The 136,458-nt window shown below is 45.6% G+C and overlaps 1 protein-coding gene across 7 annotated transcripts; it reads right to left on the reverse strand.

The window, feature by feature from the left end:
- Positions 1 to 34,114: 34,114 nt before the first annotated feature.
- On the reverse strand, positions 34,115 to 94,217 carry JCAD (junctional cadherin 5 associated). 7 transcript variants are annotated; one of them, XM_033060734.2, is made up of 6 exons: positions 94,063 to 94,217; positions 84,606 to 84,684; positions 50,048 to 50,409; positions 43,117 to 43,560; positions 39,923 to 43,038; positions 34,115 to 35,976 (listed from the first exon to the last, which is right to left on the reverse strand). In XM_033060734.2, the coding sequence occupies exons 3-6, from the start codon at positions 50,347 to 50,349 to the stop codon at positions 35,942 to 35,944; spliced, it is 3,897 nt and encodes a 1,298-aa protein (XP_032916625.1). In that variant the 5' UTR covers positions 50,350 to 50,409; positions 84,606 to 84,684; positions 94,063 to 94,217; the 3' UTR covers positions 34,115 to 35,941. The 7 variants fall into 7 exon arrangements, with proteins under 7 accessions (XP_032916625.1, XP_032916619.1, XP_032916634.1 ...); XM_033060728.1 differs by having other exon boundaries at positions 39,923 to 43,560; positions 94,063 to 94,216; XM_033060743.1 differs by lacking the exons at positions 84,606 to 84,684; positions 94,063 to 94,217 and adding an exon at positions 44,700 to 44,831 and having other exon boundaries at positions 39,923 to 43,560; positions 50,048 to 50,125.
- Between the last annotated feature and the right edge of the window lie 42,241 nt (positions 94,218 to 136,458).

Consider the following 136,458-nt stretch of genomic DNA (forward strand, 5'->3'; position numbering starts at 1 on the left):
GAAATTCAATTTTCCTGGAGATACTTTGCTAATGCTCTGCATGGAGATTTTTGATTCTTCTAATTCTCTAGGATGATTTTAATCTGTAGTTATTATTTTTGTTTCATTTGGCATCTACATTTGGGAAAGAGCCAAGGGAGGAAGTGACAAATCCATCAACTTAAGACGGGAAACACTGATTTCAGGGCTGTGCATATCTCGTTAGAAGTTCCTTTTCCCTTTGGCTATTTTTTATTAACATCCTTTCATGGGATAGTTTCTGCATTCACATCATTAAAATGTACCATCACAATATTTATTCATCAAAAACTGACTGGAATAAGTCTAATCTTGCCCATTATATATCTCACCATGTTTACACATCACCCAAGACTGCAGACCTGCATGGGACATGGGGGCATGTCTGTGGATTAAACATGACACAGTGATACAGCCTTACAAAAAGAATGAATCATTTGTTTAATTGCTATGCTGCTTATAAATTATTTTGCCTGGAAGACACTAAGTCATTCACAAATACCACCTTGTCTGTATATGTTTCTAATATATTTCTGTAGGATCTTTCCTCTTTTGCCTTAGGCACAGTGGAAACAAACAGCAGTCAATCACTGCAGCACTTTCCTCATGAAAAAAAGGTGTATTTCAGCATTAGAGAAATGCAAGTTTTGAGTTTGCTTCCCTTAGTAGCAACTGTCAGTGTCTCGAGACCCTTATTACAGAATAAAATCGAGTGAGAATAAGAGCATTAAGTTATTAAGCTGTGCCTAGCAAAACAGAGACTCTTTGCCCTGAACGGAGACTCAGAATAGCAATAAAAGCATTGCAAAACAATATAAATACCAGTGTGATTAAAAAGTCTCCCTCTAAAGCAAACAAGTCAGAGCACACAGAAGGAGTGTCACATCTAATAGCTGCCCTGAGTTGCACAATATCTAACATCACTTACTAGGAGCTCTCACCATGCCCCAGAACAGCTTCCACCAAGCAAAGGACATTTTAGTCCCTAGTTATGGGTCTTGGTGCCTCCGTGTGTGTCTCCTGAGGTTCCAGCTGCCTTGCAACACTGGCAGGGGAACCACAAGGCTGGGGGTGCTCAGCAGCGAAGTCTGGAGCGAGGCTGTCAGAAAGAAAAGGAAGATTAGGATGAGAGCTGCCTTGAACCAGAGCCAGCAGTCCAACCATGGTACTTACGCAGTAAATAACTGCGATGACAACTTTGCTCACCTTTCAGCACTTACCCCTTTTAAACAATTCTGTAATATCTTGTGCCCTTACTATTAACAACGTATCATTGTGGGTGTTGACATTTAACCTGTTTGTCAACAGATCCATTTACATCTCATTTCGCTGGCACCCCATGCAAGAGGCAGTAAGTGAAGAGCATTTTAGCACAAGTGATGAAAGATGTCATTGCTGGTGCCCTTTTGCACTGCCTGCACTGCCATGAAGTATAGCAACCATTAGTAACAGGGATTTGAGTGTGATGTCTACTTTCACCCAGCAAGTCAAAAATTTATGGTTCTGACCTTTTCTCTCTTCTCTGATGTTGGAGTGGGCTTGGGTCATGTTCGCAAGAAATGACATAAAATCAAATGGAGTTGATGCAGGCTCAGTGTGAAGTGATGCAGAGAAAGGATTCCACCTTTCCCTCCTCAAAATGACTTCAATACCTTTAGTAATGAGGGCCATGAAGTTCCAGGAAATGTACAGAAAAGGTTGTAAGGTTGTTGAGTGTTTCAAAGGTGCATACAAGACAAGGTAGTTATTGCAAGGAGATCTACATTTATTCTTATTCTATAGTTTCTCAGATGTGTTGCTCAAGGTCTCAAATATTTGTTTCAAGAAAAGCAAGTCTTGTTATGGTATAAAGATCTGGGTTAATTAAACCAGCCTGACTTCTAAGCAGGCTGTAAACCACTTTGGTTTTGTTTGGATTGGTCACTTCACACACGCAAGCTAAAGAGACACACGAGCCCTCCTGCTGCATTCCCCTGATCTGAGCAAGTTGGCTCGGTCAGATGCTCTCTATGCTGACAAGCCTTGGAAGTTCAATGGACTTCTCCTACTTTTCCCTCATTCTTATTTTTAAGGCCAACCAGGGTTGAACTATTCAGTTGAGCTTCTTTTCAGCACCAGAGTCCTGTGATGAGCACAGCTGCTGTGCAGTCTCCAGCACTCTCCTCTCACCCTGTCACCAGCAGCCCAGCTGAGCTCAGGGTGCTGCTCACACCAGTGATGGAGGGCAACTGCCCAGCCACGGGGAGAAAAGGGTATTTTAGGGACTCTTGGCTCCTCTCTCACTAAACATGACAGACAAGAGTCACAAAGTTCAGCCAAGATCAATCCTGCTGGTGCTTATGACTGGGGATTAGCTCAGCCCACTGCAGACACAGCGGCTCAGTGAGAAACCGATTTCCAAATAACAAGTTGCTCTGCGGTTTCGTTATCTGGAATGGGCTTTTTTCTTTCCCCCTCCCCCTCCATCCCCCCTTTGGTGAGTTTTTTGGTTGTTTTGGAGATTTTTTTTCTTTTTCTGCAAAGAAGGTTAATAACAGTCCAGCTGCCTCAGACACACACATCACAGCTATGCAGAGATTCAAACATGCAGTCTGTGAGGCTATAGTACAGCTGAAAATTAATTTTGGTACAGCTTGGTTTACTCATAATTTATTTTCTAGCTGTTCTCCACAACTGTGTGAGACTCCACTTTGACAAGGAAAGATTTAGAGCAGTTCTGGACACTCATAAAACACATTTATATGAGAGAGTTACAGATTTCCTGAGAATTTTTTGTGCTGGTGGTTTTTTGGCTTTATATCTGTAGATGCTCCTCCTGGCTGCAGTACCAAAAGGCAAATCAAAAGTAGCCTTCCTTGAACATAATCTTTCCCAAACTTTCTGCTAAGGATGCCTAACTTCATCAATTTCCCAAGTTTTAAATCTGAGTTTGGGACATCTGTTAGAAAATATAATGTCTATTTACGTACAACCTATCCATTTAAATGTGCATACAAGCTGTCCTCACTGTCAGAGACTCCAGCAAGCACTGTTGTTTAACAGTGTCTTTGGAAATACCAAGTCATACGTAAGCTATGAAATAGATTGTTATTGTTATATAAATATTTCTAACACATTTGAGCACTAAGCAATTAATACAAACACATTTTGTCTCCTGTTAGCTAAACCCCTTGGTATCCCAAGTTCCCTCTGCGATTCTTGTAGTCTGACACAAGATACAATTTGTACCAGCCTGCCCAGGGCAAGCAAGCAAGAAATAAGTTAAACGTTGCATATCTTTTCTTGCTCCTTGTTACTTCTACAGAGAACTTTCTTCCTGCTGTGCAATTCCATGTCCAAATTTCCTCCTCAATACCACAGGATGCTGCAAGTGCTAACTAAAAGAAATGCAGGGATAAACACAAAGAGAGGAGTAAGTAGGGGTTAGCAAGGATAACAAGACAAATAGGAATAGATGTTACGACAGGGGTTCTAAGCCCACTAGGAAACAACATTAGATCCAGTAATGTTCCTTGTCAAATCTAATGGATTATACGTACCTCAGCTTCTCCTTATATAGATACTTCAAATTCACTTTGTAAAACCAAGAGACAGATACACTAAACACCTACCCCTGGCCATCTGACCGTCCTTGCTGCAGCTCGTGACCTGCCTTGCATTCCACTGGGATCCTCTATGTCCATACTCAGCCCTTCCTCTCTGGCCAGGAATGCAGAGGCATGGAAACCCTCCTAACTATGGGGCACATTCAGCTTTGCAGGTACACCCCCAGGACTGGCTCACCAGCATGTTCTTTTTGTTACTACAAGTGGCCAATATCTTTCCAGGCAGTCTAACTCCTCTGTGAAAACTGCATTTTTAGTGCTACTCAGTTTTCAGAGTGTTGGCTTTATATGGAACAAGTGGACTCCAAGAAACTGTAAGAAACCAGAACCTTTTAAGTTTTGCCCTTCCTAATTTACCACTAGATTGAGCTCCATGCTTCTCCTCCTTGGGGTCTCCCCCAGCCTGCTGAGGCCCTTGGGCTTAGGGACACTGACAACTGGGACACCGTGTGAGACTTAGGCTGGCATGGGAGCTGCACCCCAGCAGTGGAATGGCCTGTGAGCCACTGCTGTGAAATACATTTACCCCAATGCCTGGGGGTAAGCAAAGGTAAGGATCAATTTTGGTTAGTTTTTTTGTGAATTTCTTTTCCATATAAATAAAAAAAATAGTTTTTACATCGTTATGTAGTTCTTTGCCTGCCTGCTGGATATCAGCATGGCAAACCTGACCACTACTGGAGCTGCAGGGCAGTACCACTCATTTCAGAACATAACACAATGCTCAGAAATACAATATTTAAAGCAAGGGTTACCCCACTGAATATTTATTGCTTTTTGGTTTGCTTTTTGCTTTGAAATTAGAAAGTGCCCTTTGTTTGTGTTTTGACAGAATTGTTGTAGTAAGACACACTACCAAAAAAGGCAAGAAAAGAGCTTTTATGCCAGTCAATGGTTCTCTTTTTAATTTTCTAGCAATGACAGAGTCACAAAATAGAACTATTTCAGAGGCAGGCAGTCTGAAGTTCGGATAATTAGGAATAAGCAAAAAAATCTACAGTGATAACTTGCTTTTGTAACAAAGATTACCTCAAAGCCAGGAAATATTATGCAGCAAACCTCTCCTTGTTTGCATTTCAGAACAGTTGCTAAAATATTGCTTCTCTGTACTTGAAAATAACCAGTGCATGTCTTCCTCTCCTGCCACCCTCAGCATGGCTTCAACAGCAGGTCTGTTCCCTGGCTTAGACCTGAGCTGTCATGCATGCTTGTCAGTGTTGTTGTTCTGCAACAGAAAGGTGGAAGAGCTGGGAGAAGCCAGCTCCATCCCACTCTCCCAGCCACCAACAACAGAGCCCCAGAGCAGACTATTTTCTCGTCATTGCATGACTAATACAACCACAGGCACTTCAAGTGCATGGGAATTTTTCCAGCCAGTGCTCAGAGCAACCTTTCTTCTGGGGAGGGTGTTATGATGTATTTTCGATTTTCCTTCCTTTCAGTAAAGAGCTGGCTGACACCATTGGTACAGCATGACAAGCCCCAAATCTGGCACCAGTGGAAAATGACTCTTCTTGAATGTTTCATATACCTTGAATTTCCCACCAAACAGGCTACATTAATGACAGTGACAGTCCATGCATTTCTTCATTTTCTCAGACATGTTCTCTAGTTAAGCTTTGCCAAAAATGGCAGGACTGATCATTTCAGGGCTGCTGCACAGGAGCTCCCAAGACAGACAGAAGCCTTGCTAGGCTGTGCAATACATGCCACAGCACAATACCAGCAGCATGTGGGGGCAGCTTATGAGGCTGGAAAAAGCCATTTTAACTCTTGCATATGCTGACACTGCATTTTCAGGTTCTCCTGTGGTTAGCCAGGAGCCTGCAAGTCCCTGAGCAGGGTTAACTAGCTCCCTGCTGGGACCCTCATTAGGAGCAGCTGAGGCATTGCTGTTTCTTCTGTGCCTCTTTTTACATCTGTTTCTATGCTTCTGAGAAGTCTTGCCAAGAACTCCCCCAATTTATTTAGCTCTCACATCTGATTTGATTTGAAACTTCTCAGCCCCTCACTCTTGGGCCTGGTCAGATTACTGGAGCAGAAGTTACAAGGTTTCTTAAAAAGAAAACAGCATTTAAAAAGCTGATTAGACAAAACTACTGGAAATCTTCAAGAATTAATTTACAGACTATATATGATAACTTCCCAGAATGGCATCCTTCCAACTGCAGTGTCCCTATCACTCCATTCAATGATGGGACAGATTAGGCACAGAATTCCTGACAGCTGATACACTGGAGCGTTTATATTTATGAGAAATGTTGCAATTTGGTAGGCTTTTACCATTCCTTTGAACTTTGGAAGTTCATATTGCCTGGTCAGTTTGCAAGTTCAGCTCGGTGAATACCTGGGTGCTGTTCAAGATCTACATGACCCCAACAATGATACCTTTTATTTATAAATGTGACTCATGTGTGCTTCAACTACACCAGCTTGATGAAAATCCTATCCCAACCACAAAAACTGAACAGCAAATTAATTACTAACATTGTCTCAAATGAGTTTTAAATAAAGGACACTGTGGCTGTCTTCAAGGCTGATATGTTAGGTATGAAACTCAGTTTCATGTTGGACATCCTCCACTCTGTGGGGCCAGACAGGCTGCTGGCACACAGCCTTGCCAGCCCAGTGGGAATTCAGTTCTGCAAATACCTCTGAATGATGGTACTAGCACCAGCCCACAGCTGATGTCTGCGTGCAGGGAGCACCACTGGCTGCTCTGCAAGATAAATATGCCAGTGAGCCTTACAGAAACACTGCAAAGTCTCTGCAGGATAGAGTGGCAGTGTGTGGCTACAAACCCAGCTACTGCTCGGTAAAGACATGGGCCAAAATCAGTCTTTATACTTTTGAAATAAGGGGAATTTGTATTTAAGCTTTGAAGCCTAGTTCCTACAGACTTACTTCTAACTAGCTCCACAATGTCTAGTCCAGATTAAGGTGAGGGGGAAAAAAAAGGGTATTTGATGACTGAGGAAAAAATTTCTTGTGTCTGACTCTCCAAGTTTTGCAGAGCAACTTAGGAAAATTACAGTCAGTAATTGTTCAGATTGTAAACTGAACCTTTGGTTCAGTTTGTAAGTGGATCCCTGGTATTAAAATACAGATTTAGGACCAAACTTGCAATAGGAGAGATTGTTTTGTTTGACTTGTTTCCTACAGAGGTCAGAGACGGGCAGTTATTTTTTATACAAATCTAAATATGTATCAAGTTAAAATAGAAAAACACCCCAGGAGCTCTGACCTCTCTGCATAGGTGCAAATCTGCAATTCAGCTGGACTCATACCGGAGCTATATTAACCTGAGCGTGGGTCAGCAGGTGGCACCAAGGGCAGAGGGGCAGGAGCAGAGCCTGGTTAAAGCCCGGACCTGGACCGGGATCTCTGCCCTGCTCCAAGCTGGGTCAGGCTGGGCTCAGCTAAATCAGGGCCTTGCGCATCGATTTATTTTAGAAAGTCCGGGCCACAGTTACTGGGCAGCCTAAATATAGCTCTGCCAAAATGGGAAAACAATCTGGATTGGGCCAAGCGCAATTCACAGACACGCTGGGTACTGTGCGGCTCGGCTTGGCTTGGCCTGGCCTGGTTCGGCTCGGCTCGGCTCGGCTCGGCTCGGCTCGGCTCGGCTCGGCCTGGCTCGGCTCGGCTCGACTCGGCTCAGATTAGCTCCGCTCAGCTCGGCCTGGCCTTGCTCGGCTCGGCTTGGCCCGGCCTGGCCTGGCTTGGCTCGGCCTGGCTCGGCTCGGCTCGGCTCGGCTCGGCTCGGCCCGGCCTGTCTCGGCCCGGCTCAGCTCGGCTCGGCTCGGCTCAGCTCGGCCTGGCCTGGCTCGGCTCGGCCCGGCTCAGCCCGGCTCGGCTCGGCCCGGCCTGGCTCGGCCTGTCTCGGCCTGTCTCGGCTCGGCTCGGCTCGGCTCGGCTCGGCTCGGCCCGGCCTGGCTTGGCCTGGCTCGGCTCGGCTCGGCCCAGCCTGGCTCGGCCCGGCTCGGCTCGGCAGGGACAGCACAGGGTGGACAGACAGACAGCGAGCCGGGGCTCCGCTGCGAACAGCGATACACGCAACAGCCTGCAGAGCAATCTGGTTCTACCACAGCAGTACCGTGAAGACAGAAAAAAAAAAATGGTAGAGAAAGCAAATGGTAATGACATGTTTTTAGAGTTCCCATTCTCCAAAAACCAGCTCTGAAGAAAGATGTGGAGGAAATTTGGTTTTTACTTGTGTAAGCAGTTCTTAGCCAAATGTCTTCTCTTCCCTCCCCCTGCACTACTTCGCTACAAATCCCTTTCCCTACTCCACACAAACAAGGCTGTTGCCATAGAAGTCTTCTTGACTGGGTTTAAAAGCGATTCAAGAGGATCACCCGGCGGCTGAGCGGGCTTATGCTGGCAGTGAGGCAGGAGAGAGCAGGATCTCTGCTGGCTGGGGCTGGGGGAGAGCCCGGCTCTCGCCTTACAGCTTGCCAATCTTGGTCTCTGCTTTTGCTCAGAAAGTGAAGCTGAACAGGAAATTATTGTGCTGCATGACACAGAGAAGTACATTATGGAGTATTAGGAAGATTATGTTTATAAAATGTTATTTTTCCACTTTAACAGTTAAAACCTTTGGACTTGTTTTCTTGACATCATTTTCATTTTCTTCAGTTATTTATACCTTAATGTTCTCTTCCTCCAAAGGAGAGGATCCCCTCCCCTTGCACTGATGCATAACCTCTCTGTCTCTGCAGCAGCCCTGGGGCTGAGGGAAGGGAAGGCAAGTCCTGACACAGGCCAGGCATGTGGGGAACCATCCCCTTGTGCCTCTTCACTCCTGAGCCCACGCCAGAGCAGAACCAGGGGCCCATGAGAGGCTCTGTGGACCCAGGACAAGGAGCAGGTGGGGACACTTGTACAGCAAGGGGCCAAGTGGGCCCTTCCTCCAGGGGGTGCAAATGTGCTCTCACCTCCTTCGCCTTTCAGAAATTATCTGTAGCAAAGTGCTGGCATTATTAGAGACCCTGTGACATTGAGAGTGCAGTTTAAAGCTGTTCATCCATTTCCAAGAGTAAGGCTAAAATAAAATACACACTGATGAGCCTCCTCCAGCTACTCTAGTGCTGAAGCAGTGGTTTGGCATATGTTTTTTTAAGAACATTTTTTGAGTTAAGAGTTGCTCTTGCTTCAGAGAACTTGCACTTCTCACATGCTTTACAGAGACAGAAGCTGCCCAGCTCTCAAGGTACCCCAGCAGTGTGAGCTTGCCCCACTGCCCTTTGTTGCTGCATGGCACTGCCCAGACATGTGCCACCAGAAGCCATGCTGCAGGCACTGAGCAGCTGTGGGCTGCTCCAGGGTCCCCCTGTGCTAGGCACATGCTCCCTCACACGGTCCCAAATGTCCCTTTGCCAGCAGAGCGTCAAGGGACAGGATTCAATATCCTGCCTTTAGCTGGAAATACAGGACAGAGAAGCCAGTGGGGTCTGCCCAAAGGGAGAAGGGAAGGATGACAAAGAGGAAGGAGCCACTGTGTTGGGGTGGATGGGATATCTGGAGAAGGCAGAGGATAGCCACATCCTCACCAGCTCTACTGGCTGCTGGCAACTGGCTGCTGAGCTCCAGTTGTGGGACCTGGGGTATGAGTTCTACTCCTGTCCTAGCCACAGGAGCCAGGGTCCTGGATTACCCTATGAGGAACAGGACAAAACCCACCTCTTGATGAGCTGTTGATTAATTAGGCTGCTGTACCCTGGGTGGGACAGAGGTCCTATTGGAGATGGAGCATCTGGCTGTGAAGGACGTGACACAAAGCACACAGGAGGGTTGCACAGGCGTGGGTACTGGCCTGTTCTAGCCCAGGGGCTTTGTTTGGTAGCTTCAATACTTAGTTGACATATTTTTGTGTTATTTTAAAACACACCCTGAAGTTCAACACAAACCACTGTCACAGGCCTGAAGCTGAAAGGCAAGACAGGGCTCATGGTGTATCCTGTGTGCATGTGGATCTAATTATCAGGGAGGCATTAGCAAAATAATCTTTGCCAAGGCTTATAGAACACCCAAGACATCATCTGAGAGAACTATCTGACATTTTTAGAGTGTTAAGGCTATGGATTTTTCATGTGGAATGCATACAATATATTTCTCCATCCTAATTAGCATTTTCGTTGGCTAAACTGTGCCTGGCCCTAATGGTTCTAGGAGACCCACTGATTCCACACACCAGGAGGGCCCCAAGGAAAACAGATACCCAGAGACAATGCAATTATGCAGGATTTTAAGCAGCTTCCACTTAACCAGTGAGTGGTGTAATACTAGCCTAAAAGCTTCAACTAGCCTTTGAAGTAGAATTTGAGTGCTGAAAAAGAGAGACAGAGAGAGGGAGAGGGAGAAGAAAAAGCCCAGAACAGACTGTACAGACTGGAACTGCATTAAAAACTGCTGATCAAACATTAGTTGGGTGCCATGATTTGAACTGAAGGAGGGCTGAACCTCTGTTTGAAAGCTGTTTCCTTCCCAGAACCCAACTCTAAAGATCACCTATCTGCTTGGTATTTAATTTGCAGTATTGATGTGCCAAGCTGCTTGCACACAGAGTAAGTCAAGGAGCAGGGAGCCAGATAACTGCCTGCCCATACGGACCTGCTTCATTTTTTTACTGCCCAAGGAAGTGTGTCCATTTGGCAAATAGAAATGGCATTTTCCTTGCTTGGTGGCACCAGACATCTTATTACAGCAGGACTGCCAGGGTCAGAGACCTAGTGACAGCTCAGAATAAAAGTTCCCAGTGCCCCATGGCTCTGACTCAGTGAAAGCCAGATTGATGCAGATGTGGACACTTATATCTCTTTAAAGAACAGAATATACTGCAGTGATGCCAGAAGTTCTTAGGTGCTATTTATCTGTGAAACAACATGTCTGAAAGGGTAAAGAAAATAATTTTGACATGCTGCCCACACCAAATGTGACGTGCTTTGCTGCCTTCTGGAAGCAAGCAGGGTAATCCTGAGGAGGTGCACCTTCCCAGGCCTGCTGAGATGCAGCTGGGTTGTCAAACACAGCCTTTGCCCCTGTTAAAACAGGCCAGAAGCTCAAAAGATAAAAAGCAGGAGATACCTGTTCCATCACCTACAGCAGCACTTCCCCACTAGCAGCTGTTGAACAGCTAATCAAAAAAAGCAAGCACAGACTGGTCTAACATTTTAAACATGCTGTTGCCTTTGTGTGTCACTGTCATCCATCCTAGCATGCTCCAGTGCCTGCAATCTCATTTTCATGTAAGGCACTGGAAAATTATTGCCTGTGCAGCTGAGCAGGACATCATGTGATGAGGTAGCCCTGTAGTGCAGCACTGATTTTCTCAGGCCAGAAGCCTTGCACTGGATTTCAAAATACTCATGACAGATTTTCAGGCTCTGCTTTGTCTGAACTCTTATTGATCTGCTTGCAATTTTGTTTTACTTTGTTTTGATTCTTTTAGATGTGCCTTTAAGGTCTTGAAGTGACCATGTATACAAAGTTAGTTTTACTTTTGCACATTTTTGCATGTTATGGCCATAGTTTTACAGAGACTGTACTTATTCTATCCAGAATAAGCTAATTTTGATCAATACAATAATGCAGTGCAGAGGTGGACAGCAACATCTATGGAGAAGTGGACTGACAGGATGCAGCACAGAGGAGTACAGGCATGGGATGGCAGAGATGTGGCACAGGCAGGCACTGATAATCCCACAGCTATTAATATCTCTCCCTTCGATAAAATTCAAGTAGAGTTAATTCAATGAAGTGTGGAACTGAAAAAAAAATAGTTTTAGAGTAAAATAAGAAAAAGAAACAGTTCTAAACATATGAAAAAGGCACTACATATAGTAAATTCCAGAGCAACATGGAGCTGCAGACCAGTGCAGAAAGAGAAAGGCTTGAAAAAAGCTGGTTAGAAAACTTATTAAAACTACTCCAAGTGGATCCTAGATCAGTAAAGGAAACATCAACCTAAGTATCAACCTGAACATCAGCCTGAACATCACAATCCTGCTTGCAAAACATTCTGGATGTCCCTGACTCGCTGCAATGCCCCAGCCCTACCAGACTGAGACCACACCACCCATCTCAGGGCATGGAGGAGCAGCCTGACACCAGGAAAAGGGGTAGAAACCAGGTATGTGTGAAAGACTTTTAACTGCACTTTCTTTCTTTCTTTCTTTCTTTCTTTCTTTCTTTCTTTCTTTCTTTCTTTCTTTCTTTCTTTCTTTGTTTGTTTGTTTGTTTCTTTCTTTCTTTCTTTCTTTCTTTCTTTCTTTCTTTTCTTTCTTTTTCTTTCTTTCTCTGTAACAATTAGATCTAGACTAGCAGTGATTTTCAAATTCCTATTCAGGTTTCCAATAGTATATGGTGAGTTTCTCCGTCACCTGCAAACAACATTTTTAACATAAGATTTTCTGGAATTAATTAAATGTGGTAACATTAAAATTATAGGGAGGCCATGGATAGGGAAGGGTCTACTGATCTCTAACCTTCTGTGGGTTTGCTCTGGATGTCAAAATTCCCATGACTGAGATGTGGTATGGGGTGACTTCTGGAGGTCAGATCAGGCACGGCTGGGAGCTGCACAGCACAGCATGTTCCTGGGTGGGGGAGAGCTATTTCAGCTGAGAGTGGCAAGCTTTCATCCACGAGGAAATCACTGCTTTCCCAGGAAAGAGAACATGCATTTCCTCAGATCCCACAGAGGAAACGAAAGTCCTGGGATAGATAAGCTGCAACACACATTATTAGTGTTAAAATACTGAAGATCAGGCCAGAAAATGCTATAGCCAAGTTGATTTGGAAGGGCTAAGCTGATTTCATGAGAGGGAGGCCAGCAGAGGAGCGTATGTGTACAATTTGTAGCTTAATCCAGGCTGCAGTGATATGAAGATACTAGCTGTCAAACCCTTTGTGTATGCATAGAAAACATTTAACATGATTTAACAGGAATTTTAAATCAAGTGATCTTGAAGTTTGTTTTTCACAAGACCTTTAGTGATAGTGTTTTCTTTATGGACCTTCCCATGTCAAACTGTTGCCAAAACTCAGCAGGATGCAATTACTTCTTCATGCTCCCTGGGAAATGAAAACCACTGCAGTTCCGTGGGGCTGATCTAATATGATCAGCCATTTAGTCTTTAACAGTCTTTAATTAAGTCCCTTTTTTTCCCCCACTATAAATGAGGAAAGAGATATTTGCAGTTTCTGTGTTAAGGCACTTAGGAAACAGCAAGTGCAAAAGCCCAGAGGCTTGGGAGATCTGGGGGCCAGTTATCATGCAAACTGCACTGACTACAAATTCTGTAATCACAGCTTTTATGAACTCCAGGAGCTGCAGTGTGCTTTTAAAACCTAGTTTTTGGATAGGCATACCTGGATGCCAGATCCAAGTTAGCCTAACCAGCTCAGTGGAATTAAACATACGGATATCATCCAGCTTCAATAGAAGCACGAGTCTGCGGCAACCCTTCAAATGTGCAAACATTTTTGAAGGCCATTGCCAGTTTTTCAATATCACAATTTTTACTCTAATGTTCAGACCTATTCCACCTGCTTTACAGATACACAGAAACTTTGGTCTTTGTTCCAAAGGCTTTATTTTCTGTACATATGGATCTCATGCAGGCAAGTCTGATGCTAGAATTAATAGTCTACTAATCATGTTAGCTTTTACTTTCCAGTATATGCTGATGCCACATTTCTACAGCCAAGTTATTCATAACATGATGGGTAATTTTGTCTGCTTCTAGTTTTCGAGTAATACTGGGAACATTTTAGATTTAATCAAAATAACCTGACATTATTCTATGGTTTCGTTCTTGGCATTGCTTTTGTGGTTCAAAAACATTCCCAGTGTCCAGCTTTCAAACTCTTAATAGAGATTGGTTTGGGTTTGGGTGTACCCAAAGTTTCCAGTCTCCATTATTATGTGTCAGCCTCACTCAAGGGATAGGTTGGTTTCCCATTACTTGCTGCAGAGCTGGACCTTCTGCACTGCCAGCCCAGCACCAGAGTTGCTCTCACAGTGTTCAACCTGCTGCTTTGGACAGGGGCTGCTGGGGAGGAGAGAGGAAGAGGGAATATCCCTCACTGAGTCTTTCTGGGAGGCAGATTAATTGTAGGAGGCACTGCCCTGCTGAATTGCCCTCCCAATGCAGCTGTGTCGAGGTGGGCAGGCACAGTGGCTCGCCCGTGCCAGCAGACAGAGAAGGTGGCCAGTGCAGCATCCTGTGGCTCTGCCATGGTCCTTGTACAAGCTGGACTGTGTGCTGTCAAAGGAAAGTGCTGCAGAATGTTTTGTGGTGGTATGTTCCCCCTCCTATCCTCACAAGGTAAGTCACAGAGCATGGGGAGTTCATTAAGTTCTATGTTTGTAGATCCAAGCAGGACAGAATCAACTAAGGTTGATTTTATTTGGCTGGAAAGGGCTGAACAGCAGCTAATATTAAACATCACTCATGTGAAGCAGGGACATTGGTACTGAAAGAATTATAATTTAATGTGAACAGTAATAAAGCGTTCATGAATAATACATTTTAAATTATTACCTAGATACTGGCTAGCTGGAGCTCCAACCTTAGCCCATATTTCACTGGCAGTATTTAACCTTGTCACTAATTTAGGGAATTAGAGGCACTTGAAATCCTAGCTGGAGGGGAAATATGGGTAGACTTCAAATACAATCCTTGTCCCATTCACTCACTGTTTTCCTTTAGCTCATGTAAAGGAGAGTAACAGATAAAATTAAGACTGTGAATGAAGTCCATGAAATTAACTGTACACTGAGTCTATGGCTTCTACACACATTGAGATGGGCCTTCCACCAGCCCAGGTCATGCTGTGACCATAGGAGCTCATCAGAAGTGCAGGAGCTGTTTTCCCACGATCCTGCAAGTACCTACAGCAGCATTTCTGCACTTCATTGTGTCCAATGCAGCAGACAGCAAATTCAGCCCATCTTTTAACTGCGAGAGTTTAGATTGGGATGCACATAGAAAACATCCCACTAGTCAGAATTTTCCAGGCAATGGATAGAGGAGGCAGATAACACTGTAACACATAGGTATATAAAGGGACACACTTGCCTTGTCCCATTGACAGCACAAGTTGCTGTATCCGTTTCCAAAACCCCGTGCACTTTGCAGACACCTCCTGCACTGCTGCTTCTTGCACCTCTGCATCTCTAACAAGTGCTTTAGCAACACAGGGTAAGCTGCAGATACTTCTGAATGAAGTGGTGGTGTGGATTTACAGTGTCAGTGTAGCTGCTCATGGCAACTTCTTCCTCTTGCCTTGGAGCTAATTTCCCTTTATGGTCAGGCAACTTATCACTTACCACAGGCTGTGAATGGGATCTTGCCGTGGAAAGCATGATGTGATGTACATGCATGTCCCCACAGTCACTTGTTTGTGTAGCTGTACCTTTAGAAATAAGAGCTGCAACCCGAGTAGGGTTTGAAAAGAGTCCTGCTGCTGCCCAAACAATGCTTTCAAAAGACTTTCAAACAGTGTGTCATGAGGGATTTGTAATTTGTTTTGCCATACAAACCACTGTGGCACCCGTTTCAGCCTGGTCTGAAGCAGAGTTTGTAGTTAAAAACACTGTGCAGCTGTAATACAATAACAAAACAGTTCCTCTGACTAAAGCTGGCCACAGTCCTAGGGTCTTTTCTCTTTCTTTCTCAGCCACACCCTTCCCTGCAATCTCCTTCTGGGTTATGCAGCTGACCCCAAGTCCATGGGGTTAGTCTATATGGCAAAATGATTTTCCAGACCAGAACATGTACAGTTTGATAACTAGATAAGGAGTGACTCATTTTTGACTCATGAGTAATGTCTGACCTTATTGATGTGCCCCCAGCTGGTTTTCAGAAATTGAACTGTCAGGGGAAATACTCATCCTCAAATTCCCAAGCACTACAGATGTCACGTGGCTGTCACCAGAACAACAAATGCACACCCACACATCCCTCCTCTGCCACACCCCAAGATGCTGCGGCCCTTCAGGAGCTGAAACATCTGCAGCCTTTCTCCTGAGCTTGGGTACACACACAGGTGACAGCTGTTACCTTTCTTCCAGCAGCTGTACACACAGTTCCTGCACAGCCACGCCTCCCCTGCCAATGCTGTGCATTAATTCTGGATCGGGGTAGGGTAAAGCAGAACAGACATTTTGTGTAGGATGTATTCTGTTTTCATCACAATATTTTGAAAATAACGGAATGCACAAGAATATGTATTTGCTGCAACCCAAATTCCCCCTTTTTTTTTTTTTAATAAGAAAACCACAAAGTCTGCAGTTAAATATTCCCCAAAGTTTTTGAAATTTCCCACAAACTGAAACTGCTGTACAAACCAGGCACTTTCACAGAAGCAAAAGCAATAACAAAGTCGGATCATTGACCTTTTGCAGAACCCCAGTTTCAAATGAACTTCTGTAAATGTTCATACTTTCAATATCTTTTCCTCCTTAACAGTAGGAATAAACCATGTAACTTAAGGAAAGAAAATTGAACAACAGATGGTACAACATGGAAAAACATTGGTAGTTCTCACTGTTCAGAGATCTCTCTTTAGCAAATTTGCAGTCCACCTTGCAGTCCATAAGAGTGCCTATGTGCTGCAGTAGCTCTACTAGACCAGCATCCACTTCAAGTGATGAAAATCCACAGAAACAGGTGTCTCTTGGCCAAGTATTCTAGTACTTAAAATTTATTGTTTTAATATTCCCTTCTGCCATTTCTCAACCAAGGGATCTTCCATCACTAAATCAACATGACCCAGACTGATGCAGGAAGACAGAGAACAGTAAAAGTGCAGACTTTCAAATATTAAAATGGAGTCAAAGAGGTCCTCTGCAGCTCTGAGTTTTACTGGGGTACCAAGACTCAACAGAGCTACCCTGGGAAGACAATAGAAGAAGACAGCAAGAAAAACTTGCTACTGGTGTCAATATGATAAGAACAGATGAAAATCATCCTAGACCTGAGGCAATTTGATCCCTCCACCCCAATGCCTTTATCCTCACACTGGTCACAGATGAGGGTAGGAGGGTTTGAGGGTGAACATTTGTTTTGTGCTTTGCTGCTTTCTCTGTTCCCAAAGCCAGAAGGATAAGAGCATCACCTATCACGTGTCAGTCCACTGGCAATTTCTCAGTGCTAGAGAAAAAACTGGGCTTGGCAACACTCTGCCCAAACGTACTTCCCAAGGGAGAGGATAGAAAGAGCACCTTCATCCTCCCCACATCACCTGTCCATGTGGGAGCCACTAGATCTGCCCCTCCCTGTAAGCAATCCATCCAACTCCTACAGAATACCTGAAAGTGCTTTATTCCTGGTAATGCTGAAGGACAGTAGCATCTTATGGTATGCAGTGCACAGAAATGGGGTAAAAAAAAGATCCAGAGGGTTTACAATGTAATTAAAGGGTTTAATTCTTTACATACACTGTAAAACTGAAAATCCAGGCTAGGTGCACTGCAAAACAAAGCAAACCAGATAAATGTGAGCTGTTTCATACTAGACTATGGGTGTATTTATGTGGAAGACTGAACAAATAAATTCATGGGCTTTTTCTTAAAATGTAAATACTCCCAAGAACACTGGAGATCCCAGCAAAGTCATCTGGATGGGGATATAATGCAGTGCAGATGTGAAAGTGCTTGAAGGGAAAGAGGGACCATCCAAGCCTTTCCCAAGACTCTCCTAACACCCTTATGACAGTGATCTGCCTCAGTGTTGTTGTTGGCATGGCTCACTCAGCAGCCGTAACATCCCAGATTCATAATTGAAGCTACAGGCCCAATTCATTAAAAGAAGATTTACTGGTGTTTGGAGGATTTTGTTATAGATCTTGTTTTCATAAATGGGGCTCTATCGTGCATGTGATTTACAGAGGAAAGAAAAATCTGAATTATTGGGAGAAGTGCATGTGAGCAAGGTTCTTGGAGTGAGAATAGTTTAGTACTGAAATGTGATACAGATCTGGAGAAGGAATTCAATCTCCCCTCTTACCTGCTGGCATCCCAAGAGATGTCACATCAAGACAAAACCACCCTGGGGTTGTTGTGGTCCTGTGTACACAACTCTGCTCCTTCTACTCTGTGTGCTCCAGCAGCTCTAGGGGAGTTGGCAAGGAATGAGGAGTCCCAGCTCCCACTGCTCACTGCCTCCCCAGTGTAGCTGTCTTGCCTCAGAGAACCACGCAGCTAAATGCTGAGGCCCTGGAGTGATTTTCCAGCCAGACTTGCAAGCACAGCCCAGCAAGATTAGCAAGGGGAGCTGCAGCTCTAGTGTAAGTGACTGTAGAAGCTACAGTGCAAGAGACGTGCACAACATCTGGGTATGGCATAATAAATAAAAACGGCAATAATAAATAACGGCATTATAAATAATAATAGCAAGCAGGGACCTGGTCAGTGTGAGCAGTGGAGACTTGAGCATGTCTCATCCTAAATGGGTGTCTACAACAACAGGCTCTTCAATAACCCCTGTCTTTTCTTGGCCTACCATTTAGGGTGCTGACTGGACCCAGCTGAGTTGAAGTCCCTTCACAGGTCCCTTCAAGCCTAATTGCAAGCTTCAAGTTGCAGTTACCCATGAGGCAGAATACAAACAGCACAGCTATGTACAGTGCTGTCTGTATAGGCAGAAGCAGCACAACAAGGATGCAGATGGGGACAGACCAAAAGTCTTCTAGTCCCCTTCCCTCTTCCCTTTCCCCTAAAACCAGTGTATGCCTGTTAGCCTTTATGTCTAGAGTGCAAAACAATTGAGTAAAACTTCCTGTCCTTTCACGGAACCCTTTATATTTGTTATTAAAAAATAAGTACAGTAATTTCATGATTACAAGCCGCACCATTTTGACTAAAATTTTGCTCCCACACCAGAAATGCGGCTTACACTCAGGAGCGGCTAATATGTGAATAATTTTCTGACATTTCCAACCCCAGAAGCGCAAACCGAGGTGCCAAGTCGATCACCTGCCAATAAAAGCCGGTATTACATGATTGTTACAAATTGGTTACTCTGTTGCGCCGCAGGTGGAGCCGGGCTCCATGCTGGCAGCATGGCGGGGGGGAAGGCAGGGGAGCTCCCTCCTTCAGGCAGCGCATCCCGGGAGAGGCGGGGGAGCTCCCTTGTGCTGGCCCCGCGGCCCGGGGGGGGAGGCAGGGGACTCCCGTCCCCGCCTGCCACCGCAGCAGGAGCGGAGGGGCTCCATCCCTGCCTCCCACCACTGCGGGTGCCAGCGGGCTCCGTGCTCGCCTGCCACCACGGCACAGCACCGGGCCAGGGCGAAGGAGCCCAGTGGCAGCAGCGGCCGGCCCTGAGCGGCCCCGCCGAGCGGCAGCGCCGAGCTGGGCCACCTGGCCCCGTTGGCAGTCCTGAGCCCTCACAGCCCAAGCTGAGCCAGTAAACCCTGCCATGCCGCGATTCTGTTACTATTTGGCAACTTTGTTGCATGTGAGTCCTCGCTGCGAACGACAGAGTGGCTTGTAATTGGGTGCGGCTTGTGTATGGACAAAGAACTAAATGTTTGCCAACACCCAGAGATGTGGCTTATAGTCAGTGCAGCTTGTAATCGTGAAATTACTGTAAATTATTTCATGAAAAAGGCAGAAGTTTCTAATTTTTATGACATCTTTCTCTCAAAATTCAAAAAAGGCTATAATGAGATTAACAAAGCCAATGAATAGTGTACAGCTCAGTATCAGACATGTTGGAGCTGGTCAAAATCCACAACAGCCAGGAGTTAACAGACCATAGAAGTGAACAAGGGAAACTGTTACTTGTTTTGATTATGATGTGATGTTGCAAGTATTTTGCTCTTGCAGATGTGATATGCTGCAGTGACCTACATGTGACACACAGCTCTTCCACAGGGTGTCCTGTACACAACCAAGCAATTTCCCTGGCCAGATCTTGTATGTACAAATGATTTTTTGAAAACATTCTTTCACATCTTTACTTAGGGATATAATATAGGCCAAAAAAAGTTTATTGGCTTTTTAATAAAAAGGAAGTGTGAAGTGAAGCATTTACTGCCTTGTTCATACTTGTCCAGCAATCGGAAGCTGTTTCCCAGAGGCCCTGCAGGTGTCTGAGTGCACATTGAATTTGACAGCATCTATTGTTTACGCCAAGAAGTAGATTTTTAAAGAACATTTGGTAACATTCACAGAATAGAGAAATTTTGGACTCATGCAGTGGGAGTGATCTTGCACAAAACCTGAAGCTGGATTTTACTTGCCCAATGGGAAAACAAGGTGCAAAACCACCCTTATGAGTAATGAATTCATTCAACTCATTCAGTGTGTAAATAGTGCATGTTAGATATAGGTTGCTCTCAAATTGCTTTTGACCAGGGAGTTATCCAATGAGTAATTTTGATTAAGCAAAAATGTTGTAAATAGTCATAACTTGCTTGTGGTCAATTCCCAACCTCCCCCCCCCGCCAAAAAAAAAAAAAAAAAAGTTAAACTGTCCAAATATTATCTTTATTCCAAAAAGTTTATTCTGTTCTAATCACATGGCAACATTCAGATATATCTGGTTAAGCCCCACTGGCAAGCCATCAGCAATGGAACACCAGGAAAATCAGTCTTGATTCTTCAAATCCATGTTTTTATTTACCAAGCAAGAACCGTGTAGGAGAGGGGAAGAACCTGAATTTCAAATGCAAGCTGACTGACAACAAGCAGTTACCTTGGACGAACTCCACAGCAGTCATTCCAGGGATCTGATGACTCTAAACTGTAGTTTTGAATCAATCATATTTCATAATACAGTTTCAGGGCTGGGGTTTTCTGTCTTGGAACAGTAAAACTAGAAAGAGATTAAGAAGCCTTGCCTAATAATTAGCATTCCTGCCTGTAGGAGTCATATTATGGCACATAAAACTTTGATTAGATGAACAATTCAAAGGTTGCCAAGATAAGGATTCAAAAGCCAGGCGATACCAGAAATAAGGTAATTATGCTCAGAGTTTTGAATGGGGAAGTCATCACTGTCCTTCACAGAAAACACATAGTCTGTGTAATTAGTAATCTCCATGAATGAAGATCCCATCTGTGCTCACCAATATAAATCAAGGCAGCTGGAGCTTACTAGAAAATTTATTTTTCTGTGTGACTGATTTTTCAGGACTTTTAAGCCTGGCATCTCATCTGCCCGAAGTACAGTTACCACTGGCTTTCAGTGATATCACCCACCTCTTCAAAGACTGCATGAATGAAGTGCCCTTCATCACCTGGGATAGAAGGATAGAAGGATTAGAAGGACAGGGACAGTCCATTTTTTGGGACAGCATTATCATTTCTGTTCCTGTCCTTCCTGGCTACAATATGTGCTTTCCTTCTGTTTGTGCTCAGAGAAGATGGACTCTGTGAGGTTCTAAAATCACAGTCTGAACGTTCCTTGAAAACTGCTCTGGTCTTTCAAAGGTTGTTCTTTTTCTCCATGCTCTGCACTATAGTCAGTTTTGCCACATTGTGAGCCTTTTCCAAAGAATGAAAGAACTGTCAGTCATCCTACTGCCCATACAAGAAAGACCACTCAAGAATTTCAGTCCATGAAAAAAACAGCATTTTTTGATCCTTAACTTGGATCTTGAAAGTAGCTTAAGCTGAGTGTCATGGAAGATCTCCTGCTGAAACATTTTAAAAAGTTTGTCAAAGTCACAAACAGAGAGACAGGGGATTTATAAAAGAGAAAACTCTTCAACCCAAATAATGAGTAGACTCACTAGATCTCTCCAAAATAGCCCTTTATGTAAGACCTAAAAGCCTTTCTCCACATAGGGTTCAAAGATAATAAGCTAAGGACTGGTGTATTTTATAAACGCAGAAGGACTGCAGTGAATGCTCTACATCTTCCTCTAGACATTCACTGAGATTAGACTGACACCAAGAGTTGTACTGAACTAAATCCACAGCCAAAAAGTGATAGTGTCTCTTGCGTAACGTGAGTAGCAAGTCTCTTCAGGCTGAATTGCTAGATTTCTGTTCTACACTAACAATCTGCAGGACTAATTCATAGACCAGAACTGATCACCTATTAGATCAAGGTGAAAACAAATACTCATATAAATCACCTTCTTTCTTCCTACAGATGGTTTCTTCAAAATGTTCCTGTTCATTTGTGGAAAGCCCTGTTTGGAAGAGAAAGGAAAAGCATTACTTTGACACTATTTGTACGAGTGTTGCCTCTCTTTACCTATTTTCCTGTGGGCTAAAATGTGGCAACTGAAACAGAAACTCCAAAAAGGTTCTGATTTAGATACCTAAGGTAAGATATGCTTGAATATTTACCATCCCAAATTACGTTTCAGGTTTTTGGCTTTATGCACATATCTATTCTTTTGAATCTACTTTTCACTGATACATGTTTTCTCTAAAGCCTCTTGCACTGCATGAAAAAAGAGCCCCTCAAAGCTGGTTTGTGTAGAATTTTAAAACTGGCTAACATGCTAAGCAACAGACACAGCTGCAATAAAGGGCATTAGACTTTTGATCTTAGGTAAGAAAACAAACAAAAAAACCCAGAACTGAGTTTAAAGAACACTCATTTTATGCAAATAAAACTGTGCAGAAAAACAGTGTAAGAAAAATCCATGCCCTTTAGAGACCTGAGAAAGCAGCTGGTGTGGCTCTGCAGGAAGCAGCCTGCAGGTGCTGGGAACTGGCCAGAGGGTCAGATTTGCAGCTGCTGGACTCAGACCTGAGTACAGTGGGAGCAGGAAGATGAGCCTGAGGAAGCAGTAGTTGTCCCTGAAGAGGTTTCACCCCTTCCTGGTTCCAAGCAAAGGGGGCTGCTTGGCTCTTTCCGTCACATGCAGATTTCTATCAGGCTGGATTTTGTGTTTTTCTTAAATAAATTAAAAAAAAAAAAAAAAAAAAAGAAATTTGAGAAATATTTATTTGGAGGTTGTGTCTGGCAGGTGTGTCTGGCAGCCTGTGCTTTGATTTTGGTCAGTTCAGTATAAAAAGTCAGATAAATGCTTCTGGAGACCTGCGGAGGAGAGACTGATACATTACTCATTTGAAACAAGAGTAGCTTCTTTTTGCAGGACTTGTATCTTTTTCTATTTCTTTTTTTTCCCCCCTGCTATCCTGACTGTGATTTTCTCCCTCTTCTTTCATATGAATAACCTACCTTATCAAAGGCAGTATTAGAAGCTGAGGGGAGGAGACAAAAGAAGTGGAGTTACCATGTGTTTCTTCCCACCCAGGTAGATCTGGATTTCTTGGCCTTCATCTTCTTAGTCTGTAACTCCAAACGGATCAGCATATAAAAAATTTTATACCAGGCTGTGTGACTTGCTGTGTGAATTATAAGGACTGTGTAACAAGCCAAGGCTGACACAGTGCAGATAATGTGATGACACTGCCTGCCTTTTGTGTCACCACAGAGAAGGAGGTGGAGCAAGGCATTTGCACATCTCCCAGGAAAGAGAAGATGGGTATGCAGCTGGAAAAACAAGCATTTTAAGAAAACCAGATGAGAAACAACAAAGTCAGAAATATGTAGTGCTAGTACAATATTTTCCTACCTTCAGACCTCAAAATGCTTCACCACTTTATAAGATGGGAAGCACATAAAACCAATTGCCGTGTTGACCAAAGGTGTTTACATCAGAATCAATGGTGAAAAATTACCTCCATTTCTTTCTCCCAACTCATCTTGTGATGTTTCAATATAAATGTCCCTATACTCATAACTGAGGTTCACTGACTTCAAAAGTGGAGAAAAATCAAAGTTAGACTTGGAATTGAGATGGATTTCAGGAAAAAATGGTGTTGATTTGGCAACAGCTCTGACAAATTTTGAGAAAAAATGTGTAAGTGATGGGTGAGTTTAATGAACAGCTGAAGAATTAATTATTCCATTCAGTGGGTGTTCCCAGTCACCCTGGAACCCAACTCCCCATGAAAGACATGCCAGACACAGTTTTCCTCATCCAGCATGAAGCTAACATGCCTAATCCCTTCCCAATTATTCTTTAGCCATCTCCACCCAATCAACAATGAAGAACAAAGTCAACCTCCATAGACGTTTTAGCCCTCAAGCTATTTTCCATACAAGTGTGAAATGTCAAATTTGCCTATGCTGAGTCTGAAACCACAGGACTGGGATGGGACAATTCAGTTGTGGTATCAAAGTTGAATGGGATTATGAGTTACATGTTTGGGAATGGAATATAGGACGGTTGGCATGAAAAGAGCTGTGAAGCTCTGGCTGCTAGGGTTTGGCAAGTGGGAAGAAACTGTGCTTAATGCAATTTTGAAGAGTATCTTATTGCTCTGCTTCCATGAAAACCATAATTGGGATTAACCCCATGTCTTTTGAAATATTCATTTAAAAATAAAAAATTCTCCCTTGCCAGGAGAGTCCAGTAGCCTGAAGTGTCTAAGTCCAACCTCATAATTTGAGTTTGAACCAGACAGAGTGTGGCTGCCATGCATTGACTTTTATTACTTTTTATTAAAATTTCAGGGAATGTCTTTGTCTTTCCTTCTAGAAGAATCCTATTTTGTATTTTAAAAATTGATATTCAGTAAGACTAAGAGAAAGTGTGTCTGTATAGGCTGTTAGTTGGCGTAGACTGACAACTGATTACTGGCATTCCAGTTTAAAACGACGAAAGAATTAAAAACACAGAGTTTTGGCCAGAGTGCAAGGTGCAAATGAGATTGGGCCAGGTATGACACCGAGGGCAGGGAGGGATGGCTATGGGAGGGATGGCAAATAGGGTGATCTTACGGGGTTTGCTGAAGTTTCAAATGTTCCTGATGTTGTTTTGGCCGAAGTGAGAGTAGAGGTGTTTTGTTCAGAACCAAGAGCACATGTCAGCGAAGCAGACACAAAAGTTTTCAAGCTGATGAATGTGGAGACACTGCTGAGCAATTTTGTACATGTTTTGATCACTTCCTAATCCTGGGAAATCCTCTTACAGTGAAGTTGCCCCTTCCTTGGGGAATCTGCTGAAGCACAAGCCATGTGTCTCAGGGATGCTGAGAGGACAATTTGTATGATGGCAGCAGATGGACTGGCCACCTAGAAGCGCAATAAGGTACTGTAATGGGTGCCTGCAGACCTGACTGGAGCTGCTGCAGTCAGGTACCTCATCCCAGGTGGGCCCATGCTAAGGAGAGAAGTGGTTCAGGACAGATGTAATTGGCATATGGTGTGGTTTTTGGGGTGGTCTTGTACAAGGCCAGGAGATGGACTTCAGTCATTCTTGTGAGTCCCTTACAACTCATGGTAGGTATTCTATGATTCTATGACACTTGCCTCACAGATAAATCCAAGGGAGTGTGAGCTCTATTGAAAGGTTTTCTCAATTTTTTGTCCCCTTCCAGGTCTGTCAAATGATGTTTCTAACAGTATGTCACAGCTAGACCAACAAACCAACACACCTTACACACCTGGCCTCCCTCCCCTCACCTCACCAGCTTTTTCTGCCCCTTGTCCAGGCTCCAGTCCAACAGGACTTGGACCCAACAGCTCCTACCTGTCCCAGCTGCCTGCCACCCTTCCCACGCTATCTCTGAATGCTAAACTTTGCTGTCTCAGCCTGTGTCCGTGCCAGCTGTCCCCTCAGCCCGTGTCCCCTCAGCCCATGTCCCTCAGCCCGTGTCCCCTCAGCCCGTGTCCCCTCAGCCCATGTCCCTCAGCCCGTGTCTCCTCAGCCCGTGTCCCCAGCCCGTGTCTCCCCAGCCCGTGTCCCCTCAGCCCGTGTCCCCTCAGCCCGTGTCCTCCCAGCCCGTGTCTCCCCAGCCCGTGTCCCCAACCCGTGTCCCCTCAGCCCGTATCCCCCCAGCCCGTATCCCCTCAGCCCGTATCCCCCCAGCCCGTATCCCCCCAGCCCGTGTCCCCCCAGCCCGTATCCCCTCAGCCCGTGTCCCCCCAGCCTGTGTCCCCCCAGCCCGTGTCCCCTCAGCCCGTGTCCCCTCAGCCTGTGTCCCTCAGCCCGTATCCCCCCAGCCCGTGTCCCCCCAGCCCGTGTCCCCCCAGCCCGTGTCCCCTCAGCCCGTGTCCCCTCAGCCTGTGTCCCTCAGCCCGTGTCCCCCCAGCCCGTGTCCCCCCAGCCCGTGTCCCCTCGCTGAGCCCCTCCCGCCGCTCCCTGAGGGCTGCGGGCAGCCCCGCGCCATTTCCCGGCCGGCAGGTGGCGCTGCTGCGCCGGGCCCGCGGCCGCGCTGAGGGGGCGCGCGCCGCTCGCCTTTGGCTCGGAGCACAGCGCCAATGTGGGCAAAACAAACGCGAAGTTTCCACTGACGAACAACTTTCTGCGGAAAATAAACAAACAGGGAGCCGGGCGCGGTGGCAGCGTTCCCTCAGAGGAGCGGACGGCACCGCCAGGTGCGGGAAACACGGGCTTTTCCCCGCGGGTTGTGGCTCAGGGTCCGGGCACACCTGAGGAGGAATCGGGGCTGCGCTCATGACAAAGATGAGATGAAGTTAAACCTGACACACATCACAGTGATTTTGTCACTGCTAACGTGAGGAGGAGGGAAGGTGCCCGAGGAGGACGTGGGGAAGGAGATGAGCTGTTTCTGCTGAGGAACCCCGTGGCACCCGGCCGGGACCCGGTCACAGGGACAGTCTCAGTGCGAAGGGGACACACGGGTGGGTTGTGGCTGATGGCAGACCCGAGCTCAGCTGCAGCCATTCCGGACAAGACGCTCTCCTGAAAGCATTTTTTATTTAACTGCCCTGCCTGCACATAATTGAGGATTTTTACCTCCATCTCAGCTCGATCTCTCTGCATCTCCACCCCACGGCTATGATGAACTTTTTCAGTTATTTATATGGTTCAAATACACTGACACTGCCTAAAAAAATCCTCAAGGCAGAATTTTAGGAAGTTGGTCAGAAATGTTAGAAACTGAGTCATTTGGTTGAACTTTGCTTTTTTTTTTCCCCTCCAGCTGCCTGCTGTGTGTTTGTCAGATAGGGATTGAACTGAGAAAGGGTCCTGGAGTTCAAACGCCTTCCCTGCTGCAGCGAGGTGGAGCATGGCACAGGATGCAGCTTATCACAGATAACAGCTGTGTGTGACAGGGGTCTCCGCTTCCCTCTCCCATGCTGTTTGCTCGGCTCCCTGCCTCTCCCGTGCACGCTGTGTGAGAGGCTGGGGCAGGGGATGGATTTCAGACCCATTAACAGCTCTCCAGCCAGCTGAAGTCGGTGTCATGGGGCACATCCTGCTGATTCAGCAGCAGAGGGCAGTTCCTATCTCAGGGGGAGGGAGAATAAAAAAGAAATAAATCTGCTTTGCCTCAGGAGTCATGGGTTGCACCTTTCAACCCTGTCTGGGTGAAATGTGGACTTACGTTACAAAACTATATTGCTTCACTTGCATAGCTAAAGCAGTGTAATTTCTAAGCCATTAACAATACTGTGCAGATATAAATACAGCCCCCAACATTTACCAACCACTGAACTTTAGCCAGAATAGACACTCCACAGAGCTGTGGTCTACACCAGCACTTGGTTATTTGAAAGGTTGAGGGTGGAGAAATATTCAGGTACTCAGATCAAAACCATTAATAATTACTTTTTTGGGGTAGGGGAAAAAGGGGGTTTGCAAAGACTATTTCTGAAGGTTTGAAATCACCAGTGTTTCTTTATTTCCACTCCTCCCAAATACTCTTTCTAAATCTTTCCAAAAACATTATCCCAGGATTATTAAAACACCGACGACATGGCCAATAATATTTTGATATTAAAACTACAGTAAAAGGCACAAAGTTCTCAATGAACATCCTCTTACTGCATGACTTGACAAAAATCCTGAATTTTGTTTTTAACTTCTCCAGGAGAATAAAGGATGATTTTTACATAAGGAATGTTTCTGTTTAGAATCTGTCCCAGGGACCTGGTGGCCTCTGATTGTCCTGACTCTCCCCTCCCTGCTGTGCCTGTGGCTCCCGGGGGCAGGGAAAAGGGCTCTGTATTTTTGGCATGGTGCTGATATCCTTCAGGGGACTGTTGGCTGAAATGTCAGAATTGCATGAGAGCTGCATAGGGTAAGGAGGATGTTGCAGGAACACGGAGGCGTGTCTGCACTGAGAGGGAAAAGGAGCTGAAAAGTAATGCAGAAGGCAAAAAATGGTTTGTGGATACTTTTCAACCCCAGGCACTCAGGAGGAGGCTGAGAAGGGAAGGAAATAAGAAAAGCAGCATATCATGAACTGAAGAAAGCGGTGACATTTTACAGCAGCCGAAGATCTCTTCCACAGTGTTTGTACTCCTTTCATGTGGTGTTATCAGAGCTCTTTGCAAGAGTTTATTATCTGTTCCCCCAGACAGCAAGCAGACAGCCATCCTGTGACCCACATCCTGAGTTTTACAGCCCTCCTTGTCCTGTGCCATCTGGGGTATTTATAGTGTGACCCACCACTGGGAGAGCAGAGGACTTCCTTTATGCTCTAAACATTACGCTACAATAATAATGAGAAAATAGGACCAATGGTCAGCTTTCCTGCCCAAAAAATGTCATAACCCCCTGCCACCTCAAATGACATGAGCTGGCCAGGTCACCATGCGCTGTGGGTTTCAGGGTACTGGTGTTATTGTTACTATGCTGAAAGGCTAAAGGCTGTACCTTAGGCAGTACATGGTAGGAAAGTCTAAACACCCTGCATGTCTAAATCATGTAGGAAAGGGCTAAAAGGAGAAGCTGAAGCTCACTGGTTAGGGCAACATCTGCCCACCCTTCCCAAGGACTGGCTGTCGATGGCAAAGTGAGCTACAGCTGGCCTGTAAATATACTGCTACAGCGCACAGTATAGCGCCTCGAGATTTTAGGGGTTTTTCCTTTTGTTTTTTGTCCCAGGAATTTGCCTTTATCTTAATATTGTTACAATAAGTGATCTTCTTCTAAGGGATAAAAACAAGGAGTTGGCTTCCTTCCTTTCTGCATCATCTCCAGAGGTATCACACTCATGCAGGCTGGTGTTAGCACCTCACTGCATAAATGGTGCAAAGGGATTCCCCGGGGGGCTGTTTTTGTTTGCCCCAAGAAAGGGACGATTTTGAGAGATAAAATAGCTTTAACTGAACATGGTAACATACCATTGTTGCCCAGAAAGGTCAAACAAAGGGGCTGTGAGAGCTCAGTGGGAGAGATAAAGAAGATGAGATGTGTGTAGAGTCAGATAAGAGCTGAGGGTCTTACGCGATTATCAAGGGTCAGGCATGTGTGGGCTAGAGTGGCAAAGGGTGAATGAGCTGGTGGCTCTCCCAGTTAATGCTGGAGAGGGGGAGAAGGGAAACCCTGCATCTGGAAGGGTTTTTGATTAACTTAGCAAGGAAGCTTCTGGATGAGAGCTGAACAACCTCTGCTCACTCTGCTCATCCTTAGCCAACGCTACACTTTCCCACTGATGTTCTTTGCACACCAGGGTGGGCCTGAGCACCCACAGATTTGCTTGGCAGGAGCACAGACTGTGTTGGCCAGCCCCAGTCCCTGTCTGGTAGCAGCAAACAGAATGTGTGCCCCCTGAAGCATGCCATGAGAGTGCTGGCCAGGTGACATCCAAGAGCAAAAGTGAGAGATGGCTCCTGCTGGAGGCGCTGGCATCAGCCTTGATACAGCAGAGAGGGTAAGTGGGAGCAAGTGCAGAAAGATCTCTGCTCCTATGCTTTCACCTTTCCTATGGGGCTGTGTGTGGGTTCCCCAACATATGGCCAGCCCCTTTCTTCAAAATGTTGGGTCTCAATGTGACAGGAGAGTTTGGAGCTGGGGGGACTTCTGCCTTTTGTAGCTAATACTAAATAGGCCCATTCTGTTACGTGTTTCTGCAAAAAGCAATGAACAACATGCTTGAGTTGATCCAGGGATTAAAACTGAGGTAAAGAGTAGAAACAAAAAAAACCCCATATATCAGCACTTGAAAAGAACTGAATGCCTGCATTCTCCTACGTGCAGAAAAAATGTAGGAAAATTGGTTTCTAGTCTCAAGTCAGGTGGAAGGTGCAATTATGCTGGACTAGAGATTTTTAAACTTCAAGAAGGTGGGGAAGGAAAGACTATAGTGACAGCAGGTTGGCTGGATGATGAAGAGGAGAGCAAAACTGCCACAATGATTTCCATCTTCAGCCTCCCCAGGTGTGTTGGGTCTTTTGCTCCACAGGTTTGTTGGTGACACATGAGAGGTCCTGGGATGAATCCACTGCTTCTACACAGCAATACATGTGAGTGTGACACTAATGTCCAACCTGCTTGTGAGCCAGTGACAAAAGACAGAGCTGCAAGTTCTAGCCATAAGCAACCTACACTTCTGCCTGGGGGCAAAAGAAATTGTATTAACTTGATAACTTAGCTCTCTTGAAGTCCTATCAGCACAGATACAGAACATGCCATTCTTTACTGCAACACAGCCAAAGTAAACTATCCCAGTGCCATATCAACTTTTGCAAAGGGAGGGGAAAACACTGACATGGAGTGGAAAATGCTCTGCCCGTGTAGGTTTGGCTGGTGCACATGGCTGGTTGCCAGGCAGTAAAGGAGGAATCCACCCTTGTACAGAGGCAGAACACACCCTGCAGGTAGCAACAAACAGAACACCACCTGGAAATGAATGTCTGTGTTGGTCTGAGACAGTGTGGATGTGGAAAGAAATTCTTTAAAGTAAAAAAGAAAATTCCGTACCTCGTGTTGTAGACACCAGGTTTGGAAGTAGAAGACTCCTGGAGAATACTGCAGCCTTTTAGCACTGCACCAATATATTTATCTTTCTTGAAGGCTGTGCAAATGTCAGAGCATGTGCTCCATTTTACCTCATGATAACAGCATCAACAACATCATTGAGTAGCATACTCATGCAAAATCTTTATTTGGAAAATGTCTTGTCTTGAATAACAGCACTCCTCTTGTTTACATGTAAGCCCAGAGACAGTATTTGCATTATGCAGGAAAAAAATACAAAGAAAACTGTTAAAACTCATTCATCTTCTGATATCATATAAATAGTATTATAATTGCTTACATCTATTTCCTCTATTTTTATCCCACTGAATCTGCCTGTGGACTAGTGAGAGAAAAAAACCAAGGCAATGATATAGTATTAGTTTTGGAGAAAGGCCAGAGTATCTTAAAAGTCAGTGTGGAATATTATCTGTATAAAGACAAAGACACATGGATAATGATTCACTGTCTAGTATATATATCTCCTTGTTTTCTTTCCAAGTCAGGAATGGCTTTCAGAATGCTTCTGATTATTTTCTCTGCTGGTTCAGAGAAAGAAAGCTGAGATTGTGGCTGTTAAGGGTAGAAAGTTCCTCCTTCATTTTATAATATGTATGTTATTGTGGTTTCTCTTGGCTGGGAAATTTCATTTCTATTTCTAATCTCAGCCATGTGTCGGTCAATTCTGATTTAAGTTCCCTTCACCCTCTCCCTGCTGTGCAGCTCTGCATGCCATATTGCAAACATATTTTTCAGCATGGGTGGGAGGTAGCACTGTAGTTTGGGCTTTGCTATTGATATCAGGATTTCCCTTTTTCTTTGTTGAAATATTTTTTTTCTTTGAAAATAGAATTGATGTCAAACAGGTTTCATTTAGTCCACAGGGGAGGGACAGTGAACATTTTCATGCAAATTTGAACAAGAAATCAATTTTACAACTTTTCTAATTAATTCAGTGATATAGTTGTCATCTCATGAAATCTTCAGCTTGAACCTTTATTTGGATTATGCAGAAGAAAAGAAGTTGTGATTTTGTAGTCTCCTCTTGTAATTAAAACCCACTCCAGTAAATTAGGGCTGCAGCACCATGGCTTATTGCCAGTGGAGGGAAATTAGGAGATTGTTTGATCCTCACCCAAGAAAATTCCAATGTCTTCCAAAAGGACAGCTTTACACAAAACATTCAAAAGTCTGACAAGCTGTCAGTTCTCTCCATTCCTTTTAGCACTGTTTTGTCTATCTTCTTTCAGCTGAAGGGTCCTGCCAAGTAAAGATTCATTTCTCACATATACTTGCCTCTATCAGATTTTGAAGCTGGACAAAAGGACCCACTTTGCAATTTCAAGAACTTTTGTAATTTAAAATGTGAGAACATTTGATTTCTGCATTTCTACCAATTACTGTTTTTTTTTTCCTTTGAAAGGAGGCAGTGAAGAAGATATGAACATTTTAACCCAAAGAGAAGGTCGAACACTATAAAATTAACCTTCAACTGGCTGTCCATGTGGCAAAGGCAATAGAATGTTGCCTCTAGATATTTATATTGATTTGTAATGCTAAGCAGAAATTTTTTTTTTTAAATTCCAATATTTATCCTTAAATAAGCTTGATAGAACTGATGATTTTCTAAGGGTGAGAGGTTAATTCTGTGACTTTGGCAATTTAAGCATTGCTGTCTTTCCTGTTTTCCTGGAGTCATTGGGTGTTTCAGTACAAAGACTTGCTCGCCATATCAGGAGCTGAGTCAAGAAAACTTCATGGTTTTGATGCACGACGCTGGTGTTCTCAATAAAGAAAAACCTGTGGTATAAAATACAACAGCCCTTCTTATGCCTGGGAAAGGCTTCCTTTGTTAATATCTGACGAGTGGTACTAGGTCAGGTGTATGGTATCCCTGGACATTTCTGTCACCGGAACTCTTAAGTCATTCAGAGGCATATCCCTCCTTTGCCTTCCCATCCCCTCCTTTAGCTGTGGTGGTGATGGCATTTCAAACATTCAAGAGCTCTGCTCGGACCGCCCTTTGACTAGTTCCATACGACTCTAGCAAGGAGGATGGCACGGGGCCCGCAAACAGCGGTTCTTCAGGGAAACCAACCTCCTCCTGGCGCTCGAGAACCGCAGGAGGGAGCGCGCTGCCCTCCCCAGATGCGTCTCCCCCGGGTGGAGCCCGCCCGCTCCTGCTCCCAGTCCCGATCCCGCTCCCGCTCTTGCTCCCAGTCCCGCTCCCGCTCCCGATCCCGCTCCCGCTCCCAGTCCCGCTCCTGCTCCCAGTCCCGCTCCCAGTCCCGCTCCCAATCCCGATCCCAGTCCCGCTCCCAATCCTGCTCCCGCTCCCCCCGTATGTCAGCGGGGCTCGGGCCGTTCAGCAGCCTCGGAGTTCACGGGTGGCTTCTCTTCCTCAGATAGGAGATAGCAGCCTGGAATGTCGTGTTTGTTTTTATGTTCCTGCCACCAGCCGCTGTTTACTGGCACCAGACCCTCAGGATGTGACTGTCCCTTCTGGATTTCAACAGGGTAAGAAGGTGTTGGCAGGTCCTCTTTAGCCATCCAGGTCCCGAGTGTCCCCATTAAACATTTTTAAAAATGTATAAATCAGCGAGGTTTGGAGGTTTTTTGCATGCATTTCTGAGAATGCCCATGAAACCAGTATCTTCCCCTGACCTCACCTTCCCCAGCTACAACAGCATAGCAGCAGCACGAGTTGGATACAGAGCAAGTTCTAAAAACGTGATTTCTGAGGTTCTAACTCTGCTTTCCCCTGTAAAATAAAGGCAGAATTCCTCACTTTTCATTGTGCTTGCATTGCACGAGGCACTGGAAGCAGTCTGCTGCAGCCTCCACCTCTGCACCCACTCAGCCCTGAGCTCCCGCTGTTGCCATTACCAGTGACAGCTCTTGCCAGGACAGTTTAATGTACCCATTGAGACAGGCACTGGCAGTCACCATTTTCTGGTTTTAACCATATCTGGTGTAAAAGGTGCTCACTGTTGACTGCAAAGTGGCAAAAGGTTTCTGAAAGGTGGTTCAGCTATGGTACCATGTAGTCCATTCCAGTAGCTGACCATTAGCATCAACACTGTAGAAACACTGAGGCAAAATTGTTCAGAAAACTGTATCCTATGGATTTCTCAGTTGTCTGTATCACAGTCTCAAATGAAACTACCAGTGTTGTTAGAGGTACACACCATTTCTAAAAGAGTACTAACTCTGCTCCTTCATCCACTGCTCAGTCACATACTTCTGCAAAACAAAGCTTACCCACTTCTTAAGTTTTAATTTTTCGGTTTTGGCCAATAAAACTTTCCCTGCAATATTGTTGCCTCTTTTTTTTTTTTTTTTTTTTTAAGTTCTTGTATGTGCTTTGGAAAAGTAATTACTTGACATGACTGATGAAACAGACACACTGCAGAATCAATTAACCTATTCCTATCAGAAGAAAATAGCATGCACAGAAACCTTTTGTTCCATGTAGACCTAAACAGAAGGTAACAGGAATTCAAAGTTCTTCAGCAAACAAGGTTAAATTAAAACTTCCAATTAATTGCTATGCATTTCAACTTCACTGGTAACTGGGAAGATGAGAGTCGAAGTTCTTTCAGAACTGTTTTTTATGGGCAGGATTCAGGTGGAGAGGCACCAGGGGGGAAAAGAGTGTTTTGTAGCTATTTACAAGTCCCCAGATGTCCTAGATGGTGATGAAGAGAGGTGAATATAGTAAGGGTGGTAGAACAGTTTGTCAACAAGTATTGCTACACAGCATGCACAAGAGTTAATAAAATAAATTATACACCACATTTTCTTTTCAAGCAAGCTTTAAATAGTCCATATGTAACAGAATCATGTGTTACAGACAAGAAAGTCTTGCTGCCAAAACACAGGATGAGTGTTTTTCCCGATTGTTCTTTCCAAATTACAGACTTAGGAAAAAAATATTTCAAGAAATTACAAGATTTTAAAAAATAAAATTATGCTAAAACCCAGAAAAGGCCAATGGAACAGACTGGTGAAGTACATGAACAAGTCATCAGAAGAATGTTAGTACACAGGTACTTACAAAAAACCATACAGGAATGGACATAAAGGCTTTTAAGCCACAGATACTAAGCAGGCTAATTCAGGATCAAAGGGCAGAATGCATAGGCTTTATTATAAATTCTGTAATTCATGCATTTGTGTGTGCAGATAAAATATATTTAAAGCCATGTATTTAAATGCCATCAAAAAGACATCTGAACTTCTCCCCAGCAACACCTGGTAACTTCAGGGAAGAGCCCAGTTACGCTTATTTTTGTGCACTGGCCTAATCCAAACTCATAATCTGTAAAAGGGAACAAAGGATAAGAAAGCAAGCAGGTATTTTATCTGAGCCACTCAGCAACATTGGGACAAGGATCCAAACCCATTTTTTGGTAATCCGTGCCCCTGGAATGGAATGGCAGCAGCACCAGCCTGGAGAGTTCTGTGTGTTTCAGAAAGTGGCTCCAAGGGTTGAGTGGGAAAAATTAGAAATTAACCCTGTAGTAGATAGATAGATAGATAGATAGATAGATAGATAGATAGATAGATAGATAGATAGATGGTTTTTTTTCAGAGCAAAAAAAGGTAGCACTACTGAGTAAGTGGCAATATGGTATGTGCATTAAGATATACAAGTGAAATCTGCTTGGGGGCACCTTCACTCAGAGGAATAAGTCTTCTTAAAATATAATAATAATTATAATAATAATAATAATACTTCTTTATACTTGCCACTTGTTAGCAATTGTTTACATCGTAGAAAAATAGATAGTATTCTGTAACAAGAAATATAGTTACTTTGTTAAAATGGGCTATTTTAAACCAGCTACTATTCTTTCATATAAAGAATTTCTAAACAGCAAAACAAAAATAGGTAATACTGAGTGCAAAACAGCCAGTGGTATACTTTGCATTGGTTTGAAACATAGTTGCCAGCTACTATAATTACATGTTCTGTACACTGTACTACAAAAGTCTTCCATCTTTTAGAAGCTTTTGGGTTTTGTTTTTCTTCTTTCTAGGTGGCAAGTAAGTATTTAATCCAAGTGAATTCAAACTCTGGAAGTCAGAGATTATTTCACAATCAGTCTTTGCTACCATTCTTTCACATTCCTTTCCCCACACAGTGCAGCAGCACTTTCTACTTATGGCAAAAAAAATCCCTTAAGTTAAACAAAGTTTAGAATGTAGATACTTAGAAGTTTAGCTTATAGATTCACATTCTTTTAAAAACAATTTCACTAATTTCCCACGTTTACATTTACACCAATGTAACATCTCACTTGATGCATCTCATCACCCTTGCTAAAGACTGAAATAAAGTTCAGAAGAAAACTCTTTGCGAATGGTAGGCATTGTGTTAAACACTAGAAAGCCACACGGGTCCAAGTCAGATTTTTCTGTGGTCTCCACAACAGCTTCAGACATGAATATCTAATTCCTAGTGGCAGTGGTAAAGGCATTATCAGTACACCATGAACATCACAAATGGAGACAGTTTCCAAACATTAAAGAACAAAAACCAAACAAAAAGCACCCAGAAAAAAAATCAGTGAAACATTCTTAGTAGAGCAGAAATTTCTCTTTTTTCCTCTTCATTAATCTCACACCTTTTCAACTTTGGTGGGGTCATATGTATCTGGAAAAAAACCAGGAAAACACTATTAATAATGTATTGTGAAATCTATTCAATATTACTAGCTGTGGAAACAACACATCTTTCCCCTAGTTTTTATTTTAAAAAAGAGAGGTTGATAATGGATGGACTTGCTGCATTAAAGATACATATCATGTTCCTGACCCAAATTCTGTATTTTTACCAGTATAATTCAGGAACAACTCTGATCAAATGCATGAAGATAGAATTTGGGAAGCCCTGGGTAGGTAAGAACGATCACACTGAATGCTAAGTGATTACTTCCAGTTTTCAGGCACTTTGACAAGAGGAAGAAGACATGAGATTTGCTCCCCCTTGTACTGAACACTAAGGATCAGTACATGCTTTAAGCATCCTAGCAGGATGTGTAAGGCTGGCTGAAGGAGTGATTATGCCATGCAGCCATCAGGGTCTTTTCATTTGATTGCAAATCCTTCATTTCAGATTAATTCAACAGAAAACAGGAAAACACAGCTGTGTTGCATCACTATGGTTAGTCTGTCTTGTTTCAGTCCGCAAAATTGCAGCTCACGTTTGAACCTTTTTCACTAAAGCACTGGACAAGCTTATTAACACTCTTCTTCACTTCCAGCCTCCCTCCTGCCAGCTCACAGGGCACACCACAGGTTGGTTTTCCTTTTCCCAAATCCCTGAGAACACTCTTCCATCAGATTTTTTAATTGGATTTATCCCACTGCTGGCCATGAAGTGAGCAGAATCTTTTCCTTCACCCCCGTCACTCTGGGACAGGATTGCGACAAAAAAGCTTTGCCGTGTGAGGTCTGCCTGCCCAGTGCCACCATGCAGACACCTGACTTGCCCTTGGGGTGCACGGTCCTGGTGTGTAGGAGCCAGGGCTACCTAGGGAGGAGTGTGCAGGCGCAGAGGGACCTGGACAAACCGGCACAGCAGCCGTGCTGCCGCGTGCTGCTTCTGCTTACGCAACCTGAGGATCTGCGCTAACCTTAAACGTCCCTCCTGTGGGCTGCACTCCCACAGCGCTCGCCTCCAAACAGCTGAGCATGAAAACAGTTCCACACATAAATATCACACTTTGGAGTAAAACGTTCATCCTCAGGACTTTAGTGCTGAATGTCTTCATTCAAACATAAAAAGCATGAAAATCCTCCAGGGAAATTTTTGCTCCTGTGTGCAAGTGTCCACCTGCTAAATCCATGCCCATGTCAAGGGGGAATTGGCTAAGAAAGGACTTCTGGATTTGGCCCCAGTGGGTGGATTTGTGGTGCAGAATCTTTTATTACTTCTCTTGCCCACTCTCTTCAAGCTGCTAGTCCAGCCAAAGAGTCTGTGCCAGCAACACCTATGATTTCTGCTAAGCCTTTTCTGGTATTTCCAAACATACACTACACAGGTGCAAAAATCAACAGGAATAAAGTTTTTGAGGAATAGTGTGCTCTAGGATAACACTGCACATTTTTAAGCTTAATGAACTGATGGTGTATGAAGATGCCTCTAAAGCAGTAACATTTTTTTGATTGTAAATATTTTGCCATCTAAACTATTAGAAGGTAAGTTTCTGAAGGGTTCTGTGACAGGTTGACCTAAGAGTAAAAATGGATTTGCATTTCAGAAACCTGATTCTCCTAAGGCCAGACACATTCACATTAACAGAATTCGCCACAAAATTTCAGGTGCTCATGGTTTCAGGGAGTGGCAGGACAGGGGTGGGGAGGAAGGGAGAAAACCAGGCCACAAGACATGGCTCTGCATGGCTCAGTGTATTTCTCTGACAGCTTACCCATGCCCTCAGCATCTAAACCAAGGATACAGAAGTGACAGACTGACAGGCCAGGTCACCCTTTATAGGGGGACAGACACTGGAGCTCTAGCACTGATACAGAAATGTTTATTCAACATTTGGTTAAGCTCATTCAAAATGCTCTCTACAGAAACAAAGCCAGATTAGCAGCCTCATGTCTTCAAACACCAAAGGAGAAAAGACATCCAATGCATTTGGGAACACTTGGAGATGTTCTCCTAATGGCAGTATTTGCATAGTAAGATGAGCTTCTTGCACTCAGTTTTGGCAAGGCTCTCACTCTGAGATGACTGTTCGTCTGCCAAGCTACATTATACATGTGAAAGCCTGTTTCTGCTAAGGACTGCAGCTCTGTGACAGGCCCAGCCTGCAATTATAAGAGTAACATCACCCTACCTCGTTCCAAATACATGGCCTTTTAGAAAGCAACAAATACAATGGTTTTCCAGGATTAATTCTCATTTGAGCTTTCAATAGCACCAATGAGCTATTGTGAAAATTGAAGCGAGACAGAGGAAGACACAACATCAGGCCATTTTACAAACATGAATCTATAGTCCCTCTGCAAGCTGAAGCTTTTGGGGCCATCAACAAATCAGGGTCTCTTTGGATGGGAAAAGGCCAGTGGAGAAGCCACCTGCCCAGTCCATGTGTGTCACCCTGCAGTACTGGACAGTGCAGCAGGAAGGGACATTCATGCCATCCAAACATGGGGACAGCTTTTATGGCTGTGAGGGAGCTGCTGTAGTGGGAACACACCGCAGAATACAAGCCTGGCATTGTCAGCAAGAGGGATAAATTTAGACCTAATTTACTGCAGAATAACTCTCCAATAAAATGCACACAATCTGTTTTGATACAGCCCTGAAGTCATGTCACCACAACAGTTATTTTCTTCACTCCAGCAGAAACCCCAAGGGAGGAAAGCATATGAAATGCATGTGGGGCAGACGAGACCTGATGGGTACAAGAAAGCTGAATCAGCCTGTTTGAAAAATCTGGTCTGGAGAAATACAGTTCAGAGCAGAAAGAGACAAAGATGTGGGATACAGAAAAAGACACGGAGAAAAATGCTGCAAGGCTGTAGGAGTCAATACTCAGAACTCATACAAGCATTTCTTTTCAGTTGGAAATGCATAAATCCAGTTTAAACTATACTCCATTTAATTTCAGTCCCCCTCTACTGAAAAACTGTGAGTAGATTTATATCAATGAGGTAAATGAATAACCTGTGCAGATTTCAAGGTAAAGTGTCAACTGTAACAGAAAGGATGGAAAAAGGAAGGAGATTAATGCTAATTTAACAACGTTCACGCTGTATGTTTGCTCACTCCAACCTATTTAATGGACTAGGCAGGTGGCCTGGCAGATTTATCCCTTTAAACAGGTCTACAGAAACAACTGATTTTCAGTTGTTCAACAAAATGCTAAATGAAAAATGTTTTAGAGAGGGAACAGTTCATGTTACTTTGGGGATGCATATGGACTACACAAGTTTATATGTTTTAGAGAGACCAGAAACAGCAAAAATAGGAGGGGGGAAAAAAGGTGTTCACTGAAAAAGTCAACTTTCCATTTGTCCTGGGGTTAACAGTTATTCTCAACATCTGATCTGGAAAATATTCATGAGAGAGAGAGAATTTCCAAGCCCCTATATGCAGCCATTTCCCAGAGGCTTCACAGAAGAACATCAGATTTTTATTTTTAGTTTCTTCTGAACTATGATACAGTATGTGTCTACTTAAGCATTAGAGAAAGAAAAAAATTGGCATTAAAGGAACAGCTATGATTAAATCACCACATGTTCCCAAACACTGGCATTAGAGTGACTGTCTTTGAACTCCAGTGTTTTAGCCTGGCCATTCCCTGAAACAATTAGACCTTAGAGATAAGACCTTAGGGAGCACTCAAGTCTCTGTGAATGAATTTCTGTATCACAACTGAGTTTTACAGTAACTATTCCTAAAATGGGACCAGAGAACACTCATCTTTTCCACAAGGAGAGCATAGTGGGTGGCTCCCAGATGAGGATAGTACCACCTACAGCCTGTTACTATTTGAGCAGCATTACGTGGGCATAAGCAAACTGATCATGCCCATTACATAAGGAATGAGCACCCATCTGGATGTCCCATAACAGGATCTTACCTAAAGAAAAATCTCTGTCGATCTTCTTCTTGTCCATTCCACCTAAACATCCATTTTCACTGAGAGAGATAACACGCTTGGAGACAGCCCCTGAGCTTGCCAGTTTGCTTCCTCTCTCCTCTGGTACCTTTGACAGCTTCTCCTCTTCCACCTCCTCTCCTGAGTCTGCACTTTTAATGCTCAGACGTCTCATCCGCGACACAGAGTCAACTTCTTTCATTCTCACCAAGCGATCCATGGCAGTCCGGCTGGGCGGAGACGTGAGCTTGCCTTGGAGTGTCTCTATCACTTTCGAGGTGCTCCTCACTCTCTTTTCTGAATGCTGATAAGCAGCTGACTTGCAAACCACATTTTGGTCCTCACCTTGGCTGGCACTCACAGGTTGCTCAAGAACTTGTTCAGTTACCAGCGGTTTAGCACTGGCTTCCTGGTGAGTGGCCTGGCATTCATCAGGGTGTAAAGATCGTCCTCCTGCTCTGACAAAGAGAGCACTCTCTGTCCAGCCACACTTTCGTCTGCCTTCATAAGAATCTTCTTTTTTTCCTTCTTTGTTACTTACTGTGCTCCCTGTTGTTGATTCAAAGTCCTGACCACCATTTGAAGGGTTAGTGCCTTGGTGGGGCCCAACATGGTCATCTGGAAGGAGAGATTCCACTGCTATATCTATACCTAAAATTCTTGCAGCTCTTGCTTGCAATGACTCATTCACAGGGATTTCCACTGCATTTGCATCCGAAGAGTGATCAGAGTTGTTAGCACCAAGTTCTGGGGCCACATCAAGTCCCACTGACCTCAAATCTGGCTCAGAGCACCTTTGGTTCCTCTTTGTTAGTGAACCTCTCTCTAATACCCTATCATTTGAGGGAGTTGCACCTTTGCTCAATTTAACAAAGTCTAGGTAATTTTGGTCTTCACTCATCTCCTGCAGGACAGGGTTATTGAAAGGATTACTGTGACATAAACTACTTGGGCTACTGGACAAAACCCTTTTGACAGGGCCCACATGAACTGGCTGTTTGCTTGTTCTGCTCTTGGCTTCCCCCATCCCCATTTCTGTTATTAGACTTACATCTGCTGGTCTGACTCCTTCACTGCTCCCTCCTGGCTTTGAGGAGCCTTGAGGGCCAATGCATCTTGGCTCGCCACCATACTCTGTCCCCATGCTCCAACTTTCAGACTTACTTTTAACCCTTCCTGACCTAAATACAGGCACCTCTGGCACAGCCATTTCTGATTTCCCACCATGTTTTGGCTCCTGGCTTGATTTCCCATTTCTGGACTCCCTCCTCTGCATAAAGGCACCTGCCTGCAGAGGAGCTGAAGCACTTTCCAAATCTTCTTCACTGCTTGTGCTCTCCTCCTGCTCTTGCAGCTCCTTGTTAAAACTTTCTAGCTCACTTATTGCATCCCAGGGACGGCGACTTACAGGTTTCAACAGGAACTGCCCAAATGGCTCTTTACTGTTGCAGGGAGCACCTGGTTCTCCCTTAACTACATCTCCCTTGGAAAAAAGGCCATTTTCCCTCTCTTGGACAGGCACAGGCTGGCTCTGGTGGGCTTTTGGGGAGGGAGACTGAAGGACTGAGGTGGCAGTCCTGGAAAATGCACTGTTGCTAGACTGGCTGAGGTGTGTCTGGCCCTTCATACTGTAGGTGCTCTGTCTGCAGCCTCTCTCATCAGAAGGAGACCCTGTCTGTTTCGCCCCCATCACGGATGTTGTACATCCCGGGAGTTCTGGAGATAGCGGTTTGCTACTATCAGGCTTCCCAGGCTTTGTACCATGGAAAAATTGTGGGCTCTCAGGTTCTTCAGAGAAACTGGTCTGTGTCTGCTGGTCTTTGTACTGATCACCTGGCCAGGAGCCAGAATATTTGAGCTCTCTGTGTTTTGTAGGCTGAATAAATCTGAGGTCATTCATTTGTTTGAACTCTTCTGGTCTCCACAGCTCTTGTTTTTGTAACTCATTTTTATTGGTCATGCTTCCTGTAAGCGCTTGTAACTCCAAGTCTGTTGAAGACATACTTAAGAGACTTTGTTCTTGCAAAGCCCCATTGTTATCAAACCTATTCTTATCAGGGCTCTGAGTTATGTTGTTGTTCCTATCAGTATCTGGCAGATTGGATTCTGATTTAACTGGGATGGAGACCAAACAAAATATAGTTTCATTCATTTTTTTCTTTGAACTCTTTTTGCTCTGCATCCCAGTTCCAGGTTCAAACTTTTTCACTTTTGTAACAGTCTCACAGGTGCTGTCCATATGTGAATTTCTTACAGAAAGTTTGCCTTTCGTGTACTCTGTGCTGGCTTCATTGCGGGGGCTGTGATTAGTTGCACTACAATTGTCTCTTTGGTCCATCAAGGCACAATTTTCCTGATCTCGGATGGATGGTGCCAACCATCTGTTGCTATGGGTGGAGCTGTCGGAAGTTCTTTCTCCCTTTCCAGAACTAGACAAGTTTGATGCATCCACAAAGGCACTGTTGTACTGTACTTCAAGATTTCTTTCTTGCAAAGCACCAGAATTGGGACTACGTGCATTTTCAGTGTGGTTAGAGTTTCCCTGCAGACCTTCCAGTGGTGCAATTTTAATATGTCGTATCCGAGGATCATCAAAGGGAATATACTGAACAGAACGCAGGTGGTCAGCAGGGCGCCTTGCATGGCTTTGCTTCCCATGAGGAAAATGGTTGTCTTTGCAAGGGTCACCCCCCACTTCAAAAGTATTCATGGCTGGTCGTTGGCAGGGGACAACCCGCTCTGCAGGACCCTGTGGATCACTGCTGGCGCACGTGTTGGTGTTAGGCACTTCACTGGGGGAATGTGGGGTCACGTGTTGGTGAGGTGGGGATTTGTAAGAAGGAGGAGGTACGTACACTGGGGGCTCCAAACCAGAGTCTGGAATGCCAGAATCTTGCCTTGGCTCACTGACTTTGGCTAAGTAGGAGATAGGTTCTTCCTTCTGGTAGTGGTCCTGGAAACCCACGGTTTCTGCAGGTGCCCTGCTCTGCCGCTGCAGTTCATAGGATGGGGGTTTGAGAGGTCTCCCATACTTGGGCTTCACCAGGGGAAGGACATGGCCTCCTGTTCCATGGTGCTTGGCTGGTTCCACACTCAATCTGTTGGGAGGATAGGAGGGGGTTTTAGTGACGCTGAGCGAGTTGTTACTGTTGGTCAGGGAGGGCATTTCCACACACCTCATGCTCTCAGGTGAAAGGACCCTTGGCAGTGACTGCGATTTCCCCCTGCTGTGGGTGCTGAGTACATTGTCTCCCAGGGTCAGCGAATACAGCTCTTGAAGCAGCTTCTCCCTGTCACCCTCAGACATTTGCCTTCCAACCTTTTTTGGCTGGTTCCAGCTTTCTACTTCCAGACTTCGCCATTTGCAGTCGCTGGGCACTTCACAGCTCTCCTGCAAGCCGCTTCTTCTGACATACCCTGCACCTGTCCCCACCTTCAGCTGACTCTCCTTGGGGTGCCGGGGTGCCCCTGGGGATGCAGCCAGGCCTTTCATCTCCACACTGCCCTTCTGGGAATAGCCCAGCAGCACACTGAAGTCCTGTCCTCGTCTTCTCCAGTAGGCAAGATCTTTATCAGTCTTGGGCTGGGGAGACCATGCTAAATGAGGCCTGTCATAAACCCTGGAAAAGAAAGCAGTGTCAGAAGCAGTGTGTACAGGTGCCTGTTCTTTCTACCATGGGTAAGGTCATTAGGAGGTCAAATGATGAGTTATGCCAATGGGGCTTTAATTTCACGATTATAAACCACACCTGATTATAAGCTGCTCGTCCAGGTGTCAGCAACTGTCTTGGGTTACAATACAGAGTGTGATAAAAGATATCTATTCTATCACCATCTGTTGAGGGTGGGGGCAGTGATCCTTATCTCCACGGGAGATATTCTGCTAATGGGCCATCCATTGAAACCAGGCAGGGCATTGTTCTTTATCTTTTCACAACCCATCCTTCCTCCAGTGAGTCATTTTCTGCTAATGGCCCATTGTGTCCCACTGTGTGGCTGATAAAATTACTTCATCCCATTGGAAGTTGCTCCAGCCAGGGGGAAGAGCCCAACATTTCTTACCAAAATAAAAACAGAGGTTTTGGGACACTAAGGGAGCCCCTTTCTCCACTGGACTCCAGAGGAAAACTGGATTTCTCCACATCACCACTGGACCTCCGGAGGGAAACTGCACCTTCCGCAGGAGCACTGCTTCAACTGAATCACATCTGTCACTGCAGGAGGATGCAGCCACCATTTAATGGGACTGCTACCAACACCCTGGCTGATGGGGTGTCAGGTTGTACTCTGACTTTGTCAGGGTTTGGAGTTTGCTTCTTTGTAGTACTGTATTTCTATTTTAATTTCCCTAGTAAAGAACTGTTATTCCTAATTCCCATATCTTTGCCTGAAAGCCCCTTGATTTCAAAATTATGATAATTTGGAAGGAAGGGGTTTACATTCTCCATTTCAAAGAGAAGCTCCTGCCTTTCTCAGCAGACTGTCCTCCAAATTAAAAAACCAACTTTTCATTCTTTGTCAACATATAAGCCGCGCCTGATTATAAGCCGCGCTTCCAGGTTCGGACCAACATTTTAGTCAAAATGGTGCGGCTTATAACCGTGAAATTACTGTAATCTATTTGCAACCAGATGACAACTGTAATGAGAGGATTTAAAAGTTAGTCAATTAACATGGGCAAAGGAAGGGACAGAAGCTCTTCTGACATGTTGTTAGCTATGCAAAGATGTTAGAAAGAGAGACAAATGCACACAGTTACCTGCTGTGCAAACATGCACAGCTGTCCTTGATGGACATTAGAAAATTCCCTGCTCACAGCAGGGTACTTGGAACTAGAAGATCTTGAAGGTCTCTTCCAACCCAGAGCAGCCTCTGATTCTAAGATGCCATTCTAAAACCAGAAGGAACTATCTTGAATTACTTCTGTATCCTTCTAAATCAAAATCTGTAGATGTCAAGGAGACTATTGCAGAACTCAAGTACAATAGTATTCCAAGAAGCAGAGGTAGGGGGAACAGGTAGATGTCTATATCATAAGATTTCATAAGATATAGTCTGTAAGAAACATGATTTGCATCCTGGTAAAAGTGCTGAAATTAAACATGTCAGTTCCAGAATTGATTCTTGTTCATTTTTCTGAGAGAAAAAATTTCTTCAGGGTGCTTTGGATTAAATGACACATGTCACAACAATGGTGATGCATCAACACAGTTCTGAATAAGATGGAACCAATATTTAAAATGTAAAATACTTCAAAAGAAGTATAAAATTCTTAAATAAAAGAATATATTAGTGAAATATGAAAGACATTAGACATTGCAGATTAGAAATTCAGAACACAGATTTACATGAACAGAATAGGTTCTCTGTCTGTTCTGAACAGACTGTAAACTGTTTTATACATTCCTGCAGAACAAAATTGGTACCCTTCTATATAAATAATTAATTTTCTACTTGAGTTGCATTCTGCTATTCTTGTACCTAAGGTGTCCAACAATATAACTGCCTTTACACTATGTGGCTGCCACCAGCATAAGACTGGAAAGAAAAATCAAAATTGACAGAAATAGGACAAGTATGTAGATAGAACCCAAGAATTTCTTCCTCTTCCCTTTACCCCAAGGTATATAAACACTGTCATCGGGCTCTTTTTTACTAAAAACAATGATCTGTTTAAATACGAGTTTGTGAAGACATAATACAAGTCAAAATTCAGAATGAAAATTAAGCCATCAAGATCCACAGCAATTCTACTTCATGTATATTACCTTCATCCTATGAGTCTAAAAGTTTAAAAACCAGACTGGAATAAGGAGCATCTTGTTCATATTAATACAATTGGATTAAGATTGAACTTCTGAACAAAATGTTCTGCCTCTGAAGCATGAAATACAGTTTGATTGCTGAGCCCAAGAAGGAACAGAGTCTTCATTAATCAATGAAATATAACAGGACATGTCTTATATCAGAATCTGACTGTAGTAACAGCCAACACTTCCATGTAGAAACATACAGTTGAACAAACACTGTCTTCTACCTCTTCATCTCATCCCCATACTGCTGTGGCACCATTTGTATCTGTGTTTACAAAATGATGTGAGAAACAGGGTCCAGCAAGAGTGAGGAGGAAATGGACAGGTTGCTCTTTCTGATTGATTCTATCCATCATTGTAAAAGGATGCACAGAAATTGCAGGAAGTACATTCGTATATTGCAAGATCAGAAGAGACTATTACAATTATTTAGTTTGACATCTTGCTCAGCAGCACAGGCCATCAGACTTCTTTGAGATGATTCCTGCTTAAGTGGTTGCATGTCTTAGAAAAGCACCTAAAAATTCTGAGTTTTAAATTTCCAGTGATGTTGCAAAGCTTAATTCACCATTTAAAAAATCCTACAAAGTAACCCAAAATCCTTCTCAACAGAGTCCGTCCATTTACTAAAAGCTGTTTAAAAGATTTTATTTATTGTTAAATGTTAATACCAGTAATGAACTTCAGAACATGATACAATGCTCTGTGTAACCAATGTATGTCACCATTGCAACAAGAGTGTAAAAAAGACATTTAAAAGGAGGCATTTAGAGTATTTTAAACCTGATCCTTTCTAAGACCTACTCATAGGACAGACAGTATCTGTCTCTCGAAGTCCTGGCTAAGGCACTAGATGTGGTTATACTGCCAGCTTCTATCAGAGACCCTATAAACTTCTGAAGAGGACACTGCACTGTGCAGTGGGAAGAGGATGCTCCAAGGACCCACCAGCAGAGCTCCATCCTGCAGTCTCCTCTGCTCTCACTGATGGGGGGCAGCTCCTGCACCCCTGCATGCAGGCACAGCAGGCAGGAGGCAGTGGGGCAGCACAGCACAACCACGCTGCTCGTGGACACAGCTGCAGCAGTGTGCCTCCTTCCAGGACATGGGGCACTTCTGGCTCTTGCAGTCAATAAAGTGGTGGAAGGGGAAACTTCCAGGAGCCACTCCAAGTTTAAAATGCTCCACTGCAGCCTCAGCAATGCTTGATCTCTGAATGATGAGTACCAGTCATGGTGCAGTCTTTTGTGTCCATGGCACCAAAGAGAAGACTTCACAGCTCCTCTTTGCAGCCGCTCGTCTCTGACTATGCCACTACCCAATTCTGTGTCTCTCCACAATGTGCTGGTGCTGATGCACAAAGAAATGCACACCTGGACACAAGTGCCCGACAGCTGAGAGAAGGATGGAGTCAAGGATGGAACAGTACCATGGGACCAACTGTGAAGGTTGAAGTTCCAGGGGCAGAGTGGTCCCAAGGGATCAAGGAGGTGGATTTTAACATTATGAACTCTTTTCTAACAGGCCTCCTTCTAATGACTATCACATGTGCTCTCATAAAGTGCTTTGAATTGATTCTATATAAAGCTAATTTAATTAAAATGGTTTTAAACCCCCAAAACTATTTCTATCTTCCTGTGAATTTTAGGCCTTTACAAGAAATGAGGCCATAAGTCTACCCTCCGCTGGCTGCATGACCACATTTCACTGATCTATCTTGCTCAGAGTCATGGGCTGAAGCTGCCCATTTCCCCTAGGGTGACGCTGGACCAGCATGACCTCACATGATGCAGATAATGGGGCCAAAAGCGAAGGAGTGTGGCAAAGGTATCGAAGTCCAACCCCTGCAGAATTAGGCCACTGCAGGGCTGTGTAGGGAATGTCTGTCCCCATTGCCAGCATGCAAGTCGAAGGTGTTGGGCACTCAGTAGCTCATCCTGCATGAGCTGCAGGCACTGCTGCCAACTTTGTGCCCCACAAAAAGCACTGTTAAGAAAGTCAGCAAGGTGGAAAAATTTTCAGAGGACTGTTCTGGACTCTGGCAGCTTCTGTTCTATTTTGAGATCCTATCTTCACATACACTCTTCTGGGACCCAGCATTGGAAAACACCAGTATACTTTTCTAATTGTTCCAGCAGGTGATCTCATTAAGCATAGTATCTATTTATTGCTAAATTTGCTAGCTACTAACACAGTTCCACCCACACAAACAACTAAGCAAAATGCCTCTTCTCTCTAGTTAGAATCAGGAGGGAGTTCTCTTATGAAAGAGAACTCTCATCTATGCCCATAGGATCAGCTTTCCCATTTTCTTTGACTTGTCTCCTCTTCCAAACCTTTACTGTGTGGCCTCCAAATGCTCAGTTAAGCAAGGACAGCCAGGACAGCCCTCCCACCATCTGCTCCCTCACACTTTGCCTGAAGAACAACAGGATGGAGCCAAACAACACTTCCCCATTCCACCAGGGCATCGCTCTCCCCTCACAAGCAGCAGGAGCAGTGGCTATGAAGTCTCTACCCTCCTCAGCAAAGTTTGATTAGCAGAACAGCCTTAATAAGCAGAGACCACAGTCTCATCCCCTGCCATCACAAAACACCACAAGCCCTGCAAACCTCCCTGCACAGGCAGCCACGAGGCTGGCAACATCACTCACTTCCATGGTGAAGTGATCAGTTCTTCTACATCAGTGGTGTAAACAAGAGTATGGCGTAGATAATTCCCTGGACAAGGAGCCTAAGCCATGCTCTGAGTTGCTGTGGAGCTGTGACCATCTGTGAAGGACACATGGCCTGTTCAGGCCCTCTCCTGCTCTGTGCTGACTGGGAAAGCAGCACCAGGTAATGGTGGCAGGCAGCCCGTGATGCCCAGGGAGTATCTTGCTGGATGATCATCTCCTCTTTGGGCTCAGACTGTCCCCAGGTCTCTGCAGTGTGCAGTACTTTCCCAGCCTGGGAACCAGAAGCTGATTTCAAAATGTCTGGGTGAGTTCACCACAGCCCACCTGTCACTGGCCCAAGCACTCCAGCCTTACACAGCCAGATCTTCTCCACAATATTTCTATTTCTCCACACAGTTAACTCAGCACCAGCTTCCTCAGCATCACTGCATGCTCTCTTCCCCTGCTTCAAAACCTTTTCCCCCTTCATTCTTTTTCAGTACCTTTCCTTGCTTCGTTGTCCAGTTTACTTCATCCAAAACACACCAGAAAGGATCCTCTCAATTACCTTTACATCTGTGTTCTGTCCTTTCTTCTCTAGAATGAACAGTTCCACCTGGAGACCTTCTACCAGGACTTGCTGTCCTGTGACTGCTTTAGAGGGCTCACATCTATTCCTGCCCATTATCCTAACTGGCAACCAGCAGCCATTCCTGCTCCAGGCAGACACTTGCAAGGGGAAAAGATGTGAAGGGAAAGAGCAGACGAGCCCAGGAGTAAGGGGACACATGGCTTTGCCACATGCTACTGAAGGTCTTTGTAAGAGGACAAGCTCCCAAGGCGACTGTTTTGCCCTGCTTTCAGTTTCAAGCCCACTCGGCGGGAGGAAGGGGCTTTTCCTTGTAAACCATCGTCATACCTGGGCTGGCTTCCAGTCCTGCTCGAGCCCCTTTCCTTTGTTCATGTGCAGCACTCAAATAGCACAGAACAATGGCTGAGCGTGGCTGTGTACACACAGCTCTTCCTGCCCGGCCGGCCCCGGCCCCGCTGCGCACGTACCCGGCCGCGAGCGAGCGTGGCTGTACAGGCACGGCTTACAGAGACAGCAAGAGCTTCCACGGCTTGCAGCTGTGAAGTGCACGGGCACCTTCTCATGCTTACTCCAAAAGAGCAGCCTTAGGAGAACAAGCAAATCCTCAATGTGTGTAGGAACACCCACCAAGAGCTGCATGTGGCTAAATCTGCAGTAAAACCTGGGTGTGTAAGTGGCAGAAGAAGTTGGGTGCAGTTTTAAAACTGAAGAAAAGGAAGACCTTTGTGCCCCTTTTCTCCCCTGTGCTAGAACTAAGCTTTCCTAAGTCCATCAGAAAGGCCTTTTTCATACAGACCACATTAGTAAAACACATTTTCCCACACTCAGCCACTTCCCATTATCCCAGCACTCCCCAAGGCCTTTCTCTAGCAGAAGGTGAATGAATGTGCCACTGGATGTGCACATCCAGTGAACGGAAACGTTACTAGGATGGGAGCAGGAAAGGATCACAGGAAGATGATGTTAAGGGTTAGAGTCATGATTAGTTATCTGTCAAGACCAAAAGAAAGAGAAAGCAAAGCCATGGCATGATGCTGAAACTTACCCCCCTTCTGAAGTATGAAAAGTGGACAAACCCTGAAGGTCATGGTGGTAACCAGGACCTGCTTGCCTCCCTTGGCTCCCGTGGCTGCTTTCAGTGCTGCTCGAGCTGGTTTTCACCAGAGGTTTCTTGCTGTAGGCCCCAGCTCTGGATTCTGCTTCAATCCCGTTCAGTGCTGTTCTCTGAGCAGATCTGTTCCCTGTGATTTCATGCCGGTATCCATCATACCTGTTCTCATATGAAACAGGGGGATTTTTTGACAATTTGTATCCATGAGAAATCAGGAGGTCTTCGACACTGAACATGTTGTGCTGGTTTCACTCACAGCTGTGCCATCAGAAAGCTCTTTCCAGCTGGACCCATCACTACAAAACACAACCAAAACCAAGCAGAAGGCCACTTTAGACAAGGAAAGATACCTTTGATCAGCCAGTAAGCTACTGAAGCTAAAAGTCTCATCTCCTGTACTCAGTTTTTCACCCTCTTAATAAAACAGATGAAGCAAAGTATATGCAGATGAATCATGTGGTGTCCTTCCCTAGACAATACACCTCTGCACTCAGCCAAGCAGCAGATGCTGTGCTACTGCTGCTGACTCAGTCCCTTTCACTCAAGAATTTCACTTGTGATTGCAGCTTTCAGATTTCACTAATGTAATCTCAAAAACTTTGCACTGGAGGTAAGCCCACAACTTGAGTAGGCATTTCCTTAGAAAACTATTTTTCTTCAGTCATGGAAAGATGTGCTCCATATTATGTTTTAAGTTGCTGCAGGAGGAGGGGGTGGATTACAGAGCAATAAGCCTCTCCCTACAGCTCTGCATATTCCAATTAAAAAAATGTTCACATGAACAAGGGCAAAATATGCATAAGAACAAAAACAAATTATGCAACCACATGAGAAACCCAGGTAATATCATGCAATACCTCAGCTACACAGTAATTTTACAGATTATTTTCTCTTCTCCCTGCATTAGCCTGCTACAATCCTCAGCTAGAATAACACAAAACCTAAGGTTTTTACAGCACACTTCCATTGTGTAACATGACTAGAAACAACACATGATGCATGCCCATGTGTACTGCATCTCAAAAATCTGCAAGACACAGGATGGTCAAGATTTTTCTTCCCTTATGACAGCCCTCAATTCTGCACTGACTAGAGCAAAGATCCAGCAAGCTGAATTAGTTGGCTGAAAACAGTCTCTGTTGTCTATACCACTCTCACAGCTTACTATGACAATTACAGAACACCCATTCTTCCAGCATTTTAAAATGTGTGGAAGGTAATGTTCTGTTCTGTTCTGAAGGTTGTACAAAACAATGGACCCATCCTGATACATTCCTCCCTGTTTGAACTGTTTTACCAAAAGAAAGAAATTTTTAAGTGGTGGATAAAAGGTAAAACACACAGAAATAGATTTATGTAAAATATAAACCACAAGATTATTTTTCCTGCATGAAGAGCTCATTTAACACACCTAGTGAGTACTGTGTGTCCTTAGTAGTAGCAAGTCCACCTGAGGATCCTGAGCCCTGCACTGGCAGCTGCTTAAAAGGAGACACTGGTCTCTATTGCTCTTCTTGGGCATGAGGAAAGGGAGAAGTCTGTTCACTACTGTCCACAAGGATTTACTTGAAATGGAGCAACTACTGAGATGGTTGTTGTATATTTATTTGTACTAAATCTCTCAGGCTACATATACACAGAAGTGGAAGGGGTGGCATGCTATATAAATCAGTTTCTGTGCTGCAGCACTCTGTGTTATGGCCACTTTTTGCCTATCCAGTGCCCCATCCATTTTCTGTCTCGCCTTGACTCCAGGACGCTGTTCCAGATGTGGAGCCAGTCTGGCCAGCTACTCTGGGCCAGCCTGGTGTGCAGCATCCAGGCATCCAGGGACCCTCCAGCTGCCTCCACAGCAGCCACAGCACTCACCTGAGGAGAGCTCACAGTGTAGAAAAACAGGCACAATTTTTATGCAGAGCCACAGTTTATCCAGCAACACCACAAAAGTGGATTTCCAGCCTGAGAGCCTCCTGAACATCTAAACCGGTTTGTCCCTAGAGCTTAATGAATCTCCTCCCTTTTCACACATGTAACACTGCACATCCTTTCAAAACAGAGAAGTAAAGCTCTGTGCTGAAGATATTAGCCCCTGACAGAACAGAAGACCAAATTTCCAGTAAGAGCTCTGAGTAGGTGAGCTAGCAGTAAGTACAAAGCAGGCAGAAAGCAGGGAAGAGTGGGACCCTTCCCTCATGGAAGGAAGGGAAGCCTTTGTGGGTTATTTTTGAATGCTGACCTAAAAAGCTGATTTTCCATCCACCCCCTGCCCAGACCGTGCAAGGAGTCAGGTATGAGCAGAGCAAAGGGAACAGCTGGCTGCTAGAACTGCTCAGCTCTAACAGGAGGAAGATCCAATGTGACTACCATAAACAGCAGAAAGCCCATTGAAGCGCTCACAGGTGCAAGGAAGAAATGTGCTTTTCCTGCTATTATCAGGCTGGCTTGGAAAAGAGTTTAACCCCTTCCCTGCCACCCTCTGATGGCATCAGAGAGGCATAGGTGTGTGGGCGAGAAACCTCCAGCCCATGGGGTTTACTCTGATCCTTCTTTTGGCACCAGTGGTGAGGAGCAACAAGTGAAAGTGTGCCATGAGGAACTGGTATGACTGTCTCTTCCTGCTCTGCAAACTCACCATGTGTAGAAGGGGAAATCCCCTGGTGTTATGTGTGGTGGGAGGCCCATCTGGAGAAGGATGCTATCACTATGCCCATCACAACTCAGCATGGGAACAACCAAGGTGAGAATCCTGCTCCATGTTTGCGGTACAAGCTCCAAGGAGCCAGCAGTAGTGGTGGCAGGTGGCCACTAGTCAGAACATTGTCAGAACACAGTCTCAAAGGGCTGTGCAGAGGTCATGGGCAAGTAGCATCTCCTGCACTGTACCTGAGCAGGGACAGGGAAGCTGGAAGTCCTGCCTGATCAAAGCTTGCAGGACATCAACCATGTCAGCACCCATCATCTGCAAGGATGCTGGCCAGCTTTCTAAATCTGGCTAGAGTTCTGGGACACTCATCCCACCCTCCCTTAGATAAATAAACCTAATAAAAATAAATAAATAAAATCAAAGGAATTGGATTGGCAGGAGTAACAAAACCATTGCTACAGCACTGCCACGTAAATAATCTGTCAGACCGGACCGCAGAGTAAAGGCTGTGCAGAGCTTCTAATTTGAGGGAAGATCAACAGTGCTGCAAAACAGTTTGTTTTTTCAGTGCTCATTTGTTTTGTTTGCCAATGACATCAGTGCTTTCTGATAGGGTTTGCTTCCTGAGGATGCCTGCTATCTTGCCAGTGTTTCCGACTTTTCCCCAGCAGCCGGTACAACTCTGCGCTACGTTGGAAACAGGGGCCAAGCTTTTCTCTGGAAACTTCTCAACAGCACTGTCAGATGCAAAGAAACAAGCGTGAACAGCGGAAATCAGCATCAGCCCCCATGTAGACAGACACAATGGAGACCCACAGCCTGGGCAAGCGGGACACAATGGGATCACCAGATGGAAACGTCATCAGAGCACCTCAGCTTGGGGTGCTCCGTCCACGAGCACGGATCTCACCTCCGGCCTGAGAAAAGCTCAAAGCTCTCCTGAAAAACACTCTGGAGAAATTTGGTGCTAGCTTCCTCTGAGCTGCTTCTGGAACTCATTCTCAGTGGGGGAAACACATTGTTTTCTATTTATGATCTGCCTTTGTCTATAGTTTTTTTCAGTGGCAGGGGTTCCCAAGCCTTGTCACTTCGGGGGGTACCACCACCATCTGTATGATGACCAGTACCAGTGGTGATGAAGGCCAGCACTTGCAGCAGTGGCAGAAGCAGGTCTCACCTCCATGCTCTGAAATGACTTGCATGGCATTGAATGCTCCCTTCATGGTGCTCTGGGCTGCCCCTTGGCAGGCTCCTTCCTTTAGCCCAGGCTCCAGAGAGTGCCCTGGCACAGCAGCTCATACTGGGTAGGAGACCAGAAATGACAGAAGATTTGGTCCTGGCTGCCCTCTGTAACATCTCTGCTACCCTCCACTACTTGAAATGCAGGGAAAGGTGGTAACCCTTTAGCTGGCTGAATACAACTCCTGAAGTCCTTCTTGAGCATGATTTGCCCTGCCCACCTCTGCAGAACTATTTATAACAATAATGTAAATGATTTTGTACAACTTTCAAGAAAAGAAAACATCAAAGGAACATGATTCATACTGCAAAATGAAGCACACAACATCAAGAATTGCCAAAATCAAGGCACCCTGCATGGACACACAATTTGCTGCAGTTTCTAATTACATGACTTGAGGCTACTGAATTCTGCAGGACTCTGGCCTTGATTGGTGTGCAGGCTAGGTGATGGTAGTTCTTCCTGGGCTGTCTCTACAGCAGCTATTCAAACACTGCTCTGAAGATAGAGCTACTAACAGGCATCTGAATCACAAAGCATATTATCTAGATGGGTCACACATTAAACTAGCTTATCTTCACTCACGTCTGTGTGACATTATTCCCATTTCATATCAGACATGTGCCAGACAGAATATTTATGCAGACAGACTAAAGTGAAAACAATCCTCTCCACTCTAGGCACCCAGTCTGAAATGCTTACAACCTGATTTTTTGAAGGACTCAGTTTTAAAAGTGAACTAGGTACATTCAAAGCAGCTGCTGCAAGAATCTAGCGCCTCTGCACATTAACCTAAGTGTGGCAAATAGCTGTCCACATAATGAAGATATGGGATGAGCCAAAAAAGCTGGTTGCAGTTCTTTATGTACTGTGCTTTCCTCCATCCCTCTGTCCATCTAATCCAACACCAACACTTTTGTCCAGGAAGCCTCATATTCCCCACCCTGTCAACTCCTCACCACCATGTACCCCAGCGCCTTCATTTCCCCCTTTCCACACTCACCAATCCTTCTCGCTGTCCTCCCCCTCTCCTCCAGGATCCCTTCTCTGCCCTGCTGTCTCCTGGTCCCACGAGTTGAGCCACTCTTCCCACTCAGCCCTGTCCTTCCTCCTGCACCTCTCACAGCTTCAGCTGGGCACTCCTCAGTTGGCATCCATCACCCCAGTTTCTTCCTTCCCCTCCTGATGAACGCCTACTCTCTGCCTACACTTCCAGCAGAAGCACCTCTGTGCCCACTCTCTGCTCCCAGACTTCAGACCCCATCTCACCTATACCTGGAGAAAGCAGGAGCTGTCATTACAGGGATTATCCCACCCAGCAGGACAGCCCTGGGCCAGGACTACACAGGCATGATCTGCTGGCACATCCCTTGGAGCACGGAGGGAATGAGCACAGGCTGGGTCACCAGTGGGCTGCTCAGCACCAGAGGCTGGGGTGTGCTGATGGATTGAGACAAAAGTCTTCAGAAAACAGAATAACTCAAAACAGAGACGAGTCTGCCAAGAACAAGCACAGATGTCCCCAAGCCTTGTCACCATCGATCCTGTTCCTGAACATGATGGCACTGCAGCTCTCAATCAAAAAGCTGCAGGATTTATTTTCTTTCCCCTTTCTAATGTGGGCAAAACAGCATTCTTTCTCTCCTCCCCCCTAGTTTTTCTTGGAAATGGTTGAATTGGTTTAGCTGACACTATTAAAATAAACCTAGCCTGAGAGAGAGACACAACCTGAAAGTCTCAGATCAAGTGATAAAAGCCTGACAGACTAGAGCAATGGAAAACAGGTTCTTATGCTTGTTTTAATACTAGATGGTGCTACTTGCTCCATCTAAATATAACCCTGAGCTACATCCCAGGAGAATATCTAAAGCTTTGGACATTTTAATTGCTCCTGTCTTCTCACTCTGGCTTTGCATGTGTGCATTTAAAACAGTCTATCAAAAGCACATTAAACAAGGCTTTTACCTTGCTAATTTCATCTTTTGCAGGACAATAAAGTCAGATAACCAGCAGGCTGCAGTGGTGCTGTGCAGGCAGCCACCCCACAATGCCATGCCCTCTGCTACAGAAACAATCAGCACCACATCCACTGACCTGTAGACACGCACTCCACCAGGAAAGATAAAATTAATGTGTTTGAAGAGCCTTCTACAATAATGTTCACTGTCAAATGTTAGCTATTTAATGCAAAGATACACAGGAGAAAGGGATGGGAAAACATTAATGCAAGTTGGATGTATCCATCTCAGTGGGGCTTAATTAAGAGTAGGCTAGGAGTAAGGAAGGAGTAAGGATCTAGTCAGGGCTGCCTCCAAGCCATGAGTAAATACCTTCTAGAAATTCTCAAAGGATGAGTGAAGGGCAAACATATTACCTAACTTCAAACAAAAGGGGGAAGGAGACAGATCTGGGGTATCATAGACCAAACAGCCTTGCTTTGATATCAAATCAGACAAATTATTATTCAATTCCCTTGTAAATACTTATAACTAGTGTTGATTTATCATGGAGCAGGAGGGAGCAAGTGTGTGATCCAAGAAGAGTTTCCATCTCCCTGCTTGCTGCCTTGCACTGCAGCTGCATCCACTCCCACATGATAAAGTCATGAGAAAACAGAAAATACAGACTTGTCAAGAACAAATTAAGCCTAATCTATTTAATTTTCTTCTTTCACAGAGCTGGGAGCGTAGTGACTAGGGAGGAAAAAACAGTAGAAGTCACACACTGGAATGAGGAAAGCTTTGATGGATGCATGTGATAGTCTTATATGCAAACCAGGTGAATACAATTGAGGTATAATTTACTGTGGGCAGGCATACAAATGCTTCAAATCTGTACTCAAGGAACAGTAGCAAGTCCAATGTCAACCTGAAAAGATACATAAGGGCTGTGCCTGGGGTCTTGTTCTATTCAGTATTTCCATTAATGACTTGTAAATTAGGAGGAAGATTAGAATTACAAATCTCTAGGGAATGCTATGAGCATTTTCAGGGATTAAAATTAGATTAAAATTTTAATAAATCAAAGACAAAATCTGAAATTAATGACTGAGATTCAATACAGGCAGGTGTAAAAAAACATGTTGAAGAAGAAGGATGTCACACAAAACAAAATGGAGCAGTACTGTAAAAGAGTCTCTGGGGCTAGAATTACAAAGAGGGAAGACATCATTTGACTCAATGATCTTAGAGACCTTTCCCAAGTTCAACAGTTCTATGGTTTCATATTAAGAGCAGTGCAGGGCTCAGTACACACAGGTGAATAAGCTTGGAGACGTATCAAGAGGAGCATCACACATCAGGCTCTTTACTCCCCTCACTCCTGTATCCCATTTGGGTCCTACCTCAAGCAAGATGCTCACTCATAGGAATGATAAAAATTTTACCCAAGTATGACCCCTAGAGAAGAGGGTACAAGAAGTGGGCTTGTTTAGTTGGTAGAAAAGTGTGGAAGAATGAGGGTGAGAGAACAAGAGATGATAACAAGTTTTAAATATGTCAGGCTGCTAAAACACTGTGATAACCTTGTCCTACACCCTGCACACGTGGATAACCAAAAGGGACTGACTTAGGAGACAGCAAGAGTGATTTAGATTAGATATTAAGGGGCACTGTCTAGCCATAATGATAGCTATCCACTGTTTATGTTGGCAGGCTCTGAATCAATACAGGTTTTCAAGAACAGACTGAATGAACATCTATCAGAAGTGGTGCAGATGAAGCAATCCTGCCTCAGAAATAAGGGATTTGGGATGGAAACTAAACTTTTAAATATTCTTTCTCTACCTTCCCCCCAAAAAAATTATTGTTTTGTTGGTATGCTCCACATATTTCCAAGAAAATCAGAATTCTTTCGTACAAGTCTCTGTGTTACAAATAGCCACCTCACCTCAAATCCAGTGTGACCTTCCCCTCTGTCCCCAGCCCTCCTGCTACAACTCTCCTTGCACCCTCCTTTCCTGACATCTCTGCATTGCAGGAAGAGTGAGGGGGGTGCTAAGGGGGGCAGGTCTGGCACAGGGGTAGAAAAAGAAACTTTGCTTCTCCTCCAGGGATGGGAGGGACAGGGAGGCTCAGACACACACTGTGGGTTGAAGGCTGCTGAGCAGAGAAGAGGCAGCAGATGAGAGGAGGCACCAGAATGGGGTCCTGACCAAAGTACTCTTATCAGATCACGGATACACACCAGGCAAAGCTTCAGCAAAGTTCCATTACAGTCCATGCTGCACTGAAGGCTTCAAAGCCGCTAGTGCTACAGGCATAATCATCTTGCAGGCTACACGGGAGGAAGATGTGCCAAAGTCATTGATGGAAGATAAGCCAACTTTATGTTGGCTCTGCATGTCTTCCCAGGCCAGTCCCTCCCATTCACCTCAAAGAAATTAAAAAGAAATATGTGAATTTTTGTGTTCAGCTCTCATTACCTGCGGGCAGGAGAGTTCACATTTTTTCTCTAATACAGAGATTCACAGACAGCGAAAATTACAGCTCACATCCTCTTTGCATTCTTTGAGCAAAAAGACCTCACTGAAATCCTGCAGGAACCGTGCCAGAGAACAAATTAATGATACAATGTGTCTCCAATAAAATTAGGAAGTGGGGAGGATGAGAGGAGCAATTCTTCAAGAGTTTATTTAACTCTGGGAAGGTAGTTATTCCTGTCTTGCACCTCACCAGTGCAGATGCATCTGCAAACCCACCATGGCATGAGAGAGTGCACAGCATCTCCTGGCGCAGACCTCAGTGACTGACAGCTGCTCTTCAGGTGCTGCCATTATTTAGGAGGTTTCAGATGCTTTCTCATATTTGCCAAAAAAAAATAGTAGTGAAATGGATTTTTTTTTTAAGTAATTGAGTGTTTGAGTATGGAGTTTACACAATGCTGAAAAACATGTCCGACTGTGCAGGGATGAGAGTTGGTATCTGAAATAAGTTTGATTTTTAAATTTGCCATGGACCAATCCAGGCCTGACTGAGCACTGATAGGTTGAGGCTCTTGAGCATCCAAATAGATGTAAATGCATAACAGGGAGAGAGGATATGTCCAAGCATGCACAGATACCACTGTTTGTATTAGCTGGTTTTCAAAACATCAACAGCTTGCTTTCACTGATGACAGACAGCACATTAGTCCACTGAAATTGGCCCAGATTTTTTTCAGAGAAGGAGCAATTGTTAAAGAGGGCTCACTGATACTCTGTGCTCCAGATATAACCAGTCCTTACACCAATTGGCAGCATATGGTGTATTTCCTCAAATGACAGCTTTTGTCTGTCACAACAGGAGAGCAAAATAGTACTTTTATTACACAAAGCGTAATTAGTCAACTCTGCCTCCCAAAAAGGAACTGCAGAAGAGGCTATTTTTTAGGAATCAGATTAATGTTTCCATGCTGTTTACAGTTTTGCATGGAGCAGTCCATTCTGTTGGAACAAAGCACAGGGCATCACATTTGTTGCTCACATCTTAAAGCCAAAATATTACGGGCTAATCATCCCACCTAAAATACCTATGGGCAAAGTCCTAATAAACTACTCCCACACTAGGACTTCATGAATAAGTATTATTTTTTGTATTTTTTTAATAGAAAAGCTCTCCATCTGTACAAGAGAAAAGAAAAAAAATAAAAAGGAAAAAAGGGTCTCAATAATAATTGCATTAAATCTTTCAAAGCAAAAATTTTTAATAAGGGATCTATCACATGGCTGAACTTCTTTGAGGTGACAGTGACATGACTTATAGAGCCTGGGCTCTGTGATCAAAAGGATTACACACATTAGCATCCTACTAATCACAGCAGGACAGGCCGGCCCATCAGGCCACGACTCACGGAGGAGGGATCCATAAACAAACACTTTCTCCTGCTCACAAATGTGGCCAGGAGCAGAAGCGTTCCAAGGTTGCTGTGGTCTTCTCTTCTTTCAAAGAGATAAGGATTGTGTGTTCTGGAGTAAATAAATTCTCAGCATAGTCTTACACATCTGTTTGTTTACTCATTGTGGACACTACCATCCTCTCCTGTGTGTTACCCTTGTGTATAACCCTTGTACGTATAATCAAATGCCCTCTCTTCCGGACTGACCCTCTGCTTCTTCCTGTATTACAGAAGCCTTTGATCTTTCTTTCTTGGGTCTGCGTGTCCTGACTGGTAGTCTCAGCAGGATTTCCCCCTGACCTCTTGCTCTACCAGAAAAATAAATGCCAAATAGCATTTTTATGTATTAGCATTAAAAAAAAAACCCTAGACAGATGCTCAAGAAGGGCACACACAATCAATGCTGTGCTGCTGAGGAACTGTGTGTGCTGGGCAGGGCTGCCCACCAGTAAGGCAAGCCCAGGCTGGGGAAGAGTGACCCAGTCCCTGAGCATAGAAAAGCCCCCGGACCAGCAAGGTGAGCAGTCATCATCACAAGGGGGAAGATGGATCATCCCGAAATTTCAGAAACAGCTGTTCATTTTTCCCTCTTCATCACCTGCAGGGTGCTATGAGCATTTTCAAAAAGCAGAACCCAACCTTTAACTTTTTTTTTCCTTTTTTCAACTATCTCTGATTTTTTCCCTTGCCTCACCATTTGAGACAGTCCAAGTTATGGCTGACAAATTCCATTAATATCCTAGCTGTAATACTCTTGGGCAAAGAGGCTCCTGCAGCTTTTTGCTCCCCGCAGGCACTGCCAGTACCAGAAGAATTGAGGGTTATTTCTAGGTAGATGTGAAAAGATGCCATCAGTTCACATAGAGACCATAACAGTCGCATCAGGACTGCTGAAAGGCTGACCAGCCCCTTCCTTCACAGCTGGAACTGGTGACTAAGTTTCCCCAGTAAGCCCAAGTCCACTGGCTCTTGCAACAAAGCACAATAACAAGGTTGCTGAAAGCAAGATAACCCTTCCACCCAAGGATTTGAAAACAACATCTGTTAAAAAACAAATAAACTGGTGTAATGGCTTCAGCAAGAGACCCAGAGGATTTTAGAGATGCAGCTCATGGCTTGGTCAACACATTGTGAACAGCAAATTACAAGAGAACAATTGTTTCATACCAAACTCTCCCACCCCTGAACTCCCTCAAGGTTAATTAGGATGGCCTCTGGCCAAATTAATTAGAGGAGAAGATTTGGGCAGGACTTTGCTATGCACTCGCAACTAGTTCCAAGGTGACCAAGAAGTTCAGAAATGCCTCACCTTCCAAATAGAGCTTGCTTGGCAAAAAACAAGCTCACATGTGCCATGTCATTCTTCTGACAATCAGGAGAAACACTTAAAAGTAATGTTTCCCTAACTAACAGCTAACATAGAAGAACTTTCTGCATCCTTCCCACTGAACAATATGCCCTTGTTTATTTTCTGTGTGCTTTTTAGGTCATAAGAGGCCAGTGAAGTTATGCATCTAAAGAACAATATAGTACTGTAATATGCCAGTTGATGCACACAGCCTGGCAGACCCTGAAAGATCTGTCTTTTCCAAGAGCTGGCAAATACTTGTTGCAGTGTGGAGAAATACTGAACATCAGCATAGGAAGGGAGGATGCAGAAGGGCCCAGTCTTTGAAATGACAGACTAAATTGGTATTTTAGTTGGTGTTCTAATGTGCCCTGGTGATGCAGTTTAGAGATAACCCTGCCTTGAGGGGCACAGCCATGCCCAGCTTCTCTATCCCATGGCAGCAGTCTGCCTCAACTTCCTCCAGCTGCCCAAAGCATCCTTGGAAAGGGGAACAGCTGTCAGGACCACACTGTTTCCTCCAAGTGGTACCATGGTGAGTGGCAGAACGGCACAGCATAGCAGGGTAGGGCAGGTCTAGCCTCTGTGATTACAAACCAAGTGCTGGCACAAATTAAGGCTCTGCCAGTGGCTGCATCTCTGATCTGTAGAGCTCTTCTCTGTCATTAATCTGATATTGTTTAGTTTGAAGCCGGAAGGTTGCTATTTTCCATGTGTCTGTTACCCACAAAAAGCAACAGCCATTCTGGGCAGAATCGGAACTTCTGAAGTAACAATGAGAAACTGCTCCAGCTCACGCAAAGAAGTGCAGTTGAATACTTTTCAGCAGGACACAATTCTCATTGTCACTAGCCAAGATTTAATGTCTTGACTCTGTGAATCAGACTGACTACTCAGAACAGTTACAGCGTGTGTTCACTTAAAGACATGGGCTGGAGTAACTTTACGTATAGAGTCCACGCTAATAAAAAGCCATTATTCTCAACTCTTGACAAAAAAAAAGGGGGAAAAAAAAGGAAAAAGAACCCAAACAACCACCCATCCTTAATAGATGCAAGAGCCCTCTGGCACAGATCCAGTGGCAGACTAAGGCCATGATTTGCAATTCTGAGGCAATTATGAAATGACATAACAGCACAGATCTCCATCTGACAGAACAGCTGGGGTTTTGTCTCCTTTGCAACAGGACGCGGTTTAAAACAACCACCAGAAAGTAAAATAACCCAAAGAGCCATTTGACTACTGTGTAAATATTGGAGTACAGATAAACACCAAGAGGGACGGCACTCGGTGTTTCAGAGCCCGGTGCCACATCGTCTGGGGTGGGTGCGAGCGGCAGCGAGCCGCAGCCCGGTCCCGGGATCAGCCACAGCGACCGGCGGTGAGCGAACGGGAGCGGCTCCAGCGAGCGGCACCGACCAACTTCGCTGGGACCTGGGCTCAGGGCGAGCTCCCGGGGATGAGAGAGAAGGCGGAGAGCCCCGCCAGACACGGCGCTCACGGGGGAGAGAAGAAGGAGCAGGTGCAAGGGATGGGAACCCGAGCGATGTGCCCCCCACCGCCGCTCCGGGCCCCCTCCTCCCGCCGCCGTCCTCCCCCCGCCGCCCTGGCCCCCTCCCCGGGCCGGACTCACCGCTCCGGCCGCGCAGGACCCGCGGGTTCGGCGCTCGGCGCCGCGGCTGCGGGAGGCGCCGAGCCCGCGGCGGGCGGGGCTGCGCGGACGGACGGACGGACGGACGGACAGACGGAGGGAGGGAGGGAGGGAAGGAGGGAGGGAGGGACGGTGCCGGCGCCCCGCCCGTCCCCCCGCGCCCGGCCCGCCCGCATCGGGCTCCGCGGGAGGCGGCGTGTTCGCTCCCAAAAGTTGGGCGGGCAGCTCCTGCCTCTGTCCTCTCCACCGCTGAGCGCAGCTCGTGCCTCCGCTGAGATGAACCACATCAACTTTCTCAGCGCAAGGAAAATCTACACAAGGGAACACGAGTCTATCAAGGATGGAGAGGGACACGAGCAGACCTTTCCAAAACTTGCTGTTCCTGCTGGCACCCAGCCATGCACCCAAAGGGCTTATCTTCAACGTGGTTTTCAAGCGTTTTTGAAGCATTCTTGGTTGCTTGCTTCCCCACCTCTCCCCTCCACGTTATTTATTCAGCCTCTAGAAACAGGTGAATAATTTGCAAATCTCTTTTGGTTTAATGACACTCTCAAAAAAAGTATGTTCGTCAATCATTTACTTTAGTAATTGGTTGTGCCCATCATCTGCTCGCCCCGTCTTAATTGACTTTTACCCCAGGCTATCAAAGCGCTTTTACACATGTTCAAAAACTGAATCCTATTCAATATGTGCTGTAGTTAATAGTGAGAAAACAAGGGCACTAAAGTTGCATGATGAGTCCAAGGTCACAGCAGAAGTCTGCAGGAGAGCCCAGAACTGAATAGAGGTTTCCTGGTGGCCCGGTTTCACAGGGCTCTGGGAGTAATCGTCATTGACCTGCTTTTCTACGGACATCTCCTTTTGTCTTCAGCAGTGGTGGTGTGAGCCTGCAGCTGCAGCCACCAAGGACAATGCCACTGGCAGCAGGGGGACCTCGAGCAAGACCCCTCGCACCCTGTCTCTGCAGGGTACACGTGAGGTTCTTTGTGGCTTTTCTGGTTAGGAAATCCCTGTATTTTCCCATGGTAAAGCCTTGTAGCTGACACAGTAGTCAGTCAGTAGAAGGTTTAGGTTTTGTGTAAGAGCTGCTTCATGCGGGTGTGATGATAGCAAGGGTTTCCATCAAGGAAGCTGTGCTGCCAGAACTTACAGGGAATTTTTTTAATTTAAATATCTCTTCTCTGACAGGCAAATTGGGAGTTCTGGGTTTTTTTAAATACTTGTCTCCTCTGTGTTGTAAGAAAAAAATTCCAGAATGATTTTTCTCACCTGCATGGCTGCAGCTCTGAGCTGTTTGTTCTCCTTGGTTGTAGGAGACAGTCCTGTTTATATCCCTCCTTCCCAAGACAAAAGCTTTTGCTCTGGTGGGGTAGTCATGGTGTGCCACACAGAGCAGGTGCTTGTACCTGGAGTTCACTGCTGTCTGTTGGGAAAGCTGCTTTGGCCCTGGATTTACGGGATAGAAAGAGGTGAGGAGGCAGGAAACAGGCTGGACCATTCCAATAGCAAAGTGAAGGGACATCTTTTTGTCTTCATGATGTCACAGCCTGTAAAGAGCATGACAAAAGCACAGAGGACAGCAATCTTAGAGCTGCCTCTCTGCACCTGGGGCTAACTTTTGCTACATCTCTTCTGAGAACACTTTCTGGGCTGCAAAGGGGGTGCAGTCCTTGGAAAGAAGCACTCCTGCAGATTTATCTGGAGTCCTGCAGTCACTGAAGATTTTCCCCAAGGGAAGTCAAAGGACATTGAAGTGAGAAAAAGAAAGAGGAAAAGCTTCTAAAAAAAGAAAATAGTGCCCATGCTCCTAGGCCTCCTGTTACAGAGAAAAACCTTAAAACGTGAGATGAACATAGCTCCACAGTGAGGCACCAGAAAGCAAACATGATTTTTGAGGCAATAGGAGGGATGCCTTGGGCTAGGTTCACAATTAACAACAAATGATGTCTGGCAGCCCCAATCCATGTCCAAGGTGGATTGCCCCGAGGGTTGGTGTAACACGTGAAGCCATTAGTCTGTGATTTGGGAAGTCTGAGGGCTGAGCTCCTCATCATGAGTGCAGCTTTCAGGGGCTCCCTTTGCTGCTGCAGCATCTTGCCCTCTGCCTGTTAGACAGCAAGTTCCTTGGGCAGATGTTGCTTCTTGTTTGGTCTTTGCCCAGTGCTCGGGTCAGTGGAGCTGTGGTCTCAGTTTGCTACTGCGGTGCCGACTGTGACTGCCAGAAGGGCAAAGATGTAGGAAAGCAGAGAAGGCAGCAAAGCAATTCTGCCTTTTGATGGTCAATGTGCACAACTGATGGAGCATTGCTCCCCTGCAAACCCACAGTCCTGCAGCTGCCTGAGATCTTCCTCTCTTGGTTCTTTCCAGAGAAGGGCACCATAGTCAGACATTAGAGCTTCACGCTTAAAAGGGCTGAAAGAACTAAATGTGGCTGAGAGAGAAGCATACAAATGGAGTTTGTGGAAGAGAATAGAGTGCTAAAGCCAGTGTACTGCCATATAGGACTCCTAGATGGGTAAAAATCAGTGGGATGGGGCAGGGTGGCTCAATGGGGCAACAGAGGAGAGAACCATTATTGTCCCCCTGCAAGAACAAAGGCAAAGAAACCACGGATCAAAAGCTCATGGTGGCTGTGTGTGCAAAGCTGGGTATCTGAACAGGAGCACAGTGAGGCTGTGTGAACCCTGCAAGCAGTCGAGCATCCCATGTGTCACAGCAGGCAGGCTCAGATCAGGATCCTGTGGGACACGGCAGAGCAGGTCTGCGTGCCTGGGCAAGCAGGGAACAGCAGCACTTGGCTCCTCAGAGATGAAGAGCAGCGCCTGCAAGTCTGGCCTGCAAGTGGCCATTATGGACAGAAATTGTGGAAACAGAAACACACAAACATGAGCAGGACAGGCCAGATGGGGAAAATACAGATGCATTAATTTGTAGGGAAGGGAAAAGGAAAAACACAGAGACATGCTCCATAGCAGCCAACTCTTCAGCAACAGCACTGCAGCGTGTCATCACTGCAACAAGTGAATGGGAAGTTGTGCTCTGCTCAATGCAAGTTATTGCTGCTCTATGCCTTTATAATTCCCTCTGGCCTCAAAACCTCCCTGATTGGGAACCCTCTGTTTATGTTTTATGTCCCATCAGCAGTGTCACTGCTCAGGGCCAAAACTTTCCTGCCATTCCTACAGAACTTGTCATGGGCTGGAGCCTCATTTCTGGAGGTGATCATTCATCAGTGCGTTTTTACAGTGAAATCAAGCATACTTTTCCATAATATGGTGGAGTTTGAAGTGATTAAGTGCATTAATTACTCCCCAGAAGACTGTAACAGGTTTTGTCTTAGATCCAGTTGCTGGGAAAATATTTAGGAACATATGCTGAAATCACCACATACCTGAAGTTTACCATAACTAACTAGCCACAGATGTGCTATTAAACCCATGGTTATTTTTTCCTCTTGTCCATCCTATATGGCATGTTACAGCCATAAGATAATAAAATTACTTAGAACAGCTGCTTGTCAAAAAAAAAAAATAGCTATTACTTTTTTGCAAGAAAAAGTTCACATTGCCCATCCTGACAGTAATCACCTGTTTATACAATTGGCACCTCTTTTTAGCTTGGAACAGAGAAACTTCAGCTATTTTATTGCCACGTGAAGGGAAACACTAAGCATTGCTGTGGAGAAGGGAGGTTTTCATTTGCCAGTTCTCTGGTGCTTCTTTAGCTGTATTTTGACTTGGTATTCATATAAAGTATGACACATGGAAGTGTGCTGGAAGGAGGAAAAAATGGGGGAAAAAGCTAAAAATAAAAGACTAGTTAACACAGAGGAAGCGTACACCCATATCGTGTGAGTTCCTGAACATTGTGAAGACTGACTAAAGGCCTGAGGGGTGTGGCACACAAATTACCCTGCAGAGTTTAGCTGGTTTACATTTGGGAAAATTAGGTAGTGCTTCCAAAACTTTTGAAGTGCTAAATATTGTTAAAACAATCCTTACAACTCTTTCATTCAAGGACTTGGCTCAGGGTACTCAGAAAATAACTAATGAGTTTCTCATCATAACACCCAAGACAGAGGGGAAGTTATCACAGTAATTACCCCTGTCACCCAGCTGGGGAACAGAAAAGTTAAGCCTTGTTTTTCAGGTATGTTTCTTGACTGAAATATTTGTACAGTCATTCAACTGAGAAGGACTAGAAGCTCCAGCTGGCCCCTCAGCAAGGTGTCGAGGGGAGGAAGAGTCACCCTCCAAAAGGCAGGGGAAGATAAAAGGAGAAAAGTTGTGCAGTAGAAAGGCATGTTGGTTTTGGATCTATCCTGCTTTCTACTTCAGAGAAGACTAATTCCTGCATTCCCTATTTAATAATGTACTCTAGATTTGATAGTGCATGCATTATGCACCAGGGTACAGAGTGGTGCTGTCCAGGTGTTATGGCAGCTCCATCCATCTCCATGAGGCCACATGGAGGCTGAGCTGTGACTGCCACGTTGGCATTCCTGCATGAGATGTGAGCTTCACTTGGTAAGGAGGGAAGACTCACAGACACTGGGAAGTGAGATGGGCAGCTGGGAAAAGGTCTTTTTCCAATACAGGTTTTAGCTTGATTTCTGTAACACCAAGAAATTAGTAGGAGCTGTGGGCTCCATTAACACCATTGTGTGGACAGTGCATGAGGAAAACAGACTCCAAATAAGCTGAAAGAAGAGCAGCCTTTGGTCAGATCTCAGGAGTTACCACATCATGTTGATGATGTCTGTGGAACTGCCCACCCCACATTCAGTTGTGAGTGGCTCAGCAGCCACTGGGTCATGCCCAATGTCCAGTGTAAGTCCAGTCAAGCAGTGGGTTCCACCCTGTCCTCCCATCAGATATCTGGCTACAGCTCAGCACCATCCTGCTATGCCTCCAGATTTACTGTGTCAAATTCAGATTGTAACCTTCTGGAGTTACAGTGAAGACTGAAAACAAACTGAGGTTGCCCACAGGCATCAGCTAAAAATTTTCTGTCTTTTTCATTAAATAAATTTCAAATTTACTTGGGAAAAAAAAAAAAGAATCAACTTCATCTTCAAAACAGCTGCAATCGTATTCATACTAATACAGATAATTTAACTTGCAAATACATAATGGGTGCTGAGCAAGTCTTTATTTGGGAGAATAGACTCTGAAATAGTGGAGAACCTGGGGGAGGAGAAGCACAAAGGCCCCAGTGATAAAGGTATGTGAAGTAATGTAGAAACCAGAGAGGTGTTTCGGGAATGTCTCCTCCCTTTCCTTAACATATATGTATTAACAATAAGCTGGAAGATGGCAAATACAATACAGATAAAAGCATTTTTATTTATTTACACTGACACATCTAGGCTGTGAAATCACTGCTATTAAGAGGCAGCTGTCAAAAAATAGTCTGGAATGGTTTTACTCTTCAAAACTTTGGTCAGACTGTAATTATTGGGAAGATAAAGGAAAGCTGCCCTGGAGTAGGTTATCCCCTTCTCCCAAGCCCAGTCACTGTCACACAAGGAGGCTCAGAGGTGCTGAGGCTCCTGTGTGCAGCTGGCAAGGGCCTGCAGCAGGAGGAGCAGGTGGATCAGGGGCCGTGGCTGTGAGCCTGCCATTGCCATCATAGCCCTCCTGCCTGCCCTCAGGGGGCTGGAGATAAACCCCTGTGAGTGACTGTCCTTCCCCAGAACTTGCCATACTTTGGGTACCAGTTATGGTGGAGCCTCTGCAGCGAGCCCTTCCCTGGGGAGTGCAAATTCCCCCAGGGAGAGGAGAGCATCCTTGAAACTGTGTCTGAATGCACAATAAAAACTCTCTTTTTATAAATGCTTTGTGTCATAGTTTCTATTAGGTCCATAAGGACTGAACTAATGGCTATTTAACTGATTTCAGCTTTTAGCTGTGGTAACATAAATTTTCAAATCTTAAGTTTCAAAAGGCAGCACTGCCCTTTCTGAAATACTGCCTCCCTCCAGTGGATCTACATGAGCTGGTTTTATGAGATCAAGAGGAGAAAGCTATCTACAGTAGGTTGTTTGGGTTTTTTAAAGAAGAGAATTTGAGCACAGTAGCAAGGGCAGAGAGTGAAGAAAGGCTTGTTTGTAATGGGAGCACTCGAAAAGATCAACAAGAGTTTTCAAGACCCCTTCATGTCAGCGCATTCCCACAGAGAACCTCACCCAAAAAGCTGAAATTACAGTCTTTCTTGGTTAAAGAAAAAAAAATAGGAGAATAGCTTGTAATTTTTGAACCAGGAAAGCTATGTTTATCTTCCAAAAAAAAAGAGCCCCTTGAAGACGTGACTGTCATGCAGGGTTAAAGAGCAGGCAGAACGCCCAGGACGGGCCCTGGGCTCAGCACCCAGCACCAGGCATCTGTCTCCTGGGGCGAGGGGATGCTCTGTTATCTCTCTGATACAGAGCAGTGTCGCGGCTTTCCGTATCCAAACACATCTTGACACTGGAGATTGCACAGATCCCAGGCTCTGGAGGGAGGCCAGGGATGTGCTCCCTCCTCAGAGCAGCTCAGGGGAGCGGCTGGGGAATCCTTATCAGGGAGCAGTGACATGTCACGGCCGTCTCGGATGGGCTGCAGGGTCAAGGGATTATGACTCAAGTCCATTCTTCATAGAAAAATCTTTTTTAAATGCCTGACTAGGCTATGAAATCACACAGGGAGTGTGCTGTTATCTGTGGGGGTGGTTCAGACCCACCTCTGCTTCATGTGGAAAACCAGAAAAAGAAAAATACAGCTGTGCAGAGCATCCCTGCTATACAGAGTCAGCTTTCCGAGCTGCTTTCCTTCCTTCTACCTGCCTGTAGACAGGTTTAGTGCAGTGAGTGGGGATGTGTTTCAGCCCCACAGTAATAAACTTGCCCTGTGCATGTATATTTTAGTCTTGAATTAAACTCTTATTATTAAACCCTCTTATTCTTTTACATGCACTTTTGCAGATACCACTGGCATCCCCCATTCTTATCTAATCTCCATGGGAATTGCTTTTTGAAGAGATAGGAAAGGAAATACTTTTTTGGAAAAGTACTGGTACCAAGAACTAATCTGAGCAGCATTATGGAGACACAGTTTTCTTGTCAACCTTTTAAGTTACAGCAACTGTGCAAAGGATTGCAGCACCAACACCAGAATATCAGCTTGCACTGGACTTCATTTGGATTTGAAAGTCATTAAAATCTATTAGTTATGTTATAGAGGTTTATACTGGTATTGCAAAGAAGTCCTTCTTGGAAGGCAAAGAAATTCAAACTCTCTTGCCAGAAGACCTTCCTGATCAAGCTGAATTTTCCTGTTTCTCTCCTTCCTTCATTCCTGCTTTCCTTCCTTCCTTCTTTCCTGGACCAGAGAGAAAATGGAACCAAGAAGAAAAATAACAGAAGATTTTTTTTTAGGCAAAGCCTCACTCAGATTAATCAAAAGGCATCCATGTGCATTTTGCTAGGTGGGTTTGTTCTGAGGTCATGTTATGCACAATTTATGCAGCCCCCAATTCACTAAAGGACTTCCAGACTCATCTGTGGAAATTACACCTCTACCTCACCATATTTTCTCTACTTCAGATGAGAAACAGACACCACTGAAGCCTTATTTATCACATCCTTTCCTTCCCTGGATCAAGCTTCACCCCTGCCATTTGGGCACATTGCAGCACTGTGACACAGAGGCATCATGCAGGCATCCCTTAGAGGAGACAGGCTGTTTAAAAACCAGGATGCTGTGGGACATTTACACCACACACAATCCTTAATTGCATCACCACTGTGCCCCAACCCAGTCATCCCCTCAGGCAAGTCCCTGTTCTGGGGGTCCCACATTCCCCTGTCTAGATGTGAGACCTCATAAATTCTGCCTTCACCTGACAAAGATCTGAACCTAGAAGGAGATCCTGGGAGAAAAGGAGCCAGAAATTCAGAAATTCAGCCTCTGACTGAATGGCTGTTTGAAAGGAGATTAAACCTTCCCCTGTATGTGCAACTTAGAGCCAGGCAGCCTACATCAGAGAAGTCAGGCTGCATCCATTCCAAGGGGAAAGTTAAAATAGAACTGAATCTTCTTACTTCAGCTCCATCTTTTGTTGTGCCCTGCAGGCAGCGTTCACCTGAACGTGTATCCTCCAAAGTCAGAGTATGCTTGCCTAAAGTGAAAAATGGCACACACATTTTTGTTCCTATCTTTTTTATTCCCATCCGCCTCTGTCGTCCTCTATCTTATATGAATTTAGTGCTCATGAGCAGCCCCACTAACCATGTAGGAGCTGAACATATTTCAGAAGGGAAGCTGAAGAGCGAGTTGCAAAGGCTGTCAGGTCCTTGCAAGTGGCCACTCCATGTTTGAAAATAGAGGCAAACAATCCCTACTGAACTAACAATACTGCTTTAAGATATTGTTCTCCTCTACCTGCCAGGATCCCCCTTCCCCTCTATCACAGTCAGATGTATGGATAATGGGACCTGCTTGCCCATTTCAACACTGAGTCAGTGGTTCTAGCCTGGCTGGATTTCTGGACCACACTGGGCTGAAGGTTTTGCCATGAAGGAAGTTCTGCTGAGGGGTGTTTCCTTGTACAAGTGAAGGAAACATCTTGGGGCAATGACACCATAACCCAGTACAGCTGTTTCTGCAGCGATCATTTGTTCTCATTCTAGGATGCATTAAAATAGCAGCTTGGAGCATTTCTGTTGCTGCTTATCCCCTGACTGAGCTGTTGTTAATGCAACACTCACTCAATGAAGTGTTTGGGATGAAATCCAAAAAAGCACTTAGGTGCCTAAATCCAAGACAGTGATTCACAGCTGCCTAAGGACTTAGGTTCCCCCTTTTGTATGCCCCTTCCCTGAACCTCTTTAAAAACCTGGACTTCTGCAGTAGGTTGACTCTAGGTGTTGTCACATTGACTGGGCTTGGCCACCAGAGCCTGCCTGCTGTGTCGGTGCTGTCCAGCCCTGCAGATGAGGTGGCTGTGTTTGGGATACTCAGACGCTCTGTCAGTGTGCCAGAGCTCTGAAGTCAGCAGCCACAGCTGCTCTTGCTCAAACTGTGGCCAGTGCTGGTCTTTCCAGCTGGTATAGCCACCGTGGGGCTCTTTGCAGCCAGAGGGTCATGAAGAGAGCAGCACAAAGGTGGTTTTATGCTGATGAGGGAGGAGGCAGCCACTGGCCTGGCTTGAGTGTGTTTTCCCCATGTAACACTCTCCTTCTCTGACTCTCTAACAGGGCTCCACAGTAGAGCTGGTGGAGATACCTTTCACAGAAAATGGGTGATTTCTCCTCCACTGTTCTTGCTGCTGGTGGCCTGAAAGGGAATGATGTAGTCAGGTCTGGCATCTGCTGCTTGTGTGGTAACTGGATGGGTCATGGGATGCCAGGCTCAAATCCACTCATACTGCCACCCATCAATAGAAATTTATACAAGAACAGCTTAAAGGCACTCCTATCAAGGTACAAAATTCCTCCAGTAACCAACTCTTCTAATACATTGCAGAGTATGTCTGTCCATGTGCCTCTTTTCTCAAGATAGAGCTCAAAATAGTTACAGAAATCTGGTTATCAAATTGCAGTGACTTACAGGGAGTGAGAAAGAACATAGTTGCTCTTCTACTACAGCTTATTCACATTTCCCCTGAAAAAGCCACTTACTTCCAAGAAAGCTCTGAGTAGATGACAGATGGAGGCACACAGTTCCCAGTGCTGGGAACAGTTATTTGGGATGGCAACATCCCTTGCTGGACAATGTTTGGGTGCTCTGACATCTTGACCACATTCATGTGTTTTGCCATGACACCATTACACTTTTCCAGGTTTCTCCTCTTGTCTGATAAAGCAGTTAGGGTTCTGTGTGACAGACACTAGTACTTTTCAAACACAATCCTCAGGTAGGACTCTACATGCACAGGCTGTTTTCCTCATTAAGCCCTTCAGTTACTGCATTTTACCTAAATCCAAGCTGGGCTGTAAAAGACTTAATCGATGCAACACATTCACTCCTGATGATGACAGGGAGCCGCTATACCCACCTAACAGATGAGCTGATCTGCTAGCCAGTAAATTTGGGATGACAAACAAGGTTTATCATGTTAAACCAGATGCCATCAGCACCCTTCAATTCTGCAAAAATGCTCTAGTTCTTCAAAAAGCTATTACTGAGATGTGTAAGGAAAACATGAGATCTGAGCCACTTCCTGCTCCAGCCTTCTGCAGTTGGCACATCTTCCCACAATCAGGAGAAGAGCCCAATGTGGAAGCGTGTTTCTGAAATGATTTCAAGGATGAGATTTGGTGTCTTCTCTGCCCACATGTGTCCTCAGCAGGAAAACTGCAGAGCAACAGAAGAGGGAAGATGAGAGCTACTGTGGGACAGAAAATGAATCTCCTGTAGATCTGTCCATCCATGTGTGTCTGTCTGGGCCCCATCCTCCGGCCCTGCTGTGATCCATATTTCAAAGAGGCCATGATTCCTTCTCAAATTACTGCTGCTGGCAGAACAGCAAGCTGGCAAGTGAGCTTTCAGGAATGTCTTTATCCTTCACGATCCATATGAAATAGGTCCAAGTAGTAATATTTCTGGAGAGCCAGATACACAGATTTTGCAAAGGTTGGGAGCTGCAAAGCACACTATTAATAAAACAGTCACACTGCTCTTGGTTTTGGTCTTATTGTGATAATTATAAGCAGAAGTTTTCTTTTGTCTGGTCAAAGATTCTGCTGCTTTAAATTTAGAGCTGTCAGAGACACTGAGCAAGAGGGCTTAGTTCAATGGATGGCATTATCTGCTTCAGCAAGTGTCATCATTCTGCTTTGGTAAGATCAGTAGAAGAATAAAGAGGAGCTTGTCTGAGGACCCACTCTCCCATCCACTGTTGACACTACTGTAGCTCAGAGTCACCTACCAATGGTGTCTTGGCTTAGAGAAAAAAAATTGATTTTCTTTAGATATATAAGCATATCCATCACTGTATACAATGATGAAAGCTAGAACCACTTTAATTGTTTTTTTTTTTTTTTTATTATTAATGCTGGCTTAATTTAATGTGGTACCTTCAACCCAGAGGAAAAAAGGACTCTCAAAATACTGGGAATTAGATACAAAGAAGCTGCTCATAATTTTATTTTTTTATGCTCAGCCAAACATGAAAAGAAGTGCCTTCTGGCAGCACTGAACCTGACCAGGAGTGGGGATTTTGTTCTGATAGTCAATAATTTTCTCTTCAGATTTTCAACTGGTAAGTCTCAACAGCTACCATTAAGAATCAAAGTCTTGATGCTCCAGAGGCCAAAGCACCCACCATTTCACCTCATTTGTAATTTAAGAGGTTTATAATTTACATTATGATGTCTCTTTTAAAGGAATTCCCAGTGGAATTAACCAATACTCAATTTCAGGTGCAGGAGGAAAATGTGCAGTGGAGCATATTTATGCTAGAGACAGACTTTTGTGCCTAGGTACACTGCAGTGGATATTGCTGAAAAGGGCAGCTTTTCTGCAAAGTTCTGTTATATCCCCTCAGCAGGAAACAATTATCTGTAATACCAATTTCCCGCAGAATTTTGCAAATCCTTCCCTACAGGGATTTCACCTTTCTTTGTTTTCCCTGCACAGCACAGAAAGTCTGACTGCAGTGATACAAAATCAGATCTGACTCATTTTTATTTTCAGCCTCTGGCAGCTGAAGGGAATAATCTCATTTTTGACTAGAAGGAGATGAGCAAACAGGGTAAGGGCTGGTGTTCTGAATCCCCAGAGGACCTTCAGCAGTGCCTTCCACTGTGTCCATTTTTGATGAGATGCCCAGAAGGAGGGGTGGAGAATGCAGTGGGGTGGTCTCTGCTCTAGGGGCACTCATGCCTTGGAAGGAAAAGGCGTCCAAATCCAGGCATGCGAGGGCCCAAAACATCTGTGGGAAGAGGCACTGTTATAACCGGTGCCTGCCTAGAGATGCCCCTTGTAACACCTGCTGCCTCCCTATATGTTGTCTGAAGACCATGAAATCCTCATGGCAGAGCCATGGCTGCCTTGAACTGCTTCTCTTTCAGCTGCAGCTAGTGATGTTTTGGGGGAATTACAGCCATGGTAACCAGGAGTCACATTTTCAGCAGTTTTCTGCATTTTTTGTCTTTGCCCCTGTCCCCTCTTCCAAAGCAAGACATCTCCCTGCACAGCTTTCTGGCAGTGTGGACACAGCCCTGCCTGTGCCAGCAGTCCTAGAACCAACCCACAGCACATGGCTTTTTCTCCCACCCTGGAAAGAAACTCTGAGCTCAGTGTGGGGGTGCTCAGGCTCCATGCTGGGCAGGACATGCCCAGGGAAAGGGGACGTGTGGGGTTCACTGGGGAGGTGGGCATATGGAGCAGGAGTGCTCTCCTCAGGCACTTCAGCATGTTTGGAGCTCCTGCATAGGAAGGTTTCCTTTCATAATGCACTTGGACATTTTTAGATAGCACTGGCTGTGTGGTTAGGGATGCAAGTGTGGTGAGCCTGGGACAGTCCATTCCTGTCCCAGAAGTCTGGAAGCCCAGCATCAGTGGGGCCTGGCCCACTGACTGACAGGGACAAGTAACAAGTTGGATTATTTAGCTGCATTTCCCACCAAGAGGAGGCTTGTGCTGTGCTGTCAGTCCATCTGCACCAGGCAGTGTGTGGCTCTGCCACAGCCAGAGGCGCTCCGAGGCCATCAGGTCCCCGTGGGTTTGGGACATGGAGGAGCTGGCTCTGTCCCAGCAGGGCAGGGGGAGCTCAAGGCAGCACCACAGGCCAGACCCTGCAGGAAACCACACTGACAGGCTCCTTCATCACTGTTTGTCCCTCTTCATCCCCGGCTGTTTATTAACTCCAGCACAGCTGACCTGACATTCAGGTAAGCCAAATCTGATTTTCCAGCTGAGGGAGCCCTCAGATCTTCACCGTTTCCAAGCAGATTTCATCAAGGAAACTGGCTGGAGGAAACTCAGACCTTTGCAAAGCTCTGGCTGAGCAGCAGAGAGGAGAAGGAGCACAGGAGCAGCCCTGGATACAACACATGGCTGAGGGATGTCCCACCAGGTCCGTGGGTGGCCTGGGGTGCAACCCCTGCCCTGCTGGGGATGTTCACCCTCCCCAAAACGCAGAGTGCACCACAGGGAGGGTGTCTTGGGGTCCTGGGGCCACTCTGGTGACCTGGTTTGGTAAAGCAGGAAAGGCAGCAGTGGCCCAGCCTTTGGAGGTACAAAAGAGATGGACAAACAGGGTGAATAGACCCTTAAAATATGAAGAGCACCTTTTGATATTTTTTGTATTGTTAAGTACCTGGTACTAAAGATGGACAAATGAAATTCAAATTTCTTAAGGTATTTTGTTTTTCAAAAACTTTAGGCCAAAATTACAGCTGCCTTTTAAAATACACTGCAAAAATCTAGTTTAAAAGCAACTTTTTTTGAGCAACAAGTGACCTAAAGAAAAACAGTGACAAAATTCTAGTTTAGGAAGAAAAGTTTTAAGTCACAAAAGTCTGAGTAGCTCTGCTCTCCACTGCAGATGCTTTCAGACCTGCTCAAAGCATGTGCATGTGCATATGGAGCTGTGATTTGCCATTCTCTTGTTCGTGCTGAAGCTGCAGGAGAGCTGCTTTGTTTCCACAGCAGAAGTGAGAACAGAGTAGGCTGCCATTGTCCAGGAAGTGTGAGTACTTCTGTGGAGACACACAAACCCTCAGCACAGAAATTTAAAGCTATGGAGCAATTCTGCATGGCTGTTAATATACAGTAATTTCACGATTACAAGCCGCACGGACTATAAGCCACATCTCTGGGTGTCAGCAACATTTCGTTCTTTGTCCATACATAAGCCACACCTGAGTATAAGCTGCTCTGTTGTTCGCAGTGAGGACCCGCGTGCAACAAAGTTGCCAAATAGTAACAGAATGGCGGCGTGGCGGGGTTTACTGGCTCAGCTCGAGCTGTGCAGGCTCAGCCCGCTAGGGGCTGCTGACAGGGCCAGGTGGCCCAGCTCGGTGCTGCCGCTTGGGGCCGGCCACCGCTGCCGCCGGGCTCGCTCGCCCTGGCCTGGTGCTGCCCCACGGTAGCAGGCAGGGACAGAGTCCCCCCATTCCCACGGCGGGAGGAGGGGAAGGAGCCTGCCTGCTCCTGCTCCTGCGGCGGCAGGCGGGGCCAGGAGCCCCCCGCTTCCCCCACGGGCCCTGGGGATGGCAGCACGGAGCCCCCGCCTCTCCCCTGGGCTGCGCTGCCTGAAGGAGGGAGCCCCCGCCTCCCTCCCCCACAGCGCTGCTGGCGCTGAGCTGGCCCCACCCGCCGTGCAACAGAGTAACCAATTTGTAACAATCGCAAAATCCTGGGTTTTACTGGCAGATGCTCGGCTCGGCACCCTGGCTGGCACTTCCAGGGTTGAAAATTTCAGAAAAATTTTCACATATTAGCCGCTCCTGAGTGTAAGCTGCATTTCTGGAGTGGGAGCAAACTTTTCGTCAAAAATGGTGTGGCTTATAATTGTGAAATGACTGGAATCTGATATTCAGCCCTGATTATCCATTTGTATTCATGGTCTTTTATCTGTTAGACCTCTCTAGCAAACTTTAATTTAAAAAAAATTCCTTTCCCTCTTGAGATCTCAGATGAATGGGGTAAAAATGTAATTTGCATGATAATCAAGGTCTCCTTCAAGGGAAGAGCAGGATCTGGATAAATTAGCTACAACTTGGCAAGCATGGGATCATCCATCAGAAGTTTGTCTTCTTAATTCCAGAGTCCATATGATCACAGCGTCAATTTTGTAGAAGCTGGGAGAGCAACAGCCAAGTGAAGATGCCCCACCTTGCTCTTCGTGCCCTCACTCTGCTGAAGTCTGTAAGAGGGGTTGGTGGCACCAGATCTTGGCATCTTGGTAAAGGATTTCTGTTTTTCAGTCTCAGGGTTTAGTTGCAATTTGAATTTGAACATTTTTCATTCAGTTGTAGCATGGTTGAGATGTCCCATGACGTGCAACAACATTTACAAATATCAACAATGGCCCAAGTCCTCTGTTGACTCAGAGTACTCCTGGCTATTTCTGAGTGCCATGGGAGAAGCAGAGATCACAGCCTTCCTCCACAACACATCCTTGAGGAGGATGCAATTACTGAATTGGGTTTTCTGCTAGGCTTGCTCTGACTGACAGCCAGAGCCAACCCAACCTTCTTAATAGTGGAAGCTTATCTTCCAGCAGTGCCAATAAAAATAAATCACCTACTTGCCTTATGCTCTGAGTAGATGAAAACAGAGTCATCAATGGTCTTGTGTACTTCTACACTCACTCAACGCCCACAGCATTCCTTTTTTAAAATCAAATTGCAGGATTTTGAGAAGGTTACTATGTACTGGAATACAGAGAGCTGAGGTTCAGTGCGTATGAATTATGAGGTTACAAAACATTCATTGTTTGTTTAAATACTGTTTTTCCAAATTAGGTTTGCATGCATGAGTGTAATGTTCTCATTGACTAAAGCAATGCACAATAGACCACCCACAATCTGGGAGGATGCCACGAGTTTGTCCCTCTGTGGGCAGACACCACTTAGTTTTTCATCCCCATTCTGTCAATATATCTTCAGCCTGGCCTTACTTGTTCCTTCTAGATGAGCTGGAAGCATATGTGGATCACATAATTTTCTGTAGTGACCTCATATACAGTAAAAAGATGATTTTAAATTGAAAGTCCTCAAAGCCTGTAGAGTTGAGACCTGTACCACTGATCCAAAATTCAGCTTCAGCCTTTCCCACTCATTCTGTGTGGGAGTAAATCAAAATGTATTCCTCTGAAGTCAGAGATTTACATAATTTTAAGGCAGGGATGAGTGAGCATACCTCATCTGTCAAGGGGGAGCCACACAGCAGGTTAATTTTTTTAAGATATACTGGGATCTGAGCTGCTTTGCTGTAGTTTTGTCATCATCCCTATTACCAGTCCTCCTACATTCATAAAAAAGTAAGTGAGCAGGCAGCCAAATACCATGCACGGTGTGGAGGAATCGCTTCCTCTCATGTTGCATTGAGATAAAATTACATAACTCAAAGCCACCAGGGGCACAACCCCTGGTTGTATTTCCATCTGGAACATATGTCCTTGCCCCTTCCCCCAGCACTTGTAGGGGAGATGCTTGGACAGGTTGTTATTTATGTCGGCACAAACTGGTGGTACCAGGCACGTCTCTGTGGTGGTGGAGGATAGTATTAGCTCCAGCATCATTGTGAAGCATATGTATGTGATGAGATAATAGACATCTGGCAGTGAGTAGCTACTGGAGCTCTGTAAATCCCTTGGCTTGTGCAGAAAAGCTACCTCCAGCACAGTATATGACTGTATAGGCTGGAGTAACAAATGAAAGATTGTGTTGATCCTTACAAAACACGGAGCTGTGTGATGCTGCTTTTGGATCCCCAGCTTGACTCTTGTGCCCAGGTGCCCCCAAGATGCCTGAAGAGAGAGACAGGGAACCCTCAGGTGTACCAGGATTTGCTTGTAAATCTCTAGGGTTTGCTTTGCTGCTTCACATCCCATGATTTTAGCAGGTCCAAGCAGCTCAGCATCTGCCCTTGGGCTGTGTATCTCAGCTGAGACACCGCAGGTGATGTGTGCTGCCTGCATGAGTGTTCCCCCAGGAGAGCCCACACCACAGCCCAGACACCCCACACCACAGCCCTGCCACACATCACTGCCAGCACCCCACTGCCCAGGATGTGCCCACCATGTTTGGGCCTGGACAGATGTGAATGCCACATTTCCCACTTCTGGGACAGGAGAGATGAGTGTTCAGGTGCCTGCTGCAGGTGCAGGCTGTGCATTGCATCCAATGCTGTTTAGGATACCCACCCTAAACCCCTGTTATTAACTCAAGGTCAACATATAGTTACTCTTGCTCCAAATCATAAGATTAAAATCACCATTAATATTCACCACCAGTGAGAAGCCTGAGAGAGGCAAACCCACTGTGGACCATACAGCACATTCGATTCTGTGATGGGTCACTGCCAGCACAGGATCCCTTGGGATGGGTACAGGATGAAATTCAACTCTCTCTTGCACTGCCCTACAGCTAAACCAACTTCAGTTTGCATCCCCATGGCTTTATGTGGTAAATTGGTGGGATATTTGATCTCCAGTACCAAGAATAGGAGTGAAGTGTCTGATTCCAGTGCATGATATTCTGCAAATAATCTATTGGAGTAGCCAGGTCTGAGTAAAAGAAATCAAACAGAAGGATATGGAAAAATCTTTTTATGCCTATAAAAGGATCACTTCAAAACCACAGGATTTTGTATAGGAACCTTTTTCCTTAAATAGTAGAAACAGTCACTGGGTACATTCCATCAGTGTAAAAAATGGGGGTCAGACAAGAGCTGCTGTGTACAGCAACAGTTTCCTCTCCTTCCATCTCTTCCTTTCCTCCCCCCACCACATGTGTACCTTGTCCTAGCCCCTGAAACTGTGCTTGTAAGAAGCATAAAAACAGTATAATTACTATATATATATTTATACACATAGATATAATCAAATCCATACCTGTATATATATATATATGTATGTATATGCTGTGTAGTTAAAGAGGAATTGCATGGTAGGATTTTTCTGCATTCTTCATGAAACACCTTTCCCACAAAGATGAACAAAACTTGGCAGTGAATTTTGCTGGGTATCTAAAATGGCAGCTCAGGCTCCTCTTGCAGGTTCACCCCTGCAGCCTCCTCCAGAGCCAGGACCATAAAACCCAGAGCTCTTTGGCAATGAGCCAAATCCTGCCAGGCAAAACCCCGCTGACAGCTCGGGGATTAGATGGTGGCTAATCAGGACAGTGGGATTTGTGTCAGACTTTCGCTTTGGGAACAATGCTGAGTCCCCCAGTGGTCAGTGGGGGTGCTCTGGGCTGTGAAGTCCTGGAGTCCTTGGAGGTGAGCAGCTGTGGGGGTGGCACTGGGATTTGGGGTGTCCTGGGTCTGCTGCCGTGGGAAGGAGCAGGAATGTGGGAATGGCTCTCCCAGGGCATGGGACTCCAGTGCCACTTGGAACAAGGGTCCTTTCCCTTCCCCTTCCACCTTGGGGGTCCCAGGCCAGCAGAGGGCAGGAGGGGAGAGATTTCTCTGACTCTGGGGTTCATTGGCCCTTTTGTCTCATAGCGGGTTGGGGAAAGACAAAGCATTTCCATCTCCAAACTGGAGGCAGGTTCATTGGAGACTGAAACCTTTTTGGAGGGATTTTTGTAAAACCAAGGGTGGTGTCTTTAGCAGTCTATAAGAAGAGTCTTGTGTTCATATTAATGTGATGAAAATGTCATGCAAAGGGTCCCCAGGGACTCAAGCTGGCTCTAGTCCATCGTTCCATCGCATGCCTAGGTGAATCCTTACAGATGTCTGCATAACTTGTTCTGGAAAACCTTTAATAACAGAACCTCCACAGTCTCCTGAGACAAAGTATTTCAGTGTTTTACTACACTTACTACTAAAAACATTCCTTAAATCTGTATTAACTCTTTCTTGATTCACTCCCAGCCAGACCCAGCACACACCTGGCTGAAATTTTAGCATGTGACTGATATCTACAGCAGGGACAGAGACCAGTTTATTAATTTTCTTGATGATCAGTCCTTTATGTGATTGAAAGCATTTTTTCTCTCTTTAGATTTCTGTTCTTCAGTCAAACCCAGTTTCTTTAGCCTACCCTCCTGCACATATCCATATACACCTTTTTTGAGGAATACCATCCGCCTCCAAAGGAAAATTTTTAGGTGAAGTCTCACACTAGTGAGGGGAGCTGAACTGAGGGAAGAGAGAAGTCCTGCAGTCTGCATTTCTATCTGTGTAGCTACAGTGATGCTTGGGGCTCTGTTTGGACCAGCATGACATTGCAGGCAGCCCAGGACCCATCACAGCCTTTGGGGCTGACCAGCAGCCCACGCAGTCAGTGCCAGCCTGTCTCAGGGACACTGGGGAAAGTTGTCCAGTCATCCCTCCCAAACTGCAGCTTTGGGGTTTTCAATCCCTATCTCCAATTTGTCCTTCCAGCAATCTACAATCAGCACAACACCTGCCAGAGCTGCAACAAGTGTATTATTAATTTTCACATTACCTAAGCTGCTGCTGAAAATATTCATTAGTTCTGTTGTTCGTTCTGGGATGAAGGGAGACCCCCACAGCCCCATTCTAGGCACTCCCTTAGTCAGCAGGCAAGTACTGACACCTTTCAACTTGTTACCCTTCCCACAACAGTTCCACTCCAAATTCTCATTTCTGCTCATTTCTGTTGCCTCCTTGTGAAAGGGGCTGACACTGTCATGGTTGCTAGAAACCAGGAGGGAAGTGTGCTGTGGTGAGAGTGCACACACTTACTCCTGCTCCTTGTACTGATCGAGAAAACACCTCCTGAACATTTTTTAATGTGACCTGGCAGCAGACCAGGGGAAATGGCATGTTCTTTTTCCAGTGCTTTGGCCCAAAGTGTGTTTCAGAGACTTAAAAGAATAGTCAGTCAATTAAATGTGATAAACGAGACCATTTGTCACCAGCATTTTCCCTTTTCTTTAAAGTATAAAACGAGATAATGAGCAGGGCTTGAAGAAATCCTTAGTGGAGTTGGAAGCCAAGGTCACATGATACACAGAACGGATTTTCTGCCTCTCCCATCATGAGAATGCGATCTGACAATACTCCCCCTCATGACACAGAAATCAGACACAATGTTAAGAGAGAGGGGAAGAAAATCACTAATGGTTGAAAAAACAGTGACATGTTGCCATGAAGATAGGAAAAGAAATGCACTTATTTAAGGGCAAATTTGCCCCCACTACAAACTTTCAGTCGTAGGTGCTGGTCAATAGGAGCACAAACAGAGACAGCTGCACAGCACCTTCATCTTACAGCAAAGCCGCGAGCAGCATCACCAGCACATCACCCGCTCAGGGGACAGCAGATCACATATCCAGGGCTGGCAGAGTGTGAAGGAACAGACAGATCACCCAAAGAGGGGAAGGGACAGAGGTGAGATGGGCTGTGGGAACTGTAGGATCCTGCAGAGTGAGAGTGAGCCCCAGGGCCGTGGGGTTCCAAGTGGTGGGAGGGTATTCCTCCTGTAGTGCCCACAGGTTCATCCAGCACACTGGGACACCCCACTCCGTGACAACCACACAAGCAATGACACACAGGTACGTGTGGCACACAGCCCTCAGGAGTGGTGGCTCTTTGCTGGTGTCTGCATTAGTGCAGGTTTGTGTTTGTGGCTGGAGGCTGGAGCTGGATATGAATCCAGAGCTGGAGTGTCTCCACCTCTCTTTTGAAAAATAACACCTTTCTTTCTGGCAGGTTACCAGAATGTGTTTCCTTCTGCATGCTGTTCTTTTCTATCATGTGTGTCTATGAATTAGGAAACATTTACTCCAATGTGTGAAACCTCTCTGCACCTGTGGGACATGAACATATTGGCTGTATTGACAGCATTTCATCCTGCCCTGTTTGCCACCAGGTCCGTGTTACCTCTGCATCCTTTTCCCATCTCCCCTCTGCACACACCCACTTGTGTAAGAAATAACTCTTTTTTTTTTTTTTTCTTCACCTGTTTCCTCAATCAATCATCAGTTTATACTGAATATCATGAGGCAGGAGCACCAGTAAGTATGCTTGTGCACAAACAGGAATGGATATTTAAGGAGCTGAGAACCACTGACAGTTGGTCTCTACAACCTATGTTTTATTTATGTCTGCACTGTGCTGTCTTGGCAGCATTTGATGAATGCTGGGATGAAACCCCTGACTTTTTGCAAACATGGACAGCTTCACACATGCCTCTGACATTAAATAAGTGGTACACACAGTGCAAGGAAACATATATTTTAAGAAAACTACTCAGATGCACCAGCAACGGGAGGTGTTGAAGTGTTGCAAAAGACTAAGAATTGAAATCTCGTTAGAAAAAATGGAGGCCAGGAGGTGCCAGTCAGGTACCAAACAAGTAAATGCCAAACACACAGCTGAGTCACTGATTCAGCACCAGGTTAGACTCGAGTCCATGAGTTTTTATCTGATAATGGACTTTGTGGCTGGCCTTTGGCAGGGGGCTGTGTGGAGGGAGGAGTGCCCTCCTCAGCACCCAGTGACCCAACAGCAGCAGCCTACAGCCAGCTTCACCAGCTGAAGCTTTCCTGCATCACAGTGGCTGCCACAGCTGGGCTCTGTGGTCATTGGGGGTCCCTTCCAACTCAGGAGATTCTATTATTCTATGATTCTATGATCCACATCAGCGAGGTCTGTGCCCGAGGGGATTTTTCAGATGAGGTTTCAAGCGACCTGACTGCATCCTGTGCTGCATTAAACTGCTGCTAAGAGCAGTTTGCCTGTCCCTACCCCCAACCAGAAGCAGGCTGAGCCCAGCTCATGGGTTGCCCTGGCTGTAGCTTGCTGAAAGGGTGGGATAATCCTGCCGAAGCCCTTGGTGGGCTGCCCGCTTCCTCTCCTTCCAACTCGCTTGCTTCCAAAACAAATTCCTGTTGCAAAAACTCAGATCCTTTCAACTCCACATTCCTGCATGTAACACAATCCCTTTGAAAAGGAGGTGAACTGGTACAACTCAGTGAACTCGAAAGGAAAGAGATCCCAAATAATTGATGGAAATGGTTGGAAACAAATATCTCATAACACAACATGTTTCCGAGTGTTTCCGATAGCAGCACATAGCCACGGTCTGTTTTCAAAAGCAGAGACTTACCATGGGCAGGCAATGGGGCTGTGGGAGTCGATGCTAACACCATTCCCCTTCTGATGGCCAAAGATCCTGGGATGGCTGCCTGCAAGAAGAGGTGTTTATATGAAGGTGCCACCATCCATTCCACCAACAGTGAGAGAAATCCCCCCTGTACCTCTAGCTATGGCCCAAGGAGTGAATCCTCACCCCCTTCTGCAGCAGACACTTTCTGGCACCCACTTCATTTGTTTGGGCTTAAAGAGGACAGCATGGAGAAGGAGGGGGAGGGTCTGACTCCCACAAGTTCAAATTTACTGCTTTGGGAAGATAGTTTCTTTGCAACTCTTTCAACAATTTTCTTCTTCCTGTTATCTCCACAGTAGGTTGAGCATCTTTAAAACTGCATAAGCTTCCCTCAGGGTGTCTTGTTTTCAGATCCCTTCTCAGCCCAGTTTGGAGCAGGGACATCAAAGGCAAGGCAAATATGGTCCCCTGTTAACTTGGATCCATTTGGAGCTGGTCTGGGCAGTTCTAGCTTGCCATGATGTTCACAGTCTTTCGAAATATTTACTTATCTGACCGACAAGAGAGTTATTTAAGAAGTTATGATGTCTGCAGTTTTGTGTAAACAATTTACAGTGCTGTGATTGATGCTGGATGCTGTTTGGAGAGAGGCAAGATGGACTGTATATATTGGGCTTCAGTTTGGAGAGTTCAGGCTCGGGACTGGGCAGTATTCTACATAATAAATAACAATAGTTAAACATTGGGACTCACACTGCTTCAGTGTTCACAAAGCCTCACAAACAAGGCTGAATTAAACCAGAGCAGACATTGGCCATGCAAACATCTGAGGCCTTTGCAGGGGTGCCTGGTACAGTGGTCACAGTTCCTGGATTTATTTGTGCCCCATGCCTAACCCTCCAGCCCTCACTGGGCAGAAGGAAACAGCTGGTTTTGTGGGTAGGACAGCCAGAACAGATGTGCTTCTCCAAATTAGGAGGGTGAAAGTTGAGAAGTGAGTATCACCAGGTCCAAGAGACAGCTCCAGTCCTTGCAAGAGTACAGTGAAATAAGTGGGTTTGCTTCTTTTGGCACAGCTTCAGGTCATGCTACATGGCTGGTTTCCTCAGTCTTGCATTTTTCAGGGCCTTACATCAGGTTCCCAAGGGCTTCCAGGATGAATGAGATTCCTGCTGCAGTCCTTTGGGTTACATTGCCAAAGCCTCTTTTCTGGGTGAATACCTTCCATTACAGGTGTGTGTTATCACGAGAAAATTTGTGGAAAGGGTATTCCCATCTCCAGTGGAGCAACATAGGAGTGTGATTGCTGTGAGTCAGGCGTGTGTGCAGCTCAGCTGGTGAGACACAGCTACAGGCAAGCAAGAGCCCTCCTGAGACACCACAGCAGAAAAGACAGGGCATGGGCTAATGTCAGACTGGGAGGAAGTCAGAGGCTTTCATTCAGTTCCAACTAGAAACAAATTGTTTCAGTTCTGAACCATTGAAGTGTTTCATTTCTGGAACACGTCTGAAACAACAGTTTCAGGACCATGCAGTTCCCTAAAATTTTCTGTAATTTGATTTTCTGACCTGATTGTGGACAAAGGTATGATTCTCAGAAGATGCCCTGAAGTGGAGCTGCCAGGTCCAGTGGCCATGCAAGAGCTGAAGGGCAAAAGTTTGGAAGGAGAGGGAAAAAACCCTTTCTAGCTAGCAAGCAGTTGTTCAGATCAACTGGTCCAGGCAAAAAAAAAAAAAAAAAAAAAAAAAAAAAATTAAAAGCCTTTATTTTGGAAATCCTATTTCAGACACATTCACTGTCAGAGATCAACTCCAGGTGCTGTAAGTAAATAATGGCAGGAAATAAAGAGGGAATTAACCCTAAAACTGACACAAGATGTTTGGGTGGATGAAAGCTGGATAAAAGCTCTATGTACCCATAGAGAGAAAAATGTGCTTCCTCTGAACAGAGAAAAGTAATGAAGTATTGATTTGAAACTATTGAACTGTGATACTTCATCCATGTTCTGACCATGGCCTTGCCTAATGGAGAGAAAAGTACAAGGAAGCCTTTCCCATTCAGACTGGAAAAAGGAAAAGGATGTCTGAGGCACATGTTCCACATATTGCATTCACCAGGGGAGGAAAGTAGTGCTCAATACCCTCCTGATGTTCAAAACTGTTTCTGCAATCATCTTCAGCCGAGAAAAGGCTGATTGATCTCCCAGCTTCACCTCTAGTATTAGCACTAAAAAGGCAGTATCTTTTCATTTAGTCTGCTGAAACTGCACTCAGAACAAGAAGGATCTCAAGCAAAATGCAGCCTGCCCCTTCCTCCCAAGAGACCATACAAAGATACACTGCACTTAGCAAAGAAGTGAAGGTTTTGGGGGGACTTAAGGGACAGCAGGCTGATGGCACCACTCTTTGTCTCCTTGGAGATATGTCGTGATGTAATTAATGATAAAGAGCAGGGGCAAGAATAAAAATGATTCAGAGAAGCTTTGGTATTTTTCCCCAGTTCAGCTCTATGATTAAACCCACACAGAGCCTCAAATGAGGAGATGAGCCTCAATTATGAGCTGAGGAGCAGCATAATGAATTATCTTCTTTGCACTTACTTTAGCTGGTGAGTAATTTAATTTCCACCCAAATCCATGTTGACTATGAAGATTTAGCCAATAACTGATTCATCAAGATGCTGGAAGAATGTAGAATTAGAAATGCAGAGGAAGGGCTATAGCTCTTCTCCATTTAAACATTGCTAATCTAGTGCAAAATTTTTAACAAATAACTTTAATACAACAAACATGTCTGTGTAAGTCCACCTTTAATGAAAGTTAAATACAAAAAAATGGCCTGCTAAATGAAGAGTTTGAGTCCTCTCTTTTATATACAATAAAAACTATTTTTATTTGGGATAGTGAGTCCTTCTTTGATTTGCAGGCTCCAGCCAAATAGTAGAGACTATGTTGTGTGTTTTATGTATTTTTAGGGTGTTTTGCTCAGGAAATTCCCAGAACTGCAGGTTATGAAGTTATAAATACTATTGACAATATCAGCAGCCTCAGCTTCCTCCTGTTCCCCAGCAGTTGTGAGCTGCACAGGGTTGGCATTGTTGTGTTTCCAGCCTCAGCCCTGGTATGTGGGTACCAGGAGGGAGAGACGGCTCTCAGAGCAGTTTTCCTGCATCCAGGAAAGGAGCCTATTCCTGGAAGTTACATGATTTTTGGGTTCCTGGGGCAAAAACAATATGACTTCTGAAATTCTGCTCTGCGACTCTGCAGCTGCTGGAACAATTTGAGGGCATGGTCCATAAGTTCCTGGAGTTGGCTTTCAGAGCTGCAGGATCTTCAGCCCTGGTAGAAGGAGATGCTGGCCCACAGCACTGTGCTCAGGCAGAAAACCAGTTTAAGGCAGAAAACCAGTTTAATTCAATTTTTAAAATAGTGTTTGGGGTCAATTTTGTGCAGCAATTTACAAAAAGCTCAAGGGATGTTACTGCTTAAATAAATATTTAAGGGAGATCCCTCTTAATTTAAACACAGTGAACTGTAGCATGTGAAAAGCAGCAGCATTTATTTATACACACGCAAGAGGCCAAAACAATCCATTATGAGCAAAGGTGTCAGAAGTGGATAACATCATTTTGTTTGATTCTGTTTCTCTGAAGTTATTGACAAGGGAATTTCTGCCTCATTCCAATGTGCAGCAGGGGTGCAAACCCTGGCAGTCCTGGCCAGTGGAAGCACTGTGCAAGAAAGCCACTCTGCATGCCCCACTGACACTGCCTGATGAGGTGGCTGGGATGGAAGAAAAGAAGTTCACTGCTGAGGGGCAAGACATCTAAATAAAAGTGAAAAAATACTAAAAGACCATAAGCAGTTAAAAGTGCTCAGTGAGTTTGAGGTTGTTAAGAACTTTTGTGTGTCATAATTCTCATGCACAGATTTGGATTATGGGATTTACAAGAGTCTTATAAATGAATTAATACAAAAAGGACGTGAGGGAATCACATGTGTCACTGTGGGAAACCTGAATTTATGTCTGGGTAGGGGTTTCCTAAATTCACCAGTGGAAAAGGCTGAAATGCTCATCTGCCTCACCCTGTGCTTGCCTCCTCCTTTTGAAAAAGGTAAGGCCTTTTTGCCTTATCAGAAATTAGTATTTCTTTCCTGACACGACTGTGTTTTCACTCCTCTTCTGCATTTGAGTTGCAAGACAATAGAGAACATAATAAGTCCCTTTTCCAGAGTGTCCCTGAAACTGGAGAATTCTGTAAAGGCCACTCAGCCCAAATGACACCTGTTTCATGGATGCATTTGAAGATGTGGCAGGTCCCCTGTATTAAGCAGGACTTGAGAATACTGTTTGGATTACCAAGATGGTCACTACAAGAATACTCAGAAAGGTCTCTGCCTTGATAGGAGACAAAATCTGTACATCCATTCATTGAATTTATTGATGTTTCACCCTAACACACATCACTGGACAGCAGAATAACATGAAGACATTTATATTTGAATTGCAATTGCAAAGTAGCAACCTTCTCTCAGATCTTGGATCAATTTGATTCTCTAAAGCTACATGTTCTGGAGACCTCAATATTACTCTACAGTTGCATTCAGAAACCCAAGATTCTGGCATGGATCAGGACACAAGACTTGGCCCACACAATCTGTGGAAACATCAGGGTATGCAAAGTAGGTAAAAAAATAGCATTAATTTCTGAGACAAAATAATCCATGATTCATGACTAATTGGAAACAAATGAGTAATAGTATTACACAAAAGCCCCATTTTGTTCATTGAGGAACCACAGAATTAATTGCATGTACTTTAGTTTCCAGCAGAGGCAAAGTCCCAAGGCACAGTGTTGTGATTGTTGAACTAGTCATGTTGTACATACTGGTTTAATTCAGACCAAAGCTGTAGAAAGAGCATGGGATTCTCTGAGTGGAGTCTGAGCCTCAAGTAGGTCAAACAATTCATCAAGCAGTGAAGATTTTGGGTTAGCACTCATGAGGTGACCTGACTCTTGCCCTGGGCTGTGTGCAGTGCAAGGAGCTGGCTGGACCAGCTGGGCTGGCAGATGAGAAGGCAGCAGCTCTTTTAGAGCTGTGCAAGAAACCTTGTGCACAGACCTGACTGCTTCATTCATGGGGCTTCTCCCTACTTGTAATCATCTCATCAAAGTTGTAAGAGAAGCATCCTCCTGGATTTATTTGTTTTGTGACAGCTTCCACAAGGACATCCCAACTATCAGTCTCCACTCCTCTGTACTCATTCAGCACTGGACTTTAGGGATATCCATTTTCAACCTTGACCCTTGGAGCAGAAGCCCATAAGTATCTACCACTCCTTTTCCTTTTCTGTCTCAGTTCTCCTGCAAGCCCCTGCTTAAAACTCCTGGTTGTGACCTCCTTGACTAAGGCAGGGCTGTTAGTGTGCAGCAAGACCACCTGCAGCACTGGCCAACACTGTCTCACAGCTTCTCAGTGCTCCTTCCTCTCTCTGTAGCTGTCTGTAGGCAGCTCTGATCTCTCACTGCTCTCACAGCTCCTGGCTTCTGTTCTTTGTTTCTGCACAGTCTCACAAAGCTGGGTGCTGGTGTGCGCATGGGGCTCCCAGGAGCTGATGAAGATGATGAAACTTCACTGTCTCTGTGGAAGGAGGGTGTGTCCAAGGTTGCTCCATAGTCTATAGTCATAAAAGAAGTGAATTAAACCACCTTTCCTGCCACTCCAGCAGGAGTGGAAAAAAGCAGCTCCCTACCTTTCGATGTGGAAATCACGTCACAATGAACACTGAGATTTTGCCATCTGTCTCCAATGTTGCATAGGCATTGCATACAAAAATAGGCTGTAAGAATACTGTTATGACTGAAAAATCCATGAGGCAAGAGCTGCCAGAATTAGACATCCTTTGTGCTACGTGTTATGGTACAATTGTTAATTAGATGAACGCACGATATTTTTCCAGAGGTCTCAGCTTTATCCCATGGTACTGAATGGGCTTTTTTTCACTGGAGATATTATATAGAATTTTGTTTTTTCCCTTAGAGCTCAGTGTAGCCCTAGGCTTTATCTTCCTCTCAAGCTCTCCTCAATAAGAATGACTGATTTTCCCAAAACTTGGAACTACAATGACACATTTCCCTGTAATACCTGGGTTCACCACATGTCCTTGAGCCCTAGTACCTCTGTCAAGGGGTGGTGGTTCTTTAGCCATTTGAATCAAATTAAAACAGAGACAGGTACGTAAGCAACAGCTTGACTGCATCAGGATTATTATTATTATTATTATTATTATTATTATTATTATTATTATTACTCAGCATCTTGGTCACTCATCCCAGCTGTTCCCTGGGGGTGACCAACAGACATGGGGCTGTGCAGGAGTGTTCATCATCAGGCACACCAGACATGCTCGAGGCAGGGCTCCCACCAGCTCCCATCCCAGCAGCAGACATCAGGAGCAGGGTTTTATGGCACATACGGACAGTGGGGCACCCCACAGCCACTGTCTGCAGACTGGGGAGAGCCTCAGCAAGACCTGGCACAGAAGACCCTGCAGGGAGAATGGGACTGAAGCCAATTCTGAGGTCACACTCATGTTCTCAAAAAGGGACCAAGGATGAGGCAGCTGAGGTTTCACACCAAGCTCTGGTGTGCCTGGACTCTTCCTGTGACTCACACCTTGATAAAAACCTTTCTGACCTGCTCCCAAGCCTCCTGACTCCTCATTTGTACCATGTACTCCTCATCCCATTCCCTTGCAACCCTCCAGATTTAGCATCTGAGTATCAGCTCTTTGCTTAGCCCAGCATTGCTGGGGTTCCTGTCTGCCACCAGGCTGTTACAGGAAAGTGTTGTTCCCTGCCTGCCTTTCCACTGACCATCAACTCTGCCCTGAGCAGCATTAAGGGCCCATCCTCATTCTGTTCTTTGAGCTGGGATGATTCTTGGGTTGCAGAAAGAGGAGCCGGGTCCCTGTCGTGCTGTGGGGAAGAACGAGGATCTGCAGGAACTTGGTAGCACTGGACTGTTTGCACAGGAGCATTGGGGTCAGCACTGGGAGCTGCTGGGATGCTGGGCTGAGCTCACTCACATGGGAAGGAATCTCAGCAGTCTGACTGCTCAGCCTCAGCACACCCCTGAGAAGTTGCTATTTTCTCCCTTCAAAGGCTATCACTAAGCCAAATTGGAGGAGATTTACAAAGTTTAAAAAAAAAGATCACATTCCTAACAGAAAGCTGCCAAATTTCAGATCTCAACTCCAGAGCACAGAGGGATAAGAACTATCCAAAAAAAGGATCACCAGGTTCCCCCCTCCTGTTTCTTCCTTTCTTTTTGTTTCCAATTGGACAACAATTCCTTTTTCCCTATGCTTATTCTTGGAATGGACAAAACTGGCTGGACAGTTTTGGCTGAAATTTTCCAGAGAAAAACTTAGCCCAAGGCAGACAATCAAGTTGGAAGAGCTCAGTCTAAACTTTTCAAGTCTGACAGAGTTACAAGCAACAGCGAGGGCGGTCCTGTAGCAGGACAGAGATGAGTAACCTTTATCACAGGAGCTGCACCGATCCCACCTCTGACGCACTCAGAATTAGAATAGCTGATGATGCTGCTCCATTCAGGTACATCTGATCACAATTCAGATATGTCACCAGGAAAAAAAGCTTTAAGTCAGTCATCCCACTGAGCCTTCCCACACCCCTTCCTACTCAAACAGCTCTTTCCATCCAACAACTGATGATACAGAAAAACACAGCTCCCTCGCCTCCAGTATTTGTGAGCTATGTGTGTGAGGTTCAGCTTCTTGGATAGAGGCAGCTGATGCTAAAATGGGATTGCTCTCTGAACTAATGTATTCAAAATTAATAAAAGAAATAAAACAACACACTCCTCTGGCATGTTCCCATGCATATTTTCCATAAAAGTTAATTTTTCCACAAGAACAAGTTGTGAGTTTGTGGGGGTTTTGCACTGAATCTTGATACGGAGCTTAGAATTCTTGGCACTGCTTAGGACGTTAAAATGACATCAGCTCCACTTTCTATATTGGAATTTTATAGTTCCTGCCTGACCGCATTTCTTTGTTTTGCACATGTTCTCTCTCCTGTGAGCTGCCTCTCTGCCGCGGTGTGCTCAGGGAATCAGGCAAAGCGTTGTGTTTGTGTTCCTTACAGCCCTGCTGTCCCTCCCTGTGCCGGGCACCCAAGGGATAAAGCTGCATTTCTGCCCCAGGACAAAGCAGCACTGTTGGCTCAAGGGACCAGGGTACCTGCCCCTGTCAGAAAGCTTCCCCACAACGTGACAGTGCTGGGAGATGTGCAGGGTTCTCCTCTCTCCTCTGACCCAGCAGGAGTGGAGAGCATCCTGCCATGGGGAGTGACATGGGACATGGGCACCGGGGAGGCCAGTGCTGCACACAGGACAGTGTGAAACCAGCCTGTCTTGCTCAGGGAAGACAAAAAAAAGCAGAGGAAGGGGAAGGTGAACATCTCTGTGTGCAAAACAAGGCTTTCTCCAGCACTGAAAGCTAGCACCTAGAGCAGCATTTGTTCGTGGTAACGCGATGGACAGAGAGTGTAAGTGCCCCACAACGCACACACTGCCCCATGCCTTGGGGCAGGGAGAGGCAGCATTGTTTTCAATTAAATTTTATTTTAAATAAATACAAAACATGAGTAAAGGTGTTTCCATATTCCCCAGCAGTGCCACCCTCTGCATTTGAACATCGTGGTGCAGGAGGGCTGCTGTGGTGCTCAGGATCCCCTGTGAGAAACAGCACAGGGATGGGAGAGTTAACAGACTCTGGCACTGGGAGTACAGTTCCACGGGCATTAGCACAGACATCACGCTTGTTTCCTGGATTTCAAATAAAATAAGGATTCAAGGAAAGATGATGCTTTTCTACATCCCCTGTGACTTGGAAAGCAGTAAGAGCAAATACAGGCAGTTAATTATCTGGCACGCCGCATCCAAACATTCCCGAGAGCAGGGCTCCGCCGTTCCTGTCCGAGTCACGCCGGAGCAGCATTAGCATCTGCTCTGTAAACAGAGCCAGTGCCATCCTCCAGCACAGCCTCAGCCTCCCGAAGGGCATTACAGCAGCTGGACAGACCCAGGAGGGGCTATACCTGGCACTTAGCAAAATGCCAGTTCTGCTTTAGTCTGGCTAGATCACAGTAGTGCCCGGGTTTGCTATTTCCTACATGCTCAGCTTCTCTGATGTGTGATGGAGAATCACTGCTCCTTGCTTCTCTGTGCAAGATTTATCATTTCATCATTTCACTGCCGTGTGGAAATAGCCAGAAGACCAGACTAACTTTTCAAGATTGTGAATCCAAATGCTTCTTGCTCTATAACAGCAATAATTTTACAATTGCTTTTGCAACAGCCTTTTTGCAATCATGTTTATAAGCTCCTTTACAAGCACATGCAACCGTATATAGAATGCAGAAAATCTTTACCTTGCTTGCCCAGAGGAGAGAGCCTGGCTTCCTCTCATGGATCAAAAGTAGGATGAAAAACAAACCCGAGAAAGACCCTTGAACAGACTCATCTGCTGAGAGTTGTTTAAATCCCGAGCCTGCTCCTGCTCGCAGCTCTAAGTTTGTGCTCTGAATAGAGGCTGTGTTATTTTAACCACAGGATTTCTAGTCATGGGGGAGGAGAGATGGATTAGGTACGTTTGCAATCTAATGCTTCACATTTACCTCAACTGAAATGAACCACTTTTAGCCTGATGTAAATAAGTACAGCTAAGATATAGATTTCAAGAGCCCACTAACCAATTATGCTTAAACTAACATGCTAAATAACTGTGGAAAATTCCAGAGGAATAAGATAACATACTTTTGTGTTCTTTCCTAAATAAAAGGCATGTGTGGAATTTCATGCTAGATACTATGACAAGTGAGGGGTAGCAGATGAAGTGCACAAACTAACCTATGCAAGGTGCTGTACCTCATAAAGCAATATTCCTAACACCTGTTAGCATGGATTTCAGGAGGCATTCCAGAAATCTGCATTTTCATGGCTTGTAAAAAGTACAGATATGAGGGATTTGAATCCAATATTTCAAAAGAGCAAGCAAAGCTCTCTAAGTTAATAATGCATGATTTTAAAAGGTCACAGGGTCTGTAGTTCTGCGGGAGCACAAACATTAACCCACTGAACTAGTGCCACCTCCAACAGGGATGTAAGCTGGATACCCTCCTGCAGCTCATGGATTGCTACAGGGAGTGTTAAATGCAGGCAAAATCTTGTGCCTAGAACAATTATTTGTGGTTTTGTTGTTTAACCCAGCTCAAAGTCTGCCTTCCTTTCCTGGTTTGTGGTACTTTAGTGTCACAGCTGATGTAATTACAAAGCTCAACTATGGCCCAGGCTTCCACAGCCACTGCCCAGGCTTCCATGGTCACATCAGAGCTGATGGAAAAGATATTTCCTCACTTTCTGAGATGTATAATTTGAAAATAAAATGCATTCTTAAACTTCGGGATGAATTGAGAAAAACTATTTGAATGCAAAGCACTAGAGACTAATGGAAAAATTCCAATTTGTCTTTGACAGCAGAGGCTTCAGGAACACAAGTTTAATTCCATTTTGGATAAAACCTGGCTCTATAAATAACATTATCTTACACTTACATAACGCTCTTCATCCCAAAGCGCTGCCGGGTGCTTTGCAGATGTAATCATCCTTTCTGAAAAACGCGGGCAGACCTCCCAGGCAGGCCTGGAGGATGGGGAGGATGGGGAGGATCAGGGCCCCTGCTGCCAGGAGGAAGGCAGCAGAGCATCCAGCAGCAGCCTGGCTGGCTCCTGTCCCCTGGAGCAGCCCAGCTCTGGGTGCTGGCTGGAATCACGGGGACTCAGCTTGTTGGGTCCCCCAGACACAGCTGGGAGAGCTCTTTCTGTACAGGTCTGGTGTCCTCAACAACCAGAGCCTGTCACCCACTTCAGCCTGCAGGTTCCCCAAGGGGACTGAGGCACCTCCAGAGATGCCAGCCTGCTTCTCAGAGCTTAGACTGAGCTCTCTGAGCTTCCCCTGATGCATGGCTCAGCCTGGCTCCCCTGAGCTGGGGTTTTGTGGGCCAAATTGGTAACCTGTGTGGTTTAGCCCCAACCAACAATTAAGTACTAAGCAGCTGCTCACTCCCTCCCCACAGCCTCCCCACAGGGATGGGGAGAAGCAGCAGAAAAGGGCAAAATCTGAGTTAAGGCCGGTCTAATAAATGAAATAAATTTTTATTTTAAAAAATAGTAATAATAGGAAAAATGCCCAATACAATTGCTCACCACCTGCTGGTGATTGACCCCTTCCAGCCAACACTCTGTAGTTTATATACTGAGCATGACATCCTATGGTATGGAACATCCCTTTGGCCAGTTCAGGTCAGCTGTCCCAGCTTGGTTCCCCCAGCTTCTCGTGCATGAGAAACTGAGAAGCCCTTGACTTAGTACAGGCACTGCTCAGCAACTACTCTAGCATCAGTGTGTTACAACATTATTCTGATACTAAATCCAAAACACAGCACTGCACCCTCTATTAGGAAGAAAACTAACTCTATCCCAGCTGAAACCAGAACAGATCTCAAGTATCTGTGCCACAGGCAGAGATGTGCACCTGAGCTAGACACAAAATGTCCCAAACCTCCCATCAGCTTACCTCTGGATCATGAACCAATTTCTCCTTCCACCACTCGAGCAGCTCACTTCACCCCAGCTGGCTTTCCTTGGCTGTAATTGTCATAACATCAATTCCACTGATGTTTTCCAGCTACAGGCTCTGCCTCACCCTGCATGGGACCCCACAAGGAAAGCAGGCATGAGAAATGCTCACAGGGCAGGGACAGGGAGGAAGCTCCAGTGGGAAGAGCCCAGGTCTCTCAGTTTGCAGATACTGGGGTGTCAGGGACCAGAGCACTGCACCACAATGCTGCAGTCTGCCAGAGAGGACTTCTCTTGAGGTCCCTGTTGCACCTGGATGGGGGATTTTGTGTGTAAAAAGAAAGTTTCTGTGCTGCAGATGGGTTTATTTTCCATTTTCATTTAGCTGGTTCAATAGGAAACAGCGGGAGGACGAGAGGCCAGCAGACTTTGCTCTGCAGGTTGACCTGAAAAGAGTCCATTTTTCCAGAGAAACCAAAAACACAAAACTGGGAGGAGGGAAAGCAAAAATAATTTTGAATTAAGTGAAAGCTTTTGATCCTAATGCATGGTTTGGTTTTTCTAGCTTACCTCTTAGGTCAGCCTGTGCTCAATTTACAGAGAAACAGCACTTTAAAAACAAACAGAGAGGAAATTTAGAGTTTCATTTCTGAAATGTCAAAGCAAGACATTTCAGCATTCCACTTAACTCCTGTTTCTTTGGGCTGTGGACAAAAGTACTAACAGAGGGATGGGTTTAATGTTTGCTTCCTTTGTTGTCCTAGGCAAGTCAACAAGCTGAACACAAATTCACCACCAGTTCCTTCAAGTTCACATTATTTTGCAAAAAAAACCCCCAATATTTCAGTCTGAATCCTTTACCAGAGTTAGACTCTGACACAGCATCCAGCATTTGGAAGTCAAACACCTGCTTATTAATGAAGTTTTGTATTTTTCCCCCTGTGCCTTGGGTCAGCTCAGACCCGCTCCCTGCCTGATGCACCTGCTGCAGTACAGACCACGAACATGCTGCCCTCAAAACAAAGGCAGCTCTGCAGTTCCCCTTCTCTCTTCGTTCTGGATCCAATGGCTGTTCCCAGGCATGAACAGCCACAGGTCATTCCTGGCCTGTGAGGGGAGCACTCCCTTTCAGCAGCCTCATGCAGTGCTGGATATTTCTGCACTCCAATCACCCTGGCTGAGGTCTGGAGCTGCAGTGCTCACCTGCCTCCCAGCAAAGCCTGCAGGATAAAACACAGCCCGAGACAGGCTTACTTAGGGATTCAGTTTGGCACTTCAGTCAGCATTTGTATCAATTGAGAACAAACAAAAGGAAATGTGAAGCACAATGAACTGTACAATAAAGTACAATTTTGCAGCATCAAGAACTCCTACACTCGCCACTCTTTCTGAGATAATGGGAGGAAGAACCTGTAATGGACATTGTCGATGGGAAATTACATGTTAAAGAGATTTGAGTAGCTGCTCATCTATTTTGCAGGTTTTCTCCTTTTTTTATATAGTGAACCGAAAACTGGAAGTGAAAAGTTTCTATTTCTTTTGAATTGGGAAACTGCTTCTAGAGGTTACATTGCCAATCCACACCATTAAAAGATTTTCCATTAGGATTCACACAAAACTTTGTGTTTGATCTAGAAAACAAAAGCTTTTGGGAAAAGAAGCCCATTGGGAATGGTGGCAGACCACGTTTTCACACTTCTGCTCTACAGTTTTGACATCTGTACTTCTGTTGTAAAAAGAAAAAAAATGTTTTCTTTAGTCAAAATACACTATGAACTGAGGCCCTGAACCAGCCCCTCACTGTATCAAGCACAATAAGACACAAAACTGTGATACTTGTCAAAACTTAAGAAAAAAAAAAAAAAAGAAAAAAAATAGGGGGAAAGTTCACGCATCTGAATTATTTTCTTTCTAGATTGCAGTGCTTGCTTCTGTTCAGTTCTATTTCTAAAATTACACCAATCATGACCACCAGTAAATATAAAACACCAAATGATGTGACAAGTTAAATTTAAAAAAATTACAGTTAATCCAGGCAACTCCACCAAAGAGCATCCCCTTAAATGAAGTGTGTGCATCTTTGTTACAAGCCCAAAGGAAAAAGGGTGGCTTCCAGGCCCTGTGGACTGGCACTGGAGGGCTCTGGCAGCCTTTGACCCTACGTGGGCATTGCTTCCTGTTTCCAAACCCAGCAGGTCTTGCCCCTGCCATGAGGAAGTTGTTCCCAACCCCAAGAAGGATCTCCCAGTTGATGGCGTTCAGACCCTGACCCTCATTCAGGTTAGGTGGGACACAGCCCAGGCACCCACGGGGAGGTGGCAGGTCCAGGGTACCCCCAGCCAGGAGGTCCAGGTGTGCTGAGGAAGGGCAGGGATGTGCTGGTGTGGGCTGAGCCCCACCCCACAGCCAGACCCTGCAGGCTCTGCCATGGCTCTGGAACGATGAACAACTTCAAATCAATCTCCTTCTGGAATTAATACTTGTGGAGAAAGGTTTAAGTTTCACAGCTTAGCTTGATTCAACAATCAACTTCATTTCACGAGGAAGAAACCTCTGAAGCTGTGCTGAGTGTTAGCATATAAGAATTGGACAAACCCTGAAGTTTATCACAAAACACCTGAAATGGGGCAGGCTCTGCTCACCCTGCAGTGCTGGGTCACAGGGAACTGCAGGACTCTGCAAAGGATTCAATGACTCCAAGACAGACCTGCCTGTGGCCATGGACCCGTCAGTGACAACAGGTAGCTCCTCCGGGATAACATTATTTAGGAAGGGGAAAAGCTGCCTGGAGTAAGCGAGGAGAGAGGAGTAAGAGAGCATGTGAGACTCTGCAGACAGCAAGTGAAGAAGGAGGGGGAGGAGGGCTGCAGGTGCTGGGGCAGTTTCTCCTGAAGCTGTGGTGCAGACCATGGTGAGGCAGCTGCGTCCCCACAGCTCCACACTGGGGTCCAGCTGGAGAACCCCACAATGGGGTCCAGCTGCAAGATGTCAGGATGAAGTCCCAGGTTTAGCTGGTGCATTCAATGAGACAGGAGCAAGTAACAGAGGTCAGAGGTCCTTGTTCAGATGGAGGTGTCAGGACACATTGTGGAGAGAATGCAGGCTGAGAGGAAAGAACACGGGGTTTCAGAGGTCCTGAAAATAGAGGCCAATGAGGAAAACAGCAGAGCTCCCTCCTAAACTTAAGAAAATATTGATGTTCAGAGAAAGGTGTGATGGTTCTTGTTAGGTAATGAGTGGTTTTCTTGTTTGTCTCACACCCCTGACTGCAGGAGCCCAGAGATATTTCTGACTAAAAAGGCAGAAAGTGTGGCACCACCCCAGTCTCACCCCTCGCACTGTCTGCAGAACAGTCCTCAAGTTTGTGTTTGTTTTCCACAAGAAAAGTTACATTACAGGACTTGAGGGAAGATGCTTTACTGACCTGCTCACAAACATTCTCCAAGCCTTCATCTCACCTGGCAACCCCAAGGAATTTGCTCAAAAATGATGAAATGTGCATGGAAGTTCTAAAACTGTACCAAGCCCCTTTGCACTGTCCAGGGTGGGCAGAGAGATGTGGGGCTGTCTCTACCTCGTTACAGTCACATCAGCCCTGACAGCATCTCCTCTTGGAGAGAATCACATAATCACAGATTGGTTTGGACTGGAGGGGCCTTAAAAATCATCTAGTCCCAAACCCCTTGCAGTGGGTAGGGACACCCATCACTAGCCCAGGTTGCTCAGAGCCCTATCCAGCCTGGTCACAAAGGGTCTGCACAATCTCCTTTGAACTCCCTTTTTTTTACCTTGTTCTAATGCAAGACAGCTAAGCCAAAGCTGAATCTTGTCCTCCCCAAACAAGTAAGAGGCCTGAATAATGTACTTTGTTTCAGACATGAGGATTTGTTCCCCAGATGTATCACAGACTCCCTGCATCGCTTTTGGCAAATCACCTTTGATGGATTTTCATACACTCAGCACTAAAGCCAAGTTTTTATAGTAACTATATGAGGCAAGATCCCCAAAAGATCTCATTTCCCCTTGTCCAGAGTTCTTTGGACAAATTAGCCCATTATTTTACTTACTAATGGAAGCTGAGCTCTTCTGAAAACCTGCCTACACTTGGCAGCCCCAAGTTCTTAGGAAATTTTAACCCCACACCTCTCTGTCTCCATTCCTATCTGTATACTGAAATAAATCATCTTTCCTTGCAGCCCTTTGTCTGGCTTTTCTGTTCTAACCATGAAAGTAGGTGGTGAGACCTCCTTCATGTAAGGGCACAAACCTCTGGCACACATCTGGCTGCCCCTCTTACACAAATACACAAATACACCCTATTGGCAACAGGAATTGAACTTAAAGTACACAGAGGAAGGACACTGGAAAGGGAAATAAAACATCATGTTAGATTCCTCTTTGGTGCACTTGAATCAGTTTTCTCTTGTAAGATCCTGAGTGTTTGGGCCCTGTTTCTGCTGTGTACACTTAGAGGATTAAAAGGCACATTTTTTTGCAAAAGGTAGCGTAAATCTTCTTTGGGTTGAAGATGAATAAGGATGAGCATGCTTTCTCTAGGGTAAGCATTAGAAGGAGCAAAACTCCAGAAGTTCCCAGAAAGCAGAGAGAAACTGCACTTAAGGTCAGAGCAAACTGACCTTTTCTCAATTTTATGGCCATAGCAATTATTTTTTTTTTCTCCTAAAACTTGTGTTTAGCATAGGATTTCTCAGGTACTGGAACTGCTCCTTTGAGCTGTGGAAATTTACTCACAACCTAAGGTGCAAAGGTCATTGTACTCAAATTATGCACTGCCCCTAGCAGACCAAAACTCATTCCTTCCTGTTTGCATTCTAGAGTCAAGCCTCACACTGTGGATGCGCACTGACGGGCAGTGCACAAGTGTTCAGAGGCAAAGGAGAAACACAAGGCAAAGAACTTTTTGGCAAAGTTCTGATAATCAGACTCAGACTGCACTAAGACCAGAAAGGTCATAGTAACCATTCCCAACAAAAATTACAAGAAAGCAAGGTAAAATTAAGGAGGATGATGCAGTGGCTGGCAGATGAGTTCCCAGCTCCATCCTTCAGAGACACAACTTGCAGGCCTGACAGAGTGGTATTTTGGAAATCTTGAGTGCATTGTAGGAAGTTGTAAGTGGCAGTAGTTTCTTCTAAAGCCAGGGCATTTGGCACTTTCTGGGCCCAACCCTGCTCTGAGGCTGTGCTGTGGTTGGACTGGCACTGCCTGCCAGGGAGTTCATCCCAAGGCAGCCACTGATGGAATTGGGGTTATCCCAATGTCATGGTCTGCTCTGCTTTTGTCTGCCTGCAGCAAATCAGAAAACTCACAGAAGGCCACAAGTTTTAATCTGGGCACTCCTACGTTGTACTGGTCTGTTCAGTATGAAGAAAGCATCCCAAAAAGACCGACAACTGCATCCACGTTCCATGTCTGTGTCCAGTCTTCACACTGCACAGACCACACTGCTGTGCTTGCCCCTTCAACCCCAGTTTTCAGTCCAAACCATCATTCCAGAGTAGTCAGGGAGAACCCTGCTCAAGGACAGTGATGCAGTGACATTTCCCATCACATAGAAGTGTCTATGAAGACAGAAGTATGAACATTTATCTGAGCAAAATAAGGTTCAAATTTCTTAGCTTCGTGTGTTACCCCTTTGTACGGATGCTCTTGAGTTTGAAGCTGGGTTTTTAAACTCTCAGTAACAATCCATGTGGATTTCATTTCATTCCTTACCCTTTGCAGTGCATTTCTCTTCAGGTCTCTACAAAAAAGCCCTGCCAGGCTGTTCTGGGCTGTATGCAGGGAGTAGCCTGGATACAAAGTCTTTTGCTTTCAGCAAATCTTCTCAAATCAATTTAAGACAGGAGCAGTTTGAAGCTCTTACCCTCTGAGATCTACTTGGCAGCTCAAATGAGATGAATTAGGCCAGGCTCCAGAAGATGTGACGTTGTCACAGCAGGGTCAGCAGCAGCCTTAGCCAGCATCCTGATCCCTGTTCTGAGATGGGGCGTAAAAAACCACTCCACCCTGTCCTCAGCCACAAGGGGAGATGAGTGAGATATCACAGGCACTTTCTTCTCAGAGCACACTGGCTCTCTGGGCACAAAGCCAGGCTGGTGCTCCCTGCTGCTGCTTGCTGTCTCCCCTGCCCAGATGTGAGTGAACCCTAGCCCAAGCATGTCCAAGGAGAGGAAGGCAAGGTAGTGTGCTGCCAAAATTCAGGCCCACACAACATTTTCCATTATTGTTCAGATTTGTCTCCGTGGTCTCATTATATTTTTTCTTTTCCATTTGGTTTGTCTTCCTTTGAAGGAGATATGGTTGAATTTGTTATGAATTCTCAGAAGGAAAGTAGTTAGCCATTGATGATTCCCGTACATCTGTGTGTGCTGGTATTCCAGAATGACCTATAAACAGGGATTTTTTAAAGATTCATTTTTGAAGCAGACCATAGAAACTAACTTCCTCTATGGGAGAACTTGTAAGATTTGAAAAAGCTTAGGAAAGCTCTGTTGTGTGGAAGCAGAGATGCCTGCCTGGCTTGCCTGCAGAAGTCTAGCTTCCCTAGGAAGGTTACTTGGAGGAAAGCGGGGAGGAGACCCTCAGGCAAAGCCAGATCCAGTTTTCAGCCCTGCAGGTGTGTGGGCTGCTATGGAGTTCTAGGGCCCTTTGGTGCAGAGGGGCTTTGTAGCAAGGACCCTCATGACAGGGTTTTAATTCCCCTGGCTGCTGCAATCTGTCAAAATTGACACATTCCTGAAGAACATTCCCATGTTGGCCAACTGGTATCTTCAAATGGAATAAAACATTCAGCTGGAAAATATCCACCTGAGTCTAGATCCCACCATGCACTGCACTGACACTGTTTATGCGCTGCAGGCTGGCATAGCTTTCACAAGTAAGTAATTTCATGATTATAAGCTGCACCATTTTGACTACAATTTTGGTCCGAACCCAAAGTGCGGCTTATAATCAGGTGCGGCTTAGATATGGACAAAGAACAAAAAGTTGCTGTTTTAGCTTGGAGGACAGGTGTCTGTTGAGAAAGGCAGGAGCTTCTCTTTGAAATAGAGAATGTAAACCCCCTCCCTCCAAATTATTATAATTTTGAAATCAAGGGGCTCTCAGGTAAAGATATGGGAATTAGGAATAACAGTTCTTTACTAGGGAAATTAAAATGGAAATACAGTACTACAAAGAAACAAACTCCAAACCCTGACAAAGTCAGAGTACAACCTGACACCCCGTCAGGCAGGGTGTTGGTAGCAGTCCCATTAAATGGTGGCTGCATCCTCCTGCAGTGACAGATGTGGCTCAGTTGAAGCAGTGCTCCTGTACAAGGTGCAGTTTCCCTCCGGAGGTCCAGTGGTGATGTGGAGAAATCCGGTTTTCCTCTGGAGTCCAGTGGAGAAAGGGGCTACCTGAGTGTCCCAAAACCTCTGTTTTTATCTTGGTAAGGAATGTTGGGCTCTTCCCCCTGGCTGGAGCAACTCCCAATGGGATGAAGTAATTTTATCAGTCCCACAGTGGGACTCAATGGCCATTAGCAGAAAATGACTCCCTGGAGGAAGGATGGGTTGTGAAAAGATAAAGAACAATGCCCTGCCTGGTTTCAATGGATGGCCCATTAGCAGAATATCTGCCGTTGAGATAAGGATCACTGCCCCCACCCTCAACAGATGGTGATAGAATAGATACCTTTTATCACACTCTGTATTGTAACGTGTGGCTTATAATCAGGTGCAGCTTATATATGGACAGAGAATGAAAAGTTGCTGACACCCGAAAGTGCGGCTTATACTCAGTGCGGCTTATAATCATGAAATTACTGTAAATTTATCCAAGAGGAGCCTCCACTATGAACCAGAACCACCTTTGGAATATGAAGAGTCTGTGCACTTTTTAACCAACCTAGCCATAAATGTGACCATAGCCAGTTCACATCAGCTCTTGTGGCGATGATGTGAGCTCATTGATAACTCCAGGTCCCATGGAAACCAAGCTGCCTGAAAGCAAACCTGCTCCTTCTCCTCCCATTTATATGCAACAGATGAGAAGAATTTGCATGAATTGGACACTCACAGTCCCAATTTACATTTTACTGCCCCTTCATGCCTCCTAAGGAAAAGAAACGGAGTGTTGTCTGAATCAATGTGAAGATGAAATCATTTCTGAACTCAGGAAACCAGAGATCAGAGTGCCTTTTTAGTTTAATTTCCTAAGCATCAACAGATATGAGATTAATCATGGAATTGCTTTACAATATGTCACCCAAACTTGAGTTTCGGGCTTTTTAACTTAAATACTTTGTTTGTTCCATTTTACAGTTAAAGGAACAGAAACCTGTGAGGTTTTAAATTGCTGTCTTTAGGACACACTATGTCATTGTCAGATTGATGACTCAAAGATCAACTCTTGACCTGTACCTGATTCATCTGACTGCTACCTCAGAAGTTCACAGCACAGTGATGAGGGTGATATGGCTGGTGCTGGTGGTCTTACCAATACCTGCTCAAAACCACCGGAAAATCCAAGTTCATAGATTACAGCATCAAACTAGAGAGAATCCCTGCCACAGCCAGCATCCAGGCATTGTCCTTTCAGTGACCCTGCTCTTTTCACAGCTTCTCTTCTCCATCTGCTGCAGCCTTGTGCTGTCATGGTGTGTTGTCCTCCTCCTCCACTGCTCCCCCACCACTGATCCCTTGAGGCTGTGATAAAATTTGGGAGGGGCTGCTAAATGTTCAGGAGGCTAACTGGATCAAAATGTGAATCTTAAAAATTAAGGATAATCCTCCCCCTGCAAAAATCTACCTCCCATCTATCCAAGTGACAGCATCCTGATGCTGAGGGGATTCTGTGTTTGCACCTCATGTAACAGGCTCTGGCTTTCTTCTAATACTCCAGCTTCTGGAATAATCTGATTATGTGAAAATGCCTTATGTGAAAGTTTATTTAAGGAAAATATTAGTAGCTCTCTGTTTGAGGAGAAAAGCTCAAACATATGAAACTAAGGGGATTAAAATCCTGGAGGCAAATTAAAGAGCTGTTGGATGATTTTTTCTCAGCTCCCCCCTTCAGCCATTGCTTGTGAGGTGCTTTCTCACTTGTGAGACCTTCATCTGCCTGTTGGGAAGCTCTCTAAACCACAGGGCACGTGCACTTTGTGAGCTACAATTACCACCATCTATCAATCCCAAGTCAGCATCAGGCTAGTCTGGCTGTGCTGGGAGGGGCAGCCCAGGCTGAGCCGAGGGGAGAGGCTGCTCCAGGAGTGAGGGGCTGCAGTGAGGAGCCCACTTGGAGGGCAGGGCACATAGAGCAGGTGTGTGAGGAAACACAAGTCACCCAGCAGGCACAGCAAGGTTACACTCACCCAAGTACCTGTGGAGTTGTCTCCTGAAAATCTGTCCTGCCTTAGACAAAGCCAAAGTCCCCTCCTCTCACCAGGAGCACATATGTTGGATGCTCTATTATGCCCTTTCAGTCAGACAAAACCAAACTGCTCTTTAATTTCTCCCAAGCATTTTCTCCTGCATGCTCAGCTGGTGGTCACTGCAGAGAAGAGCTGGCAGTAGATGTGGTGTGAGCAGATGTTGCCAATAATGTGCTGTTCATCTTTGGAGCAGCGTGGTGCTCATGGTGCATGGTGGCATGGGGTGTTTCTCATCAGGCTCACTGCTGGGTATCTGTGATGAGTGGTACCTGCTGGTGTGAAGGCAAGGCCACCCTGTGAGCTGCTGGCCATGCTGGGGAGTCTGTGCTGCAGGTAGGGAGGGGCTCAGGAAGGTGCATGAAGGGCTCACACCACCAGCTCCCACTCAGGCTGCACTGGAGAGGGGATTTGCTGCATCACTCTCAGCTTCTACAGCTTCAGCATCCCCAGCAAGACTGGTCTCACCTGACAGCAAGAAGTATCTTACTGCAGAGAAGATGAAACCCCTTAATAATTTCCTTGAACAGATGACTTTTTTCCATGAGGTTTTCTCGTTTGAAGCTCAGCCATCTGCTCAGATCCTGCAGGGGCAGGATTTGCTGACCCTCAGGGCATGCTGCAAGGCAATGAAGCTTCCAGGGCTTTTCCTGGGGCTGTAGGGAGGGCCAAAGCAGCTGCAATCTGCAGCATGCCCAGCTAGGGGAATGCAGAACTAATAAACAACACTAATTAGTTGTGTGGTAGTGCTTGAAGCTATGGATGGAGACAGCTGCTGTCATGCACTGGGATGCAGCACCTTCACTGTGCCTCTTCCTGGCCAAGAGCTGAAATCCAAATCATGGCCCCAGCACCTCCCGCTGCTCACAGAGCTCCCTGGAGGCAGGGAGGGCTGGGGAAATGCCCTGGGAGCCAGAACTGGGAAGTGAGATGTCCTTTTTCAGCCTCCACTCATTAGCCATGTTCATGACCCCAACTTCTGAGCCCTTCCCAAACATGCCTGAACATCCAGCAGGTGAGGAGCTGTGAGAGCAGAGCAATCACCTGGTCCAAGGTCATGGTGAGGGATGTGCTGCTCCCCTGGCTGAGCTGGGCTCCCCCAGCAAGGGCAGAAAAGCTGCTCTTGCTCTCTCCTCTATACTTGGAACACTACCCATGTTAATTCTTCTATTCTCCCATGTCCTAGAGAAGTCCATTAGCAGTGATATTAAAAAAAACAAAACAAAACAAAACAAACAAACAAACAAAAAAAAAAAAAAAAAAAAAACAAAAAAACCACAACAGAAACTGAATCCAAGTTTAGCCAGTTTAGAAGCAGGTGTGGCCAGGCTGATCAGCCAAAGGAAGAGGGTCAGAAAACAAGTAGTTCCACTGGTCACATCTGATGAACAAAAAGGTGTCAGGCACTGCAAGAGCATCCCTTCCTGTGGATCCCCAGCCCCTGAGGAAGTATGTCCTGGTTGGTGTCTGCTGCTGCAGCTGCACTGCAGGGCTTGTTTTGATGGTTATTGTCCTGCTTTGATGAACAGAAGTGTTTCCTTCAATATTTTATTTATTGATCTTTCAGAATAATATTCATAGTTTTGACAAATATAATGCCTCTTATAAAGGTCAGCTTTTTTAAACTATCCATTTATTTAACATAGTATTGGAAAATATCAATATAATGAAAATACTGAGTTTGAAAGCTTATAACCACCACAACTTTGGTAAAGAACAGGAGCTAGGTATTTTTGGCCTGGCAGCTGCATTCATGGGAGTGCCTTGCAATTTGGTATCTCAGATTTGCAGTGTGGTAGTGCCTTTACAGGCAAGGTACTCCTGCCAGAATAGTGAAGGGACTTATCTCCAATGAATATTGTTTCTACTTGCTCATATTGGAGGACTGACAGCAAGCAAAGCAAGAAATATTTTCTTTCCCCTTTCTTTCTCCTTCTAATTTAAACAGGAGGAAGCCGTCTTAAAATGACTTCACTTCAATGTGAGATGGGAAATTGTTTAAATGACTACTGTGGGGGAAAAGAACAAAATAACAGAGAGAGGACACATGGGGAAAATGGTGCAGAAAGCAAGCAACATTTTCCTTTTGCTGTTGGTGTAATGGGCAAATTACACACATGTGTGCTGTTTGCAAGGCTTCTGGAGACAGCTCCATCCTGCCAGGCTGGTAATCTCCTCCCTGGAGAGGTGGTTTTGGAAGGAGGCCTGGTGCCACAGAGGCAGGGTCACCTACTCCTCCATGATACCTGAAAGGGGCTGCAGCAACCCCAGAAATGCAGGACATACTAACAGGATCTTTCTTGTGTGCTTTATAGGACTCCTTCCCACTCTGAGGAGACCACATCTGTGAGATGACAGACCCTCCCCTAAAAATGTGGGCTCATGCTTTGTTTCTCAGTAGCTGGAGGACAGCACTGGACTGCAGCTGCCCTTAGGGCTCCTCTCTCCAGAGGTGCCACTGCTCTGCTGGCATCTGAGTCCTTCTGGCAGCAAGGGGAGGGAGCAGCAGCTACAGCTGGTGATGGTCCCCTGGCTGCTCTGGTTCAGCTGGTTGTGACCATGGCTAACCTGTGCCAGGGAGAGCTGGGAGGCACCTGATCTCCTGTCTCCTGCTCCCCTGCTCTCCTGATCTGCTCTCCTGCTCTCCTGCTCCCCTACTCTCCTGATCTGCTCTCCTGCTCTCCTGCTCCCCTACTCTCCTGATCTGCTCTCCTGCTCTCCTGCTCTCCTGATCTCCTGCTCTCCTGATCTCCTGCTCTCCTGCTCTCCTGTCTCCTGCTCTCCTGATCTCCTGATCTCCTGATCTCCTGGTCTCCTGCTCTCCTGTCTCCTGATCTCCTGTCTCCTGGTCTCTTGGTCTCCTGTCTCCTGCTCTCCTGGTCTCCTGCTCTCCTGATCTCCTGTCTCCTGCTCTCCTATCTCCTGTCAGGAAGCCAATCCTGCAGGACCAAGAGCCATTCTAGCCCAGTGCATGTCCTCGTTTGGGTGAACACCAGATGGTGCCAAAGGAGGGTGGGAGGTGGCTCAGATGCTCAGTCATGCCAAATGTGCTGCCAGCCCCACACCCTCCTGCCTGCCCCACTTTCCTCACAAATGTGTCACCCTGCAGAGGCTTCTCTGCCTGCCCATGCACAGGAACCACAGAGAGCCATGCAGCATGGAACTCATGCTTCAGCTGGGAACTGGGAGTTTTACCAGGATAAGGACTGAAGTGACAAGGGCCTGTTTTGGCAGGAGTGGTATTTAACAGCTGTCAAGTGTACTGACTTGGAGTAGGAAAAGCTATTTATGTTAAGCCATTACAAAAATTGAAAACGATTTAACACTAATGCCTACACTTCACTTCACTTTCAGAGGAAGATGTAGGAAAAAACTCTGTGCTCTCAGCTTTCTGTTTAAATGGGCAAGTTTCCATAGGAAAAATCTTTGGCCTGCTAATAGCTAATACAGAAATTACTCCACTTTCGCCCAGCTGTTCTCCAGCTCTGCTTTCTAGTTAGATATACAAGGCGAATCAAGGAATACCCAGCTACAAAATGACTGCTCCAATTTGTTGCATTCAGGATTACAGCCTTGTCTGAAAGAAATTTTGCAAAAATTTTGGTTCTGGCAAAAAGATAAGTGGGAGCTCACTCATTGATACAGAGGATAGAAGTATTATTTCACTGAAAAGAAAATTGGGTTTTTTTCCCTCTATAAAACAATTCAGCTAATCAAATCTGAGAAATACAGGAAATCTCAGTTTGAAAAAATACACAAATATACCTTTAGAGTTAACCATCCTTGATTCCCTCCAGGGCACAGGCTTCCCAGTGGTCATGCCATCATTACACAAACAAAACCCATAATGCCCATGTCAGGGACAGTGATGTTGAGTCCTGCAGAGCTGGTTTGACAAGTGTCTTGGGTTGTACAAGTGGATAGAGAAAAGTTCCAAAAAGCCCCCCTCTGCTCATTGCCTCAGGATGAACATAAACACCAACTGGAGAGGTGTTGCAGAACACACACCTGAGGATACACAGCAAATTCAAACAAAAGAGCCAAGGAAGGAGTGAAGAGGCTGCAAAAACAAAGTGGATATTGAAATAAAATTCATGGTTGGAGTAGGGGTTATCAAGGCTACCACAGCATAAGGGAACATGAAAGAAAAAATATATGTGGTGGTTTGTGTTTGGGTTGTGGCATAGGGCATACATGAGTCAAGGAAAAGACCTGAAATTCATTTCAGAATAGAAAACATGTCCTTGGAGGGCCTGCAAATCATCCAGAAAGCAGGGCTTGCTCTGTTCACTGCCATGAGATACTCTACCAGCTCCCCTGAAGAAAATCCTTATCAAGTATCTGATTTTCAGTGTGACCTTCAACTGAAGTGTGTTAACCCTGGCCCAGAAGTGGTTTCCTTCAGTTTCTGGAAGTGCTGCAATGGGGAAGTCAGTGAAGCAGTCATAAGCACTCAGAAAACCCCATCAGGCTGGACCAAGACTTGGAAAACAGATTTTATTTCTAGATCTGAGAGTAAACTGAAGTGTGACCTTGAACAAGACATCCCACTCATCTCTGCTTCACTTTAACCATATATAAAATGAGCATTATTAACATTTCTGCATTGTGCTTTCTGTTCTACTAATAAAAATAATGAATATGAGTCCAGTATTAATTATAATTGTTACTATTAAATACAAAATTAATTGGACAGCAGGCCAGATCATTCAGAGCTTTATACCAAAGGTACTGGCTGTCTTCCCCATGTGCTACATGTGTGTGATGTTGCAGAAATCCTGCTCTTGCTGTCAGTGTGGCCACAGGGCTCGTGGACCCCCTGCCTGTGAGCTGCTGGTCACAACAGTGCCACTGTTGGTCACTTTGGACAGAGGAATATAAAAGCTGGTGTGTAGAGAACAAGACCTAGTGAAGGGCCAATATCTAACGAGCCCTACCCAACCCACTGATTGAAGGGACAGTAATGGTGTGGTCTTGCACCCTCCCTGCTGATAGGATTTCTATATCATCCCTTTAGCATGAAAATCCTTCTCACCTACATCTACCTCAGGTACACTTGTATTATTTCATGAAGGACTTATGAGGACAATCACAAACTGAAGTAACACAACCTGACTCTGCTCTCAGCTGGGATTCAGCCTGAGGCTGCTGCATTATATTAACTTGGATTTATCTGAAAAGAAAATGCCTTTGACAATTGAGATGGATTTGAAAGGCACTTCAATATATGCAGTTCAATAGAAATGTGAGAGTGTCCCTCACCTCTGTGCACTGCCTCAGAGACAGGCAGCCACGCTCCTTGCAAAGACCATTGCACATATCAGTGTTCCAGGCTGGCTCTTAACTCCCTTGACCCACCCTTTTCTGTCTGTGCCTCTCTTTACAGCCCTCACCAAAACCATCTGCCCTGTCTGCATGTCTTGGTGCCTGCAGGGAGCATGTTCATGCTCTGCACCAGGCATTGGAGCAAAGGGGGACCTTTTAAAATGGGTTATATTGTAGCTTCACTCTCAATATTGTCCCCAGTTATTCGAGGTGAGATGTTTTTATACAAACATACATTAAGCCTTAAGGTTTGTCTTTGAGAAAGACACAGTAACAGACTTGTGCATAACAATGCAATTTACTTAGCAGGTATTATCCTTCTTAAGGACTGCTTTGTATTTCAGGATCAATGCTAATTACACACACAAGGAAATGGCTGGAAGGCCAAAGGCTCAGACCTACCAGATCCATATTATGAGGTGACTGTGGGAATGCCTTTCCCCAGACTTGTGCTCAACAGTTGTGGAGATTTTTTCAGCAAAGAAAAAAGCATCACTGGTTGGGAACCTTCATTGCCTTTAAGACTCTTCTCCAGTAGATTGCTTGATTTCCTTTTTAACTTTGCCTCAATAGACATGTTTTTAAAACAAAACAATCCAGGATCCCATGGATCAGTGATGAGTAACATATGGAAAAAAATAGCAACAAATAATTGTAGACAATGATGGTTTTGTTCCCCTCTTAAAGAAATTCTCTGCTACTGAAGAACTGTGTAAAAGCAAAAGCTAAGACACAACTGATAGAAAGTCAGTATGGGATGAACTGGTAGTAAAACTAGTGTGGAAAAGATTCAATAGAAACACAGGAATCTCTGTCAAAGCCAGGCCAGGAAGAAAGAAAATCAGCAGCTCTGTGACAGTGACATTGTCTAATATTAATGTATATATAACTCACTATTACTTTTGAAGCAAAATGAACATACAAACAGGCTGAAGTTTCTCCTTGCCCACATGAGCACGAGTTGTAGGTCACAAGACAGCAGGGCTGTGCATGCTGTGTGCCATGGGATGCTGTTGCCTGGAGCTGGCTGGGCCAGCCCACAGGTGCCCCTGGTACAGCAGGGGCTCTCAGCTCTGTCTTCTGCTGCTGGATGTGGGTCAGGCTCAGCCAAGCCCCCTTTTCCCCAGGGGTGGATGTTAAACCCCAGTAGAGCACAATTTGCAATGCCAACTCATCCTCACCCCATCATGCAAGTGAAGGGGACACTTTTGTTCCCAGCTGCTCATCCTCCATCTCTCACCAGGCCTCCCTTCACCTCCAGCCCAGGTAGATAAAATGGGCCCATCTGACAATGTGCCACATCACATTTTATGTGTTCAAATGGGAAAACCTGATAGACATCACAGATAGGTTTTCAAGGGTGAAGTGAAGGACTGAGGGGACAGGTCTAGAAGGGACAGGGCTGGAGGAGGCAGGAGGTAGGGAAATAAAGCTGGAGGGGACAGGACTGGCAGGGACAGGCTAGCTTTCCATGCTGGGAAAGCAGATATCTCTCAGCTGGATCTGTGCTGTTTGCTCTGAAGAGCTTGAAGCTGCCTGGGTAGTTGGGGTTTCAGCAATCTCTCCAGGTGTTCATTCCAAACAGGTGAGAAATCCACATACAGAGAATTTGTCTTTTTTTCTGGTCCCTTCTACTCTGCACATTTCTCAGCTGTTTTGCAGAGGTGGCAATTCCAATCCCTCGTGTAGGCACCGGTGTTTGCCTGGAGGCTGGATGAAGATGTAGGCAGGCACTCCTGGCTGGGAAAGAAGAGAGCTTCTCTTCCTTCCCTCAGCTGCCACGGGAATGGGAAGCACTCTAAAGTACCCAGCAGAGAACTAGACACAGCCCCACAGCAAGCAAAGATTCCTCTGAATTTTCAGAAGTAGTAAATAGTCCCAAGAGCTGATGAGGGGAAGGAAAGTCCTCTTGTTTTGGTCTCAGCCAGCCTGCTTGCTTGCTTTGTTCACAGTGTCCTGGACAAAGGCCTAGGAGTGAACAGGCAGTTTTGGATGAAGTATGCACAAATGGTGCAGGCAAAGGGTGCCCAGGAAGGAGGCTCTCCAGAAAGAACACCTGGAACAGAGTGATGAGGGGAAACAACAGTCCAGGGAGAGCAGGGGGGCAGGGATACCCCACTGCTGCCCAGCAGCTCCAGTGCCTGTCCCAGGGGCAGGAGCAGTGGTCAGAGCCACCACTGGTGTCACTGCAGCTGCAGAGCCCCCTGTCTCTGCCATGGGGCACAGAGGAAGCCACATGTGCACCTGCTGTGCCTCTGGTGTTTCCCTGCAGAGCCCATCTTTCCCAGATACTAACCTCTGCTCAGGGCTTACCCAGCCAAACCAAGAAACTTTCCCTTTAGTGAGACCATTCTCTCTGAGAGAGGAGGAAACTCCCTTCTGGCCTTGACTCAATAGTATCTCCCTTTTAATTTCCTGCCTTCAGTGGTCCCAGTGTTTTGGGTGAGGCAGTGGGGGTAGAATAGCAGAGCTGTCTTGCAAGGGATGATGAGCTGGGCCATCCCCTGGGAGCAGGTCATGTTTGCTTAGGTGTCAGCCTCATTGCAAACATGGAGCTGCTAAACAGACCCTGGAGCTCTGCACACAATAAAACATCCCCTGAAAAGACAACAATGCCACACCCTGTCATGGGCAGGGAGCTCACTGCCAGCTCAGACTGCTGGGCTGGTGGGATGTGGTGGGATCCTGTGAATCATAGCAGCAACCTCTGCAGGAAGGGTTTGGGAAGCTGTGAGGCATTGAGGAAGTATGATGGGCATAACTGCAAGGAGTGATAACTGTTCTTTGTAAAGCAGTGTTTGAGGTTCTCAGAGTGGTTTGGAGTTTGTCAGAGATGAATTCAGAAGGCTGAGATCACTGCCTGCTTGGGTGGTTCTCATCTGACTAAGCTCGGGTATTATTTAAACTTATCCTTTAGGCTCCCTTTGAAGCCAACACAGAGAAATGAGCACTTTAGGGATGCAATTCCCTTCTAAAGGAGAGGTCTAAAACAGGTGACAAAAATGTATCCTCAAAGTACCTGTTTCCCTCGACTGAGTATGAAGAGCCTGTGGTGACTTGCTCTGCTGGAGGCATCCTCTCTGCACCTACCCAAGGGAAGGCACTGTAAATGAATCTAAAGAGAATAAAAATGTAATGAGAGAACTCATCAATCTGGAATACAAAGGGCAGAAAAATCTAGAGCTGGATGTCAGAGGATGGGAGTTGCAGATCAAAGGGAAGGTGTTTTAGGAATGACATTAACCAAACATGGGAGAGGTTTAGCATAGACTGGGATGGATTTTCAAACCCCAGGAATTTTCCTACAATGCATTTTTAAACATAAATATTCTAGTTCAAAGGCAAATTAATTCAGGGAACCTCTGGCCTGAGCTGCCTGGGAAGTCAGAGCAAATGTGTATAAGAGTGTCTTCTGATTCTGTATTTGGCAAATCTAAATGGTAAACTGAAGACAGGTTTCACCAGCTTTAGCACTTTTTAAAATTTGCAAGTTGCTGCAATACAGTGATGAGAACTGGATCTGATGGGCATTAGTAATGCTGAGCTCACAGGGCTCCATTTGCTCTATCTGCCACTCCTTCACCAGGGCTGCTGGAAAGAAAAACACTTCTTTGCTTGGACTGTCCAAAGCTGCATCAGGAAAGCAATTATTTTGAAAGGGAAATGACTGAAATCATTCAGAGTTTTGCTCCACAGAACAAAAAAGGGACACAATTGAAATTGAAATGGTGTGGAAAGACTGGGAAAGGCTTATTTTCTTGACGGAGCCACCCCCACTTTTTCCCACGTAGGTACTCACTGCTCCTTCAGACACAAAAATGGCACAGAGCTGTACTTGGAAAAAAGGGCTGAAATCAATTTCACAGAAAGTCAGGCAAGCATGTTTTCCCAAGCCAAACACTATAAATGCATTGTTTAGGAAAGGCTGGAGTGAAAAAGGGGCTTTGGCCAGGGCAGCAGGGAAGTGCAGGGTCCCCACAGCTCTGGCCACGTTTGGCTGCTCTCAGGGCAGGGCTCTGTGCAGAGCCTCGTGCTGCTGCCACATCACATAGATAAGCTCTCCTAGAGGCATTTAGAGAAACAAACTGCTGGCTCTGACGTGACCTGTCTTCATCTCATGGTTTTCTTGCTTAAAAGAAGAAAAAGAGAAGGGTTTGTGGCAGCATAGGCATCCCTCTCTTTTAACTCTTCATTTTATCAAACTGTGCATGTTGTGATTTTCCTTTTCTTCTTACAGAGGGATGGAATTCTTCCATGTGGAAAGACTTTGAGAACTGGGGTTGTCCAGCTGGAGAAGGCTCCAAGATCTTATTGTGGCATTTCAGTACTTGAAGAAGGTCTGTAAAAAAGATGGGGACACACATTTAAGCAGGGCCTGCTGCAATAGGACAAGGGACAGTGTTTTTTAAACATTGGAAGGAAGAAACTTTTTATTAGGAGGTGAAACACTGGAACAAGTTGTCCAGAGGGATGGTAGATGCCCCAACCCTGGAAACATTCAAGACCAGGTTGGACAGGGTGCTGAGCAACCTGATGAACTTGAAGATGTCCCTGCTCAGAGGGGTTGGGCTCAATGACCTTTAAAGATCCTTTCCTACCCAAACCATGCTATGATTCTGCCTTTTAAAATATTCTTTGTCTACCTGAGAAAAGCATTTCACAAATTCTTTATTTTTAATATTCATGCATTTGTGTATATAAATATACATATCTGTGGCACCTGAATGCACTATCTGGGGCAGGAGGGACTCCTCAGAGTCCTTGGGGAAGATCCTGAGTTTCCTTGCACACAGAGAGATACCACAGCAGTGTAGTGGGATGTGCTGTTCACTTGATGGCCAGCTGGGAAAATGTGAGGCCACCACACCTGGATGTTACACAACCCTTCCTCATGCACATGGGCCCTTTTTGGCTGTCAGGGTCTCTCCTCACAGGTCTCTCTGTGTCTCCCTCAGTGACTCCCTCAAAATGGCACAGCTTCCTCTGTAAACCTGCATTCTGTCCCTAATGTCTAATCACACTAATCCCCCACAACCAAATTCTTCAGTCACTGCAGATTGCATTGTTATTTTGAGTAACTGAAGCTGGATATTAAAAAGATCTGTTTAATCTTTAAGTCTCATCCCTTTTTCATATGTAAAGATCAAATCCCTTTTGAGAGGCTATGCTAAATATTTAATGTTTTATTACACTTGATCTTCACCAGAAGCCTCTCAGAAGGTATTTGTGAAATCCTGGGCTTAATTAATAGTTGCTCTTCTTAAATTCTTCTTTTTCTCTTTTCCTTTTTTTCTTTTCCTTTTACTTCCCCTTCAGAGACTGCAAGTTGCTTCTTAAGAGGAAACAAATAAGGGGAAGCTTCCTGGAGTATGAAGGATGGAAATTGCCCCATAGGGGAGGTGCTGCTGCTCATCACCCTCTTGTGAGCTCTGGGATGTGTGCCTGGAGCAGCACTGGCACCTGGGGGTGAGGGTCCACAGCACAGCCCCTGCCTGTGGGTGGCCAGGGGAACATCAGAAAGGTCAGCAAGGAGACTAGAATGGACTAACAGGACACCACAGGGCTCAGCCCCTGGCTGGAAAGCAGAGCACACATGAGGGTGTGCTGGGAATAGCCCTGTCCCAGAGATGGGACACAACCTCTGCTGGCTGCTGGGAGAGGGAGGTCTGTGGTACCCTCAGCCTCCTTCCTCATCTTGCTGCCACTTGGGCATCCATCCCTTGGAGAGATAGAGCAGGATCCTCGGCTGCTGCTCCTCCTCCTGCTGCTGTAAGCCTGGAAAGAGGGTGATGGCTGGGCTGGGATGCTGGGGAGAAGGGCTCTGCAGGGCAGCTGGAGGACACTCTGCCTGTCCCTCCACAGTGCACAAACTGTGCTGCTGCCAAGGGTCTGGAAAGTATTGCCACAATCAACAGTGGGGATGGAGTGAAGGAAAAACACCCCAGAGCCCCTGTGCTCTCACACACATCAGTAAGAGCTCCACTGCCAGCCTGTGAGAGGCAGCTCCACTGTCCACAGGTACAACAAGAGATGAAATAGTAACTCATGGCTATGTGCTGTGAGAACTGGCCTCATTAAAGAAGTCCTGAGTTTGACCACTCTTCATAAAAAATAAGATATCAACACAGGGAGAATTTTATATGTGAATTCTGTAGGTCTGGTCCCAGTTTCCTTGGTTTCAACTTTCTTAGGGAAAAGAGGTGATTTTGCAGCAGGATGCTGCTTCTTCATGGACCCCAGCCAACACAGAAGGATAACATGGAAGATTTTGCTCTATGTTCTGTGCTGAGTGAACAAAAGCATAAAAATACTTTCTAACCCCTAATGAGAAACACAGCAATCCTTGTAGTCAATGAACCATAGAGGTTATGGATGAGAAAGATCTGTAAAATTAGGTCAGGTCGAGCATCCCTGTGCCAGTGCCAGAAAACCTTATAGCTTAAAGGGCAAATTTTAAAGCAGAGCAGGCATACACATTTTAAAATGTATAGAGGCTCTGCAAGGAGTTTAAGTCATGCCTGGGCATCCAGGTCCTAGCAGTCCTCCTGAGGTCTTTCAGTGCCTTTGGTGACAATCAGTTCAGGAGACACCAGTTTGCTGCAAATATTCATTTGACCCTGGCCAGCCACTTGTCCTTATGATTTTTTCACTCAGGTCTGTGAGGGAGAATCTCTTTCAGCATTGTGAAGTGCTCCAGTCTTAAAGTGACTGAGAAGTCAAATACCTGCTCTACTGACCAAGGCAGTAGGTGCAGATGAGCAAAACTAGAACTTCATGTGAGGCAGGCTTGGGATATGACTTCTCAGATTCTTGGATATTTTAATATTTAACTCATGGTAAAATTTGGCTGAACTGGAGAAGCTCATCTTTGGGGGAAAAATGCTTCCAGGGATTCAGTCCTCCATGGCCATGGAGAAGACAAGGATTTGAGGCTGTGAGCATAGAGAATAAAAGGGAATGAATCCTTCACTGTTTCTCTCTGCTGTTTCAAGCGTTGCAGGAAGCAGGACTGGGAGTAAAACAAACATTTTCCAGCTTGCCAACCTCTTCACCTCAAACTCCAGGGTTTCACAGTTTCCAAGCCTATTATATTCAGAAGGAAGCAGATTCCTTAGTGCTCTTGCTCCTGTGACAGCCCAGTACCCTGCTGAGAGAGAGCAGTGAGAAGTTCAGCAGGGATCTGCTGGTCCTGTGTGGTACCAAATTCAGGAGAGTGTTTCTGGGGCCCCACAGCAGCCTGCCTACAATCACCATCCCAACAGCTTTAGAGGAACAAATTCAGAAAGCAGGATAGCTCACAGGTGTAGCACAACCCCAAGCAGCTGTGAGGAGGCACTTTCAGTCCTCCCAATCTCCTGACTTTGAAAAGTTTTAGGTAATTTTCAGATTTTGGTTTGTTTTTTTAGGAAATAAGATCCCAGATGTTCTGAGAAATGACAAAGGAAGGAAAGGTCTGGGTGTATTATCCCTGTGTGTCTGCACTGTTGCACCAGGCTCAGATCCAACAGCTTCCTTGCAGCTGTGTGGTTGAGAGAGAATTGATGCCTCCAGAGATGAATAGAGTAATTTGGATGTGCTGCCTGCCTTTTCATATGTACAGGGTATCTCGCTGTTCCTTGTGGGGCAAGGACACAGTGTTTAGGAGAGGAAATTTCTCTCCTTGCACTGAAAAGAACCCATTCCCTGAGGAATGAACCAGTTGTTCTTCGTGGCCCTGTGCTGTGAGATGCTGAAGGATGGGCCAGGCCCAACCCATGGCTCACAAATCCCCTCCTGACCTTTCTCCTGCATCACTCCCTGATCAGTGCATCTAGAGTGAAGCCATGAAGAGAAGTCACAGGATTTTGTTCACCCGACACATTTTTAGAGCTTTCCTTCTACAGTCCTTTCTTTTTCTTCCATCTTCTGACTTGTCTCCATGTGCTAGAAAAGCTCCAGACTGTTCCAGGATGACGCTATCCATGCACAGAACTGGCAGATGCCTCTGGTGGTGGCCTTCCTCCTCTCCCAGTGCTCTTGAGGGACACATTCACCATCTGCTCCTTCCAAAGTGCAGGTTTCCACACATAGCCCTGGTGCTAATGAGAAACATCAGGATCACTCCTGCAGAAATTATAATTATCCCCTGCAAATGGGTGATGATTTTAGTACCTTCCCAGTGGGAAATGTGTCACTGAAGAGCAGACCTAACAAGCAATCAAAAAAACATCAGCTGGGCCAATCTCCACAGGTACTAATGGGAGAGAAATGCCAGATTTCCTCTTGTGTGAAGGAAGAGCTGTGTAAAGCTGTGTAAAGCCCACGTCCCTGGTGTTCCAGGGACAGCTTCAGGAAAGCATTCACCTGGAGAGCTGTCTGTGCCTTCTCCTGCCTGGCTGTTGTGGGGCTCAGCACCCACCCATGGGCACATATGGGCTTAGTCCAAGGGGTTCCCTTTGCTGCACCTCACCCACACTCAGTGCAAGGCAGATCAGAGGAGTGAGTGCGCCCTTGCAAGAGGCATCCCTGAGGATCAGTCTGTCCAACACAGCACAAGCAGGAAAAACATTACATCTCCATCATATAAACAGAAGGAGTTGTTGGGCTCAAATTTGCCAATGATTGCCAGTCTTACAGGAACAGAAATGTTAATGCCATACCAGTCTGGTACTCAAGGGTGAAAAAATGCAATTTTATTTTGTATGACAACATACAAAAAGCTAAAAGCAAAACAAACAGGCAAAAAGAAACATGACAGAATGTAAAAAAGCCTTGTTGGGCTCTTTTCCTTCAGATTTTAAACACATGCCCATCATGTGTATTTAGATACCTGCCCTGCATATATTTCAGATACTTCCCGTGCTCACGTGCTAGCAGCTCGTTAGTTGGGAAGCCAAGGCAAGGTGTGGCCAGGTGTGAGCTGTGATTTCCCAGGGCCATGTGGTGCCCAGCTGCACAGGGCAGCCTCCCCCTGCCCTGCACACACACAGGTGCTGGGATGGCTCTGCCAGCCCTGCTCTCCATCAGGGTGGTGACAGTCAGCACCAGCACTGCTGTCACCAACAGGGCTCTGCTTGCAGAGAATTGTGGCTTCGAGCAGCAGAGTTTGTTGTACCTCATGTCTGGTAGGGTTATTTGCTGGTGCTGGGGCTACAGATGCTGGATGCAAAGTACAAGTGTTCCCAGGCAGGAAAGGCCATGAGGAAGGACACTTTGCAGGAGCAGAGCTCAGGTCTGGGTCTCTCTCTGGTTGAAATCTGGCTTCATTCCCAGTCAAAAGCCCCAGGGACAGGGTGACCACATGGACCTGCAGGAAGAAAAGGAAGGGGCAGATCAGCCCAGCTGGTTTCCCCTGTCTGCACCACTTGCCAGGCAGCTCGGTGGTGTCCTCTGCTCTGGTGGTGTCTGTGCTCTGCAAAGCACCTGGATGCACAGTCAAGCATGGCCTTTGTGCTGTTAAAGGTGGAATTGCTTCAGGATGCCTTGATTAACAAAGGAAAACTTGCAGGAGGAGGCTTTTCCCATCTGGGAGGGAGTGTGGGAGGAAGTGTGGTGGGTGACTCACACAATGCCAGCCCAACAATTGCAGGAACTTGCTGGAGGAAATGACTAAAATAGCCACGTGGTGCAGCCCTGGAGAGCAGGCTTCAGATAAATAACCCAACATGAAAGATGAACTGTGCTAGGTGAGGGAAAGCAAGCAGGGAGGGGAAGAGAGGAGATCTCAGAAGAGGATGGTGGAGAAATTGGCTGCCACTATCAGTGACAAAGGACACTCCACGGTGACAGCTTGAAGGTCAGCACCAGTGCCAAGGGTTGCAGAAGGACCCTGGACTTTCACAGATTCTCTAGAGCAGGCATTTCAGTTCATCCTTGGCTACTCTTGATCTGGACTAGGCAGAAACTAGATGTACCAAAAAAAAAAAGCCAAGCAAAGGCTGTTTTCTCCTTCTTTCACTTGTGGGAAAACATGGCCAGAGGCAAGTTACACCAGCCTGCCTGCACCAGGAGGAAAGTATTTCCCATGTAACTGAGAAGAAAGGTGCAGCCCCCATCCCTCCCCTGGCCAGGGAGGCAGAGCTGCTGCCCTGGCACCATGAGAGCCCAGCTCCATCACTGCACGTGCCTTGGCCTCAGCCTCAGCAGCACGAGTGGCTTCGTGCAAAGCACACAAGCCTTTGCAGAGTTTATGTTAAAATGGGAGCTCTAATAATCAATCTCCCCACTAAACAAGTAAACAGAGGGATGACACAGCAGCAGACTTTGTTTTCAAAGAGTTTTCCCTGTTGGCTATTACTGAGATGAATCTATTTCTTCATCATAGATATTTCCTATACAAAATATATAGTTTAATAGCTTTGATCTCTCCACATGCAGTACTTGAAGCTGATTCCAAGTTTTATACGGTTAAACACTACCACATGCTTCAAGAACCCAGTTCAGCCTTCTCTGTAAACTAGTGTAAATCAGAGTAAGAATGTGAACTGCTCCTTGCCAAAATAGAGGGTGTGCCTCTTGCCCACGCTAAATTCCTTTCTTCATCTCTGCTCTGCTCACAGCTAACCTGCAGTGTGCAGCCTGGGTTTGTGTGACACCCGTTACACCCCACACAGGAACACTGCAGCCTTCCAGTGACTCAGAGAAATGCAGACCAAAGATTAACAGTCCAAATCACCAAGTCAAGAAAGCCTTTTTGATACTGGTTAATCCCTTCAGCATCCTGGTTACATTTGTTTGTCAAAACACATGAAATCTTGGGGAAAAAATAGGGAAGGGGGGGAAATCATCTCACGACATACAGGACAGCGAGCCTCTGGAAACTCATCCAGTCCTTCTCCATCTCACTATCCCCAAGGCCATTTTAAGCACAAGGGTATCATTCATTACCGTGACAGGCAGTTCAGTTCCAGAGCATCAAACATCCCTGTCTTTGTAGGGAAGTGCATCCTTCAGCATCTTGATGAGGGGATGAAGCTGAGGGCTGGTGTGGGTAGCAGGGGCTCATTGCTGCTGAAGGCAGCCAGTCTGGTAAAAATCACATTGCAGCAGGGCCCAGTTTGGCCTGTGAGTACCTGAAGATTTGTTTCTGAATGTAGGGCTAACATTTCTGTGTGCTAGGGCTAAAATAAATAGCACATTTCCAGGAGGGCAAGGAAGGAGAGTTAAAATTCCCACTGAAAGGGAAACTCCTGGGTAGCCTGGGGTGACAGAAAGATGTGCAAACATGGGGCAGCCAGGGCTTAGACTGGGGCTTTGCTGAGGATAAGAACTTGTTCCAAAATGGTTGATGCACACAGTAAGAGTACCATGCTCTGATGGGTAGTGCAAAGCTGTGTGATTTTCCTCCATCCAAACATCCTCATAAAGCCTGGTTAGCATCAGGACCAGCACATAGGGAGCATGGCTGATGCTGAAAATCAACTGATTTTTGGACAACCCTCTTTTTCTTTGCTTTGGGCAGAGCCCTGCTTTTCTGGAATTTATGGCATAGGAGACCACAGCTTCCCAGGGCAAACACAAACCACAAACCCATTGCAGGAGCTCGTGTGTTCCCTGAAGGGCTTTCACATGAGCGTGTTTTCCTCCTGCAGCATCCATGGGCTGTGAGGGGTCAGAGCCTGGGCTGTGGTCCCTTGATGTTGGTGCAGCTGTGAAGGCAGGGCTCAGCTTTCAGGGCTGATCATTGCCCTGCTGCACTCAGAAGGTGACCCAGGACGACTTCCAGACAGTTCTCTAGACCTGTCCCCATCTGTGTCTGGATGCCACCATTTTGACCCACTGAGAAGTGAGATTTTTGCAGTTCTGTCCTGGAGCACTGGAGGAACTTGTCCTTGCCCTGGATCAATGACAAGAAAAGCAAGCACTTCAGGAGGGGAGGAGGACATGGACTGATTGATTTGATTTCAGTCTGTGCTGCTTGCACACACTGAGGGCTCTTCGCAGCTGTCTGAAAAATCCACTTGATTAGAAAATACAGAAACAATTAAGCACTTACTGCTGTTTACTTTTGCAATAGGAACAATTGATCTTTCTTCCTTCTGACTTCCACCTCTAACCCTAATTCCTTGCTCTGCACACAGCCAAGCACAGTCCAGACAGGGGAAACAGTAAGAGAGATTAAGATTCTGGACTTCAGTTAGAAACATAAATCAGCTTTGAAATAGTCACATTTTTTGGCCTAACTAAAGGAAATCATCTGTACAAAACAGGCTATGGCCACTTTCTTTGTTGTAGCTAGAAATATGCCAACTTCCTGGCTGCTGGAAAAGACTTCTTTTTGTTTTTTTTTTTCATGACAGTGGGATCATGCAGCTGGCAATGCTTGAAGAGAATCTTAGATCAGGGGAAGAAAGACACTAAGCACTATAAAGGCACTGCTGTGGCAGTGGCTGACAGCATGGCCAGGCACAGAACCCCTTGGTGATACACAAGAAAGAAGCTGAGTGGAGGATACAGCACAGGGTCCTGCTCTGCAAATGGAGCACATTGGAAGGATCAAAAATACCCTATAATGCCCCCGTTCCTTTGGGCCATTTATTTTCATAGCTTTATTCTGTATTTGCCCCATTGGGGATGACACATTTCCCAACACTGTGTTACTAGTGGATTTTCTGGAGTTGGTGACTTCCAACTCATCCTTTGTTAGCTTTAGCAGGCAGGTAGGTCCTGGCATGTCCTGGAACACGGACATAAGCTCATTGCCCCCTCAGCAGAACCAGTGCCTGTTCCAAGACATGCCTGGGGGTCTCAGTGGTCTCCAGCTTGGACCCCCTGTGCCCTGGGGCTGCACAGCTCCTGGTACAGCTAGCACAGCATCTCACTTGCCAGCAGAAAGTTACTATACTTCTGAAAATGGGTAAGAAAAGTAAACTATTTGATTTGCTCTGCTTGAACATATATTAAACAGATGCCACTTTCCCCCTTTGGCTTGTTGCTTCTTAACCCAAATCACATCACTGATTTAGTTTATGCTACAACCCTCAAAAAGAGTTGCATTGACTCAGCTGAAGTGGACAGTGGGAATGACCATGATTTCTGCTAGAACAAAAAAATTCAGCACCAAGCCTTTACCTCATGCATGACAAAGACCAAGAGAGACACCAGAACAGACTTTGGGATAATTACTTTGTGTGTGAGAGGCAGTAATATATTTTCTTTTTCCAGTGAAGCGAAGTTACAAAGTTTTGATTTAAATACTTCAGGACTATAGCAATGGGAGGGCAAGTGCATTGGGATATAAAACATGTGAAATGTCTCATGGCAAAGAATAGCTGAGAAATGTGCAAGAATAACAGAACTTCAGCTTCACATCTGTTCTTAAATATGTATAACAGCTAAAACTCCACTTGACACTTTCTACTGACAAATCTGGACAGGCTGGATCTTATATTAAAACTATTTTCTCTCTGTAAACAGCTACAGAAACTTCAAAGTAAAATGTACTGTCCTTAACTTTTGTGTCTCTCTGTCCTTTTGGTGCTTAGTGTCCCACATGTCACTGATGCTAGATGAGAGGTTATAGCTCTAAAAGCTCTCTTCCCTAAAAGGGAACATCTCCTGCAAACACAGTGGCTGCACAGCTCAGTGGCTCTGAAGACAGGGAAATGCCATCTTTTTTTTCTGGGGCCTGGAATACAACCACCTTCCTGCTGCCATGTCAGGGCGGCTGCTGCCAGGTGAGGCTGAGGCTCTGTGAACAGAGCTCAGAGAGGTGGGGACACTGCCTTTGTGCTGCCAGCACTGAACCCCCTGTGCTGGGTCACCCCAGCCAGGACAGCAGCAGAAGCCTGCTCAGGCACATGGGCTGTCCACAGCGTTCTTCACAAACTGCTCAAACACATGCAGACTTTGATTTCACAGCTCTTTGTGGGCTGCTACGTTTTTATTCCTTTCTGAATAGTGATTTCCCACTGAGCTCCAGAGAATGTTGTGTGGTTACGGGTGTGACCATGGTTTGTGCTGTACCATTAGGTCAGTGAAGGGATTGCACAGGGAGATCAGGGAGAGCAGAACCAGGGTGATGTGAGTTACCAGGGAGCAGTTTGGCTCTGGTGGCGTTTACAGTGTGACACAGATCTGAAGAGAGATTGTTTCATAGAGTAAACACAGTATGACCTGGTTCTTGGTGCAGTTAAGTAAGGTGTCCACTCTGACCTTCCCTCCCCTCCCCAAGGCAAATGATCAATCTTTACATCTACCTGGAGCAATACAGACAAATATACTGACATATATGTCTGTGGATCCACATAAATATTCTGCTGGTCCAGCATCTTCCAATGCAATTCTAATTCCTCCTGTATACCAGTGAGGATCTTCAGGGTCAGAATTGTCCCAGAACAGGGTTGCAAGAAAGCAGCATGTATCACCATGTCTCTACCCCTCTATCTCCAATACCCACCACGGAAAAGGACAGCAGTCGTGCAACTGTCACTGCTCATCAGCATCCCAGCACTGGAGAGGCACAAAGAGCACCAGAATTTACTCCAATCATCTCTATCCATTGAGTGTGGTTGCAGAAAGTCAGATGTGATCAACCTCAGAGCACAAGGGATTGCTGCAGTGCTTCTCCTTTGTCACGTCAGAGGCAAAACAGAGGCTGTGTGCATCCACTCTGCTCCTCTGGAAGCAGTGCCACAGAGCAGCCTGGCTCAGCGTGGTGAGGCTCCTCCAGTAGCAGGCAGATAAATATTTAATTTGGTTTCTACCCCATCAGTGTCCTCCACAGCAGTTTCTGGTGACTCATTTAACAGGTGTTTTGCAGGGTGAGCCTTGGCAATGGGATTATCCCACTGGGTTCTGTAGAAATCACTCACTGGTCATATGCAAATTAATAGAGAAGGACACCAGGTACAGTAATTTCACACTTATAAGCTGCACCATTTTGACTAAAATTTAGCTCCCAACCTGGAAGTGCGGCGTACACTCTGGAGCGGCCAATATATGAACAAATTTAGGAAATTTCCAAACCCGGAAGTGAGAGCCTGCAAGCATGGCGGCGCTGCTCACCCCCCGCAAGCACGGCGGCAGTGGCGACCGGGCACGCCGCTCTCCCGTTTCCTGGCGGCTGCGGCGAGCGGGGCTGGAGCCACTCCCTGGCCGCCGCACCGAGCAGGGCTGAGCCAGTAAACTCTGCGATCCTGCGATTTTGTTACTAATTGGCAACTTTGTGAAAGTTGCACACAGATCCTCGCTGCAAACGAAAGTGCAGCTTACAATCCGGTGTGGCTTATTTATGGAGGAAAAGCGAAGCGTTGCTGACACCCCGGAAGGGTGGCTTATAATCGGTGTGGCTTGTAATCGTGAAATTACTGTAATTAATTTTCTACACAAAATGAAAGTGCTTTATGGGATGCATCTCATTTTTTAACCAAGCCTATGGGTAAGATTTCCCTCCCTCCAAGTCCATGCTCTAGAATGTGGAATTGAAATCTTTTCAGAAGTATCCCAAACTAGCAAGGGCATGGGCTTGAAGCTGGAGAGCATTTCTGTTTAGAGGCTCAGTGCACCCATTGTGTACTTGGCTTTAGACATCTGGTTTATGCCAAATGCAACCTGCTCCAGGCTTGTGAACATGATCTGGGTGTGCAGGAAGAAGATGGAGACGAAGCCTGACTCTCCACACTCGCTGTAAACAGGTTTCCATGGTGGAAGTGTGAGCTGCTACATTTTTTCCCCTTTTTTTTTTTGTTTTGTCCTGTGGCATGGGTAATGTTTTCTTGGATAGGAGATCTTCTCATCTAGCAGTGTCCAAAATCCAACTGTCACACCATGGCAGAAACTACATAAGGATCCTGTCTCACTGAAAGAACTAAGAAGGAAAAAAGTGTCAGTGTGGGGCAAGAGGCAGATTTTAGCATCCAGACCAGACAGGAAGATGGGGAGCAGGCTGGGGCCAAGGCAGGTTGCTGGGGTGATGTGGGCACATACAGAAAGAAATGGAGTGGGGCTCATCCTTTCCACAAGCCCACAGATGGACAGGCAAAGGCCAAGCCAATATTTCTGAAGAGTCTGCAGTGTTGTATTAATGCAGAGAGTGTTCTTCTGCTTGAGGAAGCAAACATAAAAGACAGACAAGCACTTTGGAAAAAAAGCTGTCATTTCAGAGTACGCCTGCTCTCTGGAAGTGTGAGGACCAGCACGCTTGACAGCAACCACCAGGAACTCTTTCCCAAGCCTGTCCAAGGCTTGTCAAGAGCACAGTCAGCTCGGGCCAGGCTCTCAGTGGTGGGCCAGGTGGGCTGCCATGCCATGCTGTGCTATCCCATGCATGGGGCAGCCGGGAGAGGGTCCCCAGGGAGCAGCTCCACAGCCTGCACCGCCCTGATGGACGTTCAGTGCTGCTCTCGCCTGCCATTAGCACATTTTAACATCATTAATCTTTCAGGAAAATTCTGCAGTATTCTAAAGCACACGCTGGGTAGCAAGTTAAATTTGTATGTTTAAGATGCTGCAATAGTACAGCTTGCTGGGGATTTGATGATGTCAGCGTTGGGGATAGGATGAGGTAAATGGGCAACCTTCAGCAGAGCTCACCTCCTCTACAAAACGAAGCTGAAATTATCAAGCATATACCGCAAGGGTTTAATCATGCAACTCTTGTGCCCCTCAGAGCAGTCAATGAGAGTTCATGGACATGCTGCACTGCCCATGTTCTCTCATAAGTACTGAGGGAGGAGGAGGATTTGGAAATAAGGTGCTGGAGGTGAGTGGGAGGAAAAGGAAGGGAAGGAAGGTAGATAGAGAGGTTATAATTACATGAAAATTTGCTGTTGAAGTAGTTTTTTTTCTGGAGAATACTGCAGAACTGAACAAGGAAAAAACCTCAACATGCTGTGAGCACTGCAGACAATTAAGAGAAAATTGCACCTTTACTGTACAATGCTATAATTACCCTGAGATCAGAGCAAGAAAGATTTACTTTCAGTGGTCATATTAGAGAAGATTTAGGCAAATTGGACATATGTGGGCCCATGAGACTTCATGAGATGTGCCCATGAGTGCTGAGGGGCTAGCCAATGTCACTGTGAGGTCACTCTGTAACCTTGGCAATCAGGAGAGATACCTGAAGAGTGGAAGAAAGAAAATACTCCTCCTTTTTCAGGAGAGCCAAAAATAAGGTTTGGGAAACTTTAGCAAAGAAGACCAGTGGTGTCATGGGCTGCATGAGACAAAGCTTTGCCAGCAGGTTCCCTCTCATGCCTGGAGTGCTTTGTCCAGTTCAGGGTTCACCAGTGCAAGAGGGACATGGACACACTGGAGAGAGTCCAATGAAGGATCATGAAGTTGATTACAGGGCTGGAGCCATCTCTTATAGAGGGCGAAGTTGAGAGAGCCGGGACTGTTCAGCCAGAGAAGACTCAGGGAGGATCTCACCCAGGTATTTATACATATAAATACCTGAAGAAAGGGTTTACAGGAGACGGGGTCAAGTGTTTTTCAGTGATGCCCAGTGATAGGACAAGAGGCAATGAGCAGAAGCTGAAATGCAAGAAATTCTATTTAAACACTAGAAAAACGTGTTCTGCTGTGAGGGTGGTCAAGCACTGGAGCAGGATGCTCAGAGAGGTACAGTAATTTCACGAATACAAGCCGCACCAATTTGACCAAAAGTTTGGTGGAAACCCGGAAGTGCGGCTAATATTCGAGGGCGGCTAATACATTAACAAAATTCTAAAAGCTGCCAACACGGAAGTGAGAGCCCGCGGCAGCCCCAAGCCAAGCTGGAGCCCGGCCGGCCCCGGCAGAGGTGGGAAAGCCTGGCAGAGGCGGGGCCAGCAGTGCGGGGGGCGGGCGGCAGAGCCTGAGCCAGCAGGGTGGGGCAGGGGGGGCAGCAGAGCCTGAGCCAGCAGGGCGGGGGAGCCCGGGAGAACTGGGGCTAGCAGTGCAGGGGAGCATGGCAGAAGCAGGAAGCCGGGCGGGTGGGGCTGCCTGGCAGCGGGGGAAGCCCAGCAGAATCGGGGCCAGCAGCGTGGGGGTGCCCGGTGGTGCGGGGGCCTACAGTGCCGGCCAGGGCGAGGAAACGCGGCGGCGGTGCAGACGGGAGGGGGCGGCCGGCGAGCCTGGCGGCGGCGGCAGCCCTGCCGGCCGGGCGAGCAAACATGGCACGGGGCGGCCGGCGTGCCTGGCAGCGGCGGCGGCGGCAGCCCGCCGGCAGGATGAGCAAACGCGGCAGCGAGGCGGTGCTGACGGGAGAGGGGGGCCAGCGAGCTAAGCGGCGGCTGCAGCACCACCCGGCCAGCCCTGCCGAGCCGTGGCGCTGAGCTGGGCCACCCGGCCCCGTTGGCAACCATGAATGGGCCGAGCCTTCCTGGCCCCGCCCCGAGCCAGTAAAGCCCGCTATGCCGCGATCCTGTTACTAATTGGCCAATTTGTGAAAGCTGCGCACGGATTCTCGCTACGAACGAAAGTGCGGCTAATATTCGGGGTGCGGCTTATCTATTGACAAAGACAGCAACATTGTCGAGGCACCGGGGGTGCGGCTTATACTCCGTGCGGCTTGTATTCGTGAAACTACTGTAAGTGGAAAAAGCTGCCTCCATGTTTGGAGACATGCAACATCAGCTGCATATGACCCTGGGCAACCTGTTCTAGCCGACCTGCTTTGAGCAGGAGTTGGACAACATGATCTCCAGAGGTCCCCACCAGTCTTATCCAGCCTTGTCAGTCCATGATTCCAATGTTACCTGGCTTCAATTTATGATTTTCATCACTTCATTCAATGATTGATAGAACAACTCTTTTAGTGAATTATAGTTTTTTGTTGGCAAGAAGCATCTGATATACCAGACTTTGTCAGCTCTCAGCCCAAACAGAAAAGTTTACAGCTCTTCACAGGGATTAAACACTGGAGCTACTACATGTGCCCAACAGGTCTTTAAAGAATTATCCTGTAATAATGAGAAATTTGTAGGAAAATGTCACAGAACAAATGGTAACTTTATTCTGGTTCATGCCTACAGGACTGAACAAACCTTCTGGGAAGACTCTTTTTCAAATTCTGTTTCCTTACCGAAAAGATTCAATTAAGGCAAGCTTAGGACACAGAGAAATCCATGGAGGAATGGGAAAGATTTCCCAGTTCACCTGGGATGTCACCAAAGCCCCTTCTAATCAATGGCCTCATGCTCCACCCTCAGGAGAGGAGTCCAGGCAGGTTGGTTCAGAGCTTGCTTTGGTGTTCTTGGTGTGTGCTCCTGCAGAAGCAGCTATTTCATGCTAAAACTATGTATTTTTAGCACAGCAGCTTGCAGCCTCATGCTGTGAAAGAGAAGCTGAGCCAAGGGAGGGAGGGCTGATGCTGCAAGGTCTGTGGCAGGCAGAACAGATGCATAATTTCATGCTGAAAGAAATCACCTCCTTATACAAGCTGCCTCCTTTATCCCTCCCATCACTATTGGTGGCATTTGTCTTTCTAGAAAGCGAGCCTACCACATAGAAAACCTAATTTATCTTCTCTTTTAGGAGATGTTTTTGCTGGCAGAGCCAGAGATCTTCTTTGCTTTTCATAGTTTCCCAAGCACTTGTGGTGGAACATTTCTAAACACCCTCAAGTGGAGCCATCAGCACTCACTGCATGGCTGGGAGAACATGGGGAGGAGTGCTCAGCTTTGTCAGCCCCTTGCACCTCTGCTGGTGCAGGGCCATGTGCCCCCAGGACAGGACAACCCTGTGGTGCCACGTGGAGCTCCACAGAGCAGCCACCAGGAGGCTGGGCTGTGGTTCAGCTAAGCAGTAAATGTTTTTTGACAAGGAACAACAGTGTGAAGTTTAGTCTTCTGTGCTGCTCTGAAATCATCCAAAATTATGATCTGCAGCACCACCCCACCCACTGAGCTGCTACTCCTGGGAGCAGACCACCCAAACTCTCTCTCAGTGAATTACAGGCTCCTGCAAGACCATGTCCATGCTGCCCCTACACACTATGGGATGGACAGCTTCCAACAGACTATTTGCCATCACCAAGGGCGGGTTATGTTTAAACTCCATGCAGATACAAGTTTTCTTCTATTAATGCTGAGGATAAACTCAGAATCTAAGCAGGAGAAGGAGCTTTGCTGCCTTCTGACTGTGAGGATTTGTCCATTTCCCAGTTGTTAAATGTACAGAGGAGAGACAACATTTATCCAGAATGTGGACTTAACACCAGAAAGGTGTAAATGGTGCAGCTGTCCAGCACCGACTAAGCTGGCAGGTGAGAGACAAAGTATACAGAGAGAAGGAATTATTAATCTCAGTAAAGAATCTACCCAGGGGTTTTCCCAGCACAAGGGAGAGAGGAAAGTAATTTTCAGAGGTAGGTGTGAGCAGGCCAGCAGCAGGGGGATGGCACACGGCCCAGGCCCTGACTTGTGTGATTGTTAACATGATGAAAAGTGTGGATCAAAAGGTGCAGGAGGTCACAAGGCAGTACCTGCCCTGGGCTATGGCTGAGTTCCAGGGGAACTGCAGAGGGCTCACAGTGGGATGCTCTGCCCCCAGCTGCAGAGGAAGCCATGGATGCACCTCAATTGCTGTATCCCTACCTCCCTGCCGGGCTCCCAGGAATGAGTGGTGAGTATGCAGGGGTGCTGGGGCTTGCAGTGGCACTGCCAGCTGAGGCTAGGTGACAAAGGGGCAGCCGACTTGCTGGGGTGGGCACTCAGGCACATATCACACAGGTACAGATGCAGCAGCTGCTGGCAAGGGCACAGCACCTGTACGTGCACATGGGGCAGAGCAGCTACAGACAGCGAGACAGCAAACCCCTGAGGAGCCCAGAGATCCTCACCCAGGGAAAAAAGGGGCTCCAGCTCATGATGCACTGGTGTTTCAGATGGGTGATGGGCAAAAGGCCTGTGTTTATCCAACATGAAGCTAATTGCTTACAAATATTAGACTTCGTACTTACACACCACAGTCTCACAAACTGTCCCAAGTATCACATATCAAAAAAGCATCTCTCTGAAAGGTAGAGGGGATTTCTCCTGTGGACTTCCCCATTAAAGAAACAACCATTTTCCATGACAGAAGAAGTTTTAACGTTTTGAATTGGATGATGAGAAAGTTAACTCACTGGCACCTGTTTTGTAATCCAGGTACTTGTAGCAAGCTGGTTCTCACCCCAAGTCCATCAGCAGTGCCTGCTCTCAGGCTTGGTGCAGTACAGAGCCACTCGTGCTTACAGCAACCATCTGCCTGCCTTTGCTCTCTGGTTGTAAAATACAAGCACTGTTTCTTCAGGCTGTGTAAATGCCTTAAAAGGGAGAAAACAGAATTAGCACAGTTTCTCTGATAGGGTTGAGCAGCGTACAAACACTCCTATGGACTTTGCACACAAGACAGGGTAAGGAGGGAATTGGGCCCTTTCCATGTTAACAGATTTATTAACTTCCCTCAGCTGGAATTTCCATCTCCAGAAAGAAATAGAGCACTTTGCCCAAGGTTTCAGAATTGCAGCAAAACCCAGGAGTGCCACAGCAATCAGGGTTTCCTCTCTCCCTTTGTGGAAGGTTTGGGATGGTTTTCTCTGCCAACAGAAAGCAGAGCAGTCATCACTCCCATCCCATGGGACTTCAGAGGATGTGGGGAATGCAGCTTCCCAGGGAATCCCGAGGAGGGGCAGTGGGGGAGATGCTGAGGTCCCTCTGAGACACACATGTACCCTAAAACTTCCCCAATTAGAGCTGCTGCTTGCTCAACAAGAATTACTCCCATCTCCAAATCATGTTGGATGAGCTCAGAGCTTCTCGTGTTACCTCTTCTTCAGCTGGAGAAGCGAAAGCTGCGAGGTCCGTGCTCCTGTTCAAGGACTCTCTGACACAGGGGGATTTCCCGAGGGATGCGGCTCCTGAGCCCGACAATGCGACAGCTCCTGCGTCACGGGAGCTGTGGGCTCTGTGCGACCGTGCTGGGGGCGGCTGCCTGAGGAGCAAAACCCGCGTCAGCCTTTTTCTGATTTAAACTTGGCGAGAACGCGCAGTATTAGAAACTGGCCTGTGTGCTGCCGGCAGGCTGCGGGAGCACAAAAAAGCAGAAGCAGCCCAAGTTTGTATCTTCCTGTGCTGCTTCTGGAGCCGGAGGAGCAGGGGCTGTGTCCGGGACACAGGAGGGATGCGGGGATGGACGGGGATGGACAGGGATGGATGGGGATGGACGGGGAGGAACGGGGATGGACGGGGATGGACGGGGATGGACAGGGATGGATGGGGATTAACGGGGATGGACAGGGAGGAACGGGGATGGACAGGGACAGCTCCCTCGGTGCCAGCCACAGCTGGAGGGTGCCAAGCTCCACTAAAGGTGTGCGAAACTCAGCTGAACAGCAGGTAAACCTCCCCTGACCAGCGGGCAAGCCTCCATCGAAGGGCTGTGCAGAGCTGCTGCCTTCGAGCAGCTCCTGAAGTTGCTCATGAAGGTGCAAGGTTTCTCTCCAGGGCATGGGGAAAAGTCTCCAGTGTTTCCTTGCCTTAGCCTGTGCTGAGCCACCAGAGAACACAAGCATTTTGTTGTTGGCAAAGGATGAAGTGGTATAGCCACAGTCGGTCTCTGGTAGTGCTAGAATTGCATGGTGTTGGACTACAGCAGAATTTAATATTTTTATTTTTTACTGATCATGAGAAAATTCCCCTACACTGATTAACTATTAAAAAAAAAAAAAAAGTAGATGTGTATAAAATGCTTCAGAACTGTGAGTGAGGAACATGAAAACTTGCATGAGCAACTGAGAAATCCAATGTCGGGATTTGTGAGCATCTTCTCAGCAGCACCTTTCCCGCCAAAGGGGAAAATCAAGGGGCACTCAATTTCTCTTAATTTTTATAGGAATCAGACCAAACCTAACACTTCTTAAAAGTAGCTTTATTTAGATTACTGCATTAAATAAATGTATATAAAAATAGCCTAATATAACAGCAATTATTACACCCTCCAAATCTAAATACAATCTTTATGCCAGGCAATCAAAGTGTGTGTGATAAAGATTTAGCAAGAGATGTTTTTTTATCCTATTATTCTACTTCTTATTCCAATTTTAGAGATATTTATAGGGAAAGATGAGTGTAGCACACAATCTATACTCCTTTTTTTTTACTTATTTCAGCAACAAACAGTAACGGCAGTGTTGAAGAAGGCTATAATAACTTATTTAATTAAAAATATCACCATTATTTAAACATTTGAAATAGTCATCCTATGCTTTTATCACAGCAACAACGGAGCTGTTTGTTGGATCAGTTGGATCAAGTTTCCAGAGACAACTTCCCGTTCTTCCAGATATACACAGGCTCATTTACAGGAACAAAGACCAAACTGGAACAGACAACTGGCTCACCAGACCTACTGGCCATTCATCACAGCGTGAGGCTTCAGCAGAGGACATGCTCCGCTTCCTCTTCCCAGCATAAGCTAGCCTGTAATTGATTTTTTAGTGAATTTTCAAAGTTGCTGAAAAGATTTGGGACTCAACACTGGAGCCCTTTGAAAACTCAAGTTCATTTACATACACATGCTTCTCTGTATCAAAATGTGGTGCTCTGCTCTGTGTTGGCATGCATTTCACATGAGTGCTGCAGCAGAAATCAAGATCCCCTCCCTTAATTATTTTTTATGTCTTTCTTCATAATCAAAAACAATCAAAATGCTCAGCTAGGGACTACTGTGGAAAGGCCTTAAGCTACAGATACTTCCACAAACACTGTCTGGGCTTTAGCCCTCCTAGAAGAGAAATCTCACCTTGGGCAGGTACACAGAACTTCTCCGTTAAGTTGTTTTTTGAGTTGTTTTTTATTTTAAAATAAGCCTCACCAACAATAAGAAAATAGATTCAATTGAATTATTTTGATGAGGCTGAAATAAAAATATCAGTTACCACCCACTTCCTTTCTGAACTGTGCTGCAACCTCAAATCATTGCTCATAATGTTATTTCAAACTTATTATCACCTGACTGGGTATCCTTCCTGTATGAGACAGATTTCCATAAGATAACCAACAGAACCCCAGAGAAAGTAATTGTTATAAATGCTTAGGACTGATAGAGGGAGAAGAACAGTTTCAAGAAAGTCCACATTGTGCTAATAAGCATGCCAAGACAAAGTATGATCACAGGCAACATTATGTCCAGCCATCAGGATTTATTTCCTTCTTTCAAGAAAAAAAAATAGGTAGATGGTCTGATCTCTGATCTTGGAACACTTTCTCCAACTGCTTCAAAAATCTATTCAGCTCTCAAGATATGTGACAGAGAGAATATTTTTCCTTGAATGTGTGTGGTGGGAGACCTAAAAAAAAAGTATAGTTTTGGCTGTAATGTTTGTCACAACATATATTTAAGCAATGTAAGGTATTTCACATTTCTCCCACTGGTATCAGGAGAAGCTGACAGTTAATTTAAAAGAGACGCATAATTTGGGAAAGAGTTGTTCTCCCCAAAAATAGGAAGGTGCCTCAGCTTCTCCTAGCTGTAGAGCAGAATGAGCAGTAATGCTGCTGTTTATGTAGATGATGAACACAGAGGATCAGAGGGACAAATGTGGAAGTGGGAACATGAGGTGTTTGCAAAGGCACAAGCCAGGGGACATGCCTAGTCCAAAGAGTGTAGGACTCTACTCAAACATACCACACAAAAGCAGTCCCAGGACCCTCCATTAAAGCACTCAATTGGGAAAGAGAGAAAAGCTTTGTTCTTCATCTTCAATAACCAGAGGCTTTCCTAGAAGGAGCAGAGATCAGGGGAGAGCTGCTAGACTCCCATAAAAAGACATGTCATTTTCATGCATGATGTGCAATGGGGTGTGCAGCAAAATGTTTTAATGTGTTACAGAAAAATTACATTCCCAAAGCCAGTTTTGACTGAACAAGCAAAACCCAAACTGACTGCTGAACAAGTTTCTGAAGCACAGACATTAAAAGGCTGCAAGAAAGTTCCTGAGCTAACCAAGTTAACTGTTAATTTCCTCCGATTTTTAGGTACATCATGTACATGTACATCAGCTACTATAAGGAGCTCATAGTGGAACAGCAGGACTATTTCTAAGGGCCTTCTCCTTGGCACAGAGACAGACTTTAATTGCAGGGCTTGGGTAAAGAGTAAATGAACTGTTTAATGTGAAAAATTAAACCTCCTCATATATAGACAATGTCCAGCTCTGCCAGCTAGACAGCAAGTATTTGACAGCAAACTGTTCATAGCCTACTTCCATCAGTAGAACAATTTAAGTTATATCAGAATAGGTTTTTTTGCTGTCATGCTTCCCATTCCCAGACATCTTTGTAAAGTCTGTGAGCAGAGATGCCAGCATATCCCATTCTGACCTACATAGCAAACAATTGGACTTGTGTTTCTACTGTGTTATCACCAAAATGAATCATTGTCATGTCTCCTCAAAGGCCTGGCAAGATGGAGACTTTTCTGCTGGGAAGTGTCAGCTGAATCCTGCACCTACTGCTCTCATGACACCCACTGCATACTTAGTG

Source organism: Catharus ustulatus, chromosome 1 (genome assembly GCF_009819885.2).
Source record: "Catharus ustulatus isolate bCatUst1 chromosome 1, bCatUst1.pri.v2, whole genome shotgun sequence".
NCBI lineage: Eukaryota > Metazoa > Chordata > Aves > Passeriformes > Turdidae > Catharus > Catharus ustulatus.

Bases quoted from the DNA above. Each gene is read 5' to 3' on its own strand.
- JCAD (XM_033060720.1), bottom strand. From the start codon at position 50,349: ATGTTCAGTGTCGAAGACCTCCTGATTTCTCATGGATACAAATTGTCA. The intron at 43,561-50,047 runs GTAAGTTTCAGC...TTTCTTTTCCAG, and splicing joins TTTCATACTTCAGAAGGGGG to GGTTTATGACAGGCCTCATT.